The sequence below is a fragment of the Silene latifolia genome, chromosome 10, assembly GCF_048544455.1.
Source record: "Silene latifolia isolate original U9 population chromosome 10, ASM4854445v1, whole genome shotgun sequence".
In the NCBI taxonomy this organism is placed as follows: Eukaryota; Viridiplantae; Streptophyta; class Magnoliopsida; order Caryophyllales; family Caryophyllaceae; genus Silene; species Silene latifolia.
In genome coordinates, this window is record NC_133535.1 from 159,383,728 (window position 1) to 159,520,082 (window position 136,355).

The 136,355-nt window shown below is 38.8% G+C and overlaps 15 protein-coding genes and 1 long non-coding RNA gene across 22 annotated transcripts; 6 read left to right on the forward strand and 10 right to left on the reverse strand.

The window, feature by feature from the left end:
- Nucleotides 1-11,143: 11,143 nt before the first annotated feature.
- On the reverse strand, nt 11,144-17,696 carry LOC141606653 (uncharacterized). Of its 2 annotated transcripts, none has more exons than XM_074425862.1 (3): nt 17,347-17,696; nt 14,766-15,914; nt 11,144-12,387 (listed from the first exon to the last, which is right to left on the reverse strand). In XM_074425862.1, exons 1-3 carry the CDS (start codon nt 17,494-17,496, stop codon nt 11,554-11,556), a joined length of 2,133 nt encoding a protein of 710 aa, XP_074281963.1. In that variant the 5' UTR covers nt 17,497-17,696; the 3' UTR covers nt 11,144-11,553. The 2 variants fall into 2 exon arrangements, with proteins under 2 accessions (XP_074281963.1, XP_074281962.1); XM_074425861.1 differs by having other exon boundaries at nt 14,724-15,914.
- Nucleotides 17,697-19,587: 1,891 nt separating this feature from the next.
- Nucleotides 19,588-24,627, reverse strand: LOC141606654 (F-box protein At3g59000-like). 4 transcript variants are annotated; one of them, XM_074425867.1, is made up of 5 exons: nt 24,112-24,627; nt 22,727-23,447; nt 22,412-22,603; nt 20,600-20,695; nt 19,588-19,948 (listed from the first exon to the last, which is right to left on the reverse strand). In XM_074425867.1, the coding sequence occupies exons 2-5, from the start codon at nt 23,417-23,419 to the stop codon at nt 19,808-19,810; spliced, it is 1,122 nt and encodes a 373-aa protein (XP_074281968.1). In that variant the 5' UTR covers nt 23,420-23,447; nt 24,112-24,627; the 3' UTR covers nt 19,588-19,807. The 4 variants fall into 4 exon arrangements, with proteins under 4 accessions (XP_074281968.1, XP_074281965.1, XP_074281964.1 ...); XM_074425864.1 differs by having other exon boundaries at nt 22,727-24,003; XM_074425863.1 differs by having other exon boundaries at nt 22,727-24,627.
- A 1,938-nt stretch (nt 24,628-26,565) lies between these two features.
- Nucleotides 26,566-30,735, reverse strand: LOC141606655 (F-box/LRR-repeat protein At3g58900-like). Of its 2 annotated transcripts, XM_074425869.1 has the most exons (5): nt 30,500-30,735; nt 29,106-30,064; nt 28,786-28,959; nt 27,930-28,116; nt 26,566-26,807 (listed from the first exon to the last, which is right to left on the reverse strand). In XM_074425869.1, the coding sequence occupies exons 2-4, from the start codon at nt 30,045-30,047 to the stop codon at nt 27,979-27,981; spliced, it is 1,254 nt and encodes a 417-aa protein (XP_074281970.1). In that variant the 5' UTR covers nt 30,048-30,064; nt 30,500-30,735; the 3' UTR covers nt 26,566-26,807; nt 27,930-27,978. The 2 variants fall into 2 exon arrangements, with proteins under 2 accessions (XP_074281970.1, XP_074281969.1); XM_074425868.1 differs by having other exon boundaries at nt 29,106-30,734.
- A 1,064-nt stretch (nt 30,736-31,799) lies between these two features.
- On the reverse strand, nt 31,800-35,327 carry LOC141608756 (uncharacterized). The gene is made up of 4 exons (XM_074428101.1): nt 35,241-35,327; nt 33,370-34,632; nt 33,030-33,224; nt 31,800-32,276 (listed from the first exon to the last, which is right to left on the reverse strand). Exons 1-4 carry the CDS (start codon nt 35,325-35,327, stop codon nt 32,139-32,141), a joined length of 1,683 nt encoding a protein of 560 aa, XP_074284202.1. The 3' UTR covers nt 31,800-32,138.
- Nucleotides 35,154-45,588, forward strand: LOC141609461 (uncharacterized). The gene is made up of 2 exons (XM_074428510.1): nt 35,154-36,415; nt 44,852-45,588. The coding sequence occupies exons 1-2, from the start codon at nt 36,115-36,117 to the stop codon at nt 45,511-45,513; spliced, it is 963 nt and encodes a 320-aa protein (XP_074284611.1). The 5' UTR covers nt 35,154-36,114; the 3' UTR covers nt 45,514-45,588.
- Nucleotides 35,549-36,088, forward strand: LOC141608757 (uncharacterized). Its single transcript, XM_074428102.1, has one exon. The coding sequence runs from the start codon at nt 35,549-35,551 to the stop codon at nt 36,086-36,088; it is 540 nt and encodes a 179-aa protein (XP_074284203.1).
- A 1,182-nt stretch (nt 45,589-46,770) lies between the features above and the next one.
- On the reverse strand, nt 46,771-48,409 carry LOC141609462 (F-box/kelch-repeat protein At3g23880-like). Its single transcript, XM_074428511.1, has one exon. The coding sequence runs from the start codon at nt 48,359-48,361 to the stop codon at nt 47,360-47,362; it is 1,002 nt and encodes a 333-aa protein (XP_074284612.1). The 5' UTR covers nt 48,362-48,409; the 3' UTR covers nt 46,771-47,359.
- Nucleotides 48,410-50,715: 2,306 nt separating this feature from the next.
- On the reverse strand, nt 50,716-53,992 carry LOC141606656 (uncharacterized). Its single transcript, XM_074425870.1, has 3 exons — nt 52,427-53,992; nt 52,133-52,324; nt 50,716-51,277 (listed from the first exon to the last, which is right to left on the reverse strand). Exons 1-3 carry the CDS (start codon nt 53,621-53,623, stop codon nt 51,140-51,142), a joined length of 1,527 nt encoding a protein of 508 aa, XP_074281971.1. The 5' UTR covers nt 53,624-53,992; the 3' UTR covers nt 50,716-51,139.
- Nucleotides 53,993-54,149: 157 nt separating this feature from the next.
- LOC141606657 (uncharacterized) lies at nt 54,150-55,080 on the forward strand. The gene is made up of 3 exons (XR_012526781.1): nt 54,150-54,485; nt 54,816-54,849; nt 55,034-55,080. It is a non-coding gene; the product is annotated as an uncharacterized LOC141606657 (long non-coding RNA).
- Nucleotides 55,081-70,728: 15,648 nt separating this feature from the next.
- Nucleotides 70,729-81,877, forward strand: LOC141608758 (uncharacterized). Its single transcript, XM_074428103.1, has 5 exons — nt 70,729-70,823; nt 70,899-70,969; nt 71,062-71,943; nt 72,047-72,523; nt 80,931-81,877. The coding sequence occupies exons 1-5, from the start codon at nt 70,729-70,731 to the stop codon at nt 81,875-81,877; spliced, it is 2,472 nt and encodes an 823-aa protein (XP_074284204.1).
- Nucleotides 81,878-82,564: 687 nt separating this feature from the next.
- LOC141608760 (ATP-dependent DNA helicase pfh1-like) lies at nt 82,565-83,650 on the forward strand. Its single transcript, XM_074428104.1, has one exon. It carries the CDS (start codon nt 82,565-82,567, stop codon nt 83,648-83,650), a length of 1,086 nt encoding a protein of 361 aa, XP_074284205.1.
- A 14,286-nt stretch (nt 83,651-97,936) lies between these two features.
- On the reverse strand, nt 97,937-101,072 carry LOC141606658 (putative F-box/LRR-repeat protein At3g18150). Its single transcript, XM_074425871.1, has 3 exons — nt 99,377-101,072; nt 98,389-98,592; nt 97,937-98,221 (listed from the first exon to the last, which is right to left on the reverse strand). Exons 1-3 carry the CDS (start codon nt 100,616-100,618, stop codon nt 98,087-98,089), a joined length of 1,581 nt encoding a protein of 526 aa, XP_074281972.1. The 5' UTR covers nt 100,619-101,072; the 3' UTR covers nt 97,937-98,086.
- Nucleotides 101,073-118,383: 17,311 nt separating this feature from the next.
- LOC141609463 (F-box/LRR-repeat protein At4g14103-like) lies at nt 118,384-121,306 on the reverse strand. The gene is made up of 3 exons (XM_074428512.1): nt 119,675-121,306; nt 118,925-119,137; nt 118,384-118,748 (listed from the first exon to the last, which is right to left on the reverse strand). The coding sequence occupies exons 1-3, from the start codon at nt 120,902-120,904 to the stop codon at nt 118,614-118,616; spliced, it is 1,578 nt and encodes a 525-aa protein (XP_074284613.1). The 5' UTR covers nt 120,905-121,306; the 3' UTR covers nt 118,384-118,613.
- Nucleotides 121,307-123,419: 2,113 nt separating this feature from the next.
- LOC141606659 (uncharacterized) lies at nt 123,420-126,557 on the reverse strand. The gene is made up of 3 exons (XM_074425872.1): nt 125,116-126,557; nt 123,989-124,204; nt 123,420-123,729 (listed from the first exon to the last, which is right to left on the reverse strand). Exons 1-3 carry the CDS (start codon nt 125,479-125,481, stop codon nt 123,595-123,597), a joined length of 717 nt encoding a protein of 238 aa, XP_074281973.1. The 5' UTR covers nt 125,482-126,557; the 3' UTR covers nt 123,420-123,594.
- LOC141608761 (F-box/LRR-repeat protein At3g59200-like) lies at nt 125,705-126,364 on the reverse strand. The gene has a single exon (XM_074428105.1). It carries the CDS (start codon nt 126,362-126,364, stop codon nt 125,705-125,707), a length of 660 nt encoding a protein of 219 aa, XP_074284206.1.
- Nucleotides 126,558-129,978: 3,421 nt separating the features above from the next.
- On the forward strand, nt 129,979-132,829 carry LOC141609464 (uncharacterized). Of its 2 annotated transcripts, XM_074428513.1 has the most exons (3): nt 129,979-131,510; nt 131,647-131,859; nt 132,594-132,829. In XM_074428513.1, the coding sequence occupies exons 1-3, from the start codon at nt 131,451-131,453 to the stop codon at nt 132,765-132,767; spliced, it is 447 nt and encodes a 148-aa protein (XP_074284614.1). In that variant the 5' UTR covers nt 129,979-131,450; the 3' UTR covers nt 132,768-132,829. The 2 variants fall into 2 exon arrangements, 1 of the variants encoding a protein (XP_074284614.1); XR_012527433.1 differs by lacking the exon at nt 132,594-132,829.
- Nucleotides 132,830-136,355: the final 3,526 nt, after the last annotated feature.

The following is a 136,355-nucleotide window of genomic DNA, read 5'->3' on the forward strand; positions in this document are numbered from 1 at the left end:
TAGTCTACTGATGAGTTTACCTTAAATAACATCTTTCCAATTATATTATTGATTTACCAGCAACATTAGCCAGTCGGTGGTATAGTTAGAAAATTCTAACAAAATCTGACTCGGGTTCGGTTTAAACTAGCAAGCTTTATAATGAGTTTACTTTTTCCAAGCTCGGGTTAGATCGAGATTAGCTGGTTTCCATATTTTTTTTTTTTTTTTTTTTTTTTTTTGTTGATGACGAGGGGGTTGAGCCCCCCGGGCCCATGCATTCCCGCACCACCACATGGACCATGTAAGCCACCCCCTTCGGGGGCTGCAGTGGCCAAGTGATCATCGCCCCAGCTGGTAGTCGAACCTGGGACCTCTCAACTCCTGCATTTCTGCAAGCTTCAAGGTTTTCATATCTTGTTTGACTGTTGGTAGATATTATTTCCAATTCACTTTCCTATTGTAATTTGTACACTTTCCTTAGGTTATTGTATTCGCCCCTAATTGACTCTACTCTATATATATGTACCACTTTTTCAATTAACTTCTTCAACTTTTAGTCTCGAGTTTTAGTTCGAAATTTTACACTGAAATTCCTCGGAGAATATGATATCCGATTGCAATAACCCAAAAGATGGTCAGTTTAATTCTATAGATAGGTTATCGGGATTACCGGATTTTAACCTAGATCTTATCATTTCTTATCTGGATACGGAAGAGGCATATAGAACCACCGTCTTGTCAAAAAGATGGAATAAAGTCTTCACTACAAACCCAATTCTGAATTTTTATCATCGTAAATTTTTTAATGGAAATGCTTCAAGAATTTTGGAATATATAGATACTAGAATGCAAAAATATTCGAAAGAAAACCTGCGTATAACGACGTTCACACTTGATCTTCCAGCTACTGATTTACTGTCGCGTTGCAAAGTTGACGAGTGGCTTGAGATAGCCGTGCGTAACCAAGTTGCCGATTTTTTTCTTAGAAGTCCTACTAAATACTCCCTCTGTCCCGGTCATTTGTTGTCCTTTTCCATTTTAAGGTGTCTCAGTCATTTGTCCTTTCTATTTTAAGAATGAACTTGATGAGTAATTTGATCATTCACACTCAATTTGTTCCACTTGTCATTTAGCTATTGGCCCTCTCCTCTTTCCTTGGTCTTTGTGCCAAAACCAAAGGACAACAAATGACCGGGACGGAGGGAGTACAAATTACCCTGTATTCTGCTTCGGGCCAAGTCGTTAAAAATTCTTGATTGTGATAATGTCGAGATACCCTACTATGAAGCTCTGGATCTCGTGTCTCTCGAGTATTTGACTTTAAAAAATGTCGTTGTAGAGGAGCGTATGCTATTTCATATTGTTAGTTCATGTCTGTTACTGAAAGACTTGTTTCTCTCACGTTGCTCTGGCTTCAAAAATTTAGTGATTCCGCGTCATAGTAAACTGGAGTATCTCCATTTTAGTCGAGACCTACTCGGTAGAGTCATTCTCGAGACTTCTAGTCTTAGGTCTTTTACGTACATTCCTAATGGCGAGAACAACCCTTGGCCGATTATCTCAAATCGTGGTTTATTGAGAAATTTGAGGGTTATAACTGTATATAGTTTTTCTATTACCGATAAGGCTCTTGCTGAACTACTTCCTGAACTCGGCTTGCTAGAGATATTGAAGTTTTCGCACTGTCACATGCTAACGAGTATCAAAATATCGAATACCCAACTCAAACAAATTTGCTTATATGATTGCTACAATTTGTTAAATGTTGTGATTGATGCTCCAAGTTTGAAAAAGTTCAAATTTGATGGCAAAATAAACCCGTCCTTATCCATCACCATTAGTAGTCAAGCCAATTGTATCACCCATATCTATGCAAGGCCTTATTTTGATACTGACGGATTTTTCAAATTGAAGAAGCTCTTGAAAGGACTAAACAGCTGTAATGTTTTGAAAATCACGTTGCACGACAAATTATTTGAGGTATCGCAAATAAGCTGCATATAATTTTTTAGACTACGAGTTGATGTTTTTAGTAGGTTTTGCTAACAAACTCTTATGATTGTGTTCTTGTAGTCTGATGATGATGATGATGAAGAAGAAGAAGAAGAAAGCGGAAATGCTCAACTTGGACCCCCTTGTGATATCGGAGAGCTGAAGTTAAACCTGTGCTCATATTGGGAATTCTCAAGCTACTTGCTTTCAGCTTTTTTAAATGGTTTATTCTGGACTTGCCACCCTCCTATAATTTCTTTGACAGTTGATTCTCGCAATTATAAATTGATAGTTGAGGTATGTTCATGTTTTTGCTTTGTACGTGTTACTTTCAGTCGAATTATATATTATATATTATCTCTGTTATTGAACTCACATTTGTTGTTTTGCAGCCTTTGCTGAATGAGTTGGTGAATATGGTCAAATGTTTGAGACATCCTTTGAAACGGATTGAAGTTGAAGACACAAATAATGGCTCTGATTTCCTCAAGTCAAGGAAAGTCAAAGTACAGTTGAGACTGTATTGGTGAAGAATTACAGTCTCACAGTCTCGAGTGGTGGATATTGTGATATATCGTAATTGGAATATTTCCGAATTATGGAATAAGTTATTATGTTAATATTATTAGAAGATATTATGATTCTATTTAGTTCAATTTTGAGGAACAGGTTTTCTAGTTCGATTTTGAGTCTCGATTTTGAAAATATTATGATTCTATTTAGTTGTTTTCGTCCGTTTAAAACTAAATCAGTTTGGTTTTTCTTGATTTCTTGTGATTCCGGAAATTTTCGAGTTATAGTTACGTTTGCGAGTCAATTATGTACTTGGAACTTTATTCAGCTACAAGTTTATATATACAGAGCTCGGTACTTTGCTTTAGGCTTATTATAAGCTACGAGTGATATTTATCCGGCGTAGTGTACTTGTGAATTGTGAGTGTATTATATAGAACGGAAAATGCAAGCAGTGCCCCTGGGGTTTGATATTTTGAAAATACCCAATTTTTTGTTTCGGAAAATTTTAAGGACCATAACTCATGTTTGCGAGCTCATAAAGTAACGATGTTTTTTCAAATTGATCATCTTTCCGAGAACTACGACCTGAAAAAAAAGATTGTCGAGTTTGAAATTCATGAACTGAATCATGCATTAAAACGATCAAGCACTCTGCTCAAAGACAATAAGATCTCCACTTTACAATTGTACTTAAACTCTGAGTTGATCGAGTTGTGAGTTATTGAGTCAGTAGTTAAAATTTCATTGAGCTACAAGTTATATATATATATATATATATATAATTTCTTATTTGGATACGGAAGAGGCGTATAGAACTAACGTCTTGTCGAAAAGGTGGAATCAAGTCTTCACTACGAATCCAATTCTAGATTTTTATCATTGTCAATTTTCTAATGAAACCGCTTCAAGACTTTTGGAATATATAGATACTAGAATGCAAAAATTTTCGAAAGAAAACCTGCGTATAACGACGTTCAGACTTGATCTTCCAGCTACTGATTTACTGTTGGCTTGCAAAGTTGATGAGTGGCTTGAGATAGCCGTGCGTAACCAAGTTGCGGAAATTGCACTTGAACGTAGTCTTGCTAACTACAAATTACCCCGTATGTTGTTTAGTGCTAAGTCGTTAAGAATTCTTGATATTGCTAATGTCGAGATACCCTACTATGAAGCTGTGGATCTCGTGTCTCCCGAGTTGTTGGTTTTAGGTCAAGTCGTTATAGAGGAGCGTATGCTATTTCATATTGTTAGTTCCTGTCTGTTACTGAAAAAATTGGTTCTCTCATTTTGCGATAGCATAAACTTAGCGGCTTTGTCTAAAAATTGGAAAAAAAATAAAACTGATGACGTGGACACCATAAGTCAAAATAGTTTCAAACCAACCCCAACTCCCTAATTATTTTGCTAATAAACACCAATTTGCCAAAAAATTCCTTTGTAATTGTATCTATATGGACTATATCAGTTCGGTTTGTCTTGATTTCTTTTGATACCGAAAATTTTCCTTGTTATAGCGAAATTCAATCTGGTAAACGCCCAAATTAACAACGTGTGTGTTTATTAGGTCCAATTGCTTATATATTAGCTCTAATTGTTTTCATTGGTTTGTTCAAACAAAAAAAAAACTGTTATTGTTTTTTTCGCTTGCTCCGCAGTACGAACCATTGTTGACAAGTTTCGAAATCAGTGTCTCAACACAAACATTACCACTTTCGCTTTTCAATCAGTTTTTGCAGAAGAGTAAGTGACTGTTATTTTAGAGTCGCGGCACTTAATCAGACAAATTACTCAACTTAAATGTGGTAAAGTCGTCAAGTTGTGGTGAAATTCCCTGGAGACCCAGGTTCAAGCCTTTCCAAGAGCAAAATCTCGTGGAACATTCTTGGCCCGAGTTCACGCCCCTAATAGACATACGTACACCCGAGGATTTACCTAATGCACACCGAAGGTAGCGGCTGCAGGTTCCCTCGTCACCAAAAAAAAAGTCACCAAAAAAAAAAAAAAAAAAAATCGAGTACTATCCGGATTCCGGGTACTACTATCTAGACTCGCCTTATTAATTAAAGACTTTAAAAATATGTGAGTCTGAATTGACAAGCTCACTTGACTCGAGTTCTAATGTACTAGTGTATTTTATGAAATGCATACTAAGAACCCGGGTTTATTATACTTAATTTAATCTCCATTATGTGAGAGGTCTCTCAATAACGCTATTGAGAGACCGTCTCTCCGGAGTTTTTGTGATCATATTATACGGAGTATGATTTTAAGTAAATCCGTTCATTCCAACATCTTTGAAGCGAGAATGTTGATCAAAATAACTATTTCTTCTATTGCTATTATTTTCTACGGAGTAATTAAAAATGTTTCTCTTTAACAAACAAGATCCTTTCATTAATAGCAAATCATGTATCTCTTGTACCGTACAACATACATATAAAGTATTTTTCTAAGGAGAAAAAGCCAAAATGTATTCCATAGTCCATACCTTGAATTATTGTAATTTTTGACTCTTAAAATACGTATTTTAAAAATATATTAGAGCGTAGATGATGAGAATCCTACCTAGCTTCCATATCTTGTTTGTAGATATTATTTCCAATTCACTTTCCTATTGTAATTTGTATGCTTAGCCCTAATTAGCTCTACTATATATGTACCTCTTTATTCATGAATTATTACACGGTTAGACGAAATTCCTCGGAGAAAATAATGACCGATTGCAATAACCCAAAACACGGGCAGTTTAATTCTAGGAATAGGCTCTCAGATTTACCGGATTTTATCATACATCATATAATTTCTTATTTGCGTAAGGAAGAGGCGTATAGAACTAGCGTCTTGTCGAAGAGGTGGAATCAAGTCATCACTACGAACCCAATTCTAGATTTTTTTAATTATAAATTTTCTAATGAAACTGCTTCAAGACTTTTGGAATATATAGACACTTGAAATAGCCGTGCGTAACCAAGTTGCGGAAATTGTACTTGAAGGTACTGCTGATTACAAATTACCCCGTATTCTGTTTAGTGCTAAGTCGTTAAGACACCTTCATTGTTCTAATGTCGAGATACCCTACTATGAAGCTCTGGATCTCGTGTCTCTTGAGTTTTTGCTTTTAGGTAGTGTCGTAATAGAGGAGCGTACGCTATTTCATATTGTTAGTTCATGTCTGAACCTGAAAGACTTGCGTCTCTCATTTTGCTCTGGCATAAAAAATATAGTGATTCCACGTCATAGTAAACTGGAGGATCTCTATATTGATGGAGACGTACCTGAAGACGGGAGAGTCATTCTCGAGACTTCTAGTCTTAGGTCTTTTCAGTACAATACCAACGGCATTAACCCTTGGCCGATTATCTCAGATCGTGGTTTATTGAGAAATTTGAGGCATCTAAGCGTAACTGATGTTTCTATTACAAGTGATGATCTTGCTAAACTACTACCGGAACTCACCTCGCTAGAGAAATTGAAGTTTATTGGCTATCCCAATCTGACGAGTATCAAAATATCGCATACCCAACTAAAACAAATTTGCTTTTATGAATGCGATAATTTGTTAAATATTGTGATTGATGCTCCAAGTTTGAAGCAGTTCAAATTTCATGGCAAAATAGACCCGTCCTTATCTATCACCATTCGTAGTCAAGCCAATTGTAACATCGATATCCATTCATATGCTTAGTATTTTAAAACTGACGGATTTTTCAAATTGAAGAAGCTCTTGAAAGGACTAAACAGTTGCAATGTTTTGAAAATCTTGTTGATCAACGGATCATCTGAGGTATAATTAATTGTTTAGACTATGAGTTTATGTTTTCATTAGCTTTGATATCAAATTTGATGAAGAAGAAAGCGGAAATGCTGAACTTGGATCCCCTTGTGATATCGGAGAGCTGAAGTTAGACCTTTACTCATATTGGGAACTCTCAAGCTCCTCGCTTTCAGCCTTTTTAAATGGTTTATTCTGGACTTGCCGCCCTCCTGTAATTTCTTTGCGAGTTGATTCTGGCTGTCGTAAATTGACGGTTGAGGTATGGTCATGTTTTTGCTGATTTTTGTTTATACTGTAACGAGTTTTTACAATGAATCGTGTATTCGACTCTATCTCTGTTATTGAACTCACAGTTGTTGTTTCGCAGTCTTTGTTGAGTAAACTGATGGAAATGGTCAAATGTTTGAGACATCCTTTGAAACGGATTGAAGTTGACGACACAAACAATGACCTTGATTTCCTCAAGTCAAGGAAAGTCAAAGTACAGTTGAGACTATATTGGTGAAGAATTACAGTCTCACAGTCTCGAGCTGTGTTAAAGAAGATTATGATGTTGTGATATATCGTAATAGGAATAATTCCGAATTGTGGAATAAGTTATTATGTTAATATTATTAGAAGATATTATGATTCTATTTAGTTCGACTTTGAGGAACATGTTCTCTACTCTCGTTGTTTTCGTCGTTTTGCTGATTTTTTTTGGTTTTAAGGTTACTAATCAAAATATCAAACTATTCAGCTACAAGTTTATATATACAGAGCTTGGTACTTTGCTTTAGGCTTATTATAAGCTACGAGTGATCGCAAAATCTTATTTCAGACGGGCACTTTTCCCGTCTGAAATAAGACCGACAAAATGTTGCCATTTTTTAATAAAATGTAAGCAGTGAATCTACAAAATATTATCACTAGAGGTGTCACTTTTTACCCTGAAAATAGTGGGGAAATAATGGCAACATATTATCAGAAAAATACAAACATTTTACTGTCAAATGATAACATGTTGTCCGTCTTATTTCAGACCAAAAGCAATGGTCTGAAGCAAGACGCACTGACCAGTGATATTTATCGGGCGTAGTACTTGGGAATTGTGAGTGTATTATATAGAACGGAAAATACACGCGGCGCCTCTGAGGTTTGTTATTTTGCAAATACTCTTTTTTTTGTTCCGGAAAAATTTAAGCGACCATAACTCATGTTTACGAGATCAAAAAGTGACGATTTTTTTTTTTTTCAAATTAATCGTCTTTCCGAGAACTACGACCCGAAAAAAAAAGATTGTCGAGTTTGGAATTAATAGCCAAGAGATATGGTCCTTCGGTCAAAAGAAACCTTTGACATACAAAAACTCCCACCCAGGAGATCCAAACTCCACAATTTTTTTTCCAAGTCGTAGTTCTCGGAAAGATATAAATTTTAAGAAAAAAAAAATCGTCACTTTCTGAGCTCGTAAACATGAGTTATGACTTTTTAAAGTTTTCCGGAACAAAAAATTGGGTATTTTAGGCAAAATGTCAAACCCAAGGACACCCGTGCATTTTCCGAATGTTTTTATATGTATACACGGACCTAGTCATCTCTTGCAACATGCCTCATTTTAGAGATTTCTACACTTAGAGACTACCAACACAACCTGAGCCTAATCTCGAGCTTAGATGAATATGAAAATAATCGAGAGGATTCAATGCCTTCAAGAAGTTTTAAGACGCATATAAATGTACTGAAGTACTTTGCTACAAGTTATATATACAGAGCTCGGTACTTTGCTTAGTACAAAGTACTTGTGAATTGTGGGTGGGAGTGTTTTCATTTAAGTTGGCAAAGAATGACACGATACGAGATTAATGAGTTTGGGTTGAGACTTGATGATCCATTTGTGTATGTGAATTGACATGACCTGATCTGTTTGTCAGGTCTATTTTGCTTTACGAAAATGCCACAAGTTACACATGCAACATGTTGTAGATTTCTATTTGCATAATACGATTGAAAAATATGATTTCACTAATCACCGAATAAATGTTATACTAGTAGTCCTTAAATTTATAAATTTCTACGTCTCAAATCATATTCGTGATTCAATTGTTGTCTTCATCAATTAAATGAAACGGAGAAAGTAAATTTTAACAGCAATAGCGCTTTTTAAAAACCTCTATATATCACAAGCGGCATGGTTGCGAATTGAGTAATCTCAATGGGAATAGACTCCGTGGCCGAATCAGTAGTAGGCCCTCTTTCTGGCACTGGATCCAGATGTAAAACCAGAATCTGCCTTTCTCTTCTCAGCAGGTTTAGGAGCAGCCCAACGGCCATTTCCCTCCTTTGAGTCAGAATCATTTCCAAAGTAGCCTTAGGCTTAGCAGATCCTGAAAGAAGGTGAGAGAAGTCAAGAAACATTAGCAATAGTACAACAATTCAAGCAGCAGCAGTACAACAAATAAAGCAGAAGCAGAGTTACATAATAGATGACATAGCATCCAGAACCAGAAAGACTAATTTCCCTCCCCATCTTGAGGTTGGGAAGGAAAATTGGGGGCAATTATTCTTCGCAAATTCTTATTTGCGACGGAGGTATCCGTCACAAACAAGAGACGGGTACCATATTCTCTCACACAAAACCCATAAAGGTGAGAGACAAAGCACATGGGGTGGGTGCCCACCTTGTCCCCTCTACCCATTTCCACTCACATAATACCCGTCGCAAGATCCGACCCGTCGCAAGCAAGACTTATTGTTATTGTGGATAAAAAATACACATTTTACAAGAGACGACGTGACAATCATCTATTAGTGGGCATAAGGTTGGTGGAATTGATGACATTGAGGCATGGTAACCATCAGATTAAAAGCAAACAAAAAGCCCACAAGTAATAAATAAAAAAAACATTACTACTAATTATTAATACTCCCCTTTCCACCGCCACCCATCAACCCTTCTCTCTAAAAAAACAAAACCCTAAATCCTCCCCCTTTGCTGCCGCCGTTCTCCTCCTTCCTCTCACCGCCACCCATCAACCCCCTACCATGTCGCCGGGGATGGGGTCTCTCAAGACCTTTCTCCGGCGACCCGTCTCCTCTATTCCGATTAACCCTCCTCCCCTTTCTTACCCACACCCGGTTCTGGATCGTACGGGTCTGCTTGTTCCTCTCGGTCTGCATGGTATATGTGGGCTGTTCGGGTCTTATCGGACGAGTTTGTTGAGGTGGTGTGGCAGGGTGGTGCTTGGATCTGGCGGTGTTGTGGGTTGGTAGGGAGGCGGTGGTTTCCGTTTTTTTTTCCTGTGTTCCGCTTTGTTTCCTTTATGTTTTTGTTTAATTTCCGCTTTCGTTTTTGTTTCGTCTCTCTTTCTGAGGGCTATGTCCCCGTCTATCGGTGGTGTTCTTCTCTCAGTTTGAGAGCTTTCGTTTTCTGGTTCGTTTGCAGTTTTCTAATAAGTCAGCAGAAGATCAGCGTTGTTATAGATCGTTATATGGTTTTACATATTTTGTCCGATTCATGGTTACAATCAATCACGTCAGAAGAAATGGAGACTCGTCAAGGAAGATTCGGATACCCTCTTATGGATGAAAGCCTTTTGCGGCGAATCGAGGATAGAAACTCTGTTGCAGTGTTTCATTCTTTGAACAAGAATTTATTTCCTATGGTTGTAATCGATTTGAATCCGATTGAGCTTGGCATATATATGTTGTAGATATCGTATGACTTTTTATTAATGATAATGATCTTTTCTCAAAAAAAAAAAAAAAAAAAAAAAAAAGCCCACAAGTAAAGGAGAGTGAAAAGGTGAACTAACCACATCCTATCTTTATGCAACCACCCCTTATTTCTATGGAGTTGACCACGAATCCAGGAGCACAAGCAGGAAAACTTTTTGACTCCAGACCCAGTATCAACCACTATAAAAGTAGTCGAGGTGAGTGTGATGCACTGAGTACTATCAGTATTACGGGTACTACTATCTAGACTCTCGCCTTATTAGAGACTTTAATAATATGTGATTCTGAATGTTTGAAAAATTCACTTAACAGGCATCACGCAGCCTTTCTAATTCTATCTATATCGGAAATTTTCGAGTTCATTATTAAGCTGTAGTGATATTTGCTGAGCTCAGTACTTGTAAATTGCGAGTCGATTATTAAGCTGTAGTGATATTATTATATGAAGTATTAAGTTGTGAGTAAATTTCTAGAATACGATTGAAAAATATGTTTTCACGAATCACCACATAATAATTATATTATATCAGTTGTATAGTAATTAAATTTATAAATTTCTACGTCTTTAATCATTACCATATATTGGTAATTCAAAGATTTCAAACATCTTGTGATATTATAAGTTTACAAAATTTCTACTGTCTTAAGGGTTTTATTTATCATTACCCTTATATTAATTATTACTTGAGTTCGGTTTAAATTAACAAGCTTTATAATAAGTTTACTTTTTTTTCAAGCTCGGGTGAGATCGAAATCCGCTAGTTTCCTCGGGTGAGATGATGAGAATCCTACCTGCCTTCCATATCGAAATCAGCTAGTTTCCTTGTTCTAGAGTTCTTGTATCCTTACGTTATAGTATTGACTCTACTATATTACAAAACCGTATCATATATTTTTACTCCGCCCTAATTAACTCTACTATATATATGTACCTCTTCTTTCATTGAATACGCTTCTTCAACCCTTACTACTACAATGAATTGATGCTTTCAGTAAAGCCAAAATCTTCATTTTATTGTACCTTAGTGGTTAAAGTCATGACCGATGGTATTCAATTTTTTTTCGAACTAATTAATTTCTTTTATTTGTGTTAATGGATATCATAATTACTCTTTCTGGTTGCACCCGAACGGAGAAGAAAGAGTCCACAACACAGGCCCAACAAGTTTCCACTCTTTTATTAATGTACGACAACCCTCACATGTGGAACTTTGGGTATCAGCAAAGAAAACAGCAGCGATAGTGCTGAAGGGGCTCAGAAAGACACAAAGAAGAAAACATCGTCAATAACATCTCTGATCCTATAACCTCGTGTCATTGCTTTTCCTTAAGTCACTGTCCTAGGCATCTTAATAAGATTGCTCATTCTATCGCTAAGTGTCTTCTCTTGACCGTCAAAAAAAAAAAAAAAAATTATGGCCAAAAGAATAATTTGAGCTCCTAGGTGTGCACCATAGGTAGTGGCCGCGGATTTCCTCGCCACCAAAAAAAACCAAAAAAAAAAAAAAAAAAAAACTTCTGGAATGTATTTGACACAATTTATAGTCTTCAATCACCGGGAAATCACTTTTTTATGACCAATCCTTGAAGTTTGCAGAAATTTGAACGCGGAAATATTTTCCGACTATTTCCTCACACACTGTCCTCGACAAATTGATCCTCAGCTCTTTTTTGTTGAACACTACATCTTTTAGATTGCCAGATGACAATGTTTCCAAGTCTACCTCAATAACAAGACCGGCGCCTTCCGGAACAACGACAATTGACTTTGATAATGGGAGACTCAAATCACTGTCTAGTTGTACAAACTCCGTCTGTGGCTTATCAAAAAGTCGACTTCTGTAATACTTCTTCTCGTACATTGTGGAGTAGTTGTGATTGCTATAGCTAGCGATGACGGATCCAAAAATTTTAACCGGTAGAGATGAAGGATGGTCCGAAACGAACTTGATTTCCACAGTGGCTTGACATGCATGATAGAAGATAATGTAATGCAACAGAACATAACCATTACCTAGTTTGAAAACTGAGCAGAGTCTTTTATCAGGCGGAACATCAGTATAAGTCCGAACACCATAGCGAACACCATAGCGCTGAGTGATTTCTATGTAAGCGTAGGTAATTTCTTTGTTGCATAACTTCTTGGTACTTATGGGGTCTACGAAATAGAGATAAATACTGAATGCACAATCACAGTCGATTGGATAGTCGCCTTTTATTGTAACAAAACCCTTCCCCTGTGGGAAGAACTCTGGAGTATCCAGGTTACTTTCAAACATATTCCATTCACGGGTATAAGAATCTTCAACAGATATCTTTCCACAAACGGCAACCTCAAGGTCAGTTCCGTCAACATATACAGAAAATAACTCCGCCAACATAGCTTCGCCAAACTTCACTCTATCCTGATCAAAATAAAGATATCAAGTCAATTATGACAGCCTACAAAAAAGGAAAAGACAAATAACGGCATCTACAGACATATAACGAGACATCAGAGGTTGTGGTGGATCAAGAGGGGTAGGAAAACTACAACTAGAGATGTGATGTTCATGCCTTACACAACTATGTGTCTATATCCATGTATAAATTAGTTTACTTTAACAGTATCAGTAAACCTACTTTTTAAAGGGAGCGCTGAAGGCTCTGTTTGGTAAAAAAAACTAGCTCAAAACTGAAACTTAAAAAGGGAGTTAAAAATTGGGAGCCGATAAGGTAACAGATAATAGGTTGAAGGCGTAAAAAGGAAGATAAATAAAATTAGACACCTTATTTCTCAGATGTTACCTAGGTAGCGGTTCATTTCACGTAACTTATTTGGTTAAATAAGCTACTTGCAAAACAATTGAAAAATAAGGTGGATGAAATTATCGTTATGAAGAGTGTATGTTGTTCAAAATATTATGGGTTATTCTATGTGGTACCTCTGTGTTTTTTCGAATTCACGTGGTATCCTTGCGTTTATGAAAACATCAATGGTACCCTAAACTTTGTAAAATATTCTGAAAATACCGAAACTACTAAAAATCACATTTTTAAATAGTTAAATTTTGTAAAGAAAATATATTTATAATTGATTAACGATGTTTATGTTAATGTCATGACAAATTATTGCCAAAAAATCAATCCAAAATGTATAAACTAAACATTTAAAAGAGGCAAATTAGAGCATTTTAGGCATTTTAAGATGTTTTCATTAAGTTTGGGGGTACCGCTGATATTTTTGAAAAGTGATGGATACCACGTAAAATTCGAAAAAAGTATAAGGTACCACGTAGAAAAACCCTAATTTAAAACAATAACGATAATAGGTAGATTGAAATTATGATTTAATACTAAATTATATATATATATAATAAGTACCAAGTAATATGATTCAAGGGATGTCCATTAGGGCTAAATATTGCAAAAACAAAACAAAAAAAAAATTATAGAAAGGTGCTAATCTATAGTATTTTCACCCTTACCCGAACATGTAAATATTATTTCTTAAATCTAAAATAAACTTTTCTAGACAAAAACAATCGTTCAAAACGGCATACAAACCTAATCCATCAAATTATTATGACACAACTCACGAGGAGCGCAAGATCGGCTCGGTCTGAGAGCTTAACATGTCAAGCCGAGCATTAAGCAAATGCTACTCGACTCGAAGGGCTTGCGAGGAGTTCAAACTTCTGTGATTAGATAAGATATTACTCATATTTTATAAAAATATTTTATCATGATTGTACCTTTGTATCACACATATCAAATCTTCTCACTAATTTGCCAAATATTTTTACATATAATCTTCGAGCCTTATTATTGAAAATATCAAAAGGAGAAAAAACAACATAATTATATATAGGCTCGATTTGAGGTCGAGTTTGGCTCGAGCTCGCGTTAAAGCTCGCAAGTTTTTTTTTGGTCAATCGAAGCGCGCACTTAGTCACATTACAATAGAGGGGAGGGGGGATTCGAACCTGGGACCTATCGTCCACAATACCTCCGTCTTAACCACTAGACTAAGACATTTTCGCTAGCTCGCAAGTTTTATAACGAGCACATTTTAATCGGCTCGAGCTAGAGTTTCGGTTCTTGAGCACAAGCTAAGCAACGCTCTGCTCGTCTCGTTTCGCTAACGCCCTAGATGACCAATTATTCTCAAGCTCAAGCTCCGAGCCCGGCTCGTCTCTCGATTTTTCTCTAATGGCCACCTTTTTCAGCAGAACTAATTATTCCCCCAAACCCTTGATTACACCTTGAAAAATAGTCTAGATCAAAATGACCCTACTAATACTCAACATACTCATACTCTCTAGTTGGAGTTGGAGTTGGAGTTGGAGTTGGAGTCGGAGTCGGAGTCGGAGTCGGAGTCGGAGTCGGAGTCGGAGTCGGAGTCGGAGTCGGGCTCCAGGTCAGGGTCTGGACTCAAACTCAAAACTCAAGCTGAGGACACGAGCATGACCCGTAACCCGAATCATTATAACCCCTAAATGTTAACCGACCCTTATCCAATAATAATAGACTCGAAAATTACTCGAACTCCAAATGAACCCACTTAGTCGAATTCTTGCAAACCCAACCCCAATTTGCCCGTTTGACAGATTGAATAAGTATTAACATTTCAGCTCATAAATCAGAATATTCATCTAGCTCAAGTTGCTATGAGATATTAAGTGCTAAGGTAGTTTTGCATCAAATATTGAAGTTAACATGATAGATTATGTATAAAAAAAATGAAACTCATTGAAGTTACCGGGTTCTTTTTCTGATCACCGAGTATGTTGCTCACTCCAACATGTGAATCTTCTGTAAGTGCATCCGAGTCATTTTCTCCAACATATTTTTCTCTAATATCAACTTCCGGTATAAATTCTCTGTAAGGGGTTTCCAACCTCACAATCACTATGATAGTACCAAATTCATCATCAATTAGCTTTTTGCATTGGCCACCGGTCTGGAACTCTAAAGAGCCAGAGGCTAAACGGCCATGAGAATCTGAGATGTCTGCATCAATGACGAGAGAGGAATATATGGGCATTGCCACCACATATCTAGATAGCCTCATAGTCGTCCCAACCATAACCCGTTCAGGGTCGTCAAATGGCTTGCTAAAAAGAGTACACTTCATATGCCTCACTTCGTCATCGTTGTTGCAATATTGCCTAGCATTGGGATATCCCACCGCAATGTCTCCATAGACATCAACAGAAGGGCTAGTTGTGTCACGCTTACTAAATATTGCAACTTTTATAACCGCACGAACGGCATACAAGAATTTTGCATAGTAAACGACTGCGAAGCAATGCGCACCAGGAATTATCTTTTTTATGAGCTTATAAGAAGAATCTTCAAATTCTTCAGTAAAAGAGTGCAAATTATGTTTCTCATTAATGAGCACGGTGTTACGAGACTTGTCGCTGAGATCCAGATCAATGGTGGTGTTAGTGGTAGGACCATAAGACAAGAACTTATAAAATCTCTCTACTAGGGATAAGCTACCCCCGTTTGGGACAGTCTCGTGATTGGCAATGTCTCGCATATAGAGATTTGTAATAACACCTTGAGAATTGGTTGCGCGAATAGAACCATAAATGTCACATGGTCCATTACCATAATCAAAGTCTGTATGGAGTGAGACCGAGTATACTTGAACTAAGGGAACAACTAAACCTCTAGAAGGGTTTTTAAACCTCCCTGGCCGGTGACTTTTTTCATCTAAAGTCCATTGTTCATAACCAACGAACTGTTCTTCTTCGGAATCCCATTCTCCGTCTGAAGAAGTGCATTCTCCATCTGATGAAGAGAATTCTTCGTCTGATGACGAGCATTCTTCGTCTGATGACGAGCATTCTCCGTCTGAAGAAGCAGAACAATGACCATCTAAAGATGGTTGCTCATCATCTAGTTTATCAAGAGGATATTTTAATATGCTTGGTTGTTCAACCTGCATAAACAACATATGTTGTAAATGAAAATATAAAGTTTAGACTTTAGAGAGCACATTCAAGCATGAAGATTGTTCTACAGCTAAACAAACAAATATTACACACGTACAAGGCCGGCCCTAGGCATGTGCAACCCGTGCGGTTGCACAGGTCCCCCGTTTTCCTAGGGCCCAAAATCCTTGGTTTGATATATACGGAGTAGTATAATATACCTGCATGTAATTTTATTCTTTTATTGCTGGTTGATTTCCTTTGAGTTCAATGGGACGTTTCTTCTTACTGGTGAATGACTCCCATTTAAATGCATGTACTGTTTTAACTTTAGAGAACCTTTTTTTTTTAGCACATTATAAAATCAATTGGTCTCCCTTGTGACGGGTTACCATTTGTGGCGGATATTTTGTGAGTGAAAATGGTAACAAAATGGGTTAGTGGAGAAAGGGGACCACATGAATAGTGTTGCAGAGAGAGAAAAAGTGGGTACTTTGTGAGGTAAAATGGTATCCGTCACTCAAGAGTGACGGATATGTGCCGTCACAAACAAGAATTTGTGTTATAAGATAAGTATTGAAGTAATTTTCTGAAATTTTAATTAACAAAGCTTCAACACTAAAGTGGAAGAGTACTTTTTACATGAAGTTTATTTTACTATGTCAATATAAAGAAAATAAAAAGCACAATGATAATTAGAAAACGTATAAGAAGCTATTGTGCATTTTAAAAACTTTAATTATTAACAATAAACTCGAGACTTTATGGAGTTAAAGTAAATTGAATGAAGTCGATGTAGGAGTAGATCTAAATAATAGGCACGAATATTGTGCATTATAAGATAAGTATTGAAGTAATTTGCGATTCATGGTCTTTGGCCTAATTACAATGATGGCACTTACCCTTCTAACTGTAATCCTGACTCCCCTTTTGATCAAACACAGGTACTTTTCGACCACGGGTCAAGTATCATATCACTTGCGTATAAAAGACGGATATATCACTTGCGTATGAAATTTTTATGGTTTCAACATACCACTTTCATAAATAAGACTGAAAAAAACCACCCATCATATATTCCTACATGTGAGTGTCCCATATTGATAGAAAAAGAGAGAAGTTACCACTTTATAAGACAAGAGGCTACTCCTTCTATTGCCAATTGGTTTTAGAGTGGAACCTCCTTGACCTTACCTTATGAAGCGTATTTTATGATAAAATGTTACTCCCTCCATCTCGGACAATTGTTGTCATTTGGTTCACTATTTAAATATAACATTTTGTCATTAAATAGTGGGAGGGAGGAAGATACTGAGATACCGATCATTAGCTTAAGCCTTAATGGTCGAATCCAGGAATCAACCAATACAGTTTGATATTCGGAACCACGAATAAAGATTAATTCAAAATTTAAATAGAAAAAAAAATAAAAAAGCAAACCTGAGAAATAAAATTGGAGGTGCAGAAGAAAGAGGGGAAATGGTGGGCCCTGAGACGGAGGAAGTTGAGAAGAACATCATCGTACTTTGTTGTTGTCGGGAGCTTGGTAAGTAAACCTCCTATTTGTCGGCCGATTCTCATCATTCTCATCCCTAATTACAATTGCCTCTTGTGTATGCGTTTGATTGATGGTTTTATTTGGGGGGAAAATAGAATAAAGGGAATTTGGTGGGGATTCATTTCACTCTTCTGGGTTTTACATGATTTTTTGAGATATGGCGTATGAGTTTGGGACTTTCAGTGATCTACTTTCAATTTTTTTTATTTTTTTTAAAGGATCTCATAACTCAGACCCATACTCGGACACAATTTATTTGTTGAGGACCCATATTCATGAGAAAAAGGAACATACATCGGATCTACTACCTCAAATTTTACTTGTTTTGAGCATTTTTCTATTTTTTCTGAGTTTATTACCTCAAACTCTATTTGTTTTTTAGCATATGTGTATATTTTCTGAGGTTAAGACGGTCAAATTTATGTAAGTTTTATATGTAATGTTTTTGAGTTTTATTGTAATTTTTTTGAACTTAATGTTTTAGTAAATGAACTTAGAAACTTTATAGTAAGACTCATAATTTTTAAAACAAAGCTCAAAAACTTTATTATAATGCTCAGAAAATATAAACTGGTGGTAGTACATCGGATTTATAATCCACTTACTGCATATTCATTGGGTGTGAAAAATCGGACACAGTTTATTTGTTGACTACCCATATCTGACCCATATTCATTGGGTGTGAAAAAAATGAGACTCATACTCGACCCGTTAAAAATCGATCCGGCGGGTCTGGGTTGGGTCTTAGACCCACTACCATCCCTAATCAGTGGTCTAGTCTCCTGTCGCGATTTTTTTAAGAAATGGGTGAGTGAAAAATTTGTATGGGGTAACATTTGGAAGAAGGATTATATATGAAGGCGTGTTCAAACATAATCGGTGGAATTGAGGGTTGTTTGGGAGGGTAGTTCGTTTTAAATAGTAGCCTCTCATTTCTAAATATCCGTCCTAAAGATAAAACGGGTTAAATAGTAGCCTCTCATTTCTAAATATCCGTCCTAAAGATCTTGTCATTTCCTGATTTCCTAGACATTCTAGCTTTTGTCATATTTAAGACAGTTGTATACTTGAAGCGGTTCTAAAATCACCTATTTATCCTGTTATCCCCAGAGTAACACTCATTAATAGTTTGTACTCGAGACATAATTTAGATCCATTTCACGCTAAAAAAATACGCTCCTACTTACATACTGTATATTATACATTGGACAAATCTTTGTTAGTCCCTACTCCCTAGGTATCCTCATTTTAAGACGGATATTTTCGTTTTGAGCAGTAATTAATTTACGAAAAATCTAAATTTTCCACACAAAATCAAAGAATTTCTGTCATAAATAAATGGAAGCGTTGTTACACATAGAAACGGCTGACATACGCTGGCTTTCATCCTCTGTAACACCCACCACCTGTTTGACGAAATGCCTGAACGAAGGAAAGTTTGATAAACGAGAACTGTTATCCGGGTTTCGTGTAACGGCGAAGAAAACAGCAGCGATAGTGCCGAAAGGGGCTCAGAAAAAACACAAAGAGAGAATTGTCTAAGCTTGTATGGACCCAAGAAGCCATTAAAGCGTCAGCACTCCGAGATTGCAAGGTAGGCCAGTACCAGCATTCATCAGTGTGTCGTGAAGATGGAGTTCTCGAGAAACATCCTAGTTATTTGGGTCAAATGTCAAAGCAAACCCAAATCACAAAGAGCAACATACTTGATTATACGGAGTAGTTGAGAACAAAAGGGGGAGGGCAAGAGAAGTGGCAGACGAAGAAAAAAAAAACTTAAAGAAGAAGAGAGCGAACATACCAACAAGACCAGGCAGACGGAAAATATGGGGTCAAATCCGAATGACATTGACTCAGCTACTGGTTGCAAAAAACTAAACTCAGCCCGGGACACAGAGACAAAACTGAAGGTTGAAGGAAGGAAAGACAGGTGGGCTTAAAGCGAAGCAATAATATAAAACCATGATCGAGAGTAGGGAACCGCCAGAGATTGGCCTCAGAACGGCCACGTCTCTTGTGGTATTGGAGGGGAACGGGGATAGGAGGAACGATGGAGGTGGTAGCAGTACAAAAAAAACTTAGGGGGTAGGAAAGGTAGAGAGAAGGGAGAGTAAACTTAGGCGGTATCAAGATGCTGTCGTTACTACGATCATGATTCACGACCAAGATGCAAATATTCAATGTCATCGTAGGAAGATACAAACTGAGCATTACATACAAAAACCAAAAAAAAGATGAAACATGAATGAAACAGTGTTCGACAGAAGTCCAAACTGACCAGAAGAAAAGACACATAGAGATCTCGTACTAGATAAATATATTTGAGATTTCTATAAGCTAAAGTTAGTGCCACGATAGTCTAAACCTGAACTCAATTTGCGATGGATCTGAGAGTAATCTTGAGCTATCGATACCTTCAACTTCAATGCTTTTCAGGGGATGCTTCCAGCATTGTACTTCGCAGTTCAGCATATCCAAGATCGTCTACAAAAACAAAATATGGAAGCATGGGATTAGTTATAGGGAAATGATCCAGTACGTAAAATGATGCAATATATGGTGAAAACACGTGTTGAGTTTGGCTGATATTTCCAGGATTCATGTTTGATGGATGACTAAGAAAATAAAACTGCACCAAAGCAATCCATTCATATAAACAAGAAGACCACATTGGTAATTTCACAAGTTTTGCAAAATGGCATTCATAATAGCCATCTTCTCACCCAAATAATTCACCATGAATGGGGTTTGCTCGGACAAGGGGCAATTTTTTCCGACAATTGTAAAGAGAGAGGTTATATTGTCGCTTTTTTTTTTGGGACATTGTGAGGTATCCTATTGAATCTCCAAGGACAATAACTATGAGAAAACCAATGTAAAAGTTCAGATAAACGTAGAATATCAGAAATGATCGTCTTGATGCTTTAGGAGATGTCTTCAATACCATTAGCCTGCATAACCAGATTCAGGCAGTTCGAATTAGCATCCATATGGAAGTGGCCATTTGCAATTGCCAAAGTAATCGCTTCATTTAAAGCTGTAGCTTCAGCATGTATCGGTTCCAAGGCCCAGAAACAATGAATCAATTATCAATCTTGTACAAAATACTACCCAAATTATAAAAGATAACCCAACCTGCTGCTGCCCTGAAGTCCCTCTATTCCGAGCAGCATCACATTTAATCCTAATCCTCGTGGAACACGCCAAGTCACCAACTACCAAAGACGGGAACTGCATTCAAGGTGATTAATTCTATTCTTACAGAAAACACATGAAGGGTCCCAATCTAAATTTCGCGATTTAATTGCAAAATAACCGGGTACGGATTTGGACATTAATTTCCATATACAGACATTCTAATTTTCCAGAATTGGAAGATTCCATAACCCATCCCCCATTTTTACAGAACTTTAAACTACCCTCTTCCAACCGAGACCGATCCTTTAAGGTGGCTTTCTCATTCCATAGTTTCTCGAAAGCTACAGCATAACCACTTTTTATCAATTAATTTTCCATTTTCGTAAATTTCCAGAATAAACTCTCTTCTGTTCCTCCTATGATGAAGGAATAGGAAGGATCTGTGCAACCGTCTCTTCTCCAGAAAGAAGCTTTATACGATCCACATCCCATTTACCAATGTCATCTCGCGAAGATGAGGCTTCATGAAAGAAATAGCAAGGAATAGAGGTAATTATTACTAGGCTAATAGAATTCAAATAAAGGGATTGTGGAGGTATTGGTCTTAGAGGAGATAGGAGAGCATACCTAGCAAATGGGTCATTGGAGTCGGATATAAGTTCTGCAAATTTGAATCCGGGTCATTTAGAGTATGTTTGCATTTGGCATGGATGAAGCCAGAATTCAAAAGTAATAGAGGCCGATTTTCATATCGTAAAATGTCTCGTGAACCTCTCACGTAATTATTTTAGTGTAGTTGTCATTGACAATAAATTAAGTTTTTGTGTTTTAACATAAAAAAAATGTCATTTTACGAAGTACAAGTCATATTTTTCATAAACTAAATCAAAGATAACAAAGTTGTACATTATTTTAATATCGAACTATAAATTATGTTTTGTTTTATTAAAAAAAGTGTCATTTTATAAGCCTATATCTTATGAAAAAAACACATAAATAACAATTAGTCTCTTTTAAAGCGGCATTATAATAAATTTAGCAAGATGCCAAGATCATCTTTCAAATGTGAGTAAAAACCGTAATAAAGTCGTACGATGGTCTCATTTGATATAAAAATGTTCACCACGTAAAAAGGATTGCTCATAGTGATAAATGAACTATAAAGTTATCAAAACTGATAATTGGCTAAAAAGTTTTTATCGCCTAAAGTGAAAGTGTTACTAAAAGTCTAAAACTATATAATGAATCAGTTTAATTCAATTTATCAGTACAGTGAAAGTACAAATAATTCAACACAGGGCAAATCATGCAAACCAAATATTGAAATCCTAAAGTAAGAGAAAATGAAAATCGCAAAAAAAAAAAAAAAAAAAAAAAAAAAAAAAAGCATAGTGAAATTGAACACACTACTTCTGCAATAATCCCCTATGAGCATACAACGTCCACCACCGCGCCAAACAGAAACATTTGTTTTCTATATGCAAACATTTTATAAGAACTATCCGGCCATGCCCCGATTGGCCTACCCGTAGCTCCATAACTAGCATTCAGATTGATGTAAGTGTTTTATTCTTTTATTTAGAGGTAAGGGTCAGTTTCCGACAAGTAAAATTAAGAGCAACTGTCTGATTATGTATGAATTGGGCGAGGTCAAGTCAGTTTTGACGAGGTTATTCTGAACCATGTCCCCGTCCGTCAATACGGCTATACTCCATAAACGCAGGTAATAAAACTTGTCAATCTCATTTAATAGGCCATAACAGCATATATCAAACATATAATACTATTATTACTACTACTGTGGCATACCTCGGCAGTCAAATCCTGTAAACTTGTTGTTATTGACAGCACATCAGGGTGGCAAATACAGAAAAGTCCGTCTAAGGCCATAAGCGGAGATTCTACACAATACCAAGCATATGTTTCGTTCAGCTTTAACTCCCTGAGTTTGTATGGTGGGCTAGTATCCACATTCCTCAGTTGGTCCTCCTCTACCTCAATCTATAGATGCCAACATAATCTTCATTATTTTCATCTATAGTTACGCGACCATGACATAACTATGATCTGTCATGTGGACACAAGACATTATGATTTATGACCATTATGAACTTGTATTCATACCTTAAGATAGCCAGGCAACACAATCTCTAGAGATTGGAAAAAGTTTGTTTCTTCGAGAATCTTCTTTACCTTAACAAGCCAATCAGTGGTTATGGAACTCTCCATCGTATTCACCCATGGGGAGAGTTCCGCATTACAATCATCCGACACATTGATCAACGACACAGAGGTCTCCACTTCACAATTGTAACAAAACTCGATTAAGTTTGGGGCGTCAATTGTAATCTTGATCAAGTCGAAGCACTCTAGGATTCGAAGTTGCTTCAGCGAAATGCTTGAGATCATAATGCATTTCAGTATTGAGCATGAAACCAATACTAAGCTTTCTAGAGCTACAAGCCCATATAGCAGCTCAGAAACAATATCATCTGTTATAGTAGTACGATAAATAATCAACTCTCTCAAGTTCTTCAATGCAACCACATTCATATTCAATTGCCACGTAACAACCGTATCAGACCCATCATAAACAAACTTTCTAAGCGGGGATGCTTTGAATTTAGATTGTGTTATTTCAGTATCAATAAAGTCACTACCCTCGTTACCATTTGTTGGCCATGGAAGTGAAATTTTTCCAAGGTCACTAGTTGTAATAAATTCAACCAAGGGGCAGAAAGAGAGAATTCTCTGAATCAAATCCGCGTCTACTGTCTCCAGGACTAAAGTCAGATACTCAAGAGAGACAAGTTCCATGGTCCCATAATATGGCAGCACTACGTTCCTACAATTCAAAACTTTCAATGATTTTGCACGAAATAGAATCTCAGGAAGCCTATAGCCTGGTCTGTCTGGTAATAAGCAAATAGTTTGAATATATAACTCCTCGACTTGGTTTTGCACCACAACTCTTATCCATTCATCAGCCAAAAGTTCGATCTTTTCATCCAACGTAGGAAGCTCAAGGTGAAGTTTCCTTATTCTATAGTTCTGAGTATCATATCTTTGGATAGTTCTATCTATGAACCCCAGAAAACTTTGAATCACCTCATCATTAACATCGAAACCAAACTTCATTGAACAAACCCAATATTCCTTCTTATAGTCCTGAAGCCGAAACTCCAAAACCGGAACAGAAGACCAAGCTTGATACCACGTCTTAGACAAGACGCTAGAGCGACCTGCCTCTTTGGTATCGAGGTTTGAAAGAATATTATGTAGTATAAACTCCGGCAGCTCCGAAATTCTATCAACATTTTCCCCATACATGATGATTTTTTCACAGGAATTTCGTCAAACAGTTGGCATGCACTATCTAAAATTCCAGATCTTTAGCTAATCTAACAAATACCCAATTCACAGTTCATGTTCATCATTTCAGTACGACAGTTTTGCAACATAATCAATTAAACACAAAAATGGAAAATAAGTAAAGGAAAGGAGTATACCAAAAGGATTTGAATTAATCGAGCACATGGGAAACCCAGCAAATTCAATTATATTTGAGAAGTTCAACTTTTCATTATTAGTTTCTTCATAATTTCTGCAATAATTTCTGGAGATTTTAGAAAGTCATCAATATTTTCTGAAACTTTTGCTTTTCTTTTCCCAAAAGTGATGATTTTCGTTTTCCAATTGATCTTTACAGCATCCGCAATACAATGGAATTTCACCAATTTTCACCCCATATTATTTTAGTTTTTCTTTCGGTTTTCAAAATCGTTTTAATCTTTTCTCTCGATTTAAATTTTAAGTTTTTATAACAGAAATCTGAAATTCGATTTTAAAACCTGTAAGTTTACCTTACTTTCCATTACATTTTCGCTCCCCTTTTATTTTTCATTTTCCCTTTTCTATTCGTTTTTTGAGGTGTACGTGTACCTATGGATGGTTCTAAAGGATGATTCATGTCAGCCGACCCCAAATCATTTTGGGATTAAAGCTCTGATGTTGTTGTTGTTGTTGTATTATTTTAGTTTTTCTCCCCCTCCATTTCCTCCATTCCGATTTGCTCTAAAATAATATTGGATTTCCTACTCTCCCTCCCTTTCTTTTCCCTTCAAATCCTCAATTCAAACCCACCCTAACAGTAAAGTGTGGGAACTGGGAAGGGTAGATTAGTTCATAATTCATATACCAAATTTTTTAAAAAAAATTGGGAAATAATTGAAAAAAGGAAAAGTATTAAATATCAGCCAACAAATTAAAAGGAGGTAAATTGCACCAATAATTAAAGTTACACAAATTCTTGTTTGTGACATAACATATCCGTCACTCTTGAGTGACGGATACCATTTTACCTCACAAAGTACCCACTTTTTCTCTCTCTGCAACGCTATTCATGTGGTCCCATTTCTCCACTAACCCATTTTGTTACCATTTTAACTCACAAAATATCCGCCACAAATGGTAACCCGTCACAAGGGAGACTAATTGTTAAAGTTATGGGGGTTAATTTGCACTTACTTACTAAAAGTTATGGGGGCAAGATGCACATATGAGGGAGTTATTTGCTACTTTCCCGATTAAAAAACCAAATTCTCATTGAAGACGGACACTATCCGTCACAAGCAGAAGACGGATAGTATCTCTCTCACAAAATACAAATGAATAGTGCAAGTGGGGGAAAATGGATACCACAACTTGCCCTCCCACTTGCATTTTGTATTTGAATACTCCCTCCATTCAACTCCACTTTATATGTTTGGTTTATCACGTTTGTCAACGCCACTTTGATGCGGTAAATATCTTTAGTTACGTATTTGCAAAAATTATAAAAGTTATATATTTTTAATGTACTCTTAAAGACGAATCAGATAAGATCCCGCATAAATATATTTTAACTTATGTATCGACAAAAGTTTGAAGTTGAATGTTCGCTTGTGAATAGCGTGCAAAAGATAAACATATAAGGCATCGTTTGGTTGGCACTAGAAATGTGGGGGAATTCGAAAATCCCATGAATTGGAAAAAATGAAGATGTTTGGTTACCCAAAATCCCATGATTTACTTTTTCCTAGGAATTGCAAACTCCTCCATAATGGAGGAGTTTGATTACCTAGCTCCCCCTAGGTAGTTTGAAATTCCTGTGTCCATTCAATTCCTACATGTCAACCAAACGTCTTTTTAGTAATTCACATGAATTACCCAATTCACGTGTTTTTGAAATTAACGAGAGATTAATTCCGCCATGACAACCAAACAACGCCTAAAGTAGAGTTGAATGGAGGGAGTATAAGTTAAATTACAAAAAAATCGGGTACATTTATCATTTATGGTCCCGATATTAAACTCGTTATCCATATCCTTTGACTTGTACAAAGTTTATGTGAATGGAGCACCCCATCGCCTATGGATAATGTCACTTGCATATTGTGAGAAGAGCATTATCTGTTTTCAACTTGTATTCAATGAGAATTTGTGGTACATATTATAGGTCAATTTTTCCAGTTAACAATGTGAATTTTTAAGCTGCTCTACATTATTTTTTCCATCGTTCTTTTTTCCTCGCTCAAGTTTCATCTCGGTTGATGTTGACATTCGTACTCGACATCATGACACGGTTGTTTTCAAGTACGTGTATAATGTTTTAATATTTTGTGAACGTTGAGCGTAAACATGAAATTTTTTACTGTTTGTCTTTACTAGTTTTGCTTTTATTAAATTTGATGGTATTTTAAACTAAAAAAAAAAATACATTTTAAATTAAAAATGGTATATCGAGTATGGTTCTATGAATTTCAAGTCCTGATGGGTATGAGTCGGGTATGAGTACATTATGAGAACACAGTACGGGCATGGCTTTTACTAGACCCTACCCATACCCTACTTATCGCCCTCCATAGATGTAAGTGTGAAACGCATCTAAAGCAACTCATATGCTGCATCGAGTAACCTAGTCGTAACTATAAATGTCCAAATTCAATAATTGAGTTAAGTAAGTCAACAATAGAAATGGACTTATCATCCATGATCCATCTAACCATGAACTTATGAGAGTCATCATGGGTCGAAACTCGCATGCATGTAAAAATAAAAAGGTTAGAGCATAAACTTCCTCAAGGTAGCCTCGGAACGAACATTGGAATGACGATAAACGAGACCTCTTCTGATTGCATCCCTCCATTTTTATCGGCTGGATTCCCTAGAGAAAGAAAAAGGAGAGTGTGTCGTAAGAACAAGTGACTCTGATCAGCACCTATGTTACTCCGACATGACACGACATTTCGACACTTAAAATATTTTATCATGATTACATAAAATATTGCTCGACTCGAAATGCTCGTGAGCGGCTCGAACTTATGTGATTAATAAGATATTGCTCATATTTTATTAAAATATTTTATCATGATTATATTTTTGTACCACACATATCAAATGTCTCGGTGATTTGCCAAATATTTTTATACCTTCGAGCCTTGTTATTGAAAATATCTAAAAAAAAAAATAAAAAAAATAAACAATTTTATATAGACTCGATTTGGGCGCGAGTTTTGCTCGAACTCGCGTTAAAGCTCGCAAACTTTATAACGAGCACATTTTTTTCAAGCTCGGGTAAGTTCGAAATTAGCTCGAGCTCGGGTTTTGGTTCTTGAGCACAAGCCGGGCAAGACCAAGCTCGGGCTCGACTCGGCTCATTAACACCCTAGTGACAACCCAAGCTTGACTCATAAGTCATAACATGAATTAATCTGACCAAATATGGATGACTCAATTATTTATTTGCTCTGACAAAAAAAAAATATTATTTATTTGACCATCATATATAAATAACTTGATAATAACAATTCTGAAAATAATTCAAAATGACTGAAACAAACTTGATCTGACTCGTATTTTTGAAAACTCGGAATGAGCCAGTTTAGTAAGACTAGACTCGCACCCGAGCCGATGGACCTGTACTGCCAAATATTTTTAAAATACTGCCAAATATTTTTAAAATACTGCTCATACGGAGTATGACATAGTTACAAAAAATTTAGAAAATGGTCGAGTGAGGGGAAATAGCCAAGGCTGATGCTTTCCAACAAGTAATAAAAAATATCAACATTAAAATAAATAAAATCTAAGTTTATTTTCTAAGTTATTCTTCCTTCCGAAAGTTTCAAATTTATATTTTATTTTCATAACCGTGAATCCAAAGTCCCCACTAAATATAAAATTATAAATAATTTTGTAGTATAAAGCCCTAGCAAAGCTAAGCCGTATAACTAGTACAAAAAATGATGTAAAATACAGTGATGATTTTTATAAAATATTAAGATACCTGTGTACAGTTGTGAGATCCCGAGGTACTGTGGAAGTTCTTAATATGACTACCAAGACAACCTGAGCCTGGTTTCAACCACAGATGAATGTGAAAGTAACCGAGGGCATTCCATGCTTTCAACTTCAACGCTTTTCAAGGGATCCTCACAACACTCCGCTTTTTCCTGGAGGATGCTCAAGATTAACTGCCAAAAAAAACGATTGGCAAATTAAGGTTTTAAGGAGCTTAATGATTCATAATTTCAGGGTTCAAGTTCCATACAATCGTCAAACATAAGATGGGTAGTAAGTTCAGGGAGATGATGATTCAGAGAGCAAAATAATGCACTATTTAGTGGAATGGTTTTGGCTAATACTTTCAAGAATCAATTTTACGGACGACCAAGAAAGTTAAAATGCACCCAATCAATCTCCTGGATTTTACTACTCGGAAAATAAGCAAGGCAAGAAGTAGAACTATTTCAGCCCGGGTCACATTTTAATATGGTGGAGGCCTGGAGGGTCACTGAATAAATGTAAGTGCATAATGGGGTTTGCCGGTAATGGCAATGCTTGGAAGTTGGAAGAGTTAGGGGTGAGGAAACTGGTAGTTTGGGCCAGTTATAAATTGGACAAATTTGGATACGCAACATTGTGCATAAGTTGGGGCAATCAGGTCAGCTTGGAAGAGGTTACGGACAATAGTCAGAAACACCTCCAAAGGATGACGCATTGGTGCGTTGAAATTACGGACAATAGTCACAAACCCCTATTCCTCCCTCCACCGTCACTCCCTGTCAATTTTCCTTTAGTTTTGCCTTCATACCCTAGCACCATACCATCAGGCAATGAGGCAAGTATGCAACATAGCATACCTTAGCCGCCTGTAAATCGGTTGACATTGACAGCACATCAGGGTGGCAACACCAAAACAGTCCGTTGAGAAAGGCCACAAGTGAATTTTTGGCAGGATTCAGCAGCTTTAACTCCCTGAGTTTGTACGGTGCGCCAGTACCAACATTCCTCAGTTGGTCCTCTTCGATCACAATCTATATAGATGTCAACATAATCTTCGTTATTTTCATCCATAGTATCCCGTACTCGAAAATAAATAACCGAAATACAACTATGTTTAGTCATTTGGGGACAAGAATAATAAACATTAAACATAAATAAATAAATCAGAAATTCATACCCCTGGAAAAGTCAACCGCTTAATCTCTAAAGATTTGAAGACGTTTGCCTTTGTGAGAAACTTCTTTAAATTAATAAACCAAAAAGCACGGACCAAACTTGGACACAATGGATAGAATTGAGCATCACAATGATCCAGCGCTTGAATCAACGACAGGGAGGTATCCACTTCACAGCTGCACAAAAACTCCAGCAACTTAGGGGCGTCAATCGTTGCCTTTTCTAACCCCGAGTTATCTGTAATTCGAAGTTGCTTAAGCGAATTGCTTGAGATGTTAATGCATTTTAGCATAAAGCATTTCCAGATTACTAAACTTTCTAACACCACAAGCCCATGTGACAGCTTTGAAATAACATCATCTGTAATAGGAACAAAACGCAACTCCAGCTTTCTCAAGTTTTTCAATGCAACCACGTTCATGTTGCATGGCCACGGTAATTCCTTACTAAGATCTCCTCTACAAACAAACTTTAACTTTTGAAGCTGAGATGCTTTGAGGCTCGATTGCATCATTCCGCTACCACAGCTTTTGATTCCTCCATTAACTTCTTTCATCCAAGGAAGTGAAATTTTATTTAAGCAGTTTTTATATGTAATATCTAATTCAACCAAGGGGCAGGAAGAGACAATTCTTTGAAGCATATCATCATCTACAGTTTCCATGGACAAAATCAGATATTCGAGAGAGACGAGTCCCATAGTCTCATAAAATGGCAGCATGATGCCGATACCTGCCAAAACTTTCAGCGATTTTGCAGAAAATAGAATCTCAGGCAGCCTGTATTTGGTTTCAGAAATTATCCAGATTTCCAATTTCTGGATTTGGTTTTGCACCGCGAACGTTATCCATTTGTCAACCAAAGATTCTATCTTTCCATCCACCTCAGGAAGCATAAGGTACAATTCTGTTATTCTATACTTCCGCGTAATGTATCTTTCCATGATCTTATCAATGAACCCTACAAAACGTTTAACCATATCATCATCATAGCGGCGCGGCTCAAATTCCTTAATGTATTGAGGCCTAAAATCCAAAACCGGAATGGAAGACCAAGCAGCAAACCACCTCTTAGACAATACACTAGCGCGACACGCCTCTTTAGTACCAAGCATTGACAGAATAGTATGCAGGATAAATTCCGGTAGCTCCGAAATTCTATCAACTATACCCCTTTGCATCTTTGCTACATTTTCCACAGACATTATGATTTTTCTCACAGGAATTTCCTCAAACAGTTGATATGCACTATCTAAAACCCTAATTTTCACAAATCTAGTTTATTTGTTTACTAGAAATTAAAATTAAGAACTACCCATCTCAAACAACAGTACACTACAACTATAAAACATAATTAATTAGAAATTAAGGAAGATAAAATAACAAAAGAGTTTACCAAAAGGGATGTATGTATACTTGAGATATTACACTGAAATTACCTACATTTCAGCTGATTCCCTTGATAAATTCTGGGTAAATCTTCCTCAAATTAGTAATTTAATTGGGTAAAAAATGTGAGGAGAAAAAGAAAATGTGGTGAAGAAATTATAGTTAGGAGAGTAAAGGGTTTAATGGAGTTCCCAGAAATTGAAGAGGGTTTTAATGTTTTATTGTAGTGACAGTAAAAGTAGATACTGAGTAATAAATGGTCCGACCCGTGTTTTTGAAAATTGCCAAAGTGACCGACCCGAATGGTCCGACCCGAATTTCAATCTGATAACCCGAGCTTGACCCATAACATGAATTCATCTAACACAATATCAACGACCCAAATGTTTATTATTGTACTCTTACCATTAAGGCAGAGTGAAAAATTTCAATCCGAATTTGGTCTGAAATTCAAATTAAAAAGTCTGAATATTGAATATCAATTAAACTGGATATTCAATCCGGTTTTTTAGGGTTAAGCTGAATCGGATGTGGATTAAGAAATTTTAAAATCGGATGTCCGAGTATTTCGAGAACTGTTTAAAACCGGATATCCGAATATCTCGTAAAGACAATGAATTTGAAAAAAAAAATCATTTTCGAAGCTTGTACGTGTACCCGTGAGCTCTAGTTAGTTAAACAATATTTCGTCAAAAGATTTTTAATGAACATTTGATTTAACACAAAACAAAAACTTTAGAGAGACGGTTTCTCAATAGCGTTATTGAAATATCTCTCACTGTCTCACATGATAAGAGGGGGGGGGGGGGGGGGGGTTATTTAAATTCTATTTTTCATGTTATGTCTCCCACTAATTTAATGGGAGACGGCCTCTCAAGTCTCACGAGACCTACTCTGTATGTAAAAGGTGGCCATAAAAAGCTCGTCACACCATATGATGGTCACAAGTCACAAACAATAACTAATCAATCCTCTTAAAAAAACAGCTAGTTTTCCTTAAGACGCTCTATCTTAGGGGTCGTTTGGTTACCTACTAAAAACCACAGGAAGTACAATTCATGTGAATTGAAAAATGGGTAACTTGTTTGGTTACCCCAATTCACATGAATTGGAACTTCCCATGAATTCTAATTCCTCCATAATGGAGGAAGTTGCTTACCTATGTGGAAATGCCTACATGAATTGCAATTCCTATATGCAACCAAACAACATTTTCTATTTCAGGTGAATTCTAAATTCATGTGATCTTTCACTTCCTAGGCAATGGAAATTCCTGCATGTAACCAAACGACTCCTTAATATCTTAATAATCAATCAAACTGTCAACCATGCAGATTTCTCAGAGTAAATAACATGCAGATTTATCAGAGTATACATACAATCATACATAAAATCATCCATGTAACCATGAACTAATGAGATATCATGGCTCACATTTTTTTAATGTTCTACCTGAATTTCCTAAAATGAAGATTCTGAACAAACATCAGACAAAGATAAACAAGCCTCTTCGGATTGATCTCTTTGTTTCCATTTGGCTGGATTCCTAAAATAAGCATTGTTGACGGAACAAGACTGATCACGGGAAGACATCTTGAAATTTTAACTTAAGCTTTTTATATAGCACTGTGGAAGATTTAATATGACTACCAAGACAACCTGATCCTGATCTCAAGCTCAGGTGAATGTGAAAATACTCGAGGATATTCAATGCCGTCAATTTCAATGCTTTTCAAGGGATCCTTCCAGTGCTGCACTTTCTCTGTAAGGATGCTCAAGATCAACTGCCAGAAAAGAAAACAAAAAACTACAATTGGTTAATTAAAGTTTTAAGGAAAATAATGCACACGATATTGGCTATTACTTTCAGGATTCGCCTTTTATGGATGAACAACAAGTACACCGATTTCAGCTTGGGCCTCGTGTTATCTCTATATACAATCCATATAAACAAAATGGCCAACAGCGAATTATAGGATATTGGATTGTTGAAGATATTGGATTTTATTTTATCGCATTCAGGCTAATACTTTTAGGCATGAAGTAAAATCATTTCAGCTCGGGTCACATTTTACGTATATATATATATTATATACAATCCATATAGCTATGAAACCAACACAGAATACCAAAAGTTTTCATATGGCAGAGGTCTGGAGGCTGACGATATGGGATTTCATTTGATGGTATTCATAATAGATTAGTGCAGCCATCTTCCCACACCAAACAATTCACCATAAATGGGGTTTGCTTGGAATGCGGGTAATGGTTACAAGGGTAATAGAAAATCAAATTTAAGGAATTGTGGAAGTAATGCTTGTAGAAGAGTTAGGGGGAGAGGACACTGGTAGTTCGGGCCAATTATAGGCCAGACAATTTTGAATCCGCAGGAGTGTGCATGAGTTGGGTCGATTAGATCAGTCACAAATACCTCCCGAGGGGAATACACTAATGCCATACCACTGTCACTCCCTGTCAATTTTAGTTTGGCCACCGTATCCTAGTACCATACCACCGTGCAACACAACACAACATACCTTAGCTGTTGAATCCTGTAAATTGGTTGTCAATGACAGCACATCGGGGTGGCAACACCAAAACAGTCCGTTCAGAAAGGCCACAAGTGAAGATTTTGTAGGAGTCCAAGAACTTGTTCCACACAGCTTTAACTCCCCGAGTTTGTACGGTACGCCAGTACCGGCATTCATCAGTTGGTCGTGTTCGAACTCAATCTATATAAATGCCAACAAAATCTTCATTATTTTCATCCATAGTACCCCATACTCGCATGTACACAACCGAAATACGAGTATGTTTAGTCATTTGGGGACAAGAATATTAAACATTAAACATAAATAAATGGGCAAGGATTCATACCTTAGTAGCGCTACACAACTCAATCGCTAAAGATTTGAAGAAGTTTGCTTCTACAAAAAAATTCTTTAGCTTAACAAGCCAACCAGTGGTCACGGAATACAGATTCGATGTACAGAATTGAGCATTACAGTGATCTAGCGCTTGAACCAACGACAGGGAGGTCACTACTTCACAGCAGCAAAAAAACTCTAGCAATTTAGGGGAGTCAATTATAGCCTTCTCTAACCCCACGCTAACTGAAATTCGAAGTTGCTTAAGTGAACTGCTTGAGATGTTAATGCATTTTAGCATAAAACATTCCGTAATTATTAAACTTTCTAACACCACAAGCCCATATGACAGCTCTGAAACAATATCATCTGTAATAGGAACACAATCAAACTCTAGCTTTCTCAAGTTTTTCAATGCAGCCACATTTATGTTCCATGGCCACGAAATTTCGTCACTCGGAGACAGACCATTATAAACAAACTTTTGAAGCGGAGATTCTTGGAGGTTGGATTGCATTGTTCCACTACCACGACTTTCAACTTCTACATTAACCTTTTTCATCCAGGGAATTGAAATTTTTTTAAGGTAGTTGTCATATGTAATATCTAATACAACCAAGGGGCAAGAAGAAATAATTCTTTGAAGCATATCCTCATCAAGAGTCGTTTCCGACATTAAATTCAGATATTCGAGTGAGATGAGGTCCATAGTTGCATAAAATGGCAGTCCAACGCTTGAACAATTTAAATATTTCAACGATTTTGCACGAAATAGAATTTCAGGCAACGTATAATCAAAGATACCAAGGTCATGGATTTCCAATATCTGGACTTGGTTTTGGACCGCAATCATTATCCATTTGTCAACCAAAGTTTCTATCTTTCCATCAACCTTAGGAATCTCAAGGTACATCTTTGTTATTCTATACTTCCGTTTAAAATATCTTTCCATGGTCTTATTGATGAACTCCACAAAACGTTCCCCTGTATCACTGTCATACGCGTAAGGATACTCCCCATATTTCTGAAAATATCGAGGACGAAAATCCAAAACCGGAATGGAAGACCAAGCATCAAACCACCTCTTAGACAATACGCTAGCGCTATCGAGGACGAAAATCCAAAACCGGAATGGAAGACCAAGCATCAAACCACCTCTTAGACAATACGCTAGCGCGACACGCCTCTTTAGTATCAAGATTTGAGAGAATAGTATGCAGTATAAACTCCGGAAGCTCCGAAATTCTATCCACTGTTCCCCCTTGCATCTTTGCTACATTTTCCCCAAATCCCATGTTATTTTCACAGGAATTTCGTCAAACACTTGGCATGCACTATCTTAAACCCTAATTTCCACAATTCTTGTTCATATGTTACTAGAAATTAAAATTATGAACTACCCATCTCAAACAACAGTATACAGCAGCTATGCAACATACTTAATTTAAAAAAAAAAAAAAAGATAAATAATAAAGATAACAAAAGAGTATACCAGAAGGATGAAATTCCAGAATACTTAAAGATATAATACTGAAATTACCCACAATTCATTTGATTTCCTTCATAAATTCTGGGTTAATCTTCCTCAAGTTACTAATTTATTTGAGTGAAAATATGAGATGATAAAAAGCAATTAAATTTTTAATGGAGTTCCTGGAAAGTAAAGGGGGATGTGTTCTTTTGGAGTGAAAAAACTGACCGACCGAATGACCCGACCCAATATCCAAATTGAGAATCCGATTTTGACTCATAACACGAATTAACTTAACTCAATATAAGTTGATTACCAAACCAAAAGTTAGTTATTATTATTATCGCTCCCCAAAAAATCCCCAAAAAAACCCTAGAATTTTCCCACCGCTAATCCGCCGCCAACCTTACCCTCCTCCTCTCGCCGGCGGCCACAGCTAATTCTCTTCTGGTCGCCGGCGAGAGGCTCTGCTTTCTTTGGGTCGGTTCTTTGTTCATCGTTTCTCCGGCGGCGTATTGGTTTGCAGCGTGAAGTTTGTTCGTTTCAATCGCCAACAGTAACTCAGTTTATCTGGGTTGTTTCAGTCTTCTTTTGTGAGATCTATGGTTTGATTTCTGCCTTTTAAACTCAGTTTTCTTAATTTACTATTTTAATACCTCTTTTGCTTTCGTTTATCTGGGTTGTTTAAGTTTCTTTGTTTGTCGGATTTTGTTTCGATATGAAGACGTCTTCAACCTTTTCTTCTGCTTCTGCCGCCGGTTTTCTTAATTACTTTGTTTTATTTCACGGCGGCGATAAGTTGTCCGATGAGGAAACTTATTTACTGAAAGCTTCTTCTCAAGTTGAAAACCCTTTTTCTCAAATTCAAGCGCTTAAGGATTTAGGCAATAGTTTTTTTCGACAATCTCAGTTTGATCAGACGGGTGGTTGTTACGACACCGCGTGTCGTTTTCTCAGTTCGACTCTCAAGGGTAAAATTGAGTTTGATTTCAACACGAGTTTTTCTTTAGCTGTTTCTTTGTGTTTAAACTTGGCCGCGTGTGCTACTAAACTCCAAGGTTTTGAGGAAGCTTTGATCTATTGTTCTTTGGTTTTACAATTTTTTCCTCGTCATGCTAAAGCTCTTTTTCGTAAGGCCGTGGCCCTTAAGAAGCTGAATAGGTTTCCTGAAGCTCGTTCTGTTTTGGAAGAGGCGCGCTTGGCTGAACCTCATAATAAGGATATTATTCAGAACCGCGCGGATGTTAGTCGACGCTAGCAATAAACAATAATGGTAAGCGTGTTATGGTTGCTCCTTTGGATACCACCGAAGTTCATGTTCCTCCTCTTCGACGACGTACACCGGTAGTAATGCATCATCCCCGTTTGGTTCTCGCTAGTGCAATGAGGGAACAAACGTCACAAATGTGTCCCGACTTGTCTGCTTGTTGTGTCCCCATAGCCTCACCAGAGGCGCCTTTGGATTCCGAGCATTGTAGTCCATTTGTGGACTCTCTGACTGATTCTGCGGTCAGTCAAAATTCCTCCCCAACTGACTCAAAATCGCATAATCTTCGCTTCTCCAACAAGAGGCGACCTCATACATGTAACACTACGGATTTTCCTTGGTGACTACTCGACCGAGTAGAGCTTACTCGGCCGAGTAGTCATATGGCTGCATGTTATTTTGGTTCTGCCGAGGAATACTCGGCCGAGTATAGTGAATACTCGACCGAGTATTGGACACTCGGCCGAGTGTGCTCTTACTCGACCGAGTGTCCGGTCTGGCGAAGTTATATTTTGACGGTTTGATTAGGGAATGATTAGGTTATTTTATATTTTCCGCGTCAGTTTCTAATATCAGTTTTCAAGCGTTATCACTTCTACGTTACCCTAATCACATCCAAATCATTCCCTAATCCTTCTCTTGAGCATTTCGTAGCATCTTTGTGTGGATAATTGCGGTAATTCTTGCGTATAAGTTCTTGTTGCACTGTTCGTAAGTTCTATCTTGGTAATTATTGCATCTTTTTGGGTTACTGTACATTTATATGGGAAAGGGATTTTGGGAATTGTGCAAAATGTAATTGTGTTGTATGATCATTGTATAGGAGAAGACTTCGTAGAGGAGCCTTTTTGATTGTCCGTGTTGCTTACTGCTGTGATTGCTAAGGTAGGGTTTCCCTACTCAGTTTTACTGTGCTTTGTCTGACATGTTGTTATGTTTATCGTTGTCTATTGATCATCGGAGTATGGAGATTGTTGTGATGATGTTGGTGTGAGGGAATTGAGTTGACTGTGATGTCATGTGATTGTGATTGTGGTGGAGTCACTTGCGGGAGTGGCTTCACACCCTAGTTCGCCCTCCGTGGAACCCGCCACGGGAGGGGATGTGCACATTAAGGGACAGGGATCATTGTCGCTCGTTGAGGAGCTGGACTAGGTGGGATCGGCTGCGGTCACCCACTGGCGGCGAGGATTACCTGTTGCGATGGGTAATCTGGCAGGGCTACACACTTTGGTGTGTAGCCGGTTACTGTGTGAGATTGGATGATTGGGAATTGGTGATGATCAGACGATATTTGCATTTGTTTGTCTTATTAGTTGAGTAATACTGACCCCGTTGTTGTTTGTGGAATCTGCTGTGATCCATTCGGGGATGGTGAGCAGGCTTGACAGGTATTGCTAGTGAGAGCTTGGGGATTATCTTGGGAGATTTGCCACCATGAGTCATAGCATCACCGACTGAGTCTTAGTGGACTTTTCATTTAATGTTAAGACTTGAGTTGTATTTTGTTAAACAGTATTTTGTTTTGGATCTTGTAAACTTTGCCTTTCACAGTACTTTAATAATAGTGCTCAGTTCAGACGCTTTTGATATGTACTAACCTCGGGAAACCGAGATGGTAACACACTTTCATGGTAAGGTGGTCCTGGTAAGGCACCTTGGTATGAGGGGGTGTTACAAAGTGGTATCAGAGCCGAAGATTCCGGCACCTAAACAAAATGGATTAATGAACCTAGGGAGTCTAAATAAAAGGAACCCGGGGAGAGTTGTTTGGAGCTACCGCAAAGACTCGGGAGACGTCCCGGAGTCGCAAATTGGCCCTCACTAACTCAAACCGGTAACATGGGGAAAGTGGTGAGAGTAAGATTTGTATGTCCATGTATGCAATGATGAAGGTCAGTAAAAGTTGATAGTTGGAAGTATATGTGTTAATGTTGTGAATGTGAAGATGGGAGGAATGATAGATGAGACGGAATGCGAATGATTGTCGTGTTAGAACTCGAATAAGCATGAATTGTATGCTGATATGATTACACTGTGGCATCAAAGTTGTGATATATGCATTATATGTTGATATGTTTATAACGTGGCTTTCTAGTTCTTGGAATTATGTGTAGTACGGGAATAGTGAGCATGATAGGAGGAAATCGTAACCTGTAAACCGTATATGTAGCGTAACTCGGCCGAGCAGGGCCGGTACTCGACCGAGTAGGGGGCACTCGGCCGAGTAACCGAGCACTCGACCGAGTGTTGATTGAAGGGATGTAGCAGTCGCTACTGTTTGTGACGACTCGACCGAGTATAGTAGCATACTCGACCGAGTATTGTCCACTCGGCCGAGTGTTGTTTCACTCGACCGAGTGTTGTTTCTGTGTTTTGACGTTTGCTTCTTGAGTCAATACTCGACCGAGTATCTGGGGGGATACTCGACCGAGTGGTCTGTACTCGACCGAGTATGATGAATACTCGGCCGAGTGTTCTTTTGGCGGAGGAGTGTTAAATTTTGAGCCTGTGTTTACGTTTCTTTAATTCTTATCAGCTCAAAATGCCGCCCAAAAGAACTCCTGCGCAGATCCAAGCTTCGGAGATGACTCTTGATGAGATTGCTCGCATGATTGAGCAACAAGAGGCCCTCCTTGAAGCTCTCAAGAATGTAGGAAAAGGGAACGAGAAGACAATAGATGCAACCCAGCTTAGCATCAATATCGCTCGTTTCCACCCTCCTACATATGACGGGGTAGGTGAACCAAAGCTACTCGAGAAGTGGCACCGTGAGATTGAGGCTCTCATGGAAATGGTTAAGTGCCCCGAGAACATGATTGTGGAGCAGGTAGTGTACTACCTAAGGGGGGAAGCTGCAGTTTGGTGGCAGAACGTCAAGGATGATGCTAGAGCTTACTACCAGGAGGAAGGGGCTATTCCGTGGTCGGGGTTGAAGAGTGCTATGAGAGAGCAGTTTGTGCCGGAGCATATCCGACACAAGATGAGATCCGACTTTGAATCTTTCACTATGTCTGAGGAGATGACAGTCACTGATTACTATCATCAGTTTGTGGAGCTATCTCGTTATGTGGAAGATTTGCAACTCGGACAGAGGGGTTTGGCTCTCCGATTTGAGAGGGGTTTGTCTGCTAAGATCGTGAGTCGTATGCCGGCTGGGGTTGCTACTGACCTTAAGGAAGTGTATCTGAGAGCGGGCCAAGCTGAGAGAATGGTGGATCTCTCAAGGGAGATCGAGGAGAGGACTGCTACCGAAAAGAGGAAGGCTGATGGCGGAAACAACAGTCAGCCAACAATTAAGAAAGGGAATTTCAACAATGCTAAGACTTTTTCTGGTGGAGCTGGTTTCTCTGGAGGTTCTCGTGGCTGGGGAAAGAATGGGGGTCGGGCTGTAAGTGACAACATCAACCTTACGTGTTTCAACTGTGGTGGGGTAGGCCACAAAAGGCGAGAATGCACGAGCTACAAGCCCGGCAATGGTTCAGGGGCTCGATCAGGGAATTTTTCTCAGGGGCCGACTCAGAGTTTTGCTAGTAGCCGACCGGGAGGCTCATGGGGGAACAGAGGTGGACAGGGTAACCAGGGCGGTTACAATCGTGGTGGTGGAGGATCCTATCAGCGCCAGAATAACAGCGTCACCCAGGATTCGGCAGCTAAGCCAAGTACCTCCAATGCTTCAGTTCAGGGTGGAGGACAGAAAAACAGTGGAAAGCTCTTCATGATGGACAAGCAGGAAGCACAAAATGATGCTCATGTAGTTACCGGTACCTTTCTTGTTCATAATGTACCGTCCTTTGTTTTGTTTGATTCCGGGGCTACACATTCTTTTGTGTCTAAGAGTCATGCTGTGTCTATGGGTTTGGGAAAGTTCGAAGTTGTGAAAGATGATGTGTTCATACCTTCAGGGTAGTCTGTGTCGTGTCTCAAGTTATATAAGGGTATATCCATGGTTATTGGAGGGGTAGATTTACCAGTAGATCTGTTAGAATTTCCTATGGATGGGTTTGAGGTGATTGTCGGGATGGATTGGCTAGGTAGGTATGATGCCAGGATAGATTGTAGACAGAAGAGAGTGTCTTTAAAGAGTCCCAAGGGTGTTAAGGTGTCCTATAGAGGGTTCGTGGTAAAGCCTAAGTGTAGGTTTATAGCAGTTATGACCTTAAAGTCATGTTTAAGGAAGAAGTGTCCTTTGATTCTTTGTCATGTGAGAGATCTTCGTGTGGAGCCGCCGACAGCTTCTGAGATATCCGTGGTGAGAGAGTTCGAGGATGTCTTTCCTGAAGAAATACCGAGTTTGCCTCCCAAGAGGGATATTGATTTTTGCGTGGAGCTTAAGCCGGGAACGGGTCCTATATCTAAAGCACCTTATCGTATGGCACCTAAAGAGTTAGCTGAGTTGAAGAAGCAGATTCATGAGTTGTTAGGCAAGGGTTATATCAGGCCTAGTGTGTCACCGTGGGGAGCTCCAGTTCTTTTTGTAAAGAAGAAAGATGGGAGTATGAGACTGTGCATTGACTACAGAGAGCTCAATCGGGTCACAGTGAAGAATAAGTATCCATTGCCGAGAATTGATGACTTGTTTGACCAGCTAAGTGGAGCAGGTGTATTTTCTAAGATTGACCTGCGGTCGGGGTATCACCAGCTGAGGATAGCAGATGAGGATATTCCTAAAACAGCTTTCCGATCTCGTTATGGTCATTACGAGTACGTGGTAATGCCTTTTGGGTTGACCAATGCGCCAAAGAGCTTTTTATGGATTTGATGAACCGGATCTTTACACCGTTTTTGGATAGGTTTGTGGTTGTTTTCATCGACGATATCTTAGTTTATTCTAAGACTAAGGAAGAGCATGAGGAGCACTTGAGGATAGTTTTGCAGACTTTGAGGGAAAATCAGCTCTATGCCAAGTTATCCAAGTGTGAGTTCTGGTTAGAGGAAGTGGCTTTTCTGGGCCATGTAATATCCAAGAAAGGGGTATCCGTGGATCCTAGTAAGATTGAGGCCGTTGCCAAGTGGGAATCGCCGAAGAACGTTGCTGAGATTCGGAGTTTCTTAGGCCTTGCCGGCTACTACAGGAGATTTGTGAAAGATTTCTCTACCATAGCGCGGCCTATGACATCCTTGATGAGGAAAGAAGTCAGATTTGTTTGGGATGGGAGTTGTGAAACGGCGTTTCAGACCTTAAAGGAACGCTTAACTACAGCTCCTATCCTAGCCTTGCCAGAGGGTTGTGAGAACTTTGAGGTGTATATCGACGCTTCAAAGAATGGTCTTGGTTGTGTCTTGATGCAGGGAGGGAAAGTGATAGCTTATGCTTCTAGGCAGCTGAAGCAATATGAAGAGAATTACCCTACTCATGATCCGGAGTGCAAAAGCGGTTGTGTTTGCTCTTAAGATTTGGAGGCACTACCTTTATGGCGCAACTTTTAAGGTGTTCTCTGACCATAAGAGTTTAAAGTATATCTACACCCAGAAGGAGCTTAACATGCGACAGAGACGGTGGATGGAGTTGATTGGAGATTATGATATGGAGATCATCTATCATGAGGGTAAAGCTAATGTTGTTGCAGATGCTTTAAGTAGGAAGAGCGTTCATTCGCTATGTACAGCTATGTCCTTGCTGAAGTTGAGAGACGAGATGTCTAGTTTGGGGATCTTTATGATTCGAGAAGGGAATACCATCGGGGATTTGACGATTGAGCCAGAGTTGTATGAGAACATCAAAAGTAAGCAAGAGCTCGATCCGAAGATCCAGGAGTGGAAGTCAAAGGTAGAGAGTGGAGCAGCTTCCAGGTTTTCTATACATCCAGATGGGAGTGTTAGATTCGATGGGAGATGGTGTGTTCCTGACGATGCAGAGTTAAGGAGAATGATCTTGTCTGAGGCTCATTGCACTCCTTATTCCGTTCACCCGGGTGGTGATAAGCTTTATAGAGATCTTAAGAAGACCTTTTGGTGGCCAAACTTAAAGAAAGATGTAGCTGAGTTTGTGGCTAGATGTTTGACCTGCCAAAGAGTCAAGGGTGAACAAAGGAGACCACAAGGTAAGATTCAGTCTTTAACAGTGCCCGAGTGGAAGTGGGAGTCGATCTCCATGGACTTTATTGTCGGGTTACCTAGGTCACAACAAGGTAACAACATGATTTGGGTGATTGTGGATCGGTTAACCAAGTCAGCCCATTTTGTTCCAATGAAAGATACTTGGTCTAAGATGCAGCTGGCTTTGGGTTACAGGAGACATGTGGTTCGGTTACATGGTATTCCGAAAGATATTGTTTCTGATCGTGATGCGAGGTTCATATCTAAGTTTTGGCAAGAACTGCAAGAGTTGATGGGTACAACGCTGAAGATGAGTACAGCTTTTCATCCGGAACCGATGGTCGTGGTCGAGACGAACGGACCATCAAGACCTTAGAGGACATGTTAAGGGCATGTGTTATGGACTTTGGAGGCAGTTGGGAAGACAGACTTGATTTGATCGAGTTTTCATATAATAATAGTTATCATACAAGCATTGGGATGGCACCTTTTGAAGCTTTGTATGGCCAGAAATGTCGGAGTCCAGTTTGTTGGGATGATAGTTCCGAGGCAGTGGTTTTAGGACCACAGCTGGTTCAAGATATGGTTGAGCAAATCCAGTTGATTCGACAAAAGATGAGAGCAGCTCAAGATCGTCAGAAGAGCTACGCCGACTTACACCGCACGGACATTGAGTTTTCGGTAGGTGACAAGGTTCTTTTGAAAGTGTCACCTATGCGAGGTGTTATGAGGTTTGGGAAGAAGGGTAAGCTAAGCCAAAAGTTTATAGGTCCTTATGAGATTTTGGACCGTGTTAGCGAGGTAGCTTACAGGTTAGCCTTACCACCAGCTTTGGATAGAGTGCATAATGTGTTCCACGTATCTCAACTCCGGAAGTATGTGAGCGATCCGTCACATATCCTTGAGATGGAGAACATCGAGCTTGATGAATCCTTGTCCTATGCCGAGATTCCTAAGGAGATTCTTGATCGCAAGGTTCGTAAGACCCGGAATGGCGAGACGGTCTTACTCAAGGTCCTTTGGTCTAATCATAATGTGGAGGAAGCCACATGGGAACCTGAGGAAGCTATGCGAGAACGTTTTCCTAACCTTTTTGATCAGGTATGTTTGGTTACGGGGACGTAACCGTTGTCTTTTTAGGGGGGTAGGAGATGGTCGCGATAGTGTTTTTGTTTTGTTTTTGTCTTACTAAGAGTCCGGAAATGTGTTGTGGTGACTTGTTGTGGTGGCTTGTATAGTTCGTTGGAGTCGTTTTATGTAGTTGGTATAGTCTTCTGTTGTAGTGTTGCTCTTGGTTGCATAGTAGAGTGTGAACTTCGGGACGAAGTTCTTTTTAAGGGGGGAAGATTGTAACACTACGGATTTTCCTTGGTGACTACTCGACCGAGTAGAGCTTACTCGGCCGAGTAGTCATATGGCTGCATGTTATTTTGGTTCTGCCGAGGAATACTCGGCCGAGTATAGTGAATACTCGACCGAGTATTGGACACTCGGCCGAGTGTGCTCTTACTCGACCGAGTGTCCGGTCTGGCGAAGTTATATTTTGACGGTTTGATTAGGGAATGATTAGGTTATTTTATATTTTCCGCGTCAGTTTCTAATATCAGTTTTCAAGCGTTATCACTTCTACGTTACCCTAATCACATCCAAATCATTCCCTAATCCTTCCCTTGAGCATTTCGTAGCATCTTTGTGTGGATAATTGCGGTAATTCTTGCGTATAAGTTCTTGTTGCACTGTTGGTAAGTTCTATCTTGGTAATTATTGCATCTTTTTGGGTTACTGTACATTTATATGGGAAAGGGATTTTGGGAATTGTGCAAAATGTAATTGTGTTGTATGATCATTGTATAGGAGAAGACTTCGTAGAGGAGCCTTTTTGATTGTCCGTGTTGCTTACTGCTGTGATTGCTAATGTAGGGTTTCCCTACTCAGTTTTACTGTGCTTTGTCTGACATGTTGTTATGTTTATCGTTGTCTATTGATCATCGGAGTATGGAGATTGTTGTGATGATGTTGGTGTGAGGGAATTGAGTTGACTGTGATGTCATGTGATTGTGATTGTGGTGGAGTCACTTGCGGGAGTGGCTTCACACTCTAGTTCGCCCTCCGTGGAACCCGCCACGGGAGGGGATGTGCACATTAAGGGACAGGGATCATTGTCGCTCGTTGAGGAGCTGGACTAGGTGGGATCGGCCGCGTCACCCATCGGCGGCGAGGATTACCTGTTGCGATGGGTAATCTGGCAGGGCTACACACTTTGGTGTGTAGCCGGTTACTGTGTGAGATTGGATGATTGGGAATTGGTGATGATCAGACGATATTTGCATTTGTTTGTCTTATTAGTTGAGTAATACTGACTCCGTTGTTGTTTGTGGAATCTGCTGTGATCCATTCGGGGATGGTGAGCAGGCTTGACAGGTATTGCTAGTGAGAGCTTGGGGATTATCTTGGGAGATTTGCCACCATGAGTCATAGCATCACCGACTGAGTCTTAGTGGACTTTTCATTTAATGTTAAGACTTGAGTTGTATTTTGTTAAACAGTATTTTGTTTTGGATCTTGTAAACTTTGCCTTTCACAGTACTTTAATAATAGTGCTCAGTTCAGACGCTTTTGATATGTACTAACCTCGGGAAACCGAGATGGTAACACACTTTCATGGTAAGGTGGTCCTGGTAAGGCACCTTGGTATGAGGGGGTGTTACAATACAGCACTATATTTATCAAGTCAAGATTATGAAAATTTGTTACATGGTACAAACTTGGGTTTCTACCACCCACGATCCATGTCTTTCATGAGGGTTCGTCCCCTCACCTCTAAAACTATCCAGACGGGAACTCCCCATGAGGTTATTCATGGGACAGCAGAAGTTCCCACCTCTTCTCCTCCACCGGAGATTCCTTTTACACCCTTTGATATTGAACAACCTGAATGTGTTGAGTTGGTTACGGAGGAGGTAATTTTACAGGTTGATAAGAAGACGCGTCTTAATTCGTTTACTCCATCTCCTACTATGACCTCGTTGGTCCACTATAAGTTTGCTGCTGTCAGGAATTACTCTCTTGGCAAAGAGAAAATCAATGTGTCTTGCCGCACTAAAGTCCGAAAGGCTCGTGTTTCTAGTGTTTCGAAGGAATCCTCACTGACTTCTGCCAAGCTTTCACCTTCTTTTTGCAGGTACCACAACATTACTACTACTACTACGAGTTTGAAGCGGAAGGAAGCCCACTTAATCGAGTTTGCCACTTACTACCATCCGCCGTTCAAGAAAAGACGTCTTTTTTCTTCACTTCTAAGTCCGTGTTATGTTTCTACTGTTAGTTGGGTTTCGAGTGGTTTTGGGGTGGCTTATACCCCTTCTTTTGTAATTTAATGTACTCTGGACTTGCTTTTATTTCTATAAAGTTTATTGTTGTCAAAAAAAAAAAAAAAAAAAAAAAAAAAAAAAAATATAAGTTGATTACTTCCTCCCTTCAACTCTAGTACTCCACCCTACCAATTTTATTTTTGTACCCTATTTACGAGTCAATATTTTAATTTTTTCTCGATCTGTAAGTGAAATTTCACTTTTGTACACTATTCACGAGTGAATATTTTAATTTTCTCTCGATCCATAAGTGAAAATATATTCATGTGGATTTTGTTTGATTCGTCTTTACAAGTACATTAAAAATATCTATAGTAATTTTTATAATTTTTGCAAATACGTAGCTAACGATATTTAGCACGTAAAATACGCGTTGATAAACGTAAAAAGGGAAAGTGGTAGAGTAGAGTTGAATGGAGGAAGTGTAACTTATAACAGGGCCGAAAATAACCCGAAATGATTCAAGTTTGGCCCCATTTTTTGCGAGTAGTTCTTAGGCGATCAATGAGCCCGTTAGTTCGATTTTAAACCTTGGAACATTTTATTAAGAGTAGGGTATTAGACGAGATAATAAGCATCACAACAAATTATGGACTTAGATCATTACAATATAAATAGTGTTTTTTTTTTTTTGAGAAAAGAACAATTCATTAATAGAACGCCATACGGCACTTACAAAGAATAACTATAATCGAAAACAAATCTAATGGAAACCAAAGAAAAATAATTTTCATATAAACTAGGGATCTCAAAACAGCATCTGACAATTCGGCTCGTCCTATTATCGCTATCTTCATGTAGCTTTTGAGGGGATCCTTCGTTTGATTTATGAGATAAAATTTACCTCTGACTGGTTCCAAAGATCGTTGACAAATCACTTTTACCCTTTGAAAGAACACGCTGCAAACCATCAACGAACTACTCCTGACTATATTACTGATGAAACTAAAACCACGAATAAATGGAAAACCCCTGAAATAAGGGATGGAAAAACGATTCTCACCAAAAGGGAGACACTTATTGAATAGAAAATAGGTATGCATACTATTGATTAAAATTTGAAACAATTTTGGGGCTTACCATCGATCGATTGATAATCGATGGAGCCCCTTGTATAATTTGATGGAGGCTAGGGTTTTTTAGAATGGGTTTTTAATTCTTTAAATAGTGTTTTTATTGGTTACACACTCATTAGGATTGTCTCGCACAAGTAATACCGTCTTGCTCAATCATTATTGATAACAAGGTTATTTTATGCCGTACAAGAGAACTCGGTACAACGTAAATCATAAACTCAATTCTCAATACAAATCGAACTCATTGTCAGAATATGGAGGAAATGAAAGTAAATTTCAAATCGTCTTATCAAAAATCATATAAAGCTTAATCAAGTAATCCACACTTTCATGCTCGCTTAATATTTATGACCTTATCAAAAATCACATAAACTCAAAATAGACTACTAGGCAGCAAACAACTCGCAAGTAAAACTATCTTGGGTATCATGCGGGAAGCGCGATACAACCAACTAGTATATAAAAACAATGTCCAAATAAATGAACCTTTCAATGTGCCATGCCATCTTCAATGTCCTTAAAAAGTTAAGGATTCGCAAATTATTTACTCTATTTCTGATTTCATGTTTCATTACTACTGACGAGCGACGACTAACGACTAACGACTCGGTATTAAAGGGATACAAAGGATGGAGACCATGGTGCAACATAAAATCCCTTGGGCCGAGTACTATCAAACAAATTAACTCCATCAAAGATACTAACTCGTACCTCCTTAATCTTTCTGGTTATTAAGTTACAACTAAACAACTCCTTAGAATACGGCCCCAATTTTATTAGGATCTCCTGATCGTCCTTCGAATAAATGTAAACACTTGGTTGCGACCAAGCGTACTCTGCCCATGAGAAAATATATGCTCAACACTTGAGTAGCTGATCAATTTAGTCCATGAACTATGAACACGGTACTCTTTCATAACCCATATTTCCAAACTCCGCGGACTTGACCAATTGGGACAACGGTGTGACACCAAGTGCAAATAACCCTTTAAATCGGCAATATTCCAAGACATATAAGTAGTAATCAAATAATGAGGCATCCTTAACTCATAAAACTGTTCGGATCCAATATCGAAACATGATATGATTTTATGACCCGGTGTCTCTGAATAACCTACCCAATGTAGCGCGTTGTTAGAGTAAACCATAAACGGTTTCACCTTCTGATAGCTGCCGAAATGCCATGCGATACGTGTAGGAGTAAATTTTATTTCTTCACATGTATTACTTTTCAGCCGGAAAATATAAGCTAGCCTTTTCCGGGATACCCAAAAAATCTTGTAATCGTTGCTCTTATGATCGTAACCAAATCCCGTCTCATATTCCGTGTTGGCGTCCGGAAAGGCCGGAATTCGAATAACCCGATTTGCTCTCGTTATCGGGTTATACACCAAAATCTTCCTAGAGGTTAAATTTTCAAAGCAGAGCAGCCCGTTACATGAACCAACAATCTCGGAGTCTAATTTCTTGTGAAATTCAAGGGGCAATGCAAAATTACTAACAATACCGCGACCACTAATAGAATAATCAAAACTCGAGATTGAACCCGAACCAACGAGAATTAAGTAACGATGATTAGTGTCGTGATTTTGAGGATAGTTCTGACAGTTGTAGAGATCGATAAAACTTTGGCTTGTGATTTCGGCAAGCCAATTCTTGGATACGCACTTGAATCGAACAAGAGATTTTACGGGTAGCCTTAATAGGATCACAACTTGCATTTCTATGGGAAGACGTTTGTTAGGAGTGTCCTCCATCTTTTGCACTTTAAAAATCATATTATAAAATCTAAATATTGAAAATCTAATTATTGAAAACAGAATCCATAAAACCGTTTATATTATTAATGATGTTGTGATCCATTGATTACATGAACCTGCTTTATATAGAGGTCTATCTCTACCTAAACTCTAAGAAGCATAATAATATTTATTATTATTATTATTATCTCGTCATGTTTCCCGGTCATATTTTCTTCCTCTAAACAAACATATTATCTTGATATTATCATATTCTCATAATATTATCATATTATGTAACATATATCATACTTATTCTCTAACAAGTTCAAGTATTTGTGTTTATATATGGTACAAATTCGAGATATTCCTATAGTTTTCCCAAAGCCCAAAACTTGCCTTAAACAAATAAATATGCATGTACATATAATTAATTATATATATAAAATATATATTTTTGCAATATTTATTTATAACATATACGGAGTATTATATTAAATAAAGTATATATTTTTTTTATGTGAGAAGAATATTATGCTCCTTCCATCCCATTATTAATTAATCTTGGGACATGCGAAATCCCGCACACAATTTTGCTTAATCCAACACATATGTTCACCTTATTTCGATTTTACCCCTCTCACTTTTCACACAAAAATAGGGAGGATGCTATAGAATTCCCCAAAAAAGAACTCAGATCTCTTCACCAGCCGCCCACCACTACCTCCCCCACCCCCTCCCGGCACCGACATACCCTAACAACTCCAAGCGCCGACCACCACCTAAGCTGGCGGAACTTGTATAGACCGTTCACAACCACTGCTGGTATTGTCCCTAAACAGCCACCGTATATCCCTCTAAAACAACCATCGCAAACGCTCGAAAAGCCTGCTCACTGCGCCCTCGCCATAACGTCGAGTCGCCGACCCTTCTACGACTATCCTGCCACGCCCAATTCGGCGACGACCATCACCAACTAGGGCAGAGTACGGATCGGGTATTTGATCCAAAATGCTAGTTCGGATCGGATATCCATATTAAAAATCCTGAAGTTAGATATCCAATATCCAAACCAAATGTTTCGGATATCCAATGTTCGGGTATCCAAAATAATCGGTTCGGATGCGGATATCCATCGGATATCCATACTTTTGAATTTACTTTAAAATTAAGTTTGAAACACGATTATATTCATAGTCTTACATGATGGTTTTCTTTAGTATTCTTATTCCAATGTTCTCGACATAAAATTTAAGTACCACCTAGATATTTCTCTAATATTTTAAACAATAATTAAGTTGTTGTATCAAATAAAATTTTATTTTCTCGAAATTATACTAGAAAACTATAGTTTCGGATCGGATCAGATATCCAAATGTTTTAATTCTAATATCCATATCCAAACCAAAACCGAAGATTTCGGATCAGATATCCAAACCAAACTTAATTTTCGGATCGGATATCCAAATATTCGGATCGGAATCGGATCGGATATCGGATCAGTTTGGATAATCGGATTTTTTGCTCTGCCCTATCACCAACCACTATTTCAACAACCAAAAAAACAAAACCCTAAGTCTCAAAATTCCCGTCAAAAAACAATTCATATAATCGATTGAAAGATTGGTAGTAAAATTGTTGATAAAACGGTATAATTACCCGTCATATGTGCGAATTAAGATCCATAGTCGTCGAATTATTGAAGAATTGGTTAGGGTTTCAGAGGAGAGAAGGGAGAAATTTTTTTAATTTTTTTTGGATGAGGGTAGGACTGGAATGATAGAGTAAAATGTGCGGGATTAAGTAAACTTGTGTGCAGGATTTAGCAATTGCGTATCTTCCTGGTTTAGCTTTTGAGATTAAAATTTTAAAACTTTGACCATAAATAAGTGTTAAAAATAATAAAAACTAAAACATTATAATAAAATATTTAAATTCATATTAAAAAGAAATATTTATCGTAAGTATATTTTTAAATGTATAAATGGAGAAAAAATGAGTTAATGTGGTTTCCAAAAGTTGTTCAAATCAAACTAGGAAAATTATTATGAGAGGGCGAAGGAGTATACTACTTGGTATTATTCATCTTGATGTTATCAAATGAAGAATTTGTACCTAGGATTTAGGACTTCCGGTTAATGACCTCCCCTTGAATCCAAGGGGAAGCACAAAGACCAATGAAAGAGGACGGAGCCAATTATTAAATGATAAAGGAAAAGTGACCATTTGATAAAATGTGAACATTTTCGAGTATTAGCGAACATTTGAAAAATCCAGCCAGTAAATAAATTTGACATGCACAAATTAACCCATAATTTCGTTTCTTAACCCAATTCAAACTTCAGTCGGATCAAAGATGACATCACATAGGCTGAATCGACCATTTAAGTGACTAAATAATATGCAGATTTTTTTAAATAATTCACATTCAGCCAACCAGCATGAAATTATGAGATATCATGCGTTAGACTTACAGTCCTCGCAGACAAAAAAAACAAAAAAAAGAGGTCAAATAATAAACTGTTTTATGTTCGACCTGAACTTCCTAAAATGAAGTTTCTGAACAAACAGCGGACGAAGATAAACAAGTCCTCTACGGATTGAATTTCTTTGTTTTTATTGGCTGGATTCCTAAAACAAGCATTGTTGGCAGAACAAAGTGACCATGTGACTGATCAACGGAAGACATCTTGAAACTCATAAGCTAAATACATGGAGAGGGTTTTTACCAAGTAAATAGTTACCTGTGTATGGGCTAGGGCTGTAAGCTGTCAAACCGCACTGGTAGTCTTTACTATAAGGTGTACTACATAGTGACTACCAAGACAGCCGGAGTCTAATCTCGAGCTCATATGGATATGAAAGTAAACGAGGGGATCCAGCGCATTCAACTTCAACGCTTTTCAAGGGATCCTTCCAGCATTCCGCTTTTTCCCTGAGGATACTCGTGATCAACTGCCAAAACAAAGTTGATTAGCAAATTAAGGATTTAAGGCACTGAATTTTTCATACTTCGTCTATTCAATTTCACCCAATTGGCAGCCATAAGAGGGATTAGTTCCAGGGAGATGATCCAGTCCGGAAAATGATGTACTATAGGGTGGAACGGATTTAGCTAATACTTTCAGGATTCATGTTTTAGGGATAAGTGGATAACCAAGAGAATAAAAATGCAGGAAAACAGTCTCTTTCTTTTACGACTCGGTAAATAGGAAAGGCAAGAAAGCACACACATTTCAGCATTTAATCTATATATACAATCCATATAAACAAAAATACCAACAAAGCATTCCAAGAGTTCTAATATGCTGGAGGGTCATTACATAAAATTAAGAGCCTATAATTGTTAAAGAGACGGAATTTTATTTTATGGCATTCATAATATCCAGGCAGGCACAAGCATCTTCCACCGCAAATAATTCACCATAAATGTGGCTTCCTCGGAATGAAGGTAATTGATATTGGGTAAAAAGAAATATAAAAAAAGGAATTCTGGAGGTACATGTGGTAGAGGAGTAGGGGAGTAAACCTAGAACATAGGTTGTTCAAGACGGGTAAGGGTTGAGCCAATTTGAATCAGGTCGTGCTGAATATGTGGATTCATTGATTCAAGGTCGGGTCATTCAGCGTTGACTACTCGTTGAGTATATTTGGAGTATTTTATTCTTTCATTTAAGGGGGAAGGGTCAGTCAAGACGAGCAAAATCAAGGTCGAATTGGGTCGGGTGACAGCAATACCTCCATATAGGGAAACCGTTAAATTCATTATCCCAAGGGCTTACTCTCCCACCAACATGTAATATAGCATACCTTCAGAGCTGAATTCTCTAGACTTGTTCTTATTGACAGCACGCCAGGGTGGCAACACCAAAACAGACCATCCAGAAAAGCAACAAGTGCAGATTTTGTAGAATCCCAAGCGCTTGTTTCACGCAGCTTTAACTCTCTGAGTTTGTAGGGTGGGCCAATAACCACATTCCTCAGTTGCTCCTCTGCCCTAACCTGTAGATGCCAGCAAAATGAAAAGATAACTATGTTTAGTCATTTCAACACCAGATAATCAAACATAGTAAAAATTTCATGAATTGGAGATATACATCATACCAGATGAATACAAGCCAAGTTCAGCAATAGAGATTTGAAAAGTTTCGTTTCCGTTAGAAACTTCTTCAGGTTAACAAACCAAACATTGGTGATGGATGCTGTCACCACTGGAAAGAATTCAGCATTACAGTGATCAAGCACTCTGATCAACGACAGAGGAGTCTCCACTCTACAGTTGTATGAAAACTTCCGCAAGTTAGGGGCATCAACTGTAGCATTCTTGTGATTAAAGATTAGGCCATTTGTAATTTCAAGCTCCTTTAACGAACTACTTGAGATCTTAATGCATGTCAACATTGAGCATGTATCCAATACTAAACTTTCTAAGGCGACAAGCCCGAATGCCAGCTCAGAAACAATATCGTCTGTAACAGGAGCACAAAAAATAACCAGCTTTCTCAAGTTTTTCAATGCAACCACATTCATGTTCCATGGCCACGAAGATTCCAAACTCAGACTATTATAAACAAACTTTTGAAGCGGAGATGCTTGGAGGTTGGATTGCATCGTTCCACTACCTCGGCCTTCGACTCCTTCATTCACTTTTCTTACCCAAGGAAGTGAAATATTTTTAAGGTGGGTATCGCATGTAATAGCCAATTCAACCAAGGGGCAGAAAGAGATAATTTCTTGAAGCATATCCTCATCTACAGTTTCCGGGACCAAAGTCAAATACTCGAGCGAGATGAGTTTCATAGTCGCATAATATGGCAGCCCAACTTTCGAACATTTCAAGTATTTCAATGATTTTGCACAAAATAGAATCTCAGGCAACCTATACTCATTTCCACCAGTAATCTGTATTTCCAATCTCTCGATTTGGTTTTGCACTGCGATCATTATCCATTTGTCAACCAAAGATTCTAGCTTTTCATCAACCTTAGAAAGCGTAAGGTACATTTTTGTTATTCTAGACTTCTGCATAACGTATCTTTGCATCGTCTTATCTATGAACTCCACAAAACGTTCAAGTGTACGTGTATCGTCCTCAATCTCAGATTTAAAGTATCCAGGCTGAAAATCCAAAACCGGAATGGTCGACCAAGCTCCATACCACTTCTTAGACAATACACTAGCACGACCCGCCTCTTTCGTATCAAGCCTTGAGAGAATAGTATGCAGGATAAAATCCGGAAGTTCCGAAATCCTATCAACATTACCCCTTTGTTTCTTTGCTACATTTTCCCCAACCTCCATTATTTTCTCACAGGAATTTCGTCAAACAGTTGGTATGCACTATCTAAAACCCTAATTCTTCGCTTTTTCACTATTCTAACAAATACCCAATTCAAAGTTCATGATCATATCTTCACTACAAATTAAAATTCCAGAAAAAACCCATCTCAAACAACAATTAAAATAACTACAGTTATGCAGCATAATCGATCAAAAAAATGGAAGATTAGATAACAAAAAGAGTATACCAGATGGGTTTGAATCAATTGAACACATGGGTATTTTCAGCCAAAATTAGTATACTTCAGAATTCAGATTAATCAGATGACGCAAAGAATCGAAGGAAAGTTAGGGTTGAGGACTTGAAGTAGATGTATTAATTATTCAGGTGAGACCGTTTTATGTAAATATTAATATAAAAACATTATAATCACAAGGTTACTTAGGTAATTAACAAATCCTAAATCCTAAACTCTTAAAAAGTTTAAACCCCCTGCTACTATTCATATGAATAGTACCGCTAATTTCAAAAAAAAAAAAAAAAATATGAATAGTACCGCTGTAATCCTAACCCTCCGTTGGTTCTTCCTTTTAAATCTACACCCTCCATTTCTCTATTACTCCTGACCACTACTTTACGACACTCTTTCTATCCACTCTTTTCCATCTCAGTTATCTTCACTCCTCAACAGCTCGTCCATCTCTCTAACCCTTCATCTCCCTTTTCCCCATTCTTATTTATTATTTCTGTTGATTTGCTTTTGGTGATTATTGCTATTTTTGTAGATCTAATTGTTTTGTTGTTATTTGTGGTTCTGGTTACAGGGAGTTGATGTGACGGCGGTGATAGTGCTACATGTGTTGCTTGGAATTCTCCTAAAAGGTTAGCGAATTAGCTACTAAATTATTGGTTTTGTTAATGTGTTTGAGTTTCGTTTAGTTGAGAATTTAGTTATAATAGTCCATTTATTGGGTATTGATTGTTGTTGGTGTTGTCTGAAATGGTGGATGCTTACCTTATCTTCGTCGTTTTTTGATTTTGGGGTTATCATTGTTAGATTGTTCAGTTGTTAATGTTGTTTTGTGTTAAATCTGGGTTTATGAATTAGTGGTTCTGGACTCTTTCTTCCCGACACTGTTAGTTTTGTTCTTGCAACTATTGTTGGTGATTTCTGCTGTTATTATCACTGAGTTGTACATTTTTTTCATATAGGGTTTAAGAGTTCGATGCACCTGTGTCTTCAAAGGTGTGTCTTCTAATTAAATTTTGGACTCAAACATTTGTTTAACCTAAAAATGGGGTATTTGCTCCTGATGACTGACAGTGTTGTTATGGTCAGAGTTGTTGTTGTGGTTGCTGCTGGTGTTTCTTCTTGTTTTTGATTTTTTCTGTTGTGAATTTTTTCATTGTTTCTGTTGTTTTGCGTATAGGTTTAAGGAGCTGGGAACATCTTTCAAGGTGTGGCTTATTAACCGAGGTATTGGTTGTTTATTCTTAATATCTAACATTGTTGTTGTCGTCAGTAGTGTTGTTATTGTTGTTGCGGATGGTGTTTCCATTGCTGTAGTTTTTACTGTTGTGATAGCTTCACTGATTCCGTCGTTGTTTTGACATAGGTCTAAGGAGCTTGGAACATCTTTCAAGGTGCGGCTCTTTTTTCCTTTTCAGTGTAAACCATTGGGGTTCATGGTGTGGCTTATTAACCGAAGTATTGGTTGTTTATTCTTAATGTCTAACAGTGTTGTTGTCGTCAGTGTTGTTGTTGTTGTTGTGGATGGTGTTTCCATTGCTATAGTTATTACTGTTGTAATAACTTCACTGATTCCGTCGTTGTTTTGACATAGGTCTAAGGAGCTTGGAATGTCTTTCAAGGTGTGGCTCTTTTTTCCTTTTCGGTGTAAACCATTTGGGTTCATGATGTGGCTTATTAACCGAAGTATTGGTTGTTTATTCTTAATGTCTAACAGTGTTGTTGTCGTCAGTGTTGTTGTTGTTATTGCGGATGGTGTTTCCATTGCTATAGTTTTTACTGTTGTGATAACTTCACTGGTTCCGTCGTTGTTTTGACATAGGTCTAAGGAGCTTGGAACGTCTTTCAAGGTGCGGCTCTTTTTTCCTTTTGGGTGTAAACCATTTTGGTAAATGATTATTTTGCGCTTTTGAGTTCGAGCTTGTCCAATTTTTAAAAGCTTTTTTATACGCTGCTAATGATGTTGCCGTTATCACATGTATTACTAATTACTAATTTGGGTACATTGAGAGTGCGGAATGCTTGTCTTATTATGGTTTGCTATCGAGCGGTGCGACTGTTTGGTGACTTCTACACATGATGCCGCAACTGGATGTGGCTTTTTTTAATTTTTTTTTTTTTGTTTTTTTTTTCTTTGGGTTTACTCTCTCTCTTGTTTTAGGAAAACAAAATTTAAAAGCAATTTCTAGCCTGTGGCAACTATTTTTTTTGTGGCGCCTAAACTCTTTATATTTTTTTGTTTATTCTTTTATTAATGTCATTCCTTGCATTTATAGAAGGGTTTGTCTGGTAGGCATTCCCATGATTTGCTGGTTAAATACATGGGAACGTTTGTTTACGCCAGCGTTGATAACAAGTTTACGAGCGCTTGCGATGTTGGCCATGTTTTTTTCCTGGGATTGGAAGTCTCTAGCTTGCTGGCCACAGCCACAGGTAAGTTGTTCGGCTGTTTTTTTGGGAAAACAGCTTTTTAGAGTATTTTTAAAAAAACAAATAGATACTGTTCCTTGCATTTATAAATGTTTTTCCTCTCAGGAAAACACATAATTTTTTTGGAAAAATACATGGGAATGTTTGATGACATCAACGTTGATAGCAAGTTTACCGTGCAATGCTTGGCAGGTGACTTGGATGAAACTTTTTTTGTTTTAGTGCGTTCTTTTAAGGGCTTTACCTTGTGACAAGTGCAATTGTTCTCCTTCAAATACCAGGTGCTGCTGCTTTCTCGGGAGACGGCCGCTAATTGTACGTCTCACGGCAGAGCTATCTATAGACATGGAATTTTCTTTGGGGTTTAGCTTAGATTAGGAGGGGCAAACCTTTAGGTAATCTTTTTCTAGAGTGTTTTTTAATGCGGTCCTTTTTTTTTTTTTTTTTTTGAAAACAACAGCCCGAAGGCTTTACTCAATTAATAACTTATCAAAACGAACAGCAGAGTTTGCAGACGATGGTAATCCATCATCCCATACAACTTTACCCAACACACGAGGAAAACAATGAGCTAAAGCATGAGCTACACAGTTATTGTTACGAGATACATGTGACCAGATGACCGACTGAAACTGAGTACTACAAACAAGAATGTCTTCGATCAAGAGTGCAAATCCACTTCGTCCCGTCTTCCTATCTTTAAGAGCTTCAATAACCTGTAGACAGTCGCTCTCAACTTCAACATTTTGAATCCCTCGCTGCACCGCCTCCTCCATCCCATCAAGCACCGCACACGCCTCAGCCACAGGAACCTCCCAACTTTGCTCACGACTTATTGACACGCCCCACATCACATCTCCATATGAATCTCTACACACAATCCCCGTAGTCACTCCCTCGCCCTCCTTCACCCCCGCGTCAACATTAATTTTAACATACCCCGGCCGCGCTCCCTTCCACCCACCTTCCTCCCTCTCTCCACGCTTCATTCGTCCCGCGCCTACTGTATCCCGAGCCGCCTCACCACAGTCCCCAACTCCCTCATGAATCACATCCCTAGTCCTTCGCACAATATGCTCCGGGTCAACTGGAATATTGTCGAAAATGACCTTATTACGGTGTTCCCAGATAGCCCAGCATCCCACCATTAACATGACACCCTCCGTCACACACATCTCCTGCCAACAAGCCTCCACCCATTCCTTCACGTCGCTCCCTTGTTGCTCCGCCACACCCTCTACCCCCAAGCCCTCCCACACCCACTTAGCCACCCCACAATCACGAAACAAATGTAAACTAGACTCAAAAGAAGATTGACATAAAGAACAAGTAGTAGACTCACCTCCGACTCGTGCCACAATGTTCGCCCTCGTAGCTAGTGCCTCACTACACAGTTGCCAAAAGAAGAGTTTCACGCGAGGCCAAACCGAAAAGTTCCACAGCCGCTTCCAAAGACGCTTGCCTCTATCCCCATCCGAGCTATCAGCCACATCCCCCACCTCACCAGCCAGCATCCTATACGCGCTCCGAACGGTGTATATACCATCTCTTTCCTGCCCCCAATACCATATATCCCGCGGTCTGTTAGGACTGACCCGAATATTTCTTATCCTTTCCCTTTCAAACTCCAGAAAGAAATGATTTAGCTTCACCTCATCCCAATCGGTCCCATTCGGCATAAGCAGGTCCGCAACCCTCACCACCTCGTTCCCCGGACCACACGGCGATATAATACGCCCAGAATGCGAGTTTGGAATCCACGCCTGACCCCATATCAACGTGTCTAAGCCATCACCAATACGCCGTCGCAAGCCTTGGTCCATAACCTTTCGAGCATCGAAAATACTTCGCCATGTATAACTAGGATTACTACCCAATCTAGCGGTCATAAAATCATCATTCGGGAAATATTTCGCCTTCATCAAACGGGTCCAAAGGCTGTCCGGATTGGTTATAAGACGCCACGCCTGCTTGCCCAGCAACGCAAGATTGAACAGCTGAAAATCGCGAAAGCCCATCCCTCCCACACCTTTAGGCCGAGCCATCCGTTTCCACGCCACCCAATGGATCCCTCTCTTATTCTCGTCATGTCCCCACCAAAAGCGGGCCACTATCGATCGCAACTCGTCACAGAAACTAGCGGGAATTTTAAACACACTCATCACATAGGTAGGGAGCGAATTGGCAACAGCCTTTATGAGAATCTCCTTACCAGCCCTCGACAACACCTTCCCGCGCCATCCTTGTAGACGTTTGCAAAGCTTATCGCGAATAATATCCGTTATAGCCTTCTTTGATCGACCAATGACCGTGGGCAGGCCCAAATAGCGAGCCTGCTCCTCCACTTGCACGACCCCTAACTCAGCCGCAATGATATCCCTTCTCCCCCTCTCCACTCCTCTGCTGAACGAGACAGTTGTCTTATCAAGACTCACTAACTGACCCGAGGCTCGCTCATATCTCCTCAAAATGTCATTAATAACCGTAGCATCCTCTATCGTGGCCCGCGAGAAGAATATACTATCGTCAGCGAAGAGGAGATGCGAAATTGTAGGAGCCGAATTAGCAATACGAATCCCATGCAGCGAATTGTTCTCCACAGCTCTTCGGATCATGCTAGACAAGGCCTCTGCACATAAAAGAAATAAATATGGAGATAGAGGATCCCCCTGTCTTAGCCCCCTCGCAGGTTGAAACTCCTCAGATGGGCACCCGTTAATAAGTACCGAGAAAGTTACTGTCGAAACGCAGTCCATAACTCTCGCTACCCACCTCTCATCGAACCCCATCGTGTTCAATACCCGGCGCAAAAAGACCCATTCCACCCTATCATACGCCTTAGCCATATCCAGCTTTACCGCCATATGTCCCTCTCTTTGTCTGCTATTCTTCATATGATGAAATAATTCGAACGCAATTAAAATATTATCAGAAATCAACCGACCTGGAGTGAAGGCACTCTGATTCTCTGATATAATCTCCCCTAGGAACACTTTCAGGCGATTAGCTAGGACTTTGGATACCAGTTTATAGACCACATTACACAGACTTATCGGTCGGAAGTCACGAATCTTATCCGGAGCCTTTTTCTTCGGGATTAGAACAATATTGGTCTTATTTAGACCACTCGGGGATACTTCACCTTTCAGGACTCCAAGAACCGTGTGCACCACATCGGGACCAATAATTTGCCAATACGATTGATAGAATAAACCATTCATACCATCCGGACCGGGAGCTTTTAAAGGATGCATTTGATTGAGTGCCTCGACGATCTCAGCTTCACTATAATCAGCTCGTAATACGCGGTTCATATCGTCAGTAATTCGCCCCTCCAGACCGAGTAAGACATCATCAAAATTGCTTGGTTCGGCCGAAGTGAACAGTTCCTGGAAATAGTTATTAGCAACCATAGCCACGGCCTCATCACCTACTCGTTCCCGCCCCTCGTCATCGACAAGCATCCCAATAAAATTCTTCCTCTTCCTTTCCCCCGCTCTATTGTGGAAAAACTTCGTATTTCGATCCCCATCCCTTAACCAAAGAGCACGCGAGCGTTGCCTCCAATATTGTTCTTCTTGCTTATATAGCCCAGCTATCTCAGCTATCAATTTCCTTCGTCTTTTCACCGCCGCTTCCGAACGATCCCCCTCATTTAACCGGGCCAATTGTCTGCGTTTTGCCTCCAACGATCGATTTATTTTGCCTATGCTTATCTTCTTCCAAGCTTGCAGCTCTCGTGCACATCCCCTTAAGGCTTCCATCAGATCCCCATTACCTCTCTCCACCCCACGGACTATAGCCTCTTCACACCCCTCCTCCCCCACCCAAATTTGTTCAAATCGAAATCGACTCCTCGCTTTTCCTCCAATCTCCCGTCTGTCAAAAACCAGCTTGATAGGTGCGTGATCGGACCATTCTCGATCAAGGTTAAAGAGCCGTGTATACGGGTAGAGATCGTGCCAAGAATCAGAGCAGAAGGCACGGTCTAATCGACATTGCCGGTTATCAAGACCTGCTTGACCATTATCGAAAGTAAAAGCGTATCCTTCCCATGGAACATCCTTCAGCGCACAATCATCAATCGCCGATTGGAAGTTGTTCATTTGCCATTGAGCCCGACTGCCCCCTTTCATCTCCGTAGAAAAAAGAATCTCATTAAAATCCCCCACACACACCCATGGTAAAGATGACTGTCCATGGAGAAGACGAAGGAGCTCCCAAGAAAGATGACGATCTGAGACCATTGGCCAGCCATAGAACCCCGTAACTCTCCATTCTTTCTCCCCCTCCCGAACGTGGAAATCCATGTGATGAACAGAAGCCGACACAAACCTACAATCCACCTCCCTCTTCCATAAGAACGCAAGACCCCCCGATCTTCCCATGCTATCAACCTCAATCCCATCATAGCCATCTAATTTCTCCCTCACCCTCCGCATATCACGACCACAAAGTTTCGTCTCGCATAAAAACATCATGGCCGGGGCTTCCCTTCGCACCAAAGTACGAAGGGCATTCACCGTGTCGGGGTTGCCCAAGCCCCGACAGTTGAGACTTAGGAGATTCATTGGGCCTGGCGGGGTTGAGATATCTCAACCTCCGCCTCAGGTACTAAGACGCCCCCGTCTAGAATTGTCCTCATTCGTTTTTCACCCCCAACAGCCAACTCCTCGTCCCTGCTCCTTTTACTGCCGCTTCCACTACTAACCTCACCCACCGGCTCCCTTTCTCCCACCCTTGCCAATTTCTTCCACTCCCTACACTTACCTCCCCCTGTCATATTATGATTCCCTCCCCCTGACAAGCTTTTGATTCCGCCACTCACATCAACCCCCGTCATATTCTCCACTCCCACAACAGCCTCCCTCCCCCCTTTTTCGTGGTGCTGTACACCAGTGCTGTCCGCAACAATTCGCTCCCCCTCAGTACCACCCTCATTCCCCCTGCCTGATTCCGCCACTCACATCAACCCCCGTCAAATTCTCAGTCCTTTTTAGTTACCCTTTTTAAAAAATAAAAATGATATTCTTGCCCTGGCTGTCACCAGAACCTTCCCCTGACTGATTGCAGAAGAACCATAATTACTATTTAGCGGTTCTGGAACAAATTTGGGGTTCGCTTGATCACGCTCAAACATCTCTGTGTTGTGAGAGGAGTGCTGCCGGATTCGCCTAACAGTGGTGAGGCATCTTTTCTCAAGTTGAAAATAGACGAATAGTGTGAACCGTGTGCCCCCTCCACTTACTGCGCACGTAGACTTCTAACCATAAGGTTGACAATACCGCAATGACGATTGCACTTATGCACGTCCCAATTCTAATTAGCTGCCCTTTTTCGGATATCGATTCTTCAAAAAAAATAATAGTAGAGCTTGCGTACATATGTAATTGCTCTGATTATAAGATGGGTAGACTGTTATTGTGTTGGCATCTTTGTATGGGTGTTTAAATCTGAATACCCCTAAAGTGGGAATGTATTCCTATGCTTTTTAAATGTGAGAGTTTTATTGCTATCTTGCTAATAGTGTTGTAAAGTTCATAGTTTAAGTTAGTGGTTACTATATATGCTCGTAGATTTAAATCTGGCTTTCTAGATTTTCGCTGTTGACAGGCTTAAAAAGTACACCAAACTCTAAATGTCAGGCATGTGAAGTGCGTAAATGTGTTTTTTTTCTTTGTTTTACTCTTTGGGTGTGGGAGGAGTGGTGTTGTGTGGACCAATGTGCTTTGCTTGTCGGCATGCATTATTAGTTTTCTGTTGTTCCTGAACGTCCCGTTAGGTCAATATACCTCACTGCTTTATTTGATATCAGAACCTGGTTATCTTAATTCCTAAGATTGTACCCTGCTTACATGCGGTGGTGCACATAACACATTAACTCCAATACGACTATGCACGTCACTTAATGTGCTTTCTGCAACACTTTGGTAGCTGCGGCTGCCAGTCTGTTTAGCATCGCATGCATAGAATGCCATGATGCAATTCGTGCTTGGCGTAGGGGTGCTAGATCTGTCTCTGACATTCTTTTTTGTGAAATGTAATTAAGGAAACGTATCAACACAGCGATGATGGGACAGTGAACTACAGACCGTTGCTTGGTGATTTACAGGTCCGCTTATGGGGAACAACTTTACCAGCCAGGTATTTATAAACTCTCCTGCACAAATTGAATTTAGGTATCCTAGCATCGGCCTCTTTCCATTAAACACAAAGAACAGTCCAACTGCTGACAGGCTAAACACCTGCATGCCAGTCTTACCCCCCCTCCCCCCACCCCACCCAACCCCTCACTAAACCCTAAACCCCACTCCTTCTCCACAACACTTCCCTTTTGTAAAGGGGGTCAACGATTAAAATCCCAGATAGCTGCTTACTGGACCCTCAGCACCCTGATATGACTTCTCTGGTGTGACGGTAAACTGACACCCTCGACCATAGTTTCGGGATTTTCAATCGTACTTGTCATTTTGTCAATAGTCGTCCATGTCCTAACCCATGTGTGTTATTACCCTTTGCATGTTCAGTAAAGCCATAGTTAGGGCTACTTCCATGTTGGAAGGTCTGGAAGGTTGGAGACTAGGTTCGACAGGCTTGTGCACAATTGCAGACCATCGGTACGCTGTGTTCCTCTATATGTGTTTTGAATTGCATGCAACTGCATGTGTTTTACGTGACCCATGCTATATGCTTTCACATCCAATGTGCCAAAACATACTACTGTTAGTCCTCAGAGATTGCGTTCTTTTTATGACTTGCACGTATGCTATCATATATAATGATTCATCAAGCACTTCCTAAAACCTGACTGCCTGCTTAGTTGCACCCTTATTTAAATTAAAAAGTAAATTTAAATTAGAAATAATTTGTGTTTAGATATTCGCAGTTAATTACTACGTGTTATAGTTTGAGTTTAAGAGTAGCTAGAACACACATTTATATATGTATAAATATATATTATGGCTTTTCCAATCGTGTAGATGTGCTGGTCAAATACCAACAAAAAAAACAAAAACAAAAAAACAAAAAAAAAGCGAGCGGGCAGCTGCAACTGAACATTCCGGACAAGAGGATATGCAGCCAGAGCTTCTATGGATGTCTGCCACAGTGGTGGGGCTGCTAGCTTATGGCAACGCCCTGTTTGTAGAGCCGGCTACGTTCCAATTTCACAACAGTTGAAGTAACAGAAAAAATGAAAAAACACCTTTTACGAATAGCATACCGTGTGTAAATCAAATACATGTGCAATATATTAGGCTTATGTTTATTGATTCCACGAACCAAGGTGTTCCAATCTTTAATTTTGCAATATACATTCGGTAAAAAAAGAAAAAAAAAAACTTACTATAACGGTGACGTGGAGTATACTTTGCCCCACGTAGAAATGCCCGATGAGACTGCGATTCCTGTAACGTGTATCATATTTAAAACCTTTTGTCTACTCGTGTTCACTAAGAATGAACCTAGCAAAGAGCGCGTTACACAAGTACTTCTAAACACTGGATGGAACCAACGATTAGCTACAAACCATCCAAAAAAAATAATGAACTAAAAAACAATATCCATTAATAATGGTATACAAAAAAAAAAGGTCTATAATGATGTGTTATAACAGAAAATTAAGTGCCTGATCATAAATGCAAAGCAAATTGACACGACATAACTGTTCACCTTCCCTGTTTGATTTGAAAGCTGAAACGTCAAGTACTCAAGTTGCTTGTTAATTTTCTACTATAAAACCGTAATAGAGTGCTAAACGGTTTACTCTTCATTACTACCTCCTCTTGATCACAAAACTGCAGTAAAAATTAAAAATAAAAGAAAGAACAAAACAAAAACATCAATACTATTTCACTAATATGGAAGATTTTGTATGCACTCGCCCTTTCTTCGAAGATCAACGGGACAAAGAAGACTTTATTGATCAATATGTTGGATGGAAGCAAGCGACCTTTACTTCTGGTGATATCTTTGTGCAAGCTGCTATAGAAAAGGCTATTCCGGAAAATGGTGAGACAGGGCACCATCAGATACTTGGTTTAGAGCTGGTGATGTCTAATATATTTAATAGGCTCTCAAAGCCTGATAAGAGAAGCCTTGCAGAAGTTTGCAAGCGTTGGGCAGAAATGTTCCTGGTGGGTACTGATACATCCAAGGTCCTTGTGGATTATCAGAGGCAGCTGTTTTCAGAAAATGTACGTGGTTTAATTACAGTTCAGAGGGGCCAAAAGGTGGTGAAGATGTTCTGTGTGTGCAGGGACTATCCTACTATACAGGCAAAATATGAAGTCCACCGTCTTCTAGAAGAGGAACCACTAGTTGAGGAGGAGTACCCTATGTGGTCTGAGGAAGAATCTGGTAGTGACGGTTACTACGATTCAGATTGTTAGGTTACTACTAACATGATTTTGGCGTGCCTGACAAGACTAAGTGTGGCTTTTGGGTTAAGAAGGAGGCTAATGGTGTATTTGCACTCTTACTATGGTGTATGTGCATTAGTGCTACCTGTAAATTATGACAAGTATCTATAAGTGCAATAGGATGCACTTTCTATCTGTATTTTGTGTGTTTACATTTTGCAACTGGAATGACTTGGGTGAAAAAATAGCCTCCTTAAAAATGGTTGAAAACTGCTAGGCAATTTCCCAAAGTATTGGTCACTTGATTGTCCCTTGTTGTTTACTTTTCTGTGTTGCAGTTTCTCTAATATGTTTTAAAGACCAAACCTAAGTGTTACCCCTATTACAAATGCCAACGTAAGTATGTGTGTTTCTCGATTAACAGGCATATAATAAGGTGTGGTGTTCTAGGCATACCAAAGATCCAAAGATTACGATCCTACATATTACAGGCAAATGTTAAGACCACACATGTTTATGTTCCAAATGCTATGAAATGTGCAGCTTGCAAATTTCAGGTATGTTGTTAATCTCAGTTTAGAGGCCGTAGGGTTATTGTGTTTGGGTTGTTTAGGCTGCCTTTTGTTCTTATAGACACTTTATACATGAACATTAGCGATTATTACAATATACCTTTTGAGTCCGACTTAATGGCGTGTTACACTTAGCGTTTGCATGTTTGGATTACTTGCGCATTAGGGCTGATGTGCAGAGCATTGCGAGTGTATGGTTGGTATCCAATATGAGTTTGTCCTTTGAGCATTGTCTTAGCTGCCCCTTTACAACTGAATTAGAGAACAGCTGCTTGTGTTGGTTATTCTAAACATTACATACCCTTAACATATTATCGATGAAATCCTGTTAACAGCCTTAAGTACACTGAGAACATAGTACGCCTCGCTTAATGCAATATAGCTTAAGTAGATACCTCAGGCACATAGTTCAAATGCCATTGCCTACTGAGGTATGCGTCTTAGAAATCTGTCTAACTGCCATTAATCTAACCATGTTAATGCTGTGTATAATTACTGTCTTAAATGTGCTGCAACACAAGCCCTATATGGGTGATTTTACAAGGTGTGCATTTCGCCGGGTATCATAGTCATTGGTGCGCAGTGTGAGTCTTATGGCATCCCATGTCACTAGAATTGGCCTGGAAAAAAAACACAGCTGAACGGTGCATGACTATAATCGTATTTATCACGCTGTTGCAAAGTCTTAAGTAGGGTGCTTTGATAGCAGTTTCATTTTAGAGAGAAAGCCTTCATGTAGACTTCATTAGCTCAATATAAATTTCAACATTTTAACTAGCGTCAAACCCAATTACCTGGGACTACCTGTTTGATACTTGTTGTAACTAAAAGCCTTTCCAACTAGGTTTTGCAGATAGAGGAAATTAAACGCCTTAATCGTGTTTCCGAAGTAATGCTTACTTATTATACACTCATTACCTATCCTTTGAACCCATAAACTAACTGCATCTAGCTATTACATATCGGACAGTTACAGTAAACTGCATTGTTTCCAAATAGGATGTGTCGCAGGAAGGATTTGCGGTGTAAAATGCATGAGTAATTAGCTGTTCGAACCAAGAAATATATATGCACTACTACATTAGCAGGGGTGGGTTCACCTTGCAATGTAGTACCACATAAACAGGAAAGTCCGAGAGAAAGGCTAACCGTGAAAGGACAGCGGTAATTAGAACCTAACTACATTCCCAAACACACGCCAAAAAAAAAAACAATGCAGCAACTAAGGACGTACAGTGGCCATACCTTAGCATTGTCACATAACAGTCCACATAGAAAACACAATCCCCGGAAATGTGTTAAGAAATGTGTGGTTTGCAATAATTTTTAAAGTTTACCATGAAATAGGGGTGAGAATGATGCAGCTGGTATGATGTCATACCAATAATTCTTTTAACTATGCATTCAGTTACTATAACTTCCCTATATTCTAACTAAACATGTTGTGAAAAGTACTCCCTCTGTCCCGGTCATTTGTTGTCCTTTTCCATTTTGGGGTGTCTCAATCATTTGTTGTCCTTTCTATTTTAGGATTGCATTTGATGAACAATTTGATCATTCATACTCAATTTCATCCACATGTCATTTAGTAATTGGTCATTTCCTCTTTTCTTGGTCTTTGTGCCAAAACGAAAGGACAACAAATGACCGGGACGGAGGGAGTAATTAGTTTAGCTACAAGTATACATTTATATCAAAGTAAGTATATATGTAGCAGCAGTAAAATGAAATAGAGCTTACGTATGCCGGGAATATAATTTGTTTAGGGTTTTTGCGGAAAGCCACTACAAAGATTATGTAAACATATGAGACAAAGTTTAAAACACTTTAATGCGACTTGCCCTTCATAGGTATAAAATCACGCTCGTTAGCAAAATCATATTGAATGTATTTGCTACCGGTGGTGAATTAATTGATTTACGTGACACTATTTTTGGCATCTCACGATAAATAAATAACAGCAAAAAGGAGGAACATGGGCATCCAGGCGGACACTACCGTGGCCCTAAAATTAATTGGTACACTTAATTGCAAAAAAAAAAGGCTTAACAATCTAAAATTAAAGTTGCATTTCGGAAATACGACTAATAGTGCCACACTACGAATACGAGTTCTAAAAAAAAAAAAAAATTAAAAAAAAAAAAAAAAAAAAAACACAAAAAAAAAAAAAGAAATAGGTTTAAAAAACAAAAACAACAACAAAAAAGGACCAAAAAAAAAAACACACGCAAACCCACACAATCAGGCACTAAAAAAAAAGGGAATTAGAAGGTACAACAGGTATAACCGGAAACTTTTGTGCTACTAACTAGATGTTTTAATTAGAGACGAACTAAACTGTTTTTAAAAAGTACCTACCAAACGCGACTTATCTGTCTTGGATAATTATAGATTTGCGTTTAATTTAGGAGTAGTAATTGTACTTGTTTTAATAATATATTATAATACTTACTTACAACAACCAATGTGCTCTTATATTAATATATATATGTATGTGTATACTTGCTAAATTAGTAAAACCTCAGTGACTAAATACCAAGGGAACACAATGAGTCTAACTGACCCAATAGAAGGTACCATAAGTGATGCAGAAGTACACACCCTACCGTCGTCCTCAGCCTTAGCAAAGGTAACTTCTGTTAATGTTAATACATTTGCATTGCATATGTTTATATGAAATATAAATTCTGCACATCCTCTCCATACGCTAACTTAAAATGTTGCATTTAGCGGCTCTGTAGGCCATTGTGGTTATGTCATGATGTCCATCTGCTTGCCTATTTCACTCATAACGTGCACTTTTTATGCCTTGTTATCTCAATATGTGCATGTTTCTGACTTTGTATTTCTATTTATGGTGCATACTAGATGATAAGAAAAAAAAAGATAAGATGTCTTAGGTAAATACAATATGATGTGCTTTTATATGGGAAACCTCTAGCCAAAAAAATAATTGTTTGATGGAATACAAAGTTTTGTTGCCATATCTGATACTATTCTGTTATGTCCTATGATTTTATATGTGTATGTGAGTTAGAAATATTAATGAGGTATTGAATAATCAGTTAGAAATATATGTGTATGTGAATTACATACACTTGGTTGAAATAATTATTTGAGACCGTCTCTTGGTGTATTCATACACTACTATAATTTTATTAGTGCTAATAGTTTAGTGTACTAACACGATAATTACCTGATTTTGATAATGTGTAATCTGCACCTTTGAAATATGCGAAAAGTAAATCGATGTTTGGTAATGTAAAATAACTTCTTCATAAATAAACTGTCTGAAAAATATGTAAGTGAATCCTAAATCTAAGGTTTTAGCGTTTGGTATTGTTGATTTACTTTTAAATCTACGTATAGTCACACTTTTGGGTTCAGCTGAAGTCCACTAACGCATTCATTTGGAAAGTAACGTCAAACACCACACCACACAGCCCTCTTCCCAACGAGTACTTCGAACAATGATTAATATGCCGTCAGTACCGAGGCTTACTAACCAGAAATATACTGAAATTACAGGTAATAGGGCCTGCACCTACACAAGTTGTTATTCCTTTCCAACCCTTGATTGAGCAAATAGCAGAATGTCTACGTTTCTCGAGCCCTGAATATCGTTATGTTAATGGGACCAGTAATAGTGTGTACCTTTCGTTCGCCCGAAGGTGAAACAAGAGCCTTAATATACGTTGGTGGTCCAGCCTTAACACCGAAGAATCGTGTGAGCATCTTTGCTATGCGAGGCTATCGTACGCGATATCATGACCAAATACAATGTGACAGTTAAGGATTTCACCCACACAAAGAGAGAAGTGATGCACAGGTTGGGCGGCCTGTATAGATTGAAAAAAAAAGAGTTAGAAGAGCTTATGAAAGGCCATAGAAACACCCCACTAAATGAAGATCCCCCACCTGCTATATCTGGAACTCCCAAAATTGTAAGTCTAGATTGTGTATCCCTATTGAGGCTTCTAAACCAAAAGTTCCCAGTTCACTGTACAACACTTGATACCCTCAGGCATGGGAAAGAAAGGTATACTGCATTTATTATTGTGTCCCTCCCAGGGTTGGTGGCTGGTAAGAAAGACATGGTGAGTGCTTGCTTCAACTTTCCTGAGTGTGCAAAAAATGACGTAGCCAAGAAGGTTATTGAATATGTCACGCCAATATTAAACCTTGAAATCATAGATGCAAACTATGATACTCCTGTCACCAATCGTGTTGCCCTCAATTCAGCACTAGAGCGAGAAACTTACTTGGCTATTAAAGCACGCCTCACAGGCATAGAAGAGGAGTTTGACCCATCATGTTTACTTCTTGAGGAAGGTGCTACCACACCACGTGCTTCTGCTTTTCAGATCCCTCGGCCTAACGGCCCCCCTCCTCCACCTAAAAAAATTAAATTGTGTGAAACTTGCACGCATAAGGCACACGTGCGCCCTGCACGAGCAAAGCCCCCCCGCTATTTTAGGGTTTCGAATGATGTGGAAGCGATGTTTGACCGTTTCAAGAAGGCATAAGTGCATCTACTGTTAAAATCCTCGCTTATAAAGATAAAAGGGTGGTTCGGAACTGTCTTAGCAACAGACATTTTGTGTGGGAAGCTCAGAAAAGCACTAATACTATATTTTCGGAACCCTGATAATTAAGGATTAACTTGTAACATTTTGGCACTGTAATAGTGTTTATGTATATTAGCTGAACCTATGTTTCGGTACTATTTTAATGTCTTTTGTCTGAACTCTATGAAGCACCACTTCTACTCAGTTGTAAAGTTATGTTTTTCTCTCTCTTTTTTTTTTTTTTTAAAAAAACAAAAAACAAGAAAAAAACACCAAAAAAAAAAAGCCGAATTGTCCGGCTCGCAGTTTCTTTTCCTGTAACACACAGGAAAACTTCAGGAATTACTTATGATGGAAAAAAATTACAAAAAACAAGGGCACCAACAGCTAATAATGGGAATAACACGAACATAAAATAAAGAAGAAAACGGGCTAAATCCAACACGTGAGCTGCAACAGCGTATGTAAAGGGAAACGTATTATAGGACATATAATGCTTGAAATAGCCAGTGTTAATATTAATTGATCGGGAAGCTACCCCTTCTAAAGTAGCGGTGCTTTTATAATCCCAAGGCGTAAAATGTAAAAACGTAAACAGTGGTCTATTTAAGGAATTTCGGCTAAACAGCCTAGGCTGATACGGGGCACCATAGTTGCGTCCGTCTGCTATGCGGTACTCAGTAAACATGTTTTCCTTAGTTAGGTTTCTAACATTTGACATTTAGTCCTTCAAATAATCAATGTGAAGCTAATCGCATAAAATCTTGTTCCTATCAAATAAACCAACACACATAACTGTTATACCCTAACTTATAGTTGCAAGCATTTCTTGAATAATTTTTTTCAATAAACCTGTCAAGTCCCTAGAATTTGCGTGTATACAGATACTAACTTGTAATTTTTCGGAAACAGGAATGTAGCTCGTCAACAAGCCACGACCCAAAAATGTATTGGCCTACGTCCACCCCTTCATCTATGCCAGTTATGCGACGAACAAGATCTAGAACAACATTTCTAAACACCGACCACTCTGGAATCAGGTATTGTTTGCAATCTACAATTTCGGGGGGTGTTATAACAAAGTAAAGTATCAACTCAGTTCCTGTTGCTTGCAGCAATGTACCTGAAACACCTCCGCCACCGCGTCCTAAACGACAAAAGAGGACCCAGATTAATCGTCAAGCAAGTAAGTTACATTATCATTATGGCGTGTATTTTACTTCCAAATTGTTATAAGCAACGACTCTATTAACTCATTTAGAACCTCTTATTATGCAGGGTTACCTGCAGCCCACGTGCTTAACCCATTACCTACAGACAAGTTGAAACTCCCACAAGGTATTATTTGCATAAAATGCAACGCAGTAAAGATTGCATATGAATCGCCAACGTTCTGCTGTGCTGATGGAGCAATACATTTGCCTACAAATGCATACCCGCCTACATTAGTGCGATTATACACCTCCCCGGATGAGGATGCAGTTCATTTCCGGAAGTACTCCAGAATGTACAACAACCTCTTTGCATTCAGCTCATTTGCTGGTGATTATGTAGCATCCACTCAGAAAGGTATTTACGTCTTTCAACTTCATGGCCAAATCTATCATAACATACCCACACTGCTGCCCAATAATGGAAAACCAAAGTATCTACAACTATACTTCTATGATGGGCAGCATGAAGCGTTGAATCGTACTGGATGCTTCCCAGAGGTAAGGGGAGATATTGTAAACACCCTTATACAAATTACCCAGAACAATCCTTACGCACGCTTTTTCCGAGCCCTTAGAGAATTACCCATTGATGACAATACCCAAATTAGAATCCATAGAAATACTGTCCTAGACCAACGAGTGTATAATGCACCCACGTCTGATGAGGTAGCTGTTATTTGGACGGATAGTTCTTCGTCTAGCGAATCTAGCACCCCACACATAACTGTAACTGCAAAGGATAACCAGACTCATCGAATAATGCACTACTATGGCTGCTATGATCCTTTGCAGTACCCATTACTTTTCCCTTATGGGGAATGTGGATGGGTGCAAGGCCTTCGAAAAATAACCCCACAGCTGACCCAAGGAGGAGTGGGTGCTCATAACATAATACCATCTGAACTTAACCTAACCGTCGCGGACTTGTTGGAAGATGAATCTAACCGTATGTCAACTTACAAACATATCTTATTTAATTTTTTATTATAACTCAGTTAGTGTTATTACAAGTGGAATCTAAAATAACTCTTTGTTTGTCCATATAACAGGTTTAGACCAGGCTCATGGTCCAAAGGACAAGGTAATTTCGTGCCGCCGATATTACTGCTACAAGTTGCAAAACCGTCCAGGAAACATGCTGCTTAGGACAGGCCGATCCTTCCAACAGTACGTGGTGGACATGTATGTTAAAATAGAAAATACCAGGCTAGATTATTTTCGGAACAATCAGGAAACTATAAGGGCTGAATTATACCAGGGGATAATTGATACTGTGGGAACGGGCGAGTATCGTGCAGCAAACATTGGCAAACGGGTAATCTTGCCACCAACCTTTTTAGGGGGCCCTCGGGACATGAAAAAAAGATATTTAAATTCAATGGCTCTTGTGCATAGGTTTGGGAAACCTGATCTGTTTGTCACCATGACGTGCAATGCGAACTGGCCCGAAATTAAGAATCACCTTGCCCCAGGTGAAGAGGCTCAAAATAGACCAGACTTGGTAGCAAGAGTATTCCGTGCTAAGTGTAATACTCCGTATTTATGGTCTTGGGGGTACTCTATCGAGTAGCCCTTACTCTGTCGAGTAAGGGTATGTTGCAGAATAAAATAGTTTCTGACCTGTTGGGCACTCGATCGAGTAGCTGGGGCACTCGATCGAGTAGGGGGGTACTCGATCGAGTACCTTGGGTACTCGATCGAGTGTCCGGTTTATCGGGGGAATTTTCTCGGGTTTTGTTAATTACGCGATTAAGGTATTTAAATCAATTCGTCTTTATTCTAAATCACTTTTTACAAAACCTAAAACCTGTTTAAGAGAGAAAGCAACTTGTCTTCTTCCTAATCGCGTTCTTGACAATTCCCGGAGTTCAGACGGTCGGATTGCATCGTAGGTTGTGTCGTTGGATTCCTTGCGTCGAGGGTAAGCTTTTAATATAATTTATATACCGTTTTGTTAAGATTGATGAAACCCTAATTTGGGATTTGGGGGTTTTATGAGTAAGTAAGTAATCGGTAGCCTTTATGTGTTATGTGTGATAGGAGGAGAATTCGTAGAGGAGCCGTTTTGAGACAGCTGTTTAGATCGTCTGCGTGTTTGCTTTCCAGGTAGGATTTCCTACTCAGTATTAGTCCCATAATGGGATATTGGTGATGTCTTGGTAGTTAGTGTTCGATTGTGATTGTGTTTGTGATTGTGATTGTGATTGTGGTTGGTTGTGATGGTTCTCGAGATGCGTTCTCGGCTGAGTGGGGTCACTTGCGGGAGTGATCTCACGCCCTAGTTTCGCCTTCTGTGGAACCCGCCACAGAAGGGATGTGCACATTAATGATACAGGGTTATCGCTCGTACGATGAGCGGGGCTTAGGTGGGAACGGCAATGCGGTCCCCCACTGGCGGGCTAGTCCAAAGGACGGTCGGTGTTGAGATGATGATGGGAGTTGGTGTTGTGTGTGTATGTGTGATTTCAATTGTCTTTTGCCTTATTGTTATTATCTATTTTGATTGTGTGATTAGTACTGACCCCGGTGTTGTTTTGTAAAACTGCGGTGATCCATTCGGGGATGGTGAGCAGATATTGAGCGGTATAGAGATGGTACTCGATAGTCAGGGATGGCCACGACATGACGATAGAGTCTTCCGTGTAGTTTAGTCTTGATTTACATTTCATTTGAGAAACAGTTAGTTGGAATAATGTATTGTACTTTCGATTGGTTTGAGGATTGTAACTTTTCATTAAAGCACTTATAATAAATGTTGTTTCTATTTTGTCTATTTGATTATCATGCCTCGGGCAACCGAGATGGTGATGTCTCCATACCTGAGTGGTCCTGGTAAGGCACTTGGAGTATGGGGGTGTTACAAATGGTATCAGAGCGACGATCCTGAAACCTGTAACCAATGAACTTAATGAACATAGGGAGTCAATTAAAATGAACCCGGGGTAAAAGTTGTAGGAGCTAGTGCAAAGGCTTGGGAGACGTCCTAAAGTCGCAAGGGGTCGCCCTACAGCTTTGAACCGGTCACGTGGGGTAAATATGTGTTGAGTCATGTGTGTGCTTAGTAACTTGTGTAACAATGTGATGGAATGTGATGATGGATGGATGTTTAAATTGAAAGTTGATGAGATGAAAGGAAGGTGATGATATATATATACCAACATTGTTGATAGCATGATGGAATGTTTTATAACGTGGCAATTAATAAGCATGAATGTTATGATGTAATGTGATTTTATAAAGTTATCATGTTAGTGTGTGACGTAATATGCGGGTAGCTTTTACGTAATAGTGATACTTGATCGAGTGAGACTAACTCGATCGGATAGGTTTCACGATTTTGGACCGAATCGAGTTTTGGGGCACTCGATCGAGTAACTAGGGGTACTCGATCGAGTAGAGGGTCACTCGATCGAGTAGCCTAGATACTCGATCGAGTGGGTTAGAGATCGAAGGTCCTGTTTGGTTCGGAGTTTGGGTACTCGATCGAGTACATGGGGGCACTCGATCGAGTAGCCCGTTACTCGATCGAGTGGGTTTGGATACTCGATCGAGTGGGTTCTGGGCAACGCGTGTTCGTGTTTTGAGGATTAGTACGCGTGTTTATGTTTATCCCTTTCTTCTATAGCTTCAAGATGCCGCCCAAGAGAAACGCTTTGTACGCGAGAGCTGAGGTTATGACTACGGATGACATCGTTAAAATGTTGGAACATCAAGACGCTCTTACAGACCCCAAGAGAGTGAATGAGGACAAGGACAAGAGTAAGGAGAAGGAGGTTGACCATGCTAAAGTCAGCCTCTATATCGCGAGGTTTAACCCGAAGGAGTACAAGGGAGTTGAGGAGCCTAACCACCTTGATAGTTGGCTGAGGGAGATGGAGAACATACTGGATTTAGTTCGCTGTCCGGATGAGATGAGAGTGGATCAGGCTGCATTCTATCTGAGGGAGGCAGCTGGCAAGTGGTGGGATTCCGTGAAAGTGAGTGCCAAGGAGATGTATACCAACCAGGGGTTACCTGCTATACCTTGGGAGGAGTTTCGTAGGGGGTCATGTGAGGAAGGAGTTCGTACGAACATGTGAGGAGTAAGTTGAGGAGGAGTTTGATAAGTTTAAGATGATCGGAGATGTCTCGTGGTGAGTACTACAGACAGTTCAATGAGAAATCTAGATATGCTGAGGACATGGGTTTGAGTGATGAGAATTTGGCTTTGAGGTTTGAGAGTGGACTAACCACGAAAATTATGGATAAGTTACCCGTGGGAGTCCTCACTGATGTGAAGGAAGCATATGAGAGGGCTGGGAGAGCTGAGAGACTAGTGGAGATGGCTCAGGAGAGGTCTGGTGGAGAGAAGAGGAAGTCGGAGAGCGAGGGTGGTGGCCAATCTAATTACAAGAAAGGCAACCACAATCAATCTAAGGGATTTTCTTCCTGTTCGGGTTTAGTCTTTGGAACTTCCTTTGGGCGAGGTCGTGGGAGTGTGAGTAATAGTTGGGGAGTGACTGCTTTGGTTGTGGTGGCGTAGGCCACAAGAGGCATGAGTGCACGAGCGCACCGAGATCTTTTCAGAGACCTGCACAGAGCTTTGCGAGCAACAGACCAGCTGGATCATGGCCAAACCGGGGAGGTCAGAGCTATCAAAATGGAGGCAACCGCAACGGCGGTAATTCTTATCAGAAGACACCGATGAACAACAACAACAACAATCAAGGGTCGGGTGCTAAGCCGACCGCATCGCCTAATCTTGTCCGGGGAGGTGGGCGGAAGACCGATGTGAAGTTGTTCATGATGGACAAGAAGGCAGCTGAGGAGGATGCGCACGTTATCACCGGTACATTCCTTGTTAATGGTATTCCTACGTTTGTTTTATTTGATTCGGGGGCTTCTCAGTCGTTTGTGTCTTCGAGTCATGTAAAACAGTTGGGTTTGAGAGTATATGAGTCCGTTAGGGAGCAAGTTTTCATACCTTCTGGTGAGTCCGTATCGTGTGGGAGGTTGTTTAGAGATGTATCTTTGATAGTGGGGCAAGTCGATTTCCCTGTAGACTTGTTAGAATTTCCTTTTAATGGTTTTGAGATGATAGTTGGGATGGATTGGTTAGGGAAGTATAAGGCTAAGATAGACTGTCATCAAAAGAGAGTGTCCCTAAGAGGTCCTAAGGGTGTAAGTGTGTCTTATCGTGGGTTTCTAGTCAAACCCAAAGTTAAGTTGATTGCAGTTGTCACTTTGAAGTCGTATCTGAGGAAGGGATGTCCTCTGATTTTGTGCCACGTGAGAGATGACCGGATAGAGAGCCCGGCGATTGAGGAGATACCAAAGGTGGTGGGGAGTATGCGATGTCTTTCCGGAGGAGATTCCGGGGTTGCCACCGAGGAGGGAGATAGATTTCACCGTAGAGTTGAAGCCGGGGACGGGGCCAATCTCTAAGGCACCGTACCGTATGGGTCCTAAGGAGATGGAGGAACTTAGGAAGCGGTTGGATGATTTGATAGAGAAGGGATACATTAGACCAAGTGTATCGCCTTGGGAGCACCAAGTCTTTGTTCGTGAAGAAGAAAGATGGGAGTTTGAGGTCAGTGCATAGATTACCGGAGCTGAACCGTGTGACGATAAAGAACAAGTATCCTTTGCCAAGGATAGATGACCCGTTTGATCAGTTGAGTGGTGCAACGGTCTTTTCTAAGATCGATTTGAGATCGGGATACCATCAGGTGAAGATTAGAGATGTGGACATACCGAAGACAACTTTCACGTCGAGGTATGGCCATTATGAGTATGTGGTGATGCCATTTGGGTTGTCCAATGCGCGGCGGTGTTTATGGATTTGATGAATAGGATCTTGAGACGCTTCTTGGATCGGTTCGTAGTAGTGTTTATCGATGACATCCTAGTCTACTCTAAGACTAAGGAGGAGCATCTGAGGATCGTGTTGCAAACTTTGCGAGATCATGAGCTGTATGCTAAGTTGTCTAAGTGTGAGTTTTGGTTGGAGAAAGTTGCTTTTCTGGGGCATGTAATCTCTAAAGATGGGGTAGCTGTGGATCCGGCGAAGATTGAGGCAGTGACAAAGTGGGAAGCACCGAAGAATGTCGCAGAGGTAAGGAGTTTCTTGGGTTTAGCAGGGTACTACAGACGGTTTGTGAAGGATTTCTCCAAGATAGCTAGACCGATGACAGCGTTGATGAGGAAAGAGAACAGGTTTCGTTGGGATGAGAGTTGTGAGAAGGCGTTCCAAACCTTAAAGGAGCGTTTAACCACGCTCCCGTCTTGGCATTGCTGAAGGGAGCGAGAATTTTGAGGTTTATACCGATGCTTCGAAGAATGGGTTGGGATGTGTGTTGATGCAGAATGGTAAGGTGATTGCCTATGCTTCTAGGCAGTTGAAGCCTTATGAGGAGAACTACCCTACTCATGACCTGGAGTTGGGTGCAGTGGTGTTTGCTCTCAAGATTTGGAGGCACTACCTTTATGGAGCAATCTTTAAGGTATTTTCGGATCACAAGAGTCTCAAGTACATCTACACGCGAAGAGCCGAACATGAGACGGAGGAGGTGGATGGAGCTGATTGGCGACTACGACATGGAAATCATCTACCATGAAGGAAAGGCCAATGTTGTTGCTGATGCTTTGAGTAGGAAGAGTATACATTCCTTGTGTACAGCTCTATCTTTGATGAGGTTGAGAGATGAGGTAGCGAGCTTTGGGATTCATATGATGCAGAAAGGAGATACCATGAGTGATATGACAAAGATGCAACTTGAGTTTTATGATGACATTCGGGATAAGCAGGCTTTGGATCCTAAGATAGTGGAGTGGAGAGCTGGAGTAGAGAAAGGGACAGTGTCCCGGTTTTCGATACATACAGATGGTAGTTTGAGGTTCGATGGTAGGTGGTGTGTTCCTAATGACGAGGAGTTGAAAAAGACAATCATGACAGAAGCGCATTGCACTCCATATTCAGTTCATCCAGGTGGAGACAAGCTTTACAAAGATCTGAAGAAAACGTTTTGGTGGCCTGGGATGAAGAAAGAGACAGCTGAGTTTGTGTCCCGTTGTTTGACATGCCAGAGAGTTAAAGGGGAACAGAGAAGACCACAAGGTAAGGTTCAGTCTTTGGAGGTGCCTGAATGGAAGTGGGAATCCATTTCCATGGATTTTATTGTGGGTTTACCTAAGAGTCAACAAGGTAACAATATGATTTGGGTGATAGTGGATCGTTTGACCAAGTCAGCTCACTTTGTTCCAATGAAAGATACATGGACTAAGGCACAACTGGCTATGGCCTATCGAAAGAACGTGCTTAAGTTACATGGAGTCCCTAAGGACATAGTGTCTGACAGAGATGCGAGGTTTATCTCAAGGTTTTGGAAGGAGTTGCGGAATCGTTGGGAACAGACTTTGAAGATGAGTACACATTTCATCCTGCGACGATGGGCAGACGAGAGAACAATCAAGACTCTTGAGGATATGTTGCGAGCTTGTGTGATGGATTTTGGTGGTAGCTGGGAGCAGAGGTTGGATTTAATAGAGTTTTCTTACAACAACAGCTATCACACTAGTATTGGTATGGCACCGTTTGAAGCTTTGTATGGGAGGAGATGTAGGAGTCCAATCTGTTGGGACGATAGTGCAGAGGCAGTGGTTTTAGGACCAGAGATGGTACATGAGATGGTGGAACAGATTAAAATGACCAGGGAACGGATGAGAGCAGCTCAGGATCGACAGAAGAGCTATGCAGATCTACATCGTCGGGACATAGAGTTTCAGGTTGGGGACAAGGTTCTTCTGAAAGTGTCTCCTATGCGTGGAGTTATGAGATTTGGGAAGAAAGGCAAGCTAAGTCAGAAGTTTATAGGGCCTTATGAGATCTTAGAGCGAGTTGGGGAAGTGGCTTATCGTTTGGCTTTACCGGCTGCTTTGGAGAGAGTGCATAATGTGTTTCATGTATCGCAGCTTTGGAAGTATGTGAGTGACCCGTCGCATGTGTTGGAGGCGAGAGCTTAGAGTGGATGAGTCTTTATCGTACCTTGAGGTGCCTAAGCAGATCCTAGACCGAAAAGTTAGAAAGACCAGGAGTGGTGAGACAGTTTTGCTTAAGATCCTTTGGTCTAACCATGAGACTGAGGAAGCTACATGGGAGGCGGAGGATATCATGAAAGAGCGTTACCCTTTCCTTTTTGATCAGGTACGTATGGTTACGAGGACGTAACCTTGTTTCTTTTAGGGGGGTAGGAGGTGATCGCGAGAGTTTTTAAGAGTTTTTACACCCTCTTGTTTATGTTGTGTCGGTATGTTGTGTCGGTATGTTTGTCGGGATAAGTGGGTTAGTAGCATGTTTCACGTTGTATTTATTTTTGGACCTTCGAGTCGGGAAGCTTATGGGGGTACCTTTGTTTGGTAATGGGTTGAACTTCGGGGACGAAGTTCCTTTTAAGGAGGGAAGACTGTAATACTCCGTATTTATGGTCTTGGGGGTACTCTATCGAGTAGCCCTTACTCTGTCGAGTAAGGGTATGTTGCAGAATAAAATAGTTTCTGACCTGTTGGGCACTCGATCGAGTAGCTGGGGCACTCGATCGAGTAGGGGGGTACTCGATCGAGTACCTTGGGTACTCGATCGAGTGTCCGGTTTATCGGGGGAATTTTCTCGGGTTTTGTTAATTACGCGATTAAGGTATTTAAATCAATTCGTCTTTATTCTAAATCACTTTTTACAAAACCTAAAACCTGTTTAAGAGAGAAAGCAACTTGTCTTCTTCCTAATCGCGTTCTTGACAATTCCCGGAGTTCAGACGGTCGGATTGCATCGTAGGTTGTGTCGTTGGATTCCTTGCGTCGAGGGTAAGCTTTTAATATAATTTATATACCGTTTTGTTAAGATTGATGAAACCCTAATTTGGGATTTGGGGGTTTTATGAGTAAGTAAGTAATCGGTAGCCTTTATGTGTTATGTGTGATAGGAGGAGAATTCGTAGAGGAGCCGTTTTGAGACAGCTGTTTAGATCGTCTGCGTGTTTGCTTTCCAGGTAGGATTTCCTACTCAGTATTAGTCCCATAATGGGATATTGGTGATGTCTTTGTAGTTAGTCATCGATTGTGATTGTGTTTGTGATTGTGATTGTGATTGTGGTTGGTTGTGATGGTTCTCGAGATGCGTTCTCGCTGAGTGGGGTCACTTGCGGGAGTGATCTCACGCCTAGTTTCGCCTTCGTGGAACCCGCCACGAAGGGATGTGCACATTAATGATACGGGGTTATCGCTCGTACGATGAGCGGGGCTTAGGTGGGAACGGCTGCGGTCCCCCATCGGGCGGGTCGGGTCCAAAGGGCGATCGGTGTTGAGATGATGATGGGAGTTGGTGTTGTGTGTATGTGTGACAGTTCAAATTGTCTGTTTGCCTTATTGTTATTATCTATTTTGATTGTGTGATTAGTATCGACCCGGTGTTGTTTTGTAAAACCCGCGGTGATCCATTCGGGATGGTGAGCGGATATTGAGCAGGTATAGAGATGGTACTGGATAGCTGGGGATGGCCACGACATGACGATAGAGTCTTCCGCTGTAGTTTAGTCTTGATTTACATTTCATTTGAGAACAGTTAGTTGGAATAATGTATTGTACTTTCAGTTGGTTTGAGGATTGTAACTTTTCATTAAAGCACTTATAATAAATGTTGTTTCTATTTTGTCTATTTGATTATCATGCCTCGGGCAACCGAGATGGTGATGTCTCCATACCTGAGTGGTCCTGGTAAGGCACTTGGAGTATGGGGGTGTTACACTAAGCTTCTGGCGCTTAAGAAACAAATTGTGGACAAGCAAATCTTTGGAGAGGTGGCCGCGTACGTCTATGTGGTGGAATTCCAAAAAAGGGGTCTGCCCCATGTTCACTTTCTGATCATTTTAAAAGATGGTTATAGACTGAAATGCCCGGCAGATTTTGACAAGTTTGTCTGTGCTGAGATACCATCTATGGCTAATCCCTCCCTTCGTGCGTCTGTCCTAAAGCATATGATGCATGGTCCCTGTGGCGAACTTAACCCTGAATGTTCATGTATGAAACATCCAAACACTTTTGGGCATTGCAAATTCAAGTTCCCAAAGTCCTACACGCCTGACACCACAGTTAATGGTTCTGGATATCCAGATTATAGGAGACGCAACACAGGTGAAACTGTGGTTATACGGAGACAAACTCTGGACAACAGATGGGTTATTCCTTATAACCCGTACTTATTAGCACTATTTGACTGTCATCTTAATGTTGAAGTCTGTTCAACAATGCATGCAGTAAAGTACTTATATAAGTATATATACAAAGGCCACGACAGAGTCTCTTTTAGTGTAGCGGAAGGAGAGGAACCAAAGCCAGTAGATGAAATTACGCAGTTTCAAACAGGCCGATGGGTATCGCCATGCGAAGCAGCGTGGCGAATATTTGGATTTGATCTATTTGAAACGTATCCCCCAGTAATGCCTCTGCAAGTGCACCTACCCAACAAACAGACAATATGTCTGAGGCCAACCGACAACTTGGCTGATGTGATTGCTGATGAGAAAAAAAGCCGTACACCTCTAACTGAGTTTTTCAAGAAAAGTGCAAGCAAAGGATGTCCAAAACTGTTGTACGGGGAATTTACGGAGCACTACCATTGGGATACTGGGACTAGAACCTGGGAAAAGAGAAAAAACAAAGTGATAGCAATTGGAAGACTTGTTTTTGTAGCACCGGCCGAAGGTGAAAGATTTTTTTTAAGGCTTTTGCTACTACACATCCGAGGTCCTACATCATTTGAGTACTTGAAGACAGTAGACGGTTACGTCTGTGCTACGTTCCAAGAGGCGGCTTTGCGCCACGTCGCCGCTGAAGAAGAGGATGTTTGAAACTTTGTATGGCGGGCGTGTGCAATGCGGATGCCTACCGCAATTCGTCGCCTTTTCTCAACGCTACTGATTTTTGCACAACCAAAGGACCCATCCTTGTTATGGAGCACACACTATGAATCATTGTCAGAAGATTTTTGCTTTCAATTTCCAGACGACCCACTGAAAGTTAGTCAACTAACAGCTCGTGCGGTCGAAAGGTACTTAGAAGCTATGGGCAAGACTCAAGGAATTCGGATCGGACCACCTAGATACTTGCACCGATGATGATGTAAGGCGCAACGAGATATAGTCGACGCTTTGGATGCGCAATACCTCAAGACCGCACTCGTGTAAAGAGTCATTAAATACGCACAAAAGGAAGCCTTCTCCACCATCATGGAACATATACGCACCTCTAAACCAGGTGCTTTTTTTGTTGACGGGCCTGGTGCCTGGTGGCACCGGAAAACCTTCTTATACAAAGTGCTTTGTACGCTGAAGTACGCATGATGGGAGAAATTGTGCTTTGCCAACAAAGATCTTCGTGTATAGCCGCAGCTAACATACCAAAGCGGGCGAACAACCCATTCACAGTTCAAAATACCTTTGGAATGTGACATATCTTTGGCATGTGACGTTCCTAAACAGAGTAGTCTAGCTGCGTTGATCCGAGCAGCAAGCTTGATCATCTGGGATGAGGCGTCAATGTCTAAGCGGCAAAATATTGAGTCTCTCGACCATCTACTTCGAGACTTATGTGACTCCAACCTAATTTTTGGGGGAAAAGTTGTTGTGTTCGGAGGGGATTTTCGGCAAACACTTCCAATTCTACCTCGGAAGTCACAGCGGGAAATAGTGGAAGCCAGTTTGTTCAGCTCACACCTCTGGCCTACGCTAATTAAGTTTAGCCTTACTGAAAATCTCCGCGCTAAAGATGATCCTGAATTTGCACAATTCCTACTAGCACTGGGTAACGGCGAGTTGCAGACAAAAGAATATGAGAGCATAGAACTACCAGCTGGGATTGTCAGAGTTCTGGACTGTGCAAATACGAATCCAATTGGGGAATTGGCAGCCCTTACATTTCCGGAATTAGCACAGGGTACATTTGACACCAACCTTTTTACAAATCGAGCTATTCTAACGCCTTTGAATGATGATGTAGATGCTATTAATGATGCTCTAATTGAACAATTCCCAGGCCAGGCAGTAACTTACACAAGTTACGATTCAATGTTAGATGATACATGTGCAGTTTACCCTGCGGAGTTCATCAACAAATTGAATCCTGGTGGAATGAGTCCTCACAAACTTGTTCTTAAAGTAAATTGCCCTGTTATTCTTATACGGAACCTCCAACCATCATTTGGCCTATGTAATGGCACACGCCTGATATGCAAGCGTTTTTTGCCAAACACCATTGAATGTGTTATCATGACTGGCCAACACAAAGGGGACTGTGTGCTGATACCGCGGATCAAGCTACGCCCAGCACCTTCAACCAACTATCCTTTTCAATTCCAAAGGAACCAATTCCCATTAAAGCTGAGCTTTGCGATGACTGTTAACAAGTGTCAGGGCCAAACTTTAAGTCAGGTGGCTGTGTACCTACCACGCCCGTGTTTTTCTCATGGTCAGCTATATGTGGCGCTATCAAGGGCACGGAAGGCGGCACAAGTTACAGTGATTGCAGCACCAGGACCAGAAACAGCACCCGCATCCTTTGTCAGGAATGTCGTGTCATATGAAGCTTTATCCCTTGCTGGAATACTTTCAGAAACAACTACTTAAAGGTAAACTACAGATGAAAACTCTGCTACCTGACTGTTACGTCTATGAACACATTAACAATATACATTTATGTGCGGCAAGGATTTACAGTTTTTCCTTGTATTTTCCAACAGGTTGTCTCTACAATCTACACTGAAGCTGTTCATTTGGAATTCAACATTTGCAGCACACTATCTATTGCTTACTACATGTGGTTCTAACATGTAATGAATGTCTTACCTGAACTCTGAACGAGACAGCGTTCTTTTGTCATGAAAAGCCAAAACAACTGCCATTTGTGCCACCTACTATATTTTGCCACACAAATGGTATCAGTTGTTTGCGAATCCTGAAAATTCTTGTAAATAACTGTGATGCACCAAATGCTGTATGTGCTCAAAATTTGTCACTACGACACCATCCACAATAGAATCTGCTCTCCTAGAAGGTTTATGTGAACAAGTATTACCGCTATATGTAAATTAAATATGAGATCTAAGATTGATGGTAATTCTTTTTTGGCAAGTAGCTTTTCATTATCCAATCCCAAACAAGTGGTTATAATGGACCCTCATTCAAGTGTAATTTAATCCTAAATAGTCAAAACATGAACAGAGCAATGCGCAATCGTACGTATATATGTACAGTTAGCTATAGACAAATTCTCGTTATAGACAAACACTATCCGTCTATATGTGTAGTCAGATAACATTTTCCATCACAAAATATCCTTTAAATTTACAAGGTCCCTACCGACACAATTTTTATAACCCTTTTAATTTTCACAACTAATTTGTACTTGCTTACTACTTTAATTTGAAAGTTTCAGTTCCGAGTTTATGCACTTTATCAGTTGAAAAGTTAACAAATGTGGTCTATAAACAACGAACATAGTAAGTCCATGAAAACAATTTACATATGGCTTCTCTCTAACCTTTAAATTTGCCTACCAACTTGGTGCTTACTCAAAACTTTAATTAAGATATCTCAAACAATCCCAAAATTCATACTCTGAAAACTACTCTTATAGTACTATACTTTTATAGGGGTATACTTGAGACAATGACTACAATTTACATATATCCATACTCATTATTGGCTTATTTGCTATATATGGTTTTAAAAAAAAATGTAACACTATTCCATTGTTTACGAAAACACAAATACCTCTTTTTCACTGAACGGTTGATGGCTTATCATCAACTGCAATTTCACATATTACTAATTATGCTATGTAACTCTGTGTTCCATTTTTAAGGACGCTATAATTTATTTTGCATAGCCGTCTGAAGTCAAGTACAGACGGTGTGATCAAGCTAACACGCTGTTTGTTAATTTTGGCTGACATCAGTATAGTCACACCTTGCACTGTACAATGCTGTTACTCGGCCTGCTTATGCTTTCTTGTAATTATTGTCCTTAATACTTGTTCTTTTCTAATCACTTCGGTAATATGTTATATTCATGTGGACGACTATCACCATGATATGCCTTTCTGCAACTATAAGTTTATAATTGACACGTTATATTATCAACGATTCGTAATATTATTCAAAATGACAAAGACGGACTTAATAAATCCTATGTCAGACATAAAAAGATCTTTCAGTCCTGGTTTACCATTTAAAAAAAATTTAACAAATTACAACAAAAAAAAGACTTATACTAACAGATATTTGAGAAAGAATGTTCAACTTAAATAATAAAAACAATTGCTAAAAAACAAGCCACAAAAACAAAAACAGAATAACAAAATATATATAAGGCAACACGGAAATAGGGGATGGTCAATGAATCAGTATTTGAATTAAACAATTTTCAATAGCCAATAAATAGGATTGTATAAATATTAGAAATATCAATTAATAGGAAATGCTAACAGGCAACCAAACCAACAGATACAACTAATACGACTGGAATTTTGAAAGATACAATCTGAAAATAGAAGTACAATGAATTGGGCAGAAAATTTGACTGTTCAGATTTCATGCTTAAGAGTATATATAACATACAGAATTAACTCGAACAAAAGGCATAAAGGTCACAAAAACAACCAGAAACAAAATATAAAATATATAGGAAATGGGAGATCAATATGTATACCCATACACATGCATCATCGCTAATGTCCCAGGAAAAATGGAAGGGGAACGATATGTACCGAGAAATCTAGAAGCATTACCAAGCATTCTCAACAGCCATGGGTATACTATAGAAGCATTGAGCATTACAAATTGCACAAAGGCAGAACATTTTAGTGGTATAGTTTGCATTGAGTTCGGAGGTGAAGATGAATCATGCAGATTAGCATTCAAATTGCAAGAGAAATTTGAAGCAGTAGGACGTAGCAGACAAGATTTCTTTGCTGAGTACAAACCAAGACACGGACCGTATCTATGGGTGGCAACAAAAAGGGATGCAAAGTACTTTACCTGCACACCAATGTGTAGGAAGGTCCCTTACATATTGCGGAAACAAGGAACGGAACTCGCTGATAAGGACCAAGTTTGCATCTACAGCTGTATTAATCTCAAACTTTGAAATATGAAATTATGCTGCTGTTATGATTACCTTTAAAAAATGCAGTTTGCGTTTCTATACATTTCGTCCATCAATTTGTAGTTGGGTTCAGCTATATACTTCAATTGTCCAATAATTTCAATTTTAGAGATTTGAATTAACGTAATATACTTACATTATATTAGATTCATACTTGCGCAACAGAAGTTTCTTTTACGCGTAATTTAGAATGTAGATTTTACGCACAACTTTGTCTGGCAGTCTGTTAATTTAGTCTGATTATATTGTTACGCAACACCGAGGATATTTAGCTCGAGTCTGCAGAATTAGTAAAGTCGTGACATAAAAAAATGCTCGGAAAAGAACTGCACACGCGCTTATGATAAATTATCCATGAATGTAATGCCCTACCGATCAACCATATAGACTGAAATCCGAACTGCATATTACACGGTTCTGCTTTTCTTTGTTTTAACAACAGTCACATTTACAAAGTTCATTAGATTATATACGAACTATTGTAATTTAGCAGTTTTAAGTTTACAATTTACATACTTTATTTTAAAAAACACACACACAAAAAAAAAAGGATATACAAACAAGTTCAGTACGGAAAGATTTTCAAAATTATATCACTAATTATGGTAAATATGAGTTGTATCTCTAAATTCTCATGATATATTTCCACCAAAACTTCCCTAATTGACTTATTAACAAGGACACATTTTAGAAAATTCTTAACTTAAAAAGTAATGATATATCGGAATTTTTAATATGTGCCCTTAAGGCACATGTTAATAAGTTAAGTATAGAAAGTTTGTTGAGAATATTTGATTATTATGGTAAATGTGAGTACAACTTCAAATGGATCTACCCATTCACAACACACTAAAGTATTATATAAAATCTCATTATAGACAGTACATATCCGTTTATAACTAAATACGGGGCAAATACAATATCACATTCCTAATAGGACAAACAATAAGTAATAGAGTGGGGAGCAAAAATGTCACTACTTTCCAACTATTTAACCCAACTTTAACTATAGACAGATATATCCGTCTATAGAAAGACTAGCTGAAAGTATTAATACCCAATAGATAAATATATCCGATAAATCAAACTCTCACAACTAAAAAAATCATTAAAAAAATACAAAAGCTTTACCAACCACATGTATACAATTGCCCTCAAACAAACCCTTTCTTAATACACTCCAACACTCCATAGGGCATTTGTAGCTCTGAATTTTCCGTACAAGGAAACAGCCACACACACCCCCATTAAAAAGCAGATACAATCAAAGAGTACACCTTTCCACTTCTCAATAATGGCCCTCATCAAAGAAACTCTAAAACACTTTTAAAACAACACTAACTAGGAAGATTGACTTAAGCATCACCACCTTCCTTCCAACACAGACTATTCTAAATATTATTTGCTGAGAGGTAACTTCTTGTACTTTCCTTTTACCTGCTGTTGTCTGGTTTTGGTTTGTTTTTTTTGCACAAACTTTAGCCTTTTGTAATAAATGAGAATTATCAAGCACAAATTCCAGTGATTAACCGTCTAATTATTATGTTATAGATTGTCATAAGACAATGGAATTAATAATATTTAGGGGCAAACACTAAGCCTATTTTTTAATTAAACTGTCTGTAACATCAAATTATGTTAACGGTACTTTCAGTCTTCCCTTGATGCTCTGTTTATAAGCTGTAGCTATACAACTATTATAGTGCTCAATAGAGTTCTCCTTTGAACCAGTGCATTACATTGAACAGTCTCCGTAGTATATTTTGTATGTAATTTGACCTCAGATGGGAAACAATTGCAGTTGAGTTGAAGTCTAATTTACACCGTTGTATGACCAATTTTCATGGCTTGTTAGGTCTGTATTATTCAGCAAACACACACAAAATATAGAGCTTAGAAACTCTAAAAAAAAAACAATAATGACAGATAAACCAGCCAGATAACCAACCATGTACTTCAAAATAGCCAAACGTTATGCAATTAATTTAGCTGCGCGTTGCTTACATTTCCACAATGTTTCTTTCTATGCAGTGGACTATCCATCATGTCTGAAGGCAGAGTATATTTAGACGAACTCAATAGTAACAGTATAAATTATCGGGTTAAGGTTAAAGTTTTGCAAAAAGGTAAGGCTCAGAAATCTGCCAGAGATGTGCTTTACCAGACGGTGGTTCTGCAAGATGATAAGGCAAGATAATCTTGAATTCATATTGCATATACTTTGTACGTCGTGTTTATAACCATGTTACTCTGTGTTATTCATTATAGTTTATTAATTTGTTGTTTGTGTAAGAAGTTGCTTAGACAACTTAAATGGGTTTTGCCTACATCTTGTGGTTTACATACAGGCCTTAAGTCCAACTTACTTAGACGTTTTGTCAAGACATTAATTTAATTGTGTTTGCAAGTCTGTAGCTGTGTTTGCATGAACCAAATAATAAAGACCAGGCGTTTGCTTTACAATAACAACTACAGTTGGTACTACGCATCAACAATTAAGTAATTTGTCGTACTGGATATGCCGGCTTAAATTAGGCTTAAAAGATTGGAAATTCCCTGTGCAGGGGCAGAAAATGCGCGGCATTTTGTTCGGGGATCAGGTTGCAGCCCACCAAGAGGCGCTCATGTGCAATGGGGTTTATGAAATTGCAAATGCCCCAATCAAGCCAACGCAGGACCAATACAGGCGAGATCCTGCTGAGTTGCCATACACAATGGGGTTTGGGAAACAAACACTAATCCGCCCGCTAATTACTGCACCTGAAACCCTCCTTACGGAATACCAAAACGTTTATCAAGTACCCAAAACAGCTACCCCCTATGACATATTTGGTAAACCTCTAATGTGCATAAATCATGTGCCTGTTTACATATTACTACCTGTATATTAACATTAACGATGACTATCACAGACGTTGCTGGCACACTGCTATATGTAGAACCAGCTGCACGCCAGGTCCCCCCAAAACAAGGTCGCAAAAACACTGTTAGAGAAATTGTTATCACTGATCACGGGTAAACCTTGAAATTTAAAAATGAAGTTACCGTAATGCCTAAATTACTAGCTATCTTACTCTACCATGCTTGCAACAGCACTGATCAACCAATCGTAGTGTCAGCCTGGAATGATCTTTCAGAAGACGAATGTGATAAGCTTGCTTCCTTGGTCGATACATTACCTGTCGTTGGCTTCACAGGGTTGCGGGTTACTACTTATAGGGGTATGACCGCTTAATAAGGTAGTAAAGCTTGTTGTATTACAAGAGTGTTGCTGATTTCTCATATTATTATGCAGGCTTCTCATTGACAACCACAACGTCTACAGTAGTTCATACGAACCCTTCAGGTCCTAAAATAGCTGCCCAGGTAGAATGGTATGATCCCTTAACGTATAAATCCCCAACATTAGTTGCAGCCTTTGGTTTACATACTTTGTTGAACATCAACAGCCTTACTAATTTCAGTCGACTATTGCAGGGGGAGCCTAAACAAAGACTTCCTCAAAGATTTACAGTCAAGAGTTTTCCGAGTCAGGGATCCAAACACACCTACTCCCGTCATTACCTTGAGTGAGCTCACCAAAAAAAAGGTATAACCACATGACCTACATGCAACTCTCTTATGACTACACTAAAATAAATCTACTTGTTCCCGCCACATTGAACTTGCAAGCATTAGCACCACACCATGCATGTTGCAATTTTTTTGGTTATAATTGAACAGACGGTTAATACCTGACTAAACTTAAATGCACCAGTTTTCATTCAATGACTTATGTATACATGGAAACAGGCAAAACAAACTTTGCGGGATGAAAGGTACAGTGAATGTAATCGTGCCAAAAGCATTTACTGAAAGTCAATGCATACTTAGGCTGTTCCCACTTTGTGGAAAACGTTCGACTATGCAGGTGGGAAAAGTTCAAGTGTGAAACATGCACTAAAGACGGAGTTGTGTCCGAACCAAGGTAGCCTCTCCACCCTGCCTGTACTCCCCCCCCCCCCCCCCTCCCCCCAAAAAAAAGGTTTAAAAATCATTAATCTTAATATCTAAGTCTAAACTTTTAACGCAGGATTACCTTTAACTGTGAAGTTTCTGACGGAAATGAACGCCTAGAAATAACAGCATTCACAACAGATACAGTGACACTGTTCCAGATGTCGGCAGCAGATATATTTCATATGAAACAAACGGTATATTATTACATTTCCATACCACCTACACCCAGTATTCTAAACAGCATTTCCCAACGTTCAAACCATATCGCCTCCTAAAATGGTCAACCTACAAAGTGGCGTCAACCAATGAAATTATGATATACAAAGTGATTCGCAATAACAACTCTACTGCCGTGGTTATAATTATGAGTTTACGTCTACACATCTAAGTTAACAAATATTGTTTAAACCATCATTACTAAAGATAATAGACACCTCAGAATCGAACAAGTACTCTTTCCGCACATGTTATGTTTACCTAACCCTTACAATGGTTTCTAAAGATTTCTGTTACATCATAGGTAAAGCAAACTTTGAACGAGTATTTATTGTACGCTTACAACATTTACTTCAATTTACAAGGATTTCTAATTTTTTATTTCCTGTGTTATTCCCGGCGCTTTTTAAGGACGACAGCGTAACATTCATGAGGGTTTGCAAATCATTGCGAAATGGACCATTAGTAATTGAAGTGTCCCCAAAGATAGCACTATCAAGGAACAATATTTTGCAGTGGGCTCTTCGCAAAATTGTAGCTGTACCACCACACAATGAGGTCGCCTCCAGTTTGGAAGAGACAACCCCAGGAGAACAACAAGAAGTTCACGAAACAGGAACTGAACCAGTCGTAGTTAGTACAGTCCAACCTATACCGGTAGCTAGGCAATTACATTTTGAAGAAGTCCAACAATCCTCTACAAAACTCACATTAGTTGATGTTGCAGTGACTTCCGACTATCAATCGATGTACAAAGCTTCCCCGCATCAATCATCACAGTTCCTCAAGACATCCAGTCTAAGCCTATTTCCCCTACCCAGCCGGCTATAACTTCAGATACCACTGCACCTCAAGCTGCTGCCATTCAATCTGAAATTATTGGCGTGCCAACAACACCGTTGTTAAAAACAACCAAAACTGAAAAAAAAACGGCAACTACACCAGAAACCCCAGCGCAGAACACTCCAAAACGTATCAATAATAAGCAAGGTTCTGCATCACCTACCAAGAAAAAAAAAATAGGTAGCAGCTCAGCTGCATCCCAGTAACCCTAGGTACGATCTATCCGTAGCTGTATGTTGATGGCTTAATGTAAATAGTATCTATGCATGTATCCCTACTTATAACACCCCAAAGGTGCACCTCCTAACCTATTCTGGAAAAACAGAATGGTTAAATAAAGGCTATAGGGCACCCGTAGCATTTTGGGAACACTTTTGCATACAAAGCATTGTGTTCCAACCAAAAGCATTCTGAGATTTGCTTTTGGAATTAGGTCTCTTATTTTGGGTTTATGCTACCAAAAAAACTCAGATCTTTTGTGTATAAAGAACTACCGAAGAATCAAGTTCGGATTAGTTGTATGGATTAATCGTGTATTGCATCCAACTCAAACAATCAACTTTTCCTAATTATTACAAGTATTACTTTTCAGGCGATTAGCTTTATAAGAACAGTTCATCCTCTCAAAATCCAATGATTTCATCCTTAAAAATCTGTCAATCAGATATGGAAGTCATATAAAACCCCTCACCTAGACAAGAAACGCTCTAGCACTAAAGTCTAAACGTTAAGATGCTAAGGTTAATTTTAAAAAATCATTCATCAACTCTACTGTTAGTATTATTACTGCGCAAACCATGCAGTTGCATTTACAGTTGCACATACATCTAACCAGTTAGTTGTAATCTAACTGCACACCTTGACTTCAAAACACAATCCCCTAAATTCAGGCAAAATAGAGTTAGCAGTCAATAAATATCACCATACACACAATCTAGAGAGTGCATGAAATACTGCTTTTGGCACAGATTGTAAGGATATCAAAACACTGTTATAAAAAATCAAACAACATAGTACAGATTGTAGAGACAACCATCCACATTTTTCTCATAATTATCCAAGGTATCCACATGTTTTAACCGTTATTTTGAAAAAAAAAAAAAAAAAAAAAAAAAGATGTTAGCAGTGAGTCACAAACAGACTATAACATAGTATTCCACAAATATATTGAATCTAAAATATTTCTAAAATTTACACAATGTTCAATATGCAAACCTTAATGAGGAATACAATATTCGTACTGTGTATGTAGCCTTGCTTCAAAACCAATCATACCTATTTTATTGCTTACATTTCTGATCTACTGCAGAACATTATGAGACCTTTAAGAAGGCACATCAGGAAATTCTCAGGCACAACTGGTCCATACACTATTAAAGTACGAGTCATTGATATAACCAATGTGCATTACGCAGCAGCTGGGAGCCCTGTAGAATTCCAGGAAATCACCTTCCAAGATGGAGAGGTACCTTTTAGATACTTTAGTACTCTTGTCTGTAAAATATTCTCTTAAGCTCCTAACCTATCACAGCACTATACATCGTGAAACTACTTGCTTTACAAGTTCAGACAATTGTGGCTTCACTTGATTATATTTGATATAAACTCGCGAAAATGTTAGCAGTTCTATGTATAATTGTTGGGAAAAAAAAATGTTACTGTCTGCAAACAATTGAGCTTTGTAGAACTTCACAAAATCAAATGTCTTCCCCATAACTAAAACTATTGCACACCGAATCTATCGCGTTACATATAACCATGCGTATTTTAACTTTACCGCAGCATACCACAGTAACTAAACCTTACTCTGCCACCGCAGGGCACTATAATGAACACATACCTATTCAATGAATCCCTTGAAGCCTTTCAGGATGTTATGCAAGAAAACAAGGAATATGACATTGCTAATGCCAGAATTATACCCATACCTGCTGATTCTTCGGACGGTTCGGGACATCAAACTTATGAAATATTTTTCAATATCAACACCATTATCCAACCTGTACCTGAACTAGAAGGTCCTGAAATAACTAATTACGTATTAATTGGATCTATCCCCAAAACAATCTCACTTGATGCTCGTTACGGTAAGCTGCAATGCAATCAAATCTGCATTTCAATTTATTGAGTAAAACACGACGACAAAGGAAACACACCCCAAAAAAGAAGTAAGTCATTTAACTATTTGTATGATTACAGATGTATTAGGAGTTATTATATATGTAGACACAAGCTGCCAAGAAAGAAGCTACAACAACCAAACATCAGATGCCTGCGAGGTGGTAATTGTTGATCACAGGTAGCCTATTTATTGTTAAGCTGCAAACTGTTTATAAAAACGCCTAAGCGAACTAATAACTTTCTAATAATCGCTTCCCAATTGTAGTCATAAACAAGCAATGATGATAACACCTGACAGACCTGGCAATTCAAGAGTGTACAAAGATTACACCCACATGCAAAGAACCTTTCCAGTCGTTGGCTTTACAGCTCTAATGCCCTCGTACCAAAAAGGTTTTACTTGTGTATTGGTAAATTAGTATCCAAGAAGAAAAAAAAATACAAATTACTGACGAAAAAAATGGGGTTTTAAATATTGTAGGCTTCTCACTCACAACAACGCACGCCTCATTCATAATCTTAAATCCACAAGTCGAACAAGCAGTTTCACTTAAGACTTGGTAAGTACCAAATTACATCAGTTGATGCTTGCGTTGCTCGCCATTTACAACATGCTATTTATATTATTACAGGGCTGAGAAAAACGAAGGCATGCTTACTGCAAAAAGACAACACATCTTTGAATGCCGCCATCCACCAAGCACCCGCAGGATAACCACCATTGGAAATCTCCTTGGAAAGACGGTAACTTTCCCTTTGAATGCTACCTTCAGTAACGCATCAAACATTTTTTCAAAAAAATACAAATGACGCCTTTTAAATCCACTAACAATCAAAGTTAACGTTTAATAACTGCTTCAAATGACAGGCTGAAAACACTTTACAAGAAGAGTCCCACTGGCTAAACGTGAGGCTGATCAACTTTAACAGAAACAATGTGCACTTGTACCTTGGTTGTAGCTTCGCAAAGACAAAGCACCACTAACCCTAAGGGCTCTGTGTATACATGCACTGCATGTTGTACGACCAACGTTAACTCAACAGCACGGTAAAAAAACAGCACTGCCCTCACCCATTCCATACAACACAAACACACAGCACCATGGGTTCTCATGTACATGTTGTTTTGTGCTTACAGAATGACAATAACATTCCAAGCAGAAGATGAATCAGGAAAGTACACTTTTACAGTAAGCACTGACAATTCAGAAAAGCTTGTGGAAATGGAAGCATCCCTCTTGTATGCAATGCCTGTACAGGTAACAACATTCGTCTACACGATGGCTTTTATATTTCGTAACTTCCATAGTAAATCACCGTGACATACTGCCTATAGCACACAACTGAACCTTAACAACTTACAGTATATGTCCATGTCTTATGAATCTTCAGGAACGGTATAGCTATCTCAAGTACATTGAATCCAAATTTCAAAGAAACAAAGTGTATGTACAAGTCGTACCTACCACAACTCTGTCCAGAGCACATAAGCTAGAGTGGGTGGTCAAGAAAATCTCCCAAACCTAAACAGCAAGACAGGGTTAAGCTACCTTAGCAAGTTTTTATCAAGTTTATTAACCACTGTGCCATTGGAAAAAACTGGCCGTCTAATGTTAAGGTGTTTTGTAATAACTACCTCTCGGCAGTTGTGTTAAATTAGTTAATACCGACTAATAGTTCGACATTAACTATCATGTATAATTAACTGTCTTTTCTACAAGACAATGCTATTCACTTTCTCTGCAATGTCTGCTTTGGCACATCATAATCTCAGAGCTAAAACTGCAGACAAGCGTGCATTATAACCTCGACTTTATTACCCTAAAACGAGGAGCTTATACACAAAATGTACTATGCACAGAACAGTTACAAATTCGCAGAATTCCCACAAATCTTACTACAAACAGAACCACAAATCGGGGCTCCGCGCCCGGGAGGGCGCGGCGCAACGACTAGTAATTTTAATATTTTATAATAAACTTTAAAGTAAAACCGTCCTATAAGCAAAAAAAAAAAGTAAAACTTTCTTAGAGCAAGTCCAATGGTTTAGCATAGGGACTTGCTTACAATTTTAAGAAATTGCAAGCTAGTGGCTAAACCATTGGAGATGACCATGTATGATAGCTTTGTTTAAGCAACTAGCCTCATGAAGCTAGTAGCTTAAAGTGGCCCACAACTTAAAATCAACCAATAGCATGTTTTAATTAATTAAATAAAATTTATAAAAGCTAGCTAAACCATTGGAATAATATGGTAACTTAAAATTCTTGTGGCTTAAAATATGATGTGGATTTGTCAAGCTAGTAGCAAGTAGCCTACCATTGAACTTGTTCTTATAAGAGTTCTGTTTTTCAAATCAAAGGGTATTTTTTTCTCCTTCTTTTACTCCTCACATCCACGGGCATGTTATAGGATCGATTCGATTAACGTGCTTTCCTTACCTTATAAAAAAAAAAGATATTTTTTTCTTTTAATATATCATTTCACTTTGTTGAGCTGAATAAGAGTGTCCTGTGTGCAAATGTATGTCCATAAACAAAGTAAAATATATCTCATGACTTGTGAGTTGTGACTTGTAAATCTAACCCTATAACTTGGCCAAAATTCGATCCCAAAAAATCAAATTAAGTTAAATATAATCTCTTATCAGTCGATGAATATGCTCGTGGGTCTAACTAAAGTTATCAACGGGCCCATTAGTTTGTATGTAATCACGATGTTAAACCGGGTCAACATTTTATGAAGCGGTAGTATTATAGTACAAGTACAAGATATTTACGTACGAGTATTACAAATTATGGACTGAGATCGTTTATATAATACGTTTATAAAATTGTGCTTTTATTGGTTAAACATATTAGGATTTTCGACACTAAGTAATCTATCTATCTATCTATCTATCTAACTATCTATATATTAATCTTCTAACTTTATCGCTGACATGGCATCATATAATTTCACCAAACAAGACATGTCTTTTTATGGGTAAACAAGAGCATCTTAAATCAGAAAAATGATATACTGTTAATATTCTTTCCTAATTTAATGACATTGATTGTGTATATTAATTATGTTACCCCTTCCTATTCCAGATAACCGTCCCATTGTCCATTTCCGTCTATTCACAATAATGTCCCATTGTCCATTTTTGGTAAGTGTTGTGAGGTCCAAATTCAATTCTATTTCCGTCTATTCACATAACTGTCCCATTGTCCGTGGTAAGTGTTGTGAGGTCCAAATTCAATTCCATTTCCGTCTATTCACATAATTGTCCCATTGTCCGTTTTGTGTGCTCTAAATTCACTTTCTTAATTCTTGTGCCATCTTCACAAGGGACGGTTATCTGGAATAGGAGGGAATATATGATATCAAACTTTTTATAAATTTAGAATTTATTTATAGAAAAAAACGTTATTCTAACAAAAAATAAAAACCACTCGATTCCTAACTAAGATTTCTTTGAAACCATTATATATAAAAATAATTGATGTAAAATAAACTACCTTTTTTTTTTCTGGAATAAATACATGTAATAAAATATACTCCCTTTAATTTCCTGTGTTGTTCCCTTTTTTTTTTTGCATGCAAGATATATATATTTATAAAAAAAAGGGAACGGCCAAGACAAAACTCAAATAAAAAGCACAATTACCCTTACACCTACAACAAAAGGAAGCAACAATAATCACCTAGGTTGCACCAAAACGGACACGAATACGAACACGGACACGATACGGTCACGTGACACGGCATTTCATGAAATTTAGGACACGGGACACGGCATTTAAATTTAATAAAATATATATTTTATAGTTATATATGTGTGATTTTTTTTTTTGGGAAAGTATTGAATATTAAATTTAAATAAGTGAAAGTAAAACTTACGTTAATTATAACTCATTCTCATTTCCAAAACCAAAAACCAACTTATAATCAATCAATAGGTCTTGGTATAGACGGGTGGGGCGAACAGACGGGTAAAGACCTCTAATAAAATGGGTAGGGGGGACAAGGTGGGGTACCCCCATGTGCTTTCCACTTTATGGCAAATGGGTATTTTGTGAGGGGAAATGGTATCCGTCTATACATATAGACGGATAATGTCCGTCTATACATATAGACGGATAATGTCCGTCTATAATGAGAATTTGCGATAATCAATCTATTTCGACATCTCTTTACTAGTCTAAAGAACATCATTTGTCTCCAATTCAACTTATTTTCCCACCAAATTCAACTATATAACAATTCTCGCCATTTACCTTAAATTCAACTTGATTCCGTTTGGAGGTGTGTCCAAATACCATGGACACGTGTCGAATACGTGCCCAAATAAAAGATGAAAGTTAGACACGGATTTACAAGTGTTCGACACGTTTTGACGTGTGTCCGACGAGTGTCGTGTCCGACACGGGAACGCCGATTAGGAGGAGTGTCCGTGCTACCTAGATAATCACTATACTAGACTGATTGAATTGTTTACGTTGTTTAAAATTCTCCTCACATATTTTGAAAGCGTAAACAATTCAATTGAACATAGGAAGTATTAACAACTGAGCAAAAGACAAGTTTGATCAAAGACCCTGCAACGTAATGATAGGATGGCTCAAAGAAGGCCTAAACTCGAGTCTGGTTAAACAATAAATTAAGCAAAAGATTCCACCCTTTTCTGATCCACCGAAAGTGCAAGCTGCATCTGAAGTCTGAAGTAGTTACGGTTTACCAATATAGTCTTAGTCGAAGATCAAGGTCCCATGAAAAAAATATAGAGGAAGAATTAGTGCCTTCGATTTCTATGCGTTTCAAGGGATGCTTCCAATATTTCACCTTCTTCTGTAGTATATCCAGCAAAGTCTGCAAAACCAGCAACATTCAAATAATGAAACATAAGTAGATTAGTCGATCAATGGTGTGTAGTCAGAGAAATTATAGTGTGGGAAAATTAGAAGACATCCGATTCAAAATTAGACAAAAATCAATAAAACAATATAATGAAAGTAGGCAATGAAAATTCTGCATACCCTAATGACATTATTATCAGATGGTAAATTAATCGATAAAGAGAGAATATCAGGGCGGCAACACCATAGCAGACCGTCTATGAGAGCTTTACATGAAGACTCCTCAGGGACGGAAGTGGAACATGTTAAAGACAGCTTCAGTTCTTGGAGATCATAAAGTGGTTCATCGTGAATCTCGCTAAGTTGGTCCTTGTTAAATTCAATCTATACATTCATCATAAGAAGTGATTAGAAAATAAAAATGTTTCAAAGTTATTGAGTTTACACTACATGATCCGAACTTTCATGTTTAGAGTTATGAATGTAACCTTCTTGCTCTGACCTGAGCTTGCAATACACGTGACGAATCTAGCCCTTGGAGTAGAAAAATATAACCAAAGCAGAACAGAAGTAGAGAACCTCAATGAACCCGACTGAAAGTTACCTAACCCCGTATTAACCCGATCAGAACTGACTCAAAAACAGCCAAGCTTAATAACCTGAATAAACTGATCAAAACCTTAATAATCACGACCATAGTGACCTGACCTAACATTAACCTGAGCTAACCCATGTCCAAAACTACTCAACCTGATTGCCAAATAATAACATAGAATCATAGATCAAACTATGAAGCTTAGACGGGCAATAATGGTTATGAATCTTATGATGGCTTTTAGTTTACCACGGCTCTTTGAAGCCCGCCTTTTACAACTGAGAGTTGGATCAATTTTTGCAAAGCTTTTGGTATAGTCGCTGACGACTTGGCGACTTGGATCCGAGCCTAGCTTCGGTGATGACGTGGACCCATTTTGGGTAATAAATTTGAAAGTCGACCCATTTTGATAATTAATTTGTGAAAAATGCCGTTCCCATATTGCGGTGTTAACTCAAAAAGCATGGCTTGTTTCATCGTGTTAGTACATTACAATTGATGAATAAAACAGGGTGGCATCAATACTAGAAAACAACAAAGTACAAAAGAAAATGCACAACTAATTAGCAATACCTCAGTTGTCTCAGTTGGCTCAGTTGCATCACTGAGAATGATGGACAAAATCTTGCAGCAACCATTTGAATTGCTGAGGAGCTTTTTTATTCTGAGCCATGCTCGAGTATCCAGTTCATCGATAATTAGATGAAGATAGGCATTGTAATTGCTATGACTGTTGATCACAGACGAAAGTTGTAAGTCTCCATTATAGCAAAAAGAGTGTAACTTTGGAGCTTCAAGAGCAACATTAACCAAATCATAACAATAATCATGTAAGCCCAATTCCGTGAGCGTTTGACTTGCAATTCTAATATTCTTTGGCATCACACAACCAAAAAATGACATGATCTCTATTGACGGAAGTTCAGACACTAGCTTGCTAAAAGATTCCTCGCTAAAAACAACACTAAAAATGCGTAATTTCTTCAAATTTTTCTTTGAGTTAGGTGTAAAAATAATAAGTGGCAAATCATCTTCTTCATCACCCTTGTAGGTCAAACACCGAATAGTCGATGTATCCACCAGGATTCTCCTATCTAGAGGTACAATGCCCTTATTTCCAACTACATGGAGCGACTCCAATTTACTACACGAAGGAATTGAAATATTTGTAAAACCAGAACACCACTCAAGCTTCAAAAATTTTAAGGGACATGACTTGATAATATCATATAGCATATGCTCATCTACGTCAACCTGTAATAAATCCAAAGATTGTAGTGAGATAAGCTTCAAATTTTCAGAATATGGAATTCTAACCCAACATAGTTTTATACTAGTCAATGATTTTGCCGAGAACAAAATCGCCGGTAATGCATACGAGGGAAGATTCTCGGGAATAACAGAGAGCGACAATTCCTCAACTTGGTTTCGCAAAGCGATTCCAATCCATCTATCAAACCTCCTAGCCATTTCTTGATAAATAATTGGATATTCAAGAGTAAACTTCCTAATAGAAAGATTCTTCTCGGAATATCGTCGCATTGTGGATTCAATGAAATTCATAAGTCTCTCCATAGTTTCCTCACTGTAAATATCATCGATGATACTAGTACCATCGACGATACTTAATTCCTCCAAACAATCTCCATCTATCTTCGGAGAAAAGAACTCAGGTTTAAACTCAAGAATAAAGCCAGTGGACCAAATATGAGCCCATCTTTTCGACAAAATGGTCGATCGACACGCTTCTTCGGTACCCAGATAAGAAATGATATGATGGATGATAAAATCAGGCAAATCTGATAATCTATCCATGGTATTTAACAGCCCATGTGTTGGTTTCTTACCATCAACCACCCTTTTCAGTGAGGAATTTCGTCGAACAGTTGGTGTGCAACTCCCAAACCCTAATTAATTTGTTAATCGATTGCCTTCCTACTAGAAAATTGGGGTTATGCGAGAAAACAGTTAGTAAAATTGGAGAGTAATGAAGATTTACCGCCAAAATTGAGAAGAAGATCAGAGACCATTTCCCGCCAAAACTGTGAAACGTGTTACTCTTTATGTTTTTCTTGTTCTGGGACGAGGAGAGGACCACTAAATACGGGCGGTATATATGTATCTCTCTTAAAACGGGTCGGGTACAACTATATTATGTGCAAATGATAATTTTTTTTTTGGGTAGATAGGAGGGCATAGCCTGAAATTAAGGAATCAAAAGAGAGATGGCTAACTAGCTACACCCAGAATATCTTCACGGAGAATGGAGCGAAGCTAGTTATTACACTAGTTTTAAACCCGTGCAAATTGCACGGGAATGCTGGATTAGATTATGTTAAAAAAAAACATTTAAGATAATTGTTTTATTATTTAGATATCTTTTTTTGAATTTAATTATCTTTGGAAATAAAGTTTTAGTATAAAGTAATAAAATCTCTCTACTTTTTGTTGAAACAATTTTAAATTATAAATTGAGTTATAAAGTCTTATTTAAATTTTTAGATTTGATTATAAATTTCATTTACAATTAGCGTAAATGATGCTTTAAAGTCAATTGTCCTAATAGTTATTGTTGTACGACATGCCGTCTTGGTAGCTAAATTTGAGTTTTACTTTGCCTTATTCCTCGAGTGACTTCATACAAAGCCTAATAAAGTATGAACCAAAATTATTCTGGTGAAAAATAAACAAAAATAGTAAAATTGTACGGATCTGAATAGCTACAACCCGTGCAAGTTGCTAAACCTGTTTTTCATCTAGTCAAACTTTTGCACGTTTGTAGAACCATGCAGTGTATGAGCAAACTGAAAATTATGACTCGTCTATGTTCAAAATGGAAATTTTGAACCTTTTATCATTTAGTATAGATTGTTAATTAGTAATATCAACAAAATGAAAATTGTGGGCCGTGTACGTTTAAAATTATTATGTTGAATTGTACAACTTAAAACCCGTGATATTATCATATACATATATAATAATCTAAAAGTGAACGATAAGTCGATAATGTTATATACTTTAATTTTTTTATTAAATATAAGACGCACTATCAATAATCTTGTGTAAAAAAGATGTATACACAAAATCATTCATATTCACCCTTTTTAAACAAATAATTAAGAAATTACTATATCCAAGTGGCGGATTTAAGGGGTTAGCAGGGGCACTCGCTCAGTCGCCCCCGCTGAAAAATGAAAATGTCGTAAGTTTTAGTTGAAATTTTCAAAAAAAAATTCAAGTTTATCTTATGACATTATTTGTTCGCTCTTGCTAGGATTTTCCGGCCCCCTGAATTCAAATTCTGACTCCGCCAATCCAACCCAAAATTTTATAAAGTAATAGCCCATTAAAAACATGGGGTCATTGGTAAAATAGGTCAAAATTACTCTGAGCATCAATTTTCAACGAAATCTATAAATATTTGGCCATAAATTACTCTGACAAATTATTTTGTAAAAAATACAGAAAATAATACACTCATTATTTATGGCTAATAAATGAATTATTTTATTATATAATAACGACCTATAATATAAAATCGTCGACGTACGTATAATAATTACAAAATTCCCATTTGTGACGGTATACCCGTCACAATCTGTTTTGTCTTATCTACCCATATGGATAATACTTGACCCGTCGTAAGTTTATGACGGATATGTCCGTCATAAGAGAGACTTGTTGAGTATAATAGTTAATGTAGATTACCTAAGAAATTGCACTTGCTCAAAATACAACCACTAAACTACACAAATTCACGACTTATACTCGCTAGTCCCCTATCATTCTACCTATATCGCATATTATCGGTCATTCACTCAACACAAATTCACGACTTATTTCTCACTTTTCCTTGCCGCCCCTCACAATCAACTCACCTCCGTTTTCCATCGCTTTCTCTTCTTCCTTTTCTCCTCTACTGTATGTCTGTATGTCTGTATCTCCATAGACTTTTTTTCTTACTTTATTCCAAAAACTTATAACTATTTCAATTAAGTTATCTATTACCAAATAAACCTAATATCAATTGATTAGGTTGATAGTAAAGATAGTCCAAAATACATTTGTTGAAGCATTTTTTTCATTTACTTTTGCATTTTATGTTCCTCTTCCATTAATTTCTGGATTTTATGGCACGAACATTTCGTGATTTATTTAAAACCATACTCGAATTTATATACTACTCCCTATCCTTCATTCCTTAGCCCGTTTATTTAATTTTATTGAGTATAAATATTGTAATTTTTTTTTACCGTAGTATAAATTTGGCCGTAGATCTGTAATTTATGGTGTGATGTTATATAAAATTAATTTTGTTTGCTTTAATACATTAAAAAAACTCTTATTTTTCGTGTATTTTAAGGATTTGTTTAATTTAGTTTTGCATTTTATATCTTCTTCTTCGATTAATTTCTTTCCTTTTGATATGAAGATTTTTTTTATCATGCAAACAATTTTTTACTCGAATTTATATATATTCAATTCAATGTCTGTCATTTGTCAGCCCATTTCTTTAATTTTATAATCATAATAATAAGCGTTCAAATTATTGTAATTAGTAGTACATTGATTATTCCTGATGTTATTTTGAGTTTAGTACTTAGTTGTATGGATTTCATTAGTTTTATAATTATAATTAAAATTATGAGTTAAAGTTATTATAATTGTAACTATATTGATTATTCCTGATGTTATTTTCTAAATGAACGCTTCAAGTTCAGATTGTTCAATCATCAAATTTAATTAAATCATATTTGAAACGTGGGTCCTATTATTTAGGAAAAACAAAAGCATCTTTGAATTGTTGACTTTCAACCACAGTGCGACAACTCAGCACTGTGGTTGTTGCTTTAATAAATAAGATGTCTTTAGAAAAGCTAACAAAGCAAGTGATTGCAAATGATAAGAATGAAACGGTTGTATCACGCCTTTTTTACTTGTTACGCCTCCTAATATTTATATTTTTCCTATTTTGCCCTTGTCCATCCAAATCAACTTTCATAGGAATTAATTATCGCTACGTAGATATGTACGACTAGACGGTTTTTATAATAACTATTTATTGTTTTATCGTAATTGATTTTCGAGGACGGTTTCTATAATAACAAATTATCGGTTTATCGTAAATAACTTTCGGAGACTAATTTTATAACGGTTTTTCTATAATGTGCCCAAGGGGCACACTATAAGATGTATTGTTGCACATGATAACAATTAATCTTATTATCTTTACTTAATTAGTGGAATTCTCCATATCTTTGTAAGATATTATATTTTCTCTCCCTTCCCTATATTTCTCTACCTTATTCACTGGAAAAGACGTTTATATTTTAAAAAGATATAAACATATGACGTTGAAGGAGTATGGTTTTTAAGATATTACTCCTACATTTAAGACGTTTATATTTTAATTAATTAAGTAAAGATAATAAGATGTATTGTTGCACATGATATAACAAATTAAAACATATGATGTTGAAGGAGTATGGTTTTTCGTTCTAACGACTATGACGGGTGCAACGCCTCCGAAACTTTAGCGAAAATTAAATTCATAAGGGAGATTAATTTTGTAAGAATTTTTGAAGCGGAAAACGAAAAAAATAAATTCAAATAATACGAAAATTGGCTCAATTTTTTTTTTTTAAAAAGAGGATGAAAAGTGGCCCAAACGTGTGGACTACTGATGTAACTCCCCGAAAAGCAGACAGACAGTTCAAAATAGTTTTTTTTTTATTAATAATAATGGTAGCGGAATTACAATGACATCACCGCCGTATTTCCCATCGGAAAAATACAAGGATTTTAGAGGAAATAAAGATAAATACACTTGTTAAAGCACTAATTTTACTACAGTTAGTTTTGCTGAAGACGGGTCGGAGCAAGTGACGGGTAATGTCACTCACAAAACGGATAGGGGGGACAAGGTGGGGGCACCCCCATGTGCTTCCCTCTCTCCTCTATTTGGGTCATTTGTGAGAGGAAATGGTATCCGTCACTGCAAAGTGACGGATACATGCCGTCTTCAATGAGATTTTGTGTTTTTACTAACAAGTGCGCACTCTACCTATTTCATTTTTTACACTCCAAATATGAATACTTCTTCCATTCAACTCCACTCTATCTATTTTCTTTTTTTACACTATTCACAAGTGCACATTAAATCTCGATTTTCTATCAGTACATAAGTGAAAATATGTAACACCCCCTCATACCAAGGTGCCTTACCAGGACCACCCTACCATGAGAATGTGTTACCATCTCGGTTGCCCGAGGTTAGTACATATCAAAAGCGTCTGAACTGAGCACATTTATTAAAATAATGTAATTAACAAAGTTTACAACATCCAAAACCAAATACCGTCTAATAAAATACAACTCCGAAGTCTTAATAATAAAAGAAACTCGCTAAGACTCCGACGGTGATGCTATGACTCATGGTGGCAAATCTCCCAAGATAATCCCCAAGCTCTCACTAGCAAAACCTGTCAAGCCTGCTCACCATCCCCGAATGGATCACCGCAGATTACACAAACAACAACGGGGTCAGTATTATGCAGCAACAAGACAAACAAATGCAATACTCGCCCGATCATCGTCAACTCCCAATCACCCTGTCTCACATAGTAACCGACTACACACTAAAGTGTGTAGCCCTGCCAGATTACCCATCGCAACAGGTAATCCTCGCCGCCAGTGGGTGACCGCAGCCGATCCCACCTAGTCCAGCTCCTCAACGAGCGACAATAATCCCTGTCCCTTAATGTGCACATCCCCTCCCGTGGCGGGTTCCACGGAGGGCGAACTAGGGTGTGAAGCCACTCCCGCAAGTGACTCCACCACAATCACAATCACATGACACTCTTTGTCATCTCAATCCCCTCACACCAACATTGTCACCACAATCTCCATATTACGATGATCAATAGACAACGATAAATACAATAATATGTCATGTAAAGCACAGCAACTGAGTAGGGAAACCCTACCTTAGCAATCACAAAGATAAGCAACACGGACAATCAAAAAGGCTCCTCTACGAAGTCTTCTCCTATACAATGATCATACAACACAATTACATTTTGCACAATTCCCAAAATCCCTTTCCCATATAAATGTACAGTAACCCAAAAAGATGCAACAATTACAAAGGTAGAACTTACCAACAAGCAACAAGACCTTATACGCAAGAATTACCGCAAGTATCCACACAAAGATGCTACGAAATGCTCAAGGGAAGGATTAGGGGATGATTTGGATGTGATTAGGGTAACGTAGAAGTGATAACGCTTGAAAACGATATTAGAAACGACGCGGAAAATATAAAATAACCTAATCATACCCTAATCAAACCGTCAAAATATAACCGCCAGGACGGACACTCGGTCGAGTGTGACGACACTCGGCCGAGTGGTCTACACTCGGTCGAGTATTCACTATACTCGGCCGAGTGTTCCTCGGCAGAACCGAAATAACTCACACAAAGAGCACTACTCGGCCGAGTAGGCTCTACTCGGTCGAGTAGGCTCCAAAGAAAGTCCGTAGTGTTACAATCTTTCCCCCTAAAAAGAACTTCGTCCCGAAGTTCACACTCAACTACACACAACCACAACACCACGACACAAGACTCTAACAAACACATGAAACAACTCCAAGGAACTACACAAGCATCACAACAAGTTACCCCAAACACATCTCCCGACACGAATCAAACAAAGCAAAGAAAACACAAAACACTATCGCGACCATCTCCTACCCCCTTAAAAAGACAACGGTTACGTCCCCGTAACCGAACATACCTGATCAAAAAGGTTAGGAAAACGCTCTCGCATAGCTTCCTCGGGTTCCCATGTGGCTTCCTCCACGTTATGATTAGACCAAAGGACCTTGAGTAAGACCGTCTCACCATTCCGGGTCTTACGAATTTTGCGATCAAGAATTTCCTTAGGAATCTCGGCATAGGACAAGGATTCATCCAACTCGATGTTCTCCATCTCAAGGATATGCGACGGATCGCTCACATACTTCCGGAGTTGAGATACGTGAAAAACATTGTGCACTCTATCCAAAGCTGGTGGTAGAGCTAACCTGTAGGCTACCTCGCCAACACGGTCCAAAATCTCATAAGGACCTATAAACTTTTGACTTAGCTTACCCTTCTTCCCAAACCTCATAACACCTCGCATAGGTGACACTTTCAAAAGAACTTTGTCACCTACCGAAAACTCAATGTCCGAGCGGTGTAAATCGGCGTAGCTCTTTTGACGATCTTGAGCTGCTCTCATCTTTTGTCGAATCAACTGGATTTGCTCCACCATATCTTGAACCAGTTGTGGTCCTAAAACCACTGCCTCGGAACTATCATCCCAACAAACTGGACTCCGACATTTCCGGCCATACAAAGCTTCAAAAGGTGCCATCCCAATGCTTGTATGATAACTATTATTATATGAAAACTCGATCAAATCAAGTCTGTCTTCCCAACTGCCTCCAAAATCCATAACACATGCCCTTAACATGTCTTCTAAGGTCTTGATGGTCCGTTCTGTCTGACCATCGGTTGCCGGATGAAAAGCTGTACTCATTTTCAACGTTGTACCCATCAACTCTTGTAGTTCTTGCCAAAACTTGGATATGAACCTCGCATCACGATCAGAAACGATATCCTTCGGTATACCATGTAACCGAACCACATGTCTTCTGTAACCCAATGCTAACTGCATTTTAGACCAAGTATCTTTCATTGGAACAAAATGAGCTGACTTGGTTAACCGATCCACAATCACCCAAATCATGTTGTTACCTTGTTGTGACCTAGGTAACCCCACAATGAAATCCATGGAGATCGACTCCCACTTCCACTCTGGCACTGTTAAAGACTGAATCTTACCTTGTGGTCTCCTTTGTTCACCCTTGACTCTTTGGCAGGTCAAACATCTAGCCACGAACTCAGCTACATCTCTCTTTAAGTTTGGCCACCAAAAGGTCTTCTTAAGATCTCTATAAAGCTTGTCACCACCCGGGTGAACTGAATAAGGAGTGCAATGAGCCTCAGACAAGATCATTCTCCTTAACTCTGCATCGTCAGGAACACACCATCTCCCATCAAATCTACACTCCCATCTGGATGAATGGAAAACCTGGAAGCTGTTCCACTCTCCACCCTGGACTTCCACTCCTGGATCTTCGGATCGAGCTCTTGCTTACTCTTGATGTTCTCATACAATTCTGGTTCAATTGTCAAATCCCCGATGGTATTCCCTTCTCGAATCATAAAGATCCCCAAACTAGACATCTCGTCTCTCAACTTCAGCAGGGACATAGCTGTACATAGCGAATGAACGCTCTTCCTACTTAAGGCATCTGCAACCACATTAGCTTTACCCTCATGATAGATGATGTCCATATCATAATCTCCAATCAACTCCATCCACCGTCTCTGTCGCATGTTCAGCTCCTTCTGGGTGTAGATATACTTTAAACTCTTGTGATCAGAAAACACCTTAAAAGTTGCGCCATAAAGGTAGTGCCTCCAAATCTTAAGAGCAAACACAACCGCACCCAGCTCCAGATCATGAGTAGGATAATTCTCCTCATATTGCTTCAACTGCCTCGAAGCATAAGCTATCACTTTCCCTCCCTGCATCAAGACACAACCCAAACCGTTCTTTGAAGCGTCGGTATAGACCTCAAAGTTCTCACAACCCTCTGGTAAGGCTAGGATAGGAGCTGTGGTCAAGCGTTCTTTCAAGGTCTGAAACGCCGTTTCACAACTCTCATCCCAAACAAACCTGACTTCTTTCCTCATCAAGGACGTCATAGGCCGTGCTATGGTAGAGAAATCCTTCACAAATCTCCGGTAGTAGCCGGCAAGGCCTAAGAAACTCCGGATCTCAGCTACATTCTTCGGCGATTCCCACTTGGTAACGGCCTCAATCTTACTAGGATCTACAGATACCCCTTTCTTGGATATGACATGGCCTAGAAAAGCCACTTCCTCTAACCAGAATTCACACTTGGATAACTTGGCATAGAGCTGATTTTCTCTCAAGGTCTGCAAGACTATCCTCAAATGCTCTTCGTGTTCTTCCTTGGTCTTGGAATAAACTAGGATATCGTCGATGAAAACAACCACAAACCTATCCAAGAACGGTGTGAAGATTCGGTTCATCAGATCCATAAAAGCTGCTGGCGCATTGGTCAACCCAAAAGGCATCACTACATACTCGTAATGACCATAACGAGATCGGAACGCTGTTTTAGGAATATCTTCGTCTGCTATCCTCAGCTGATGATACCCTGACCTGAGGTCAATCTTAGAGAACACACCCGCTCCACTAAGCTGATCAAACAAATCATCAATCCTCGGCAACGGATACTTGTTCTTCACTGTAACCCGATTGAGCTCTCTGTAGTCAATGCACAATCTCATACTCCCATCTTTCTTCTTTACAAAAAGAACTGGAGCTCCCCACGGTGACACGCTAGGCCTGATATAACCCTTGTCTAACAACTCATGTAACTGCTTCTTCAACTCAGCCAACTCCTTAGGTGCCATACGATAAGGTGCTTTAGATATAGGACCCGTTCCCGGTTTAAGCTCCACGCTGAAATCAATATCCCTCTTGGGAGGCAAACTAGGTATTTCCTCAGGGAAGACATCCTCGAACTCTCTCACCACGGATATCTCAGAAGCTGTCGGCGGCTCCACATGAAGATCTCTCACATGACAAAGAATCAAAGGACACTTCTTCCTTAAGCATGACTTTAAGGTCATAACTGCTATAAACCTACACTTAGGCTTTACCACAAACCCTCTATAGGACACTTTAACACCCTTGGGACTCTTTAAAGACACTCTCTTCTGTCTACAATCTATCCTGGCATCATACCTACCCAGCCAGTCCATCCCGACAATTACCTCAAACCCATCCTTAGGAAACTCTAACAGGTTTACTGGTAAATCTACCCCTCCAATCACCATAGGTATACCCTTATATAACTTGAGACACGACACAGACTCCCCTGAAGGTATGAACACATCATCTTTTACAACCTCAAACTTGCCCAAACCCATAGACACTGCATGACTCTTAGACACAAACGAATGTGTAGCCCCGGAATCAAACAAAACAAAAGACGGTACATTATTAACAAGAAAGGTACCGGTAACTACATGAGCATCATCCTGTGCTTCCTGCTTATCCATCATGAAGAGCTTTCCACTATTCTTCTGTCCTCCACCCTGAACTGAAGCATTGGAGGTACTAGGCTTAGGCCGAATCCGGGTGACACCGTTATTCCGACGCCGATAAGATCCACCACCACCGCGGTTGTAACCGCCCAGCTACCCCTGTCCACCTCTCGTTGCCCCATGAACCTCCCGGTCGGCTACTAGCAAAACTCTGAGTCGGCCCCTGAGAGAAATTTCCTGATCGAGCTCCTGAACCATTGCCGGGCTTGTAGCTCGTGCATTCCCGCCTTTTGTGGCCCACACCACCACAGTTGAAGCACGTAAGGTTGGTGTTGTCACTTACAGCCCGACCTCCATTCTTCCCCCAGCCACGAGAACCTCCAGAGAAACCGGCTCCACCAGAAAAAGCCTTAGCATTGTTGAAATTCCCTTTCTTGTTTGTGACCTGACTGTTGTTCCCACCATCAACCGCCTTTCTCTTTTCTGTAGCAGACCTCTCCTCGATCTCTCTTGAGAGATCCACCATTCTCTCAGCTTGACCCGCTCTCAGATACACTTCCTTGAGGTCAGTAGCAACCCCAGCCTGCATACGACTCACGATCTTAGCAGACAAGCCCCTCTCAAATCGGAGAGCCAAACCTTTTTGCCCGAGCTGCAAATCTTCCACATAACGAGATAGCTCCACAAATCGATGATAGTAATCAGTAACTGTCATCTCCTCAGACATAGTGAAAGATTCAAAGTCGGATCTCATCTTGTGTCGGATATGCTCCGCACAAATCGCTCTCTCATAGCGCTCTTCAACCTGGACCACGGAATAGCCCCTTCCTCCTGGTAGTAAGCTCTAGCATCCTCCTTGACGTTCGCCACCAAACCGCCGCTTCTCCCCTTAGGTAGTACACAACCTGTTCAACAATCATATCCTCGGGGCACTTAACCATTTCCATGAGAGCTTCAATCTCACGGTGCCACTTCTCGAGCAGCTTTGGTTCACCTACCCCGTCATATGTGGGAGGGTGGAAACGAGCAATGTTGATGCTAAGCTGGGTTGCATCAATCGGCTTCTCGTTCCCCTTTCCCACATTTTTGAGAGCTTCAAGGAGAGCCTCTTGTTGCTCAATCATGCGAGCAATCTCATCAAGAGTCATCTCCGAAGCTTGGATCTGCGCAGGAGTTCTTTTGGGCGGCATTTTGAGCTGATAAGAAAGAAAGAAACGTAAACGCATGCTCAAAATTTAACACCCCTCCGCCGAAAGAACACTCGGCCGAGTATAAATAACACTCGGTCGAGTAAAGATCACTCGGTCGAGTATCCTCTCAGATACTCGGTCGAGTATCGACTCCAGAGACAAACATCAAAACACAAAAAGAAGCACTCGGTCGAGTATAGCAACACTCGGCCGAGTGGACCATACTCGGTCGAGTGTACCCCCATGCTCGGTCGAGTTATCATAAACAGTAGCGATTGCTACTTTCCTTCAAACAACACTCGGTCGAGTTCCCTTATGCTCGGCCGAGTACTCAATACTCGGTCGAGTGCCTATCATGCTCGGCCGAGTAACACTATTTACAGGTTATAACTTTACGATTCTTCTATCATACTCAGTATTCTCATAACAAAACGTAAGAAGGCAAAAACCATGTTATAAACATATCAACATGCAATGCATATATCAAAATCTTTAATGCCACATTGTAAACATATCAGCATACTATTCATGCTTATCTATCATCCATCTCTTCTATCATTCCTCCCTTCATCACCTTCACAACTTTAATACATATACACATTCAACTATCAACTTTTACTAGCTTTCATCATCACATGCATGTACATACAAAACCTACTCTCACCACTTTTCCCCATGTTACCGGTTTGAGTTAGTGAGGGCCAAATTGCGACTCCGGGACGTCTCCCGAGTCTTTGCGGTAGCTCCAGACAACTCTCCCCGGGTTCATTTTATTTAGACTCCCTAGGTTCATTAATTCATTTTGTTTAGGTGCCGGAATCTTCGGCTCTGATACCACTTTGTAACACCCCCTCATACCAAGGTGCCTTACCAGGACCACCCTACCATGAGAATGTGTTACCATCTCGGTTGCCCGAGGTTAGTACATATCAAAAGCGTCTGAACTGAGCACATTTATTAAAATAATGTAATTAACAAAGTTTACAACATCCAAAACCAAATACCGTCTAATAAAATACAACTCCGAAGTCTTAATAATAAAAGAAACTCGCTAAGACTCCGACGGTGATGCTATGACTCATGGTGGCAAATCTCCCAAGATAATCCCCAAGCTCTCACTAGCAAAACCTGTCAAGCCTGCTCACCATCCCCGAATGGATCACCGCAGATTACACAAACAACAACGGGGTCAGTATTATGCGAACAAGACAAACAAATGCAATACTCGCCCGATCATCGTCAACTCCCAATCACCCCCGTCTCACATAGTAACCGACTACACACTAAAGTGTGTAGCCCTGCCAGATTACCCATCGCAACAGGTAATCCTCGCCGCCAGTGGGTGACCGCAGCCGATCCCACCTAGTCCAGCTCCTCAACGAGCGACAATAATCCCTGTCCCTTAATGTGCACATCCCCTCCCGTGGCGGGTTCCACGGAGGGCGAACTAGGGTGTGAAGCCACTCCCGCAAGTGACTCCACCACAATCACAATCACATGACACTACTGTCATCTCAATCCCCTCACACCAACATTGTCACCACAATCTCCATATTACGATGATCAATAGACAACGATAAATACAATAATATGTCATGTAAAGCACAAAGAATCGAGTAGGAAACCCTACCTTAGCAATCACAAGCGATAAGCAACACGGACAATCAAAAAGGCTCCTCTACGAAGTCTTCTCCTATACAATGATCATACAACACAATTACATTTTGCACAATTCCCAAAATCCCTTTCCCATATAAATGTACAGTAACCCAAAAAGATGCAACAATTACAAAGGTAGAACTTACCAACAGTGCAACAAGACCTTATACGCAAGAATTACCGCAAGTATCCACACAAAGATGCTACGAAATGCTCAAGGGAAGGATTAGGGAATGATTTGGATGTGATTAGGGTAACGTAGAAGTGATAACGCTTGAAAACTGATATTAGAAACTGACGCGGAAAATATAAAATAACCTAATCATACCCTAATCAAACCGTCAAAATATAACTTCGCCAGACCGGACACTCGGTCGAGTGTGACGACACTCGGCCGAGTGGTCTACACTCGGTCGAGTATTCACTATACTCGGCCGAGTGTTCCTCGGCAGAACCGAAATAACTCACACAAAGAGCACTACTCGGCCGAGTAGGCTCTACTCGGTCGAGTAGGCTCCAAAGAAAGTCCGTAGTGTTACAAAATATATTCATGTGGGATCTTGTTTGATTCGTCTTTAAGATTACATTAAATATATCTAACTTTTATAATTTTTGCAAATACGTAGCTAACGATATTTACCGCTAAAACACGCGTTGGCGAACGTGAAAAAGCAAAGTGATAGAGTAAAGTTGAATGGAAGAAGTATTCATATTAGGTCATGATCCTATCTGAAATTCCTCACACTTGACATTCCCGATACTTGTACCTGAAAAAGAATGAACGTAACGGGAACAGCCAACCACGGGTCCACGGCCAACCACAGGCTGAGTATGACTCCAGTCACCTCCACCTGCCCTACTTTTCTTATTTTATTATTTCACTTCTTTTTGATCTCACAAGTATAAAATAGGTCACATAAACGACACAGTCGAATAATTATTAAATAAACATGCACTGTAATACCACGATTTTCTGAGTCTAGACTACTCGACCGAATAAGGGGAACTTGATCGAGTAGGGTGTCGTGTGTTGTCTGGTCAGGTTACTGTTCAGGAGCACTCGGCCGAGTAGTGACATACTCGGCCGAGTCAGCGAAGTAGTGAGTTACTCGACCGAGTATCCGGTCTGACGGGACTAATTTCCGCAGTTTTGATTAAGGTGATTATAGATTATAAATTACGTTTTAACAGTTTACAAATCCCTTTTATAAAACCAAACGACGTTCATCATCTCTCTAATCACCCTAATCACTCTCAAGGCTAATTGATTGATTGTGAGTCTAGTTTCCGTCTTTTGTCCCGATCCTATTGGTAAGTCTTTTGTGCTTTGTAATCAGTTAGCATGCTGTCTTTTAGGGTTTTGCCCTAATTGTTAATTTGCGGAAAAAGGGGGTTTTGGTATGTTTGTGACATAGGGTACAATTGTGATGATTTGTACGTGAAGAATTTGTAGAGGAATTGTTCTAGCTTCCGCTGTTTGCTTGTGCTTTCAGATTCATAATAAGGTAGGGTTTTCCTACTCAATTATCTGTTTAATTGTTTTAAGATGATAATGATTGATGTATTGACATGATTAGTATTGTTGTTGAATTTGTGATTCTTAGATGTTTGGCTTGGTTGTTGTTTGTCTATGGTTCTCAAGGTGCGTCCTCGGCTGAGTGGAGTCATCTTCGGGAATGGCTTTACGCCCTTGATTCGCTCTTGTGGTTCCCGTCATAAGGGGATGTGCACATTAATGGACATGAGTTATTGCTCGTTACGATGAGCGGGGCTTAGGTGGGCAAGGTTGCGGTCCCTCACTGGCGGTGAGAATTACCTGTTGCGATAGGTAATCTGGCAGGGCTACAAACTTAGGTGTGTAGTCAGTTACTGGTTACCGATGGAGTTTGGAGGATGGTTCTACGATTGGATTGGATTGGTTGTATTTGTGATTTCTTATCTTGATTATACAGCTGACTAACCTTGTTAGAATTTTCAAAAATATAGTGATCCATTTAGGGATGATGAGCAGTTGTTTGAGCAGGTATGGCTGTGGATAGCTTGCGGGTTTGGATGGGGTCGAGTCATCACCGATCGTGTAACTAGCTTCCGCTGACAGTTTATACATTAGTACTTTTGATAGTTTTGGTTAGCTTCAGTTGTATCTTGTCTAAACACTTCTATCTTTTGATAAACATTCTTGGACGGTCTATTTGATATACTTTACCTCGGGAAACCGAAATGGTAGCACCTTTATATGCTGGGGTAGTCCTTGGTAAGACACATTGGTAGTCCTTGGTAAGACACATTGGTATAAGGGGGTGTTACATGCAGAACCTGTCATTTCAGCATGCAATAACTCACTCCCTTCTTATACCGGTTTACCATTACTGAATAGAGAGACATTACGGAGTTAAAACTCCTCCGGGCCAAGCCCACCTCCATGTACATATGATAAGAAATTCGGGTATGAGACCCATCTCGGCCATTGCCGGATAACATAATTATCATTCATATGGGGGTCATACTCCCCCCTCCCCTCCTTCCATGTACACGTGACAAAATAACGTCGTATTTATCCAATAATCGTACCCTGAATGCTAAAATTGATCAATAGTACATTATAATAGAAGTATTAACATGACTGTCATATGTTCATACAAAAACCGTTAATATAACATGTGAATAACATAATGATAATATAACATTATACAGTCGATAATATTATAAATAATCACTACATTATCATTTATTTCTACGACGAAAGATCCTGAAATCATACCTTATTCTATTAATATAGGTAATTATGGGTGACAAATAATTAGGGAGGTGTCGTTAACCTTTCTTGTATGTTGGCGTGCACCATAATTTGTGATTTGAGAGTCACTCCCTCCTATGCACTATAATCTTTTCCTTTGTCTTTGGCACAATACTTAAGGAATACTATTAAAAATGAGGAAAAGACTTTGGTGGGATTTGGTGATAAGAAAGAGTGTGTCTGAATAATTAGGAGTTAAATAAGGAATTGTGGCCTTAACATTAAAGAAAGTAATAAAATAGGAGTAAAAGAGTTGAGTGAGATTTGGTGATAGATAGATGAATGAATAAAATAAGAGTAAAAGTTTTCAAAAATATAATGAGGAAGATTACCTGAATAATTCGTTTTAGGAAATACGGAAGATTATAGTGAATATGAGGGAGTATTTAAGACTATGTTTATAGGTTGGTCTAAGCAGGACAAGGTCTTGAATAAGCACAAAATAAAGAAAAGGGTAAATTAATAACTTATACCTAGTATAACATCAATTTTCAAAACTTATACCTAAGATATTTTTTTTTTAAACTTATACGAGAAATCCCATTTTTTTTCAAACTTAATACCAAATCTTAAAAAAAGAAAAAAATTGACGATTTTGCCCATCCCATGGCTATCAGCCTATCACCCATCTCCTCCACTGTTGGGATCACTCCAACATCCCACCACCTCCCTCTTCCCAAAGCTCTTCTCCGTCCAAAGGACTCCAAACACCCTAATGTTCTTCTTCTTCACTCTTGACTTTTCATTACTTTCAAAGTCTTACTATATTTATACTATCTTAAACCTCATTTAACAACACCAAACCAAACAAACAAACAATGGCACATCATCCTCCACTCAATTCCTCTGAACCCACTTCAACAATGGTGGGTTTAGTGTCAAAATTAGGCTACTTTGAGCTTAATTCAACTGTTCATACACATACCTCAAATGGGTCATCACCATTTGTATCAAATCACATTAATTTTGGTGGGTTTAAGGTGGGTAATTCATTGAGGGTTAGCAACAAGCATTGTTGTTAAACTCCCGATCCGGATCGTAGGATCTTACGATCCAAAAAGTGGTGACCGATCCCGATCCTAGGTAGGATCTTAATGTTGTAGGATCTTACGATTCAACTTCTCTCAAAAAAATTTCAAGTAGAATCTTAACCCGATCCTACGATTATACGACTCGATCCTATATTATTAATATTTCAATTTTTTCAATTACTAAAACTTTATATATGGCGTTTACGATAGAAAACTATTATAAACCAGAATAATTTGTGGGCACATGCTAAGATAATAGTGTTTTGAAATTTAAACACTATGTTTTTACATATTTAGACAACACAATTATGTATTCTTGTTAATTTGTAGGATCTTACGATTCTATGATCCGATCCTACCGATTCGATCCTAGTAAGCTCATCGATCCAAAGTAGGATCACGATCCTAACAACATTGGCAACAAGGTTGGTGGTAGTTCTAGTTTTAGGAAGTTTTGGGGGGATTTTAAAAGTTTTATTAGGGTTCATTGTAATAGAATTCCAATTGGGTTTGCATCAGTTGGTGGCGGAGGGACTAATTTTGGGGGAGAATACTTGGTTGTGCCACCCTCTCTGGTTGACATCCTTTGTGAGAAGGATGTAGGGGGATCCAAGGCTGCTATCGCTGATAAACAAAGTATAGCCTCGACAATCACCAAGCGTTACACCCGTGCCTCTTTCAAAAAAGATGTTGCAGTGGGTGTTGGTGCTGCGAAACCGACAGTGAAGAAATAATGCTGAGGCAGTTAGATGATGGTAGTTTGTCTGGACATTTTAGGTTTTGTTGGAATTGGACTATTGGTTGTTGTGTAACAGTTTGGGTAAGATAATTGCAGCTGCAAGTGCCTGCTAATGAATGTGGTCCAGAACAATTAAACTCCTTAATCATTATTTTAGTTATTTTGTTCACTTAGAAAATCAAATTTAAAATAACCTTGTTATCAGAAAAATAACAGGCACAAATAAATTAACAATTAAGCTTATTAAGAGACCGTCTCTCAAGAGACCTACTGTTATAATAAAATATTATCATAAATGCTAAAATAAAATTTCATTAAGGATAAAAATAATTGCAAAATACTAAAATTGAACAATAAAAAGAATTAAACGAGCCTTAACGAGCTTCCGATTCCAGCTCTATTAAGCTCGGAATCGGCTCGAATTTGGTCACGCTCGGCTTGAAATCGGCTCGGAATAAGTTTTAATCGATTTCAAGCCAAACTTTGACCAAGTTGATTCCGAGGACTCTAGTTGCCTCTGCGGGCCGGCTCAGATCATTTACAGCCCTAGCATACGGTGTTTGAATTCAATATATCTTACCACATTTTCACAGGATTGACCAATATGTTAGAGCATTCCTAAATGGCAACATATTGAGGAAGGATGTGAACATTATTAGAAAAATAGAATGCCATGGGTAATGCACTCTTTAACATGTTCATATCCTTGCTTCAATATTGAAAATGCAAGCGTAATGTTAACAGAGGAAAGACAGTTACCCTTTGATGATTGATCAGACGTTTTCAAGCCATCACAAATCAATTCACAGTCGGAGAAGATGATCAAATCATATTATGGAGTATAGTTAGAAAGCAAAACTCAATTGTGCAGTGTGCTCAACATTAAACAATGCAAAAGATGACCGGAATAGAATAACCAAACAGCACTGCAGCACGCACATAGAGAGAGGTATTGTAACAAAACAAGTGGTCAATCAAAACACAGCTATCTGCGAATCAATTCACAGTCGGAGGTTAAGATGATCAAATCATATTACAAATCATAAAGCAAAACTGAAGTCTGCTCAACATTAAACAATACAAACGATAACGGGAATAAAATGTCCAAACAGCAATGCAGCACAGAGGTTTTGTAACAAAATAAGTTAAGGTCCATCAAAGGCAAACTGCATCTGAATTCTGAAGAGGTTAACGTTTAGTCGTTTACCAATACAGTCTGAATCGAACTTCAAGGTCCCATGACAATAATAAGGAGGAGCAATCAGTGCTTTCAATTTCCATGCGTTTTAAGGGATGCTTCCAATATTTCACCTTCTTCTGCAGTACTTCCAGGAAAGTCTGCAAAATAAATAAATAATAGTACGATATTAGTCGTGTAGCTAGAAAGTTTCGGCGTGTGTGACTTAGATGATATCCGACAAAATATTCCGGATACTAATGTTGTAAACTCCAAAATAGTATAAAAATATACGGAGTATAAAAATGAGATTAAGTTCTAATGAAGAGCAGCATACCTTGATGACAGAGTTTTCAAATGGCAAAGTAACCGATACAGATAAAATATCAGGGCGGCAACACCATAGAAGGCCATCTATGAGAGCTCTACATGAAGACTCGCTGGGGATGGAATTGTCACATGATACACACAGCTTCAGCTCTTGGACATCAATCGCATCAGAAGGGGGACGACCACTGAAATACCTAAGTTGGTCCTTGTCTAATTCAATCTTTACATTAAACATAAGGATAAATCAGCGAAAAGATGTTTACTTATAGTCCAGCATAGCAAGTAGATGAGTGCTAAAACTTTGAAACAATGCTTATATTTTATAAACCACATCAGACTCTGAAGCGTAAACAGGGAATCATGGCAAATACGAGTCAGTTTTGTTTTTTGTTTTTATCATTTCTGAAGCTAATTGTTAGCAATCAACCACATCAGACTCTGAAGCATAAAAAGGGAATCATGGCAAATACGAGTCAGTTTTGTTTTTTGTTTTTTTTGTTTTTATCACACTGTTTACTGAAGCTAATTGTTAGCAATCAATGTACCCCATTTCCCTCTCACTAAAATTTAATCGGAATTCTGCAAGGGTTGCTATGCTGGACTATACGGCATTCAAGGTTGTGTCGAAATCATGGGCATTTCCCTCCAATTGGGTTGTTAGAATTGATACATTTGTGTTAGTACATGACGAATAAAATAGGATGGCATTTGATCGTTCCCGAAAAAATTACAAAAAAAAAAAAAAAAGCAGTAATACCTCAGGCATCCCAATTTTATCAGTGACAGTGATGGATAAAACCTTGCAGCATTTTGATTTGCCGAGGAGCTGTTTGATGGAATAAAATGCTCGAGTATCAAGATTATTGACGGTTAGATAAAAATAGGCATTGTAACTGTTATGGCTGTTGATCACAGATGAAAGTCGCCAGCCACCATTATAGCAAAAAGTGTCCAGCTTCGGAGCTTCCATCGTAACCCTAAACAAGTAATCACAATCATGTATGCTCAAATGTTTAAGCGTTTGACTTGCAATTCTAATACACTTCTGCATACTACAGCTGAAAAATGCTATGTTTACTATTGATGGGAGTTCAGACACTAATTTGTCAAAAATGTCATTCTCGATAAAGGTCTTATAAATGCGTAATTCCCTCAAATTTTTCTTTGAAGAAGGCGTAAGAATAACCGGCCAAGGAAAATAGCAACCAATGTAGGTACAACGCTGTAAGCTTGATGTATCCACCGAGATTGTCCCACCTATAGGTACAGTTTCAGCTACATGGAGGGACTCCAGCCTACTGCAACAAGGAATAGAAATATTTGGAAGGCCAGAGCACCTGTCAAGCTTCAAAATTTTCAAGGGACATGACATAATAATATACGATAGCATTTGTTGGTCTACATCGACTCTTGACAAATTCAAAGATTGAAGTGAGACAAGCTTTGCATCTTCAATATATGGCAATCTAACTCCAAACAATTTCATACTCATCAATGATTTTGCGTAGAACAAAATCACAGGCAATGTATAATCCTTCCATATATCTGGAATAACAGAGAGCGACAATTCCTCAACTTGGTTTTGCAAAGCGATTCCAACCCATCTATAAATCCTCCCGGTAATCTCTGGGTCAATACTTGGATATTTAAGTTTAAACTTCCTAATAGAAAGATTCTTCTCGGAATATCGTCGCATTGTGGATTCAATGAAATTCATAAATCTCTCAACAGTTTCGTCACTGTAAGGATCGGTACTACTGCCCACAAATTCCCCGTCCATCTTAGGAACAAAATATTGAGGTTTAAACTCAAGCATTAAGCCAGTAGACCAAATATGAGCCCATCTTTTCGACAAAATGGTCGTTCGACACGCCTCTTCGGTACCCAGATAAGAAATGATATTATGGAGGATAGAATCAGGCAAATCTGACAATCTATCCATGTGGTTTAACTTCCCATATGCTGCTTTCTTTTCATGGACCACCATTTTCACTGAGGAATTTCGTCGAACAGTTGGTGTGCAACTCCCAAACCCTAATTGATTTGATATTTAATTGCCTTCCTACTTGAAAACTGGGGTTTGCGAGAAAAATGTCAGTAAAAATTACAGGCAATGGGCGAATAATCAGGATTTCCCGCCAAAACTGAGAAGATGATCAGAGGACATTTCCCGCCAAAAATGTGCGGAGTGTTTTGTTATTTCTTGTTCATAGAACCAACATTTTGTGAGATGTGCTAGAACTGAGAGGACTACTAATATTGGGTGTTATTTAATAACAAAATATACTGTTTTAATTATTTGTTTACATTTGATTAAAATCGTTAATACCGTTAATACGAAAATTAAGAAAAGTAAAGAAATAAATTGGTAGGAGTGATATATTACAACTAGGTACTCAAACGGATTAAGTATCCTATCTAGGGATGTCAGCGGGGCGGGTATAAGCGTGTACCCCTCCGGATCCGCCCCAGTTGGGGCGGGTATGGGTAAAGCTTTCGCGGGTGATGGGATGGGTACGGGTACAAAAATTTCACCTGCCATGGGTGGTGGGGCGGGGATGTGTTTTACATCATACCCACCAAATACCCGCCTACCCACTAATTATTAAAATAATATATATTGTTAATTATGACTTTCGATAATGTTATTTACTAATTTTATTGAAAATCTTAAACTAAGATTATAAATATGAATATTTACGGAAATTCATAGTGATTAAATTGCATTTTATTTTAAAAAGTATCAATAAAAATTATGACATAGGTGGTTGGTGGGTAAACGGGGCGAGCACGGGTGTAGATTTTCATTTGGTGGGACGGGTACGGGTATGAAAACTTGTTCCCGCCATGGGTGGTGGGGCGAGTACGGGTATGAGAATTGCTTGGTGGATACGGGTACGGGGGAGCCTATATCCACCACCACCACCACCCCCCCCCCCCCCCAAATGACATCCCCAATCCTATCACTTGTGTATATAATACAAATATATTATTGTTTTACTATGCATTTTTATATAAATATATGGTGCATACTTAACCCGTTTAAGATTAAAATAGATAGTGTCATTTTTTGAAGATTTACTCGTATGTAATGTTGTTGCATGTAATAGGGACTCCTTTAATTCAATCACATACGAAGTAATGAAATTGTTTCCCCCTTCAATTTCCCCCAATTTTCTTCCAACGTTGAGTTTCGTCGATAAATTTATTTACTTTTTACTAATTTGAAGAAAATTAGATTGATTTGTTTGTTTTTCGGAAAAAAAAACTACCTTAAGCCTTTCATATTTTTTCGTATGAGAGACGTAAGTCCGTCCTGTGCATAGCAATATTAAGCTCAATCCAACCTTCCGGCAGTGATAACGAAGGGATGAGACGGTAACTCCTGAAGACCTTCGTATGCACATCAATCTGCTGTAACATCGCGAAAATTATGTTCAGTTCTGGTCTCTCAGAGACCAGTCCCAATAGTTGCGCGTAATTCATTACGCGAAATTCGCGCACTGCTTCGTCTTCATCGCAACTGGTCGGTTAGCCTTGCTACCTTGCTACTGGTTAGATTGTAAGCTATTTTCTGTACCTGTAAGACGTTTTATTTTCTTTTAATATAATGGTTTACAATTGTCGAAAAAAAAAAAAAAATAACAGAGGGCCACATCGCAATCTCCAAACTTGGTTTTCTTGATAAATTGTACTCGAACCCAATCTTTCACATTCATTTCATCTACACTCGTAATTCTCTTAGAAAATGGAGAGTAGTCTCTTCAGCATTACCACATACATTACATCTTGGATTGTCTATTAAGCTCCGCTTTGCCCTATTGGAGTTGGACATGATACGGACCATACGGTCATGCATTTACTAACCAGAGGAATAATCTCATTTTTTGGGGTGCCCAAATCTTCCAAGGTAGTTTCCAACTACTATCATTGATGATTCCACTATTCCCATATCTAGCAGAATTGCAGATTTCACCGGAAAAAAAAGCCGGAAGAAATAGGAACCCAGAAAAAAGGTGTCACATTTATCTTCATCAGGGCCTGTAAGACCATCAGTAGGCAGATAATCCGCAAAAACATGTCGATCTCACATCTCCCATTGTAATATTTGAACCTGAGAACCCTAGCCCAAGGCGAATTTGGTTCCGTCAAAAGACGCCATCCTAATTTAGCCATGAAAGCTGCATTAGCTTGCCTCATTGAACCTTAAGCCTAGAGTCCTAGACCCCCCACCCCTTCTCCTTCATAACATTCTCCCATTATATATTTCAATTAGTTTGTGATCATTTTATGACAAAATGTAACCATTATCTTATAAATAAGAATTTGTGGATGGCAACTTTTTATCATAAAATGTTTACCTTTCCTCCGTCATACAGGGGAGACCAAATGTTCGTCATTTCAGTGGAGAGATACTTACACAGTTTTCAAGCAACCCAAACCATACAGTAGGAGGCAGGATGATCACGTCATATTACTCAGCAAAACTCAACTTTGTTCAATAAGAAAATACAGCAAAATATAGCTGAAATAATGACCAAGAACAATTTTTAACACAAAATAAGAGTTGTCATTCAGATACGGAGTAAAAAAGGATATCAAATGTTTTTAACTGCCACCCTTTTTCTAGTCCATTAAGTTCAAGCTGGATTTGAAGTCAGTAGTAGGTAGTACAATTTACCAATAGAGTCGTAGACGAAGATCAAGGTCATAATTAGAAAATAAGTCGGAGCAATTAGTGCCTTCAATTTCCATGCGTTTCAAGGGATGCTTCCAATATTTTACCTGGTTCTCAAGTATTTCAAGCAAAGTCTGCAAAACCAGTAACATTCAAATAATGCGACATTAGCAGATTGGTGGTGTAGCAAAATATGTAATGGTAAAAGTAATCAATTTAAACGGAGACAATGTCATGGGACGATGGACTACAAAAGTATCTCATGTAGACCAAGAAGCTATTAGCAAATGTACAGCATGATGTGCAAATATGCAGAAAACGACGAAGCATGTCGTATCATGGAAACTGTGACAGAATGTATAATGTACTTAGCACTAATGAAAGTCAGCATACCCTGATAATATTGTTATCATATGGTATGGTAACGGATAAACATAGAATATCAGGGCGGCAACACCATAGCAGGCCGTCTATGAGAGCTTTACATGTTGACTCTCCAAGGACGGAAGTGGGAGTGGAGCATGATACAGACAGCTTCAGCTCTTGGACATGACAAGGTTCATCACGATATTGACGAATCTTGCTAAGTCGGTCCATGTCAACTTCAATCTTTACATTCAACACAAGGATCAATTAGTAACAATAAATTCACTTTACTGTCAACAAAAAAATACACTTACAGTACAGTACCGAAGAGAAGCGTGCCAAAACTATCGAGTTTACACCACAGTACGACACTAAACCCTTGAACTTAATCAGATTTTAAAGTTTAGGATACACCAGTTTCATGTTTAGAATTATAAACCTCAAACCTGTCTCCGTAACTCCCACTGTCAAAGATTAATTTTTTTTTCCGTCTCCTCCTTGATCTCAACCCAAATTGGAAAAACTGACTTGACACGGTTTGACCCCAACCTGAACCTTTCGTGGACCCGAACAATACAATATAAAGTAGAGCCGAATCCAAATTAGCTTGATCAGCGATTTTCCAACCTAACTTTACTGTGTTCTAAAATCTAAATGACTCGAAAACACCTCAAACAACTTATTTGTAACAAGAACATTAATAATCGCATTAAAGCAACACGAAAGATCCAGCCGAACTCACTTCAATCCTAATAACCTGAACCTGAGCTGGCCCTGAGATGAAATGAACCAAGCCAATTGCCACAGATACTCTCCACTCTATGTACTTACAGGGGAAAAAACACCAGCAGCATAAAAAGCTCGAAACAATGCTCATAAACCACACCAAACTCCGAACCTTAGACAACAATGGCAATTAAGACCTCTTGTTCATCACTGTTTTCTAAAGCTAACCATTTACAATCAAAGTACCCCATTGTTCCTCTAATTAGAATGATAACTGAACTCTGCTGGTGAATATCCATGGCATTCATGGCTGCGTATAGAGCTCAAAAGATTTATGATTTCGTGTTAGTACATGACAAATAAAACAGGATAACATGTGATCATTCTCAAACAAACATCACAATTGATTAGCTATTGATTAGAAATACCTCAGGTACGTCATGTGCATCATTGAGAATGATGGACAAAACCTTGCAGCACTTAGATTTTCTGAGGAGGTTCTTGATTCTGACCAATGCTCGATTATCAAGTTTAGCTATATTTAGATGAAGATAAGCATTGTATTTGCTTTGACTGTTGATTACAGATGAAAGCTGCAAGTCACCATTATAGCAAAAAATGTCCAGCTCCGGAACATCAACCACAACATTAATCAAGTCATAACAATCATGTATTCCCAACTCTTTTAGTGTCTGACTTGCAATTCTCATATTCATTGGCATGGTACAGCCGTAAAATGCCATGTTCTCCATTGACGGAAGTTCAGACACTAATTTGTCAAAAATATCATCCATGATCACGACACCATAAATGTGTAAGACCCTCAAATTTTTCTTTGAAGCAGGCGTAAGAAGAAGTGGCCAAGGATCATCTTCATGGTAACCAAAATAGGTACAACGCTGAATACTCGATGTATCCACCAAGACTGTCCCACCTATAGGTATACTTCGAGTTACATTGAGCGATTCCAGTCTACTGCAACTAGGAATTGAAATATTTTGAAAACCGGAACAACTGTCAAGCCTCAAAATTTTCAAGGGACATTGACATAATAATGTCTTGTAGCATGTTTTCGTCTATATTGACCTCGGTCATAACTAAAGATTGCAGAGAACTAAGCTTCAAATTTTCAAAATGTGGCACTCTAACCCTACAAAATGTCAAATTTATCAATGATTTTGCTAAGAACAAAATCGCGGGCAATCCATAAGAGGGAGAACCCTCAGGAATAACATAGAGCGACAATTCCTCAACTTGGTTTCGCAAAGCGATTCCAAGCCATCCATCAATTCTCCCACATATCTCTTGATCAATGGTTGGATATTCAAGTTTAAGGTTCCTTATAGATAGATTTTTCTCGGAATATCGTTGCATTGTGATTTCTATGAAATTCACAAGCCTCTCAATAGTTTTCGTATCGTAAGGACCTTCTATACTATTCAAATACCCATCCACAAAAACTCCATCTTTCTTAGGAACAAAAAACTGAGGCCTAAAATCAAGAATTAAGCCAGTGGACCAAATATGAATCCATCTTTTTGACAAAATGGTCGTTCGACACGCTTCTTCGGTACCCAGAAAAGAAATGATATGATGGATGATAGAATCCGGCAAATCTGATATTCTATCTTTAGTATCTAACTGCCCAAATGTTGCTTTCTTTCTATCGACCATCATTTTCACAGAGAAATTTCGTCGAACAGGTGGTGTGCAATGCCCAGAACCTAATTATTATATCTCTAATATGAAAATTAGGGTTTTGTGAGAAAAATGAAGATGAAATTGCTGCCCATTTAAGAGTTATGAGAATGGCCAAAATTCTGGGAGAAACTCAGACAAAAATTCCCGCCAAAAGCATGACTGTTGTGGCACGGTCGTCGGTCGCACGGAACATGGTTTGTGTTTTGTGGCATAAAGGTCAAATCGCTATTTACTAAATGAATCGGCGAAATTTCAACTTTTTCCGCTTAAAACATATTTTCTAGAATAGTGCTTGTTATTTTTGACATATATTATAGTTGTTGACATGATAAGTTATAAATGAACATAATCTTTTGTATTTAAATATTTATAACATTTAATATTTTACATTCTACACAAATTTATTTCCGATTTTTTAGGATAAGGAAATTCTTTTTTTTTTAAAAACTTATTGATAAAAATTTATTGACTTTTTATTATAAGAAGTTGCGGCTAAAAAATATAGTATTAGTAAATATTTATTAAGTAAATATTTGTTAAAAATTCATTGACTTTTTATGATAAAAATTTGCAGCTAAAAATTATGTTATTAGTAAATATTTGTAAACTAACATCATTAATTTCTCGGTAAAAAAAATACTCATTTTATTACTTCTTACGATTTAAATTTTTATTTATTTCTCTAATCGAAATACATTAAGGAGAAAAATGAAAAATAAGTAAATTGTCAATTTAAATTCTATAAATAATACACTAAAAAGTAAAACTCTATAAATACCGTGCACATAATGCACGAGGTTTATATTAGTAACTCTATACTAAAACTAGTATAAGTATAAGTATATAACTCTTGCAAATATTATTATTATTATTATTATTATTATTATTGGTAACCATTTTCACTAGTCATTGACATTTAAATAATTTGTTTAAAAAATCGAACATGATTGTCCAAAACTGGTCAAAAAATGGTTTTTATAAGTAAAATACTAAAGTGATACGGTGTAATAAAAACACTGTTGCGTTCCAGGGGTGTTTCCCTTCTCCCTCTCCCCTTTCCCCACCCATGGTAGGTTCCGGTATCTTGAACGTCGGTCGTTGTTGTGTCTGGTCAATGAGAATAGCTCATCTTGGTGGCGATTTTCTGTTAGTGGTAGTGGTTTTGGGACGATCTGGTGTTTCCCCTCCCCTTTGCCCCATCGCCCGCTAGATCGGTTCGCTTGGAATTTGGAGTCTCAGTGGTCTGATGTTCGTTGGGTGTGTCGTGTCTTTCGTGGTTGGTCTGTCGAGTCCGGCTGCCTTTTGGTTGGAGTGAGGTCATGTTTGTTGGGGGTGCTTTCCTTTCTGTTTGAGGTGTGTTGGGTAGGGTGGTTTTGGGATTTCGGTGGTTATGTTGGTCGGGGTCGGAGGCGCTGGTCTTCTCGTCTTTTGAATGTTGTTTCTTTTTATTTTCCTGCCTTGTCTTTATCTCCTAATAACCTCCTTCTATAGGAGTCTTAGTCGTCTCTTTAGTGGTATGCCAAGTCCCTTAAACGATGTTAGTTGGTGTTGTGGTGCTTGTGTCTCTGGGGTTCGGGTTACACATTGCATGTTGGATTTCTCGGTCCGTTTGTCCTATGATCAATGGGTGAGATCTCTAAGGTGTAGGAGATTTATCTCCGCCGAGGGCAGACTTCGTCTTGCCTTTCATCTTTTCTTTTTACGTTCATTTCGCAAGAGCGTAAGTACACCCTGTTATTGTCACTCCGGCGTTCGTATGTATCGACGGTATTTGGAGGTCTTCCGTGTTAATGAAGATGATATCAACGTTCGTGACCAAGCTGCCGACTTTTGCCATTCTACCATCGTTATTCTTGCTTATCTTAATGTCACAATTTTTCTTTTAAATAAATGTTATGTAATATCGTTGTATGGCGTTGTAGTGCTAAATTTAGTTGTCAAGTGTCTGGTGCTACCTAGTCGAGTATCTTACTTTGTATTGATTACAATAATGCAAGTTATTCACCTTCTGTAAAAAAAAAACACTGTTCGAATTTGGCATATTCATCCCAAAATACTAAAATGATACGGTATAATCCTTAATCTTCAAAGCCTATTTATAGTAGCTCTCCGGCTCTACTACACTTGACCACTGATAACACAATCACAATTTTTTAGCTGCCGGTTCTATTTAACTTACCAAATCTTACTATATCAGCATTCCGACTGCAACTCAATAGCAGTGCGGACCTAGGACTTAAGTAAGGGGGCACAAAATTTTTTTCCTCGATCACTTATGATTTTTTTTTCCGCAAAGTAATTTATTTGGAATTTTTCTACACAACACTTAAGTTTGATGTAAAAGCGTTGAAAAATACCGTAAAGTAATTTATTTGGAATTTTTCTCCACAACACTTAAAAGTTTGATGTAAAAGCGTTGAAAAATAATACTCTAGTCTCTTAATATATAAAATAATTTAGTGCTTATTTTAACAAATGCGTAAAAGTGGCCCAATGGATGAGACTTGAAAGGTAAGATGTTAATTTACTATGGGGTCTAGGAAACAAGTCCATTTCCAAGCAATTTTTTACAATTAAATTGAAAATTACAACAATTAAATGATAAGGGCCCCCTCCCCCCCAAAACCCCCTAGGTCCGCCCATGCTCAATAGTATCAATATTTATAAAATACCTCGATAATAGTGACCCGACAAAATAGAATCGACTCGATTAACCCGATCAACCACACGAAATCAAGACCAGTACTTGACCAGAACCCAAATGAACCTTAGCAAATATAACACGACCCGAACATTTATTGTCGTACACTAATCATTATTTATAAAATAGCTCGATAATAGTGACCCGAAATAACCCAACCCGATTCGAACTCTTCCAACTTGAAATTGGCCAGCCCCCGAACTAACCTAACCCAACCTGACCCAATTAACCTGTTTACTAGGTCTAATAAGTCGATCACAAAATCTCATTTGTGACGGCACATATCCATCACTTTGAAGTGACGGATACCATTTTCCCTCACAAATGGCCCAAATAGAGGAGAGAGGGAAGCACATGGGGTGCTCCCACCTTGTCCCCCCTATTCGTTTTGTGAGTGGCATTATCCGTCACTTGCTCCGACCCGTCTTCAGCAAGACTAAGACTATGTTTGGCAAGGCATTTCAGGTACCTGATTTGACCAAGCAACCTGATTTGACTAATATTTCAGGTAGTTGTTTTACCTGGTGCTGTTTGGCAAAGTCATTTCAGTCACTGAAATGACTTTTCGCGTACTGAAATGAAAAGCTACTTCAGGTAGCTTTTTAAAGTTTCAGGTAGCTGAAATGTTTTACTTTACATATTTACCCTTTATTTAAATTAATTTATTATAATTATTAATGTCCTTTTTTGTCATTTTACAAAAAATCACTTACCTTTTCAGTTAGTTTTACCAAACACTTTACAATTAATCAGCTACCTTATCAGTTTTCAATTTTCAATTTTTTCGACCTTTTTAATTTCAATCATCTTATCGGTTTCGATGACTTTTTTCGGTTTCAAGATCTTTTCACCGGTCATTTTACCAAACAGATCATAATTGTAAGTCGATAACCAACTAACCCGACCCAATTGACCCCTTTCTAAATTATAGGGAAAAATGAATCACGTTTAATTTCCTACTTGTCAAACTTAATTTCTCATCTCTCAAAATGAAAACGTGTGTGTTTCCAAAACTTGGTTAATTTCATCTTCATACATTACTCGCCTCATTTTGTGGAGTATTAATCAGCAATCGCTGGTCGGCATTACGCGTTTCGCCTTCAGGTAAAGCTCCGTTCTGTTGCGTAACTCAGTTTTTCCAACGTTACAGTTGCACACCACCTGTTCGACGAAATTCCTCACTGAAAATGAAACCCGATTGCAAGAAAACAAAAACTGGGCAGTTGAATAATGTGGACATGTTATCAGATTTACCAGATTTTATCGTACATCATATTATTTCTTTTCTGGGTACGAAGGAGGCGTATAGAACTTGTATCTTGTCAAAAAGATGGGCTCATATTTCGGCTACAAACCCAATTCTTGAGTTTCATTGTTATTGTATGGCGGAGAATTCATACGCGAGGTATTGGCCCTCTAAGGAAGTCTCTGCAAGATTATTAGGATATATGGATACAAGATTGCAAAGATACTCTATAAAAAACCTGCGTGTAAGGACGCTCATACTTAGATTTCCGAATTCTGATCAAGTGTTGGGTTGCGATGTTGAAGAAACAGACTTATCTAGCAAAGTTGATGAGTGGCTTCGGATAGCTGTGCGTAATCAGGTTGAAATACTTGATCTTGATGGTCCTAGTAACTATCAATTGCCTGACATTTTACTCTCTGCAAAATCTCTAAGACGACTTGATTGTTCTTATATCGAAATACCATACTACAACAAAGCTATAAATCTTGAATCTCTTCAGACTTTGGTGTTGTCTGATGTCGTTGTAGAGGAACGTATGCTAAATCATATCATTAGTTCGTCCCGATTGTTGAAATGTTTGTCGGTGGAGGATTGCTTTGGCTTCGACACTATGGTCATTCCTTCTTCTAGTCAACTGAAGAAGCTTACTTTAACTGAAACTTCTTCAGCTGAAAATAGGACATTCATTATTGAGACTTCGAGTATTACGGATTTTAAGTTCTCAGAGTTCGAGTTTAATGATCAATGGCCGGTTATGTCAAAGCCTGGTTCCTTGAAAAATTTGAGGGAACTGACTGTCTCTTCTTCTGGTATTACAGACGAGGATCTTGGCAAACTACTACCTGAATTAGCCTCATTAAAGATTTTGCGGTTATTCGACTGTTATACGCTGAAAACTTTCAAGATTTCAAATACTCGGCTAAAGAAGATCTACTTTAGTGATTGCTCTGCTTTGTTAGATTGATGCTCCACGTTTGACGTACTTCGAATGTGTAGGGGAATTTGACCCTCATCGTGCTATCACCATCAGTAGTCGAGCTCGTTGTGATATCTCTATTGACACTAGACCTGATTGCCTTGATACTGGAGGATTTTTCAAATTGAAAAGGCTAATGACAGGACTAAGCCGCTGCAATGCTCTGAAAATTTCGCTAATTGACTACTATGATGAGGTATATTATAATTTCTTAGAGTACAGATGAATTGCTTAACATGGATTCCAATCTTCTTTTGGTTCATCCGTGAAAGCCGCTTTGATTGTCTATATTAATTAAACTAACAAATTTTTTATTGCTGTATACTATGAAGTCTCTAAGTGATGTTATCAAATTTGATGAAGAAGAGCTCAGAGATGTTAATCCTGGACCCCCACGCAATATCAGCACCCTGAAGCTAATCCTCTGTGAAGGGATACTCTCAAGATCATCTATTTCAGCTTTTCTGAATGGTTTATTCTGGACGTGCCACCCTCGTATTATTTCTTTTCAAATTCGTTTAAACGACCCTAATTTGATGATCGAGGTATGTTCATGTCTTTGCTTTCTTATCTTTTCGAATACAATTTGCGATTTGCTTGCTCCGACTTTGAGCAATGTATCACGGTCAGTGACTTTGACCCGGAACATTAAGTTTACCATATATTTGTGCTGCATCTATGTTGATTTGCTGACAGCTCTGTCTGCTACAAAGTATGCTATTAGTCTATTACGCATTTTATTTAAGATTTCCGAAATTTATTCGAGGTTACCCTATACTATTACCCCGCTGCCTTTAATTTACGGCTCTGCCACTACACCTAAGTTTAATAAACAGGAGCCACCTCAGTGAATGACTCCACCAGTGATACTGGTAACCATTCAGTAGTGACCTGATAATACACCTAAAATAAACCGAAACCTGAAATAACCTAACCCAACTATTCCTTTCCCAAAGTGCGTAACTACCCTGACACGAATGTGCCTATTTACTTGCTCTAATTCCAATGACAAATTAAACACAAAGTTTCTGGTTTAACTAGTTTTTATCGCAAGATTAAGAAGAGAAGATTGAAGCACGGCATTTAAATTTTGTATTGGTCTTTTTTCCAATAATGATGAAAAAGTACGAAAGTATCTCAAGATTCAAATTATTGCAAGGTCTGTTACCGAGTCTCATGATTCAAAATTCGCCATTTTATGTAGCTAGTTTAGCAGATGTTTTTTCAAAGTGTTTCTCTCATTTATTTAACTCATTGAATTGGTTTTGTGTGTTTGCAGCATTTGAAGAGTGAACTAGAAAATATGGCAAATTGTCAGAGTCATCCATTAAAACGGGTTGAAGGTCCTAATTGCTCGAATTTACGCAACTCAACCATTGTCAATGTCCAGATGAGATTGCATTGGAGAACAGGCGGTGTGCTGATTTCGAAGCAGGATATTACAGCTTCATAAATATGTACTAAGGCCGGAAAAGAATGGAGCTATGAGATTTTACTGTGTTAGTTTTAGTCATTGGAGTTAATGAAATATGCATGGTCATAAATATCTTGACCGCGCGCGTATGGTAACTTGTTTGTTTGTAGATATTATTTCCAATTCAATTTCCTATTTTAATTGTAATTTGTACACTTTCCTTCTTCTAGAGTTTTTGTATCCTTAGGTTATTATATTTTCTCTACTGTATAACAAAACCGTATTGTATATTTGTGCTCAGCCCTAATTGGCTTTACTATATATGAATGAATAAGGAGACACACATTCAATCAAGTTCTTCAACTCTTAGCCTCGAGTTTTAGATCCAAGTTTTACACTCAGAGAATATGATGACCGATTGCAATAACCCAAAACATGGGGATAGGCTCTCAGATTTACCGGATTTTATCATAAATCAGATAATTTCTTATTTGGATACGGAAGAGGCGTATAGAACTAGCGTCTTGTCTAAAAGATGGAATCAAGTCTTCACTACGAACGCAATTCTTGATTTTTATCATTATAAATTTTGTGATGAAACTGCTTCAACACTTTTGGAATATTTGAATTACTGTTGGGTTGCAAAGTTGACGAGTGGCTTGAAATAGCCTTGCGTAACCGAGTTGCGGAAATTGTACTTGAAGGTCCTGCTGATTACAAATTACCCCGTACTCTGTTTTGTGCTAAGTCGTTAAGACACCTTCATTGTTCTAATGTCGAGATACCCTACTATGAAGTCGTGGATCTTGTCTCTCTCGAGTGTTTGAGTTTAAGTCATGTCGTCATAGAGGAGCGTATGCTATTTCATATTGTTAGTTCCTGTCTGTTACTGAAAGACTTGTGTATCTCATTTTGCCCTGGCTTCAAAAATTTAGTGATTCCACGTCATAGTAAACTGGAGGATCTCTATATTGATGGAGAAGTACCTGAAGACGGGAGAGTCATTCTCGAGACTTCTAGTAGTCTTTTAAGTACAATGCCGACGACGAGAGCCCTTGGCCGATTATCTCAAATCGTTGTTTATTGAGAAATTTAAGGCATCTGCTTGTAAATAATGTATCTATTACAGGTGAGGATCTTGCTAAACTACTACAGGAGGAACTCACCTCGCTAGAGAAATTGGAGTTTATTGGGTGTGATATGCTGACGAATATCAAAATATCGCATACTCAACTAAAGCAAATTTGCTTTTATGAATGCTACAGTTTATTAAATATTGTGATTGATGCTCCAAATTTGAAGAAGTTCAAATTTGTTGGCTATATAGAACCGCCCTTATCTATCACCATTCATAGTCAAGCCAATTATTGTAACATCCATGTCTGTACAAATGGTGGCTATCTTGATACTGACGGATTTTTCATATTAAAGAAGCTCTTGAAAGGACTAAACAGCTGCAATGTTTTGAAAATCATATCGCGCGACGAACCATTTAAGGTATGGGAAATGAGCTGCGTATAATTAATTGTTTAGATTTAGATGTTTTCATTAGCTTTGCTTACAAACTCTTATGACTGTGTTCTTCAAGTCTAATGAAGAAGAAGAAGAAGGCGGAAATGTTGATCTTGGACCATCTTGTGATATCAGAATGCTGAAGTTAAACCTTTTCTCATATTCGGAAGTTTCAAGCTCCTCGCTTTCAGCTTTTTTAAATGGTTTATTCAGGACTTGCAACCCTCCTATAATTTCTTTGCAAGTTCATTCTAGTTGTCATAAATTGACACTTGAGGTAGGTTCATGTTTTTGCTACGCCTTGTGTTATTTTCAATCGAATTAGGGTTGATTTTTATTTATGCAAATGTGTATCCATTCGTAACAAGGTTAATAAACGAAAGTCGAACATTTGTAAGTTCACAGAGTAACCAATGTAAGATTATCTCACCTTCAGAATGGTAACAAATTAACTTCTAATCCGAGTTTATTAGACATTGATCAACGAAGGAAAATTAAGTCAATATATATATGTTGTTTTGCAGACTTTTCTGAATAATCTGGTGAATATGGTCAAATGTTTGAAACATCCTCTCAAACGGATTGAAGTTGGAGAGACTAATAATGACGCTCAATACCTCGGCGTACAGTTGAGACTATGTTGGTGAAGAATTACAGTCTCTCAGTCTCGAGTTGATGGCACTACAAGTTTCGTATAGTACGACGTTAACAGGTTGACAAAACGTTGTGTCAAGTAAGATATCACAATTTCAATAAGCGTTATTATCAGTTTGTTTTTTCTTGATTTCTTATGATACCCAAGATTTTGAGTTATAGGCTTATAGCCAAACAATGTTGATTTTTTTTGGTTTTCAAGGTTATCTAACAATGAAAGTATGAAACTATGAAAGACACCATTATCGTATTTCAATACGATATATTTCGTCCGACAAAGTTCCTAAGAACCGGTTAAGTTGATGCTGTTTGGTTTGTTACAATTTGTCGTGTTCGTGTTAATCCAATCATCAAGTCTCGAAGCTATACTAGTTATAACGTGCGAATGTATGTCCAATAGTCCAGTACACTAAATTAATTCATCTCACCAACACAAATTTGGCGCGAATTTTCCTAATATTATACTTTTGGCGGTAAATGTTCTATGATCTTTACACACAATAGTTACCGGTAGCCGGTAACACAAATATATTTTACTTGCCCTCATCAAACAAGTATTCCGTAATAATTATTGGTAGTAAATATTATTTTACTAGTTTGAAAGCCTGTGCTTTGTACGGGTTAATAACTGTGATTATTTTAAAACTAAGTTATAGAACATTATCGGATAAGTGTTTCGAAATTTAAATCCGGATATAACATAATTCTAAAAAAAAAATGAAAATTCCTAATCACTTATGGTCTCGTGATACGTACTTAATTCTAAGCATTAAGTAGCCTCTAAAGCTTTGTTATCTCGAACTAGCAAAATTTATTAAGTACTAAGTGTAAGGAAATCGGGTCGCTTTGATAACCCTTATGATTAATATAAAGACAGGTTGATTGATATAAAGACGGTGTGAAGTTAAGGAATAGTTTACCTTTGCTATATTTTGTAAAGGGAACCAAAGTTGGCTGGCGTGAGTGGTAAGGACTCTCATCTCTTAAACAAGTGGTCAGGGGTTCGATTCCTGACTCTTGCGAATGAAAAAGCCAAACTTGGGAGGGGTCAACCCATTAAATTGCCTTCAGTACCCCGAAGGAGAAAATATTTTGTAAAGGGAAATAAAGCAAATGTAAACTATTGTTAGGTTGGTCCTACAAATGAAAAACAAAACATGTTACCCATTTTTGGCGGGAATTTTGTCTGATCTTCTTCTCAATTTTGGCGGAAAATTCTCATCGCCCTCTAAAAGATTACAATGAATTATACCAACATTTTTCTCAGAAGATCCCAATTTTGCCAGTAGAAATGCAATCAAATATCAAATAAATTAGGGTTTAGCAGTTGCATACCAACTGTTCGACGAAATTCCTCAGTGAAAATGGTGGTTGATTGAAAGAAATCAAGACATGCGCACTTAAATACCATGGATAGGTTATCGGATTTGGCATACTGTATCCTCCATCTTATCATTTCGC

Bases quoted from the DNA above. Each gene is read 5' to 3' on its own strand.
- LOC141606658 (XM_074425871.1), bottom strand. From the start codon at position 100,618: ATGGATAGATTATCAGATTTGCCTGATTTTATCATCCATCATATCATT. The intron at 98,593-99,376 runs GTATTGCTAATT...ATGAATGTATAG, and splicing joins AGCCAACTGAGACAACTGAG to ATTGAATTTAACAAGGACCA. The intron at 98,222-98,388 runs GTATGCAGAATT...CTGGTTTTGCAG, and splicing joins CTGATAATAATGTCATTAGG to ACTTTGCTGGATATACTACA.
- LOC141609461 (XM_074428510.1), top strand. From the start codon at position 36,115: ATGGTTGCTCCTTTGGATACCACCGAAGTTCATGTTCCTCCTCTTCGA. The intron at 36,416-44,851 runs GTAACACTACGG...GTTACAATACAG, and splicing joins CAAGAGGCGACCTCATACAT to CACTATATTTATCAAGTCAA.
- LOC141608757 (XM_074428102.1), top strand. From the start codon at position 35,549: ATGAAGACGTCTTCAACCTTTTCTTCTGCTTCTGCCGCCGGTTTTCTT.
- LOC141609464 (XM_074428513.1), top strand. From the start codon at position 131,451: ATGACAGGACTAAGCCGCTGCAATGCTCTGAAAATTTCGCTAATTGAC. The intron at 131,511-131,646 runs GTATATTATAAT...TATACTATGAAG, and splicing joins TAATTGACTACTATGATGAG to TCTCTAAGTGATGTTATCAA. The intron at 131,860-132,593 runs GTATGTTCATGT...GTGTGTTTGCAG, and splicing joins ACCCTAATTTGATGATCGAG to CATTTGAAGAGTGAACTAGA.
- LOC141606659 (XM_074425872.1), bottom strand. From the start codon at position 125,481: ATGGATGATATTTTTGACAAATTAGTGTCTGAACTTCCGTCAATGGAG. The intron at 124,205-125,115 runs GTATTTCTAATC...TTGAATGTAAAG, and splicing joins ATGCACATGACGTACCTGAG to ATTGAAGTTGACATGGACCG. The intron at 123,730-123,988 runs GTATGCTGACTT...CTGGTTTTGCAG, and splicing joins ATGATAACAATATTATCAGG to ACTTTGCTTGAAATACTTGA.
- LOC141606656 (XM_074425870.1), bottom strand. From the start codon at position 53,623: ATGGAGGTTGGGGAAAATGTAGCAAAGAAACAAAGGGGTAATGTTGAT. The intron at 52,325-52,426 runs GTATGATGTATA...TGGCATCTACAG, and splicing joins ACTTGGCTTGTATTCATCTG to GTTAGGGCAGAGGAGCAACT. The intron at 51,278-52,132 runs GTATGCTATATT...TTGTTTTGGCAG, and splicing joins TAGAGAATTCAGCTCTGAAG to TTGATCACGAGTATCCTCAG.
- LOC141609462 (XM_074428511.1), bottom strand. From the start codon at position 48,361: ATGATTTTTAAAGTGCAAAAGATGGAGGACACTCCTAACAAACGTCTT.
- LOC141608756 (XM_074428101.1), bottom strand. From the start codon at position 35,327: ATGAACAAAGAACCGACCCAAAGAAAGCAGAGCCTCTCGCCGGCGACC. The intron at 34,633-35,240 runs GTAAGGTTGGCG...GGGAAAATGTAG, and splicing joins CCGCCGGCGAGAGGAGGAGG to CAAAGATGCAAGGGGGAACA. The intron at 33,225-33,369 runs GTATGAATCCTT...GCATTTATATAG, and splicing joins AGTTGTGTAGCGCTACTAAG to ATTGAGTTCGAACACGACCA.
- LOC141606653 (XM_074425861.1), bottom strand. From the start codon at position 17,496: ATGAGAATGATGAGAATCGGCCGACAAATAGGAGGTTTACTTACCAAG. The intron at 15,915-17,346 runs GTTTGCTTTTTT...TTGTTTATGCAG, and splicing joins CCTCCAATTTTATTTCTCAG to GTTGAACAACCAAGCATATT. The intron at 12,388-14,723 runs GTAACTTCAATG...TATTTTGATCAG, and splicing joins GTGATCAGAAAAAGAACCCG to GATAGAGTGAAGTTTGGCGA.
- LOC141608760 (XM_074428104.1), top strand. From the start codon at position 82,565: ATGTCTAAGCGGCAAAATATTGAGTCTCTCGACCATCTACTTCGAGAC.
- LOC141606654 (XM_074425864.1), bottom strand. From the start codon at position 23,932: ATGTATGGGGAAAATGTTGATAGAATTTCGGAGCTGCCGGAGTTTATA. The intron at 22,604-22,726 runs GTATGAATACAA...TGGCATCTATAG, and splicing joins TGTTGCCTGGCTATCTTAAG to ATTGAGGTAGAGGAGGACCA. The intron at 19,949-20,599 runs GTTGGGTTATCT...TTGTTTTTGTAG, and splicing joins GGACTTCAGGGCAGCAGCAG to ACGATCTTGGATATGCTGAA.
- LOC141608761 (XM_074428105.1), bottom strand. From the start codon at position 126,364: ATGATGGTCGATAGAAAGAAAGCAACATTTGGGCAGTTAGATACTAAA.
- LOC141608758 (XM_074428103.1), top strand. From the start codon at position 70,729: ATGTATTGGCCTACGTCCACCCCTTCATCTATGCCAGTTATGCGACGA. The intron at 70,824-70,898 runs GTATTGTTTGCA...TGTTGCTTGCAG, and splicing joins ACCGACCACTCTGGAATCAG to CAATGTACCTGAAACACCTC. The intron at 70,970-71,061 runs GTAAGTTACATT...CTTATTATGCAG, and splicing joins CCAGATTAATCGTCAAGCAA to GGTTACCTGCAGCCCACGTG.
- LOC141609463 (XM_074428512.1), bottom strand. From the start codon at position 120,904: ATGGTGGTCCATGAAAAGAAAGCAGCATATGGGAAGTTAAACCACATG. The intron at 119,138-119,674 runs GTATTACTGCTT...TTTAATGTAAAG, and splicing joins ATAAAATTGGGATGCCTGAG to ATTGAATTAGACAAGGACCA. The intron at 118,749-118,924 runs GTATGCTGCTCT...TTTATTTTGCAG, and splicing joins TTGAAAACTCTGTCATCAAG to ACTTTCCTGGAAGTACTGCA.
- LOC141606655 (XM_074425868.1), bottom strand. From the start codon at position 30,308: ATGTCTGTGGAAAATGTAGCAAAGATGCAAAGGGGTATAGTTGATAGA. The intron at 28,960-29,105 runs GTATGAATTTCT...ACATCTATATAG, and splicing joins AGCGGTTGACTTTTCCAGGG to ATTGTGATCGAAGAGGACCA. The intron at 28,117-28,785 runs GTATGCTATGTT...TTTTTTTGGCAG, and splicing joins CCGATTTACAGGCGGCTAAG to TTAATCTTGAGCATCCTCCA.